Raw genomic sequence first — 144179 nt, forward strand, 5'->3', positions numbered from 1 at the left:
AACACTACGCGCAGAAGGCGAACACACTCTTCGCCAGGCATGTACTCACCACCCACTCGCAACTACCTGGTGAGTCCATCGAAGACTTCTGGCGGGCCCTAATTCCACTCGTCCGGGACTGTGACTGTCAGGCCGTTATGGCTGCCGAACACGCAATTCTCCTCATGCACGATTCCTTCGTGACGGGGATTATGTCGGGCCGCATCCGAGAACGATTACTGGAAGGGGCCACGCTCGAACTGGCGGAGACGAAAACCTTGGCGCTCTCCATGACGGTCGCATCCCATAACGTACAATTGTACCCCTCCCGCCGCGCTGCCCACCCTTCTGCTCCGTCCTATCCCTCCTGGACACCGCCGATGACCTCCGCAGTCGGGGCCCTGCCTTCCCAATACGCCTACGCCACACGCCGATCCGCGCACTCCGGGGGTCCCCGCTGCTACTTCTGCGGTCAGCAGAAGCACCCCCGCCAACAATGCCCGGCCCGCACTTCAGTTTGTAAAGCCGGCAGTAAAAAGGGCCACTTCGCGGCTGCAGTCGCTGCGATCACGCCCGCTATCGCCCCCTCCCCACGCCAGACGCACAATGGGAGCCGCCATCTTCTTCTCCCGGGTCCATGTGCGACCAATGGGTGCCGTCATCTTGTCCCGACCCCGCAATGTGCGCACCATGGGCGCCGCCATCTTGTCCCGACCCCGCAATGCGCGCACCATGGGCGCCGCCATCCTGTCCCCCACAGGGTCTCCGTACATCCCGACATCGGAACCGCACACGCTTGCCACCCGAAGCATCTGATGGCTACCCGCAGCTCGCTTCGATGATGCTGGACCAATCTCGCCTGCACTACCTGGCCACCGTGTTGACGACAGTTAAAATCAACGGCCACGCGACCTCGTGCCTGCTGGACTCCGGGAGCACCGAAAGCTTCGTTCACCCAGATACGGTAAGGCGCCCCCTCATGGAACTTCCCCAAGGCCCTCAAACGCTGCCTGGGGTTCTTTTCCTACTTCACTCAGTGGGTCCCAAACTATGCGGACAAGGCCCGCCCACTCATTCAGTCCACCCAATTCCATCTCGCGGCCGAGGCACAACATGCGTTCGGCCGCATCAGAGCAGACATCGCCACGGCCGGGATGCGTGCAGTGGACGAGTCACTACCTTTCCAAGTAGAAAGCGACGCTTCAGACATCGCCCTTGCCGCCACTCTAAACCAGGCAGGCAGACCCGTGGCATTCTTTTCCCGCAGCCTTCATGCCTCTGAAATGCGACATTCATCCGTCAAAAAAGAGGCCCAAGCTATTGTTGAAGCTGTGCGGCATTGGAGGCATTACCTGGCCGGTAAGAGATTCACTCTCCTTATGGACCAACGGTCGGTAGCCTTCATGTTCAATAACACATCAAAAATGATAAAATCTTGCGGTGGAGAATCGAGCTCTCCACCTATAATTACGAGATCTTGTATCGCCCGGGTAAACTCAACGAGCCCCCAGACGCCCCCTCCCGAGGTACATGTGTCGGCGCACAAGTGGACCAACTCCGGGCCCTACACGACAGCCTTTGTCACCCAGGGGTCACTCGATTGTACCATCTGGTCAAAGCTCGCAATCTGCCCTACTCCGTCGAGGAAGTAAGGACAGTCACCAGGGACTGCCAGGTCTGTGCGGAGTGCAAGCCGCACTTCTACCGGCCAGACCGTGCGCGCCTGGTGAAGGCTTCCCGCCCCGTTGAACGCCTCAGTGTGGATTTGAAAGGGCCCCTTTCCTCCACCGACCGTAACACCTACATTCTCGGTGTGGTCGATGAGTACTCCAGATTCCCCTTCGCCATCCCATGCCCCGATATGGCGTCTGCCACCATCATCAAGGCCCTCAGCACCATCTTCGCTCTGTTCGGTTTCCCCGCCTACATCCAGAGTGACAGGTGATCCTCATTCATGAGCGATGAGCTGCGTCAGTTGCTGCTCAGCAGTGGTATAGCCTCCAGCAGGACAACCGGCTACAACCCCTGGGGAAACGGGCAAGTAGAACGGGAGAATGGGACGGTTTGGAGGGCCATCCAGCTGGACCTACGGTCCAGGAAGTTCCCAGCCTCTCGCTGGCAGGAGGTCCTCCCTGACGCTCTGCACTCCCTCCGGTCACTATTGTGCACCGCCACTAATAACACACCCCATGAACGTGTTTTTGCCTTCCCCAGGAAGTTCACATCCAGGGTGTCGCTCCCGACTTGGCTCGCTGCTCCAGGACCGGTCCTTCTCCATAGGCACGTCCGACTCCACAAGGTGGACCCCTTGGTGGACAGGGTTCACCTGCTCCATGCCAACCCTCAATATGCCTACGTTGAGTTCTCCGACGGCCGCCAAGATACTGTCTCACTTAGGGACCTGGCACCATCAAGTTCCACCCCAGCCAACCCCACACCAATGTGCCCCCCCCCCCACCTCCCACCGCGCCGCCAATATTGACCCCACCAGAGTACCCCGCCCCTCCCCTTTTCCACACAAGAGGACGAAGAGGACTTCTGCACGCTTCCGGAGTTCCCCGATGACTGGCCAGCATCAGAACCACCACCACCGCCATCGGTGCCACCTCCACCACCGCCATTACTGACTTCGCCGCCACCGTTACGCCAATCCCAACGAAGCACCAAAGCACCGGACCGGCTGAACCTTTGACGGACTCCTGACCGGCAACATGGACTTTTCTTTCCCTACCACTGTACATAATTGCACTAATTGTATATAGTTTCACGCCACCCCGACGGACTCATTTTTAACAGGGGGTGAATGTGGTGAACCACTGTAATAGGGGATGTGAGGTAGGACCTGCACTACAGGTTCGCCGGTAGCTCCTGCCGGCTGGCTCCGTACAGGGAGAACTGTATAAATATGCATGGCCTACAGTGCCCTGCCATTTCGCCAGCTGCAGCAGGAGGCCACGCAGTTGTACCCAACTTTAGTCATTGTGTAATTGATCGTGCATCAAGAAGAAAGGTTAAACAGGGCCAGAACCGGGCAAATACTGGGAGGAGGGCCACCGTACTAGCGAGGTGAGCCAGCACGGGAGGGCAGGAAGGAAGGAGGGCCGCGGCGCCCCTCTCAGGGGAGGGGGAGCACTTGGCACAAGGAGGGGAGGGCAGAAGTGGGGGGGAGAACGCGGGGGGGGGCAGATAAAGGTACAGGAGCTAGGGGGGGAGAGGAGTCTGGGGAGAACGCAGAACAAAAGAGAAGCAAAGAAAAAGGTGAGATAGTGAAGCAGTACAGACATATGCCTCGGCGGGCATGGAGCATGGCGAGGAACCAAGAGGGCGCCGCAAACAGCCACTCGAGAGGGCATCAGTGTGGAGGGAGCCCCCGGAGCACAGGGGCGCACCCGTATGGCATACACACAGCTGGTGGCTGCATTGGGTGCCTCCTGGGCAAAGGGAAACCCCTGAACGCTGGGGCCTGACCCCATGGTGAGGGCGGTGACCCTGGCCATTTTGGCCGGCTCCCTAGCAAAGTGAAACCCCGGAGTGCAGGGGCACGTCCACCAGGTAAGTATGGGTGATCCCACAGGACCGGAGGGTCAGAAACCCCTCACCGGGATTGTTAGCTGGAACGTAAGGGGACTCAACGGCCCAGTGAAAAGATCCAGAGCGTTTGCCCAGCTAAGAAGCCTAAAAGCAGACAAAATGTACCTACAAGAGACGCACCTGAGGGAGAAGGACCGACTGCTGGTAAGGAAGGGCTGGGTGGGACAGACAAACCACTCATGCTACGGGACGAGGCCTCGGGGGGGTAGCAATATTAATTAGCAAAAGGACAAGGTTTACGGGAACCAAGACAGTTACGGACCCAGGGGGAAGGTACGTCATGGTCAGCGGTGTCCTGGAAGGAGCACCTGTCATACTGGTAAATGTGTACGCTCCCAACTGGGACGACTCTGAATTCATAAAGACGACCATGGCGGAAATTCCCGACCTTGACACACACTGACTGATTATGGGGGGGCGACTTTAACCGCTTGCTGGACCCACTAAATTGACCAATCAAACCCCAGAATGGGGAAAACATCTGGCATGGCTAGGGAGCTATGGGCCCTCATGGAACAGATGGAGGCGGTGGACCCATGGAGGTTCCTGCACCCGGGAGAAAAGGAGTTCTCGTTCTTTTCACAAGTGCACAAGGTATACATCCGTATCGACTTCTTTGCAGTGGGGAAATTGGTGCTTCCAGGGATCACGGGAATGGACTACTCCAATCGTTATCTCCGACCACGCTCCACATTATATGGATGTGAGATTGGAAACAGGCTGGGCCCAGCACCCTACATGGAGGCTGGACATGGACGTCCTGGCTGACAAGGCTTTCTGCCAAAAAATATCACAGGCCATAGGCGATTACGTTAGTAACACCCAAAACGGGAAGGTCTCACCCTCCACGTTTTGGGAGGCACTGTAGGCCGTGATTAGAGGAGAGATCATAGCCTACAAGGCAAGCAGAGATAGGGAAGAGAGGGTGGCCAGGCAACAGCTTGTGGACTCCATTCTGGAAGTCGATAGAAAGTACTCCAAGGCCCCCACCATAGAGCTGCTGGCAGAGAGGAAAAAGCTGCAAATGGACTTTAACCTGCTATCCACCAGGAAAGCAGTGTACCAACTCCGTCAGACACGGGGGACCTTCTACGAACACGGAGACTAGGCTGGCCGCCTATTGGCTCACCAGCTGAGAAAGCAGGTAGCCACAAGGGAAATAGCGCAGGTAAAGGATAGCACAGGCAGACTGGTAACAGAACCAAAGGAGGTCAATCACGCATTCGAGACCTTCTATCGGATACTGTACACCTCTGAGCCCCCTGCTGGGGATGTGGGAATGAAACAGTTCCTATACGGACTGGAATTACCAGTTGTGGGGGAAGACAGATGGGCGGAGCTGGAAGCACCAATAGACCTGGGAGAAATCATGGAGAGCATCAGCTCCATGCAGGCAGGGAAGGCACCGGGACCCGATGGGTTCCCGGCAGACTTCTACAAAAATTTTGCACCAGTCCTGGCCCCACACCTAAGGGACATGTTCGCGGACTCACTGGCAAGGGGCACCCTGCCCCCAATGCTAGCGCAGGCCACAATTTCACTGATACCCCAAAAAGATAAAGACCTGACGGAATGCGGATCATACAGACCCATTTCACTGCTGAACATGGATGCAAAAATACTCGCAAATGTCCCGGCCAAAAGGTGGCGGGCTGCGTACCAGAGGTGGTCACAGAGGACCAAACCGGCTTTGTCAAGGGTAGGCAGCTCACAGCGAACATCAGGCGGCTGCTGAACGTAATAATGACCCCCTCTGGGGAGAGAACACCAGAGGTGTAAGAGGGACTGGGAAAAAACAGTCAGTGCAGGGATCCCCTGCGGTTGTACCCCTGAGAAACAAGTATACCGCTTTGGATACTTGTGGGGGGGGGGGACTTACCAGGGGTAAGCCATGGGGTACGGGCCTCTGGCACGGAGTCTGTCCCTGTTGCTCAGAAGGGAAGGGGGGAGAGGAGCAGAGCATTAGTAATTGGGGACTCTATAGTCAGGGGCACAGATAGGAGATTTTGTGGGAGCGTGAGAGACTCACGTTTGGTATGTTGCCTCCCAGGTGCAAGGGTACGTGATGTCTCGGATCGTGTTTTCCGGGTCCTTAGGGGGGAGGGGGAGCAGCCCCAAGTCGTGGTCCACATTGGCACCAACGACATAGGTAGGAAAGGGGACAAGGATGTCAGGCAGGCTTTCAGGGAGCTAGGATGGAAGCTCAGAACTAGAACAAACAGAGTTGTTATCTCTGGGTTGTTGCCCGTGCCACGTGATAGTGAGATGAGGAATAAGGAGAGAGAGCATTTAAACACGTGGCTACAGGGGTGGTGCAGGCGGGAGGGATTCAGATTTTTGGATAACTGGGGCTCTTTCTGGGGAAGGTGGGACCTCTACAGACAGGATGGTCTACATCTGAACCTGAGGGGCACAAATATCCTGGGGGGGAGATTTGTTAGTGCTCTTTGGGGGGGTTTAAACTAATGCAGCAGGGGCATGGGAACCTGGATTGTAGTTTTAGGGTAAGGGAGAATGAGAGTACAGAGGTCAGGAGCACAGATTTGACGTCGCAGGAGGGGGCCAGTGTTCAGGTAGGTGGTTTGAAGTGTGTCTACTTCAATGCCAGGAGTATACGAAACAAGGTAGGGGAACTGGCAGCGTGGGTTGGTACCTGGGACTTCGATGTTGTGGCCATTTCGGAGACATGGATAGAGCAGGGACAGGAATGGATGTTGCAGGTTCCGGGGTTTAGGTGTTTTAGTAAGCTCAGAGAAGGAGGCAAAAGAGGGGGAGGTGTGGCGCTGCTAGTCAAGAGCAGTATTACGGTGGCGGAGAGGATGCTAGATGGGGACTCTTCTGCCGAGGTAGTATGGGCTGAAGTTAGAAACAGGAAAGGAGAGGTCACCCTGTTGGGAGTTTTTTATAGGCCTCCTAATAGTTCTAGGGATGTAGAGGAAAGGATGGCGAAGATGATTCTGGATATGAGCGAAAGTAACAGGGTAGTTATTATGGGAGATTTTAACTTTCCAAATATTGACTGGAAAAGATATAGTTCGAGTACAATAGATGGGTCGTTTTTTGTACAGTGTGTGCAGGAGGGTTTCCTGAAACAATATGTTGACAGGCCAACAAGAGGCGAGGCCACGTTGGATTTGGTTTTGGGTAATGAACCAGGCCAGGTGTTGGATTTGGAGGTAGGAGAGCACTTTGGGGACAGTGACCACAATTCGGTGACGTTTACGTTAATGATGGAAAGGGATAAGTATACACCGCAGGGCAAGAGTTATAGCTGGGGGAAGGGCAATTATGATGCCATTAGACGTGACTTGGGGGGATAAGGTGGAGAAGTAGGCTGCAAGTGTTGGGCACACTGGATAAGTGGGGCTTGTTCAAGGATCAGCTACTGCGTGTTCTTGATAAGTATGTACCGGTCAGACAGGGAGGAAGGCGTCGAGCGAGGGAACCGTGGTTTACCAAGGAAGTGGAATCTCTTGTTAAGAGGAAGAAGGAGGCCTATGTGAAGATGAAGTGTGAAGTTTCGGTTGGGGCGATGGATAGTTACAAGGTAGCGAGGAAGGATCTAAAGAGAGAGCTAAGACGAGCAAGGAGGGGACATGAGAAGTATTTGGCAGGAAGGATCAAGGAAAACCCAAAAGCTTTCTATAGGTATGTCAGGAATAAGCGAATGACTAGGGAAAGAGTAGGACCAGTCAAGGACAGGGATGGGAAATTGTGTGTGGAGTCTGAAGAGATAGGCGAGATACTAAATGAATATTTTTCGTCAGTATTCACTCAGGAAAAAGATAATGTTGTGGAGGAGAATGCTGAGCCCCAGGCTAATAGAATAGATGGCATTGAGGTACGTAGGGAAGAGGTGTTGGCAATTCTGGACAGGCTGAAAATAGATAAGTCCCCGGGACCTGATGGGATTTATCCTAGGATTCTATGGGAGGCCAGGGAAGAGATTGCTGGACCTTTGGCTTTGATTTTTATGTCATCATTGGCTACAGGAATAGTGCCAGAGGACTGGAGGACAGCAAATGTGGTCCCTTTGTTCAAAAAGGGGAGCAGAGACAACCCCGGCAACTATAGGCCGGTGAGCCTCACGTCTGTAGTGGGTAAAGTCTTGGAGGGGATTATAAGAGACAAGATTTATAATCATCTAGATAGGAATAATATGATCAGGGATAGTCAGCATGGCTTTGTGAAGGGTAGGTCATGCCTCACAAACCTTATTGAGTTCTTTGAGAAGGTGACTGAACAGGTAGACGAGGGTAGAGCAGTTGATGTGGTGTATATGGATTTCAGCAAAGCGTTTGATAAGGTTCCCCACGGTAGGCTATTGCAAAAAATACGGAGGCTGGGGATTGAGGGTGATTTAGAGATGTGGATCAGAAATTGGCTAGCTGAAAGAAGACAGAGGGTGGTGGTTGATGGGAAATGTTCAGAATGGAGTACAGTCACAAGTGGAGTACCACAAGGATCTGTTCTGGGGCCGTTGCTGTTTGTCATTTTTATCAATGACCTATAGGAGGGCGTAGAAGGGTGGGTGAGTAAATTTGCAGACGATACTAAAGTCGGTGGTGTTGTCGATAGTGTGGAAGGATGTAGCAGATTACAGAGGGATATAGATAAGCTGCAGAGCTGGGCCGAGAGGTGGCAAATGGAGTTTAATGTAGAGAAGTGTGAGGTGATTCACTTTGGAAGGAATAACAGGAATGCGGAATATTTGGCTAATGGTAAAGTTCTTGAAAGTGTGGATGAGCAGAGGGATCTAGGTGTCCATGTACATAGATCCCTGAAAGTTGCCACCCAGGTTGATAGGGTTGTGAAGAAGGCCTATGGAGTGTTGGCCTTTATTGGTAGAGGGATTGAGTTCCGGAGTCGGGAGGTCATGTTGCAGCTGTACAGAACTCTGGTACGGCCGCATTTGGAGTATTGCGTACAGTTCTGGTCACCGCATTATAGGAAGGACGTGGAGGCTTTGGAGCGGGTGCAGAGGAGATTTACCAGGATGTTGCCTGGTATGGAGGGAAAATCTTATGAGGAAAGGCTGATGGACTTGAGGTTGTTTTCGTTGGAGAGAAGAAGGTTAAGAGGAGACTTAATAGAGGCATACAAAATGATCAGGGGGTTGGATAGGGTGGACAGTGAGAGCCTTCTCCCGCGGATGGATATGGCTGGCACGAGGGGACATAACTTTAAACTGAGGGGTAATAGATATAGGACAGAGGTCAGAGGTAGGTTCTTTACGCAAAGAGTAGTGAGGCCGTGGAATGCCCTACCTGCTACAGTGGTGAACTCGCCAACATTGAGGGCATTTAAAAGTTTATTGGATAAACATATGGATGATAATGGCATAGTGTAGGTTGGATGGCTTTTGTTTCGGTGCAACATCGTGGGCCGAAGGGCCTGTACTGCGCTGTATTGTTCTATGTTCTATGTTCTATGTTCTAGGTGATCATCTCCCTGGACGCAGAAAAGGCCTTCGACAGAGTCGAATGGAAATACCTCCTCGAGGTACTGGAACGGTTTGGGTAGGAGCGGGGTTCACCGCCTGGGTGAGGCTCTTGTACAACGCTCCCAAAGCGAGCATCCGAACTAACACCGCCAGCTCTAAATACTTCCAGCTGCAGAGAGGAACAAGACAGGGCTGCCCCTTGTCACCACTCTTGTTCGCGCTAGCGATCGAACCCCTGGCGATAGCCCTGTGGGACGCAAAAAGCTGGAAGGGAATCCGGAGAGGAGACAGAGAGCACAGAGTCTCACTCTATGCAGATGACCTGCTCCTCTATGTCTCAAAGCCACAGGACGGACTGAAGGCAATATTGCAAAGACTGAATGAGTTTGGAACCTTCTCGGGCTACAAACTTAACCTGGGCAAAAGTGAGGCATTCCCAGTGAACCCAAAAGGGGGAGGGACAGAGCTGAAGGGGCTCCCGTTCAAAACGGCCCAGAACAGATTCCGTTACCTGGGGATCCAAATAGCCAGAGACTGGACACAGATCCACAAGTGGAACCTGACCAGCCTGGTGCAGGAAGTAAGAAAAGACCTTCAAAGGTGGGGCTCACTCCCACTCTCCCTGGCGGGGAGAGTGCAGACGATCAAGATGAACGTACTGCCAAGGTTCCTCTTCCTGTTTAGATCCATCCTGACCTTCATCCCCAAGGCCTTTTTCCAAAACACAGACAGGCTAATCATGGCGTTTGTGTGGGGGGGGGGGGGGTAAGAACCCGAGAATTCCCAAGCCGACACTGCAAAGAGGGAAAGTCAGAGGGGGCCTGGCTCTGCCGAACCTACAATACTACCACTGGGCAGCAACGGCAGAAAGAGTGAGGGGATGGGTACAAGAACCCGACACAGATTGGGTACAAATGGAGGAGGCATCTTGTAAAGGAATGACCCTCCGGGCTCTGGCCACAGCAGCACTCCCATCCCCCTCAACAAGGTACACAACGAGCCCAGTGGTAGCGGCCACGCTGGGAACGTGGACCCAGTTGAGACAACACTTCGGGATAACCAAAATGTCCCTTATGGCCCCCATCTGCGGCAATCACAGATTCCCCCCAGCCATGCTAGATACCACCTTCAAAAGATGGAGGCGGGACGGAGGCACACTGACTTCTACGTAGGGCACAGACTGGCGACACTGGGCAAACTGACGGGGAAGTGGAAACTAGCAAGAGGACAGGAATTGAGACACCTCCAAATAAAGCACTTCCTCCGCAAAGAGACAGTGGGGTACCCCGGGGCCGCAGAAAGCACACTACTAGAGGACCTAATAGGCACAAGCAGCGAGAAGGGGGGGGCTATGTGGGAGAATATACGGACAGCTACTGGACAGAGCTCGAACACTGGACAGGACCAGACAAAAATGGGAGGATGAACTGGGGACAGAGGTAGGATGGGGACTCTTGAGCGAAGCACTGAGCAGGGTGAGCTCCACCTCCTCCTGCGCAAGGCTAAGCCTAATGCAGCTGAAAGTGGTGCACAGAGCGCACCTGACCAGAACCCGAATAAGCAGCTTCTTCCTGGAGGTGGAGGACAAATGTGAGCGGTGCCAGAGGGGCCCGGCCAACCACACCCACATGTTTTGGGCTTGCCCCAAACTTGCTGGGTTCTGGACAGCCTTCTCTGAGGCAATATCCAAGGTTGTGGGAGTGAGGGTGAAGCCATGCCCAATAGTGGCAATCTTCGGGGTATCGGAGCAGCCAGAGCTACACATGGGGAAGGGGGCCAACGCCCTCACTTTCACTTCCCTAATCGCACGTCGGAGAATCCTGCTCGGCTGGCAATCGGCAGCACCACCCACAGCTGCAGACGGTCTCGCTGACCTCTCGGAATTTCTCCACCTGGAGAAGATTAAGTACGCCACCCGAGGGTCAGAGGAAGGCTTCCTGGATACTTGGGGGCAGTTCATCGGTCTGTTCAAAATCCTGTTCGAGGCCAGCAACGAGGAGTAAGCCAGGAAGAAAAAAAGATGAAGAACCAAAGGACTGCGCAACCTGGGGGGATGGGGAAATCACAAGAGATGAGGAAGGGTGCTGAAACCAATGGGGGGGGGGGGGGGGGGAGGGGGGAGGGGGGATATCATAGACCAATCCAGAGGGCAGCAAAATGTACGTACAGTTAGTCAAATGAAGGACAAAACAAACCTCTCTGTAAAATAAAGCAAATTAGTGCGGGGAAGAAAAATGTAATGCATATAAGTAACAACTGTTTATAAATATGAGAAAAGCCAATAAAAAGATTTTTTTAAAAAAATTCATGACCTCCCAACATCCCACAGTGTTTTACAATCAATGAAGTACTTCTGAAGTATATTTACTGTTCGAATATAGGAACTGCAGTTGCCAATTGATGCACAGCAAGGTCCCACATTCAACAATATGATAATGACCAGACCATCTGTTTTTAGGCATTGGTTTAGGGATAAGTAGTGGCCAAGACACTGAAGAGAACTCTCCTGTCCTTGTTCAAAATAGTACCACGGGATCTTTTATGTCCACCAGATACGGTTGAACATTTCATCCAAGAGACTGGGCCCCTACCCCCAACAGTGCAGCACTGCTTAACGCTGCACTAGAGTGACAGCCTGGATTTTGTCTTCAAGCCCTGGAAGGGACTCAAACCCAACCTGCTGACTCAGAAACAAGGATGTTAGTATTGAACCAAGGCTGAAGCTAAGAACGTTTGTTCCTTCAAAATCTTGTTTGCATTACCTATTGGACAACAGGGGCGAAATTCTCCTACCCGCCCCGCCACATTTCTGCCCCGACTGGCCGGCGGGAGTCTCCGTAACACCGGCCGGTCAATGGGGTTTCCCATTGTGGGGCAGCCCCACACCGTCGGGAAACCCCCGGGCGCCGGCAAAACGGAGACTCCCGCCGGCGGAGAATGACGCCCCAGGTGAGGACATAATTGAATGTGAAGTCACTTAATGTCGAACAGTCTGCCTACACTCAATGTCTAGGCTTACATGCAATGAATGGCTACTTGGCCAAGCTACAGAAGCATGTCTTTGGTCTATTGAACCGTGCCCCGACAAGGAATCAATGCTGTCAGAAGAGGAGGCAGAGAAAAAGAAAGAAAAAAATAGGAGAAATATCCAAGCTATCAGATTCCTGTTACTGGAAACTAAATTCTCTGATACTTTGGCCTGCATTCAAGTTTTTCTGAAAGAAAGGTGTGTTTCAAAAATATGTTCCCTTGGGAACGTCTCAAACACAAGAAGACATTTCTAGTAGAGCATTAAAAAAAATAACCCTACCTGGAAAAATCGAGTGACTCCTGCTTACAGACTGTTGTATCAGCCAAAAGCTAAGCTTTTCCCATTTGGCATTTTCAGACTCTGTTAAGGTTCTGAATTTGGAGAGGTTTCGGCCCAGGTTTTTTGTTGAGTGTTTGTTTAATTCCCTGATATTGGGTGGGAATCGCCGGGGGCTGGCGTGAATCCCCCCCCCCGCCCCACCCCACCGGTTGCCGAATTCTCTGGCACCGGATATTCGGCGGGGGCGGGAATCGCGCCGCGCCGGTCGGCCCCCCCCCCCCCCCCGGCGATTCTCTGGCCCGCGTTGGGCTGAAGTCCCACTGCTGTCATGCCAGACCCGCAGGCGAGAATCAAACCACCTCTCTTACCGGAGGGATTAGGTGGCGCGGGCGGGCTCTGGGGTCCTGGGGGGGGGATGCGGGGCAATCTGGCCTCGGGGGGTGTCCCTACGGTGGCCTAGCCCGCGATTGGGGCCCACCGATCCGCGGGCGGGCCGGTGCGGTGGGGGCACTCTTTTCACTCCACCTTGGCCACAGCCTTCATCATGGCCGACACGTAAGAGACACCCCACCCCATGCACATGCGCGGGGATGACGCCAGCAGCCGCTGATGCTCCCGCGCATGTGCGGACTTCCGCCGGCCGGCGAAGTCCTTTTGGCCCCGGCTGGCGTGGGGCCAAATGTCTTTCCCGCTGGCTGGCGGCGCGCCAACCACTCCAGCGTGGGGCTGGTCCCTAAAGCTGAGGGCTTGGCCCCTAAAGGTGCAGAGAAATCCACGCCTTTGGGGCGGCCTGACGCCGGAGTGGTTCCCGCCACTCCATCCCGCCGGGACCCCGCACTCCGCTGGGTAGGGGAGAATCCCGGCCATTATATGCCACTGGGGTAAATCCACACAAAATTCCATCCCTCTATGTTAAATGCATGGATGAAGGTTTTGTATCTTATTAGTCTTGCATTTGGGTAGCATTTAACACAAAATCAAAATTCTGTTTGCATCCACCTGTGGCAGCTAGTGAAAAATCTGTAGCAGTCCAACTCCAACATCATTGCAATCATGCAGGACAGACTTCGTCAAATGCAGCAAGTATCTTCCATTGTGAATACTGCCTGGATCCTCTTAAATAGAGATCTTTCATTGTTTGTTTAAGAGTGTTATTCCGACCACCCTCTGTAGCGCACAAAGGCTCACGAGAGACGAATAGAGATGAAGTCGATGAGGCTTTATTAAGCGTGACTTGTTCCCCGCAGTTCAGTAACAGACTGGCCTGCGGGGGAGAACTCCTGGTTCTTATACTCCGCCTTCAGGGCGGAGCTAGAGGTCAACAGCCAACCAGGACCCAGGATCTGTCAGCCAATGACATCACGGCTTCACAGTCCCACATGACCCCTAATGCATACTACCACATTCACCCCTTGTTAAAAATGAACCCGGCGGGGTGGTGCTTCGCATGGTGGTAGGGGTTTACAAGGCTGGTCCTGGGAGGAAAACTTTTGCATGTCATCACAGTATGTACAGGGTTTTTTTTTTTGTTTTGCACTATTTACAGTAGTCGTAAGGGGGAAAAGAAAAAAAGTTCTCGTTAAAGTCCACAACATAGTAGTGTTACATCGATGCTACGAGTCGGTCGGGTGATCTGGTCGTCCTTGTCGATCGCCTCGGCCCCGGTGGTGGTGCTTGTTCCCGTGTTGTCGTCTCCGGGAGCCTTACGGTTTCTGCTTCAGCTTCACTTCTGGTCGGACCTGGGAGGAGGACCGATCCTCCCGGGAAGGGGGCAGTAGCGGGGTGCGCCCGTGGCAGGGAGGGGGTGATTGGTGTCGGGGGGGTGTGCATGTTGCCGGCGGGGGCCAGATCTCGCAGGGAGACCGTGTCCTGTCGGCCGTCGGCCACGTAAGCGTACTGCGGGTTCGCGTGGAGGAGGTGAACCCTCTCGACCAACGGGTCCAACTTGTGCGCCCGCACATGTTTTCGGAGCAAGATGGGTACTGGGACCGCCAGCCAGGTCGGCAGCGACGTTCCAGAGGAGGACTTCCTGGGGAAGACAAGGAGGCGCTCATGAGGCGTTTGGTTAGTGCTAGTACACAGTAGCGACCGGATGGAGTGGAGAGCGTCCGGGAGGACCTCCTGCCACCGTGAAACTGGGAGGTCCCTGGACCGTAGGGCCAGTAGGACGGTCTTCCAGATCATGCCGTTCTCCCTCTCTACTTGCCCGTTCCCCCGGGGGTTGTAGCTGGTCGTCCTGCTCGAGGCTATACCGTTGCTGAGCAGGAACTGGTGCAGCTCGTCACTCATGAAGGAGGACCCCCTGTCGCTGTGGACGTATGCGGGGCAACCGAACAGTGTGAATATGGTGTTAAGGGCTTTAATGACTGGGGCCGCTGTCATGTCAGGGCAGGGGATGGCGAAGGGGAAACGGGAGTACTCGTCCACCACATTCAGGAAGTATGTGTTGCGGTCGGTGGAGGGGAGGGGCCCTTTGAAATCCAGACTAAGGCGTTCAAAGGGACGGGAAGCCTTGATCAGGTGCGCACCATCCGGCCTGAAAAAGTGCGGTTTGCACTCTGCGCAGATGTGGCAGTTCCTTGTGACTGTACGGACCTCCTCCACAGAGTAGGGGAGGTTGCGGGACTTTATAAAGTGGAAGAACCGAGTGACCCCCGGGTGGCAGAGGTCCTCGTGGAGGGTTTGGAGGCGGTTAATTTGTGCGTTGGCACATGTGCTGCGGGATAGGGCATCGGACGGCTCGTTCAGCTTTCCGGGACGGTACAGGATCTCATAGTTGAAGGTGGAGAGCTCGATCCTCCACCTTAAGATCTTGTCGCTTTTAATTTTGCCCCGCTGTGCATTATCGAACATGAAGGCTACCGACTGTTGGTCCGTGAGGAGAGTGAATCTCCTGCCGGCCAGGTAATGCCTCCAATGTCGCACAGCTTCCACTATGGCTTGGGCTTCCTTTTCCACTGAGGAGTGGCGGATTTCTGAGGCGTGGAGGGTCCGGGAGAAAAAGGCCACGGGTCTGCCCGCTTGGTTAAGGGTGGCCGCTAGAGCTACATCGGAGGCGTCGCTCTCGACCTGGAAGGGGAGGGACTCGTCGATGGCGCGCATCGTGGCCTCTGCGATATCCGCTTTGATGCGGCTGAAGGCCTGGCAAGCCTCTGTCGACAGAGGGAAGGTCGTGGTCTGTATTAGGGGGCGGGCCTTGTCTGCGTACTGGGGGACCCACTGGGCGTAATATGAAAAGAACCCCAGGCAGCGTTTTAGGGCTTTTGAGCAGTGAGGGAGGGGAAATTCCATGAGGGGGCGCATGCGTTCGGGGTTGGGGCCTATTATCCCATTGCGCACTACATATCCCAAGATGGCTAGCCGGTGCTAAAAACGCACTTGTCCTCGTTGTATGTGAGGTTCAAGGCTTTAGCGGTCTGGAGGAATTTTTGGAGGTTGGCGTCGTGGTCCTGCTGATCGTGGCCGCAGATGGTTACGTTGTCGAGATACGGGAACGTGGCCTGCAACCCGTGTTGATCAACCATTCGGTCCATCTCTCGTTGGAAGACCGAGACCCCGTTTGTGACGCCAAATGGGACCCTTAGGAAGTGGTATAATCGCCCGTCTGCCTCGAAGGCTGTGTACTTGCGGTCACTTGGGCGGATGGGGAGCTGATGGTAGGCGGACTTGAGGTCCACGGTGGAGAAGACCTTATATTGGGCAATCCGATTGACCATGTCGGATATGCGGGGGAGAGGGTACGCATCTAGTTGTGTGTACCTGTTGATGGTCTGGCTATAGTCTATGACCATCCTTTGCTTCTCCCCTGTCTTTACTACTACCACCTGTGCTCTCCAGGGACTATTGCTGGCCTGGATTATGCCTTCCTTCAGTAGCCGCTGGACTTCGGACTGAATGAATGTCCGGGCGCTGTACCGTCTGCTCCTAGTGGCGACGGGTTTGCAATCCGGGGTGAGGTTTGCAAACAAGGATGGGGGCTCAACCTTGAGGGTTGCGAGGCCGCAGATAGTGAGTGGGGGTATTGGGCCGCCGAATTGGAAGGTTAGGCTCTGCAGATTGCACTGGAAGTCTAATCCCAGTAATGTGGGCGCGCAGAGTTGGGGAAGGACGTAGAGCCTGTAGTTTTTAAACTCCCTCCCTTGCACCGTTAGGGTCACTATGCAGAAGCCTTTAATCTGTACGGAGTGGGATCCTGCAGCTAGGGAAATCTTTTGCGCACTGGGACGGATGGTCAAAAAACAGTGTCTTACCGTGTCGGGGTGGATGAAGCTTTCTGTGCTCCCGGAGTCGACCAGGCATGGTGTCTCGTGGCCGTTTATCAGCACCGTTGTTGTCGTCGTCTGGAGCGTCCGGGGCCGTGCTTGGTCCAGTGTCATTGAGGCCAGACGTGATCGTAGTGCTTGAGCATCTTCCTCGAACCCCGTGGAGCCGTCGACACTGGGGTCCGTTGTTGCCGCCCAAGGTGGCGGCGGGGGTGAACAAAATGGCCACCCCCATGCATCGCACATGGCTGGGGGGTCACAAGATGACGGCGGGGGTGGACAAAATGGCCGCCCCCATGCGTCGCACAGGGCTGGGGGGTCCCAAGATGGCGGCGCCCCTCCTCCCCTCGTGGTGGCCGGGACCCAAAATGGCGGCGCCTGCGGGTCGCACATGGGGCGCTGGGGGGGTTGGGGAGCGTTTGAAACGCGCAGGACTCCTTGTTCTCCGGGGACAGCGGTGGCCGGGACCCAAAATTGCTGCGCCTGCGGGTCGTACATAGGGCGCTGGGGGGGTTGGGGAGCGTTAGAAACGCGCAGGACTGCTTCTTGTCCTGGGACAGCGGCGACCTCCCGGGACCGGCACACAGCCGCGAAATGGCCCTTTTTCCCGCAGCTCTTGCAAATCGCTGCGCGGGCCGGGCAGCGCTGCCGGGGGTGTTTCGCCTGGCCGCAGAAATAGCAGCGGGCCCCCCCGGGACGACTTGGAGTCTGAACCGCGCAAGCCTGTGGGGTGGGGGGTGGGTTTGTCGCGACGGGGTCCACGGAGCCCAAGGGGCTGCCGCGCGGTCAGGGCCGTACGCGCGCGTGTTTCGCGCGGCTACATCCAGGGAGGCTGCAAGGGCCCATGCCTCTGAGAGTCCCAGCGACTCTTTTTCCAAAAGTCTTTGGCGGATTTGGGGGGAGTTCATACCTGCGACAAAAGCATCGCGCATCAACATGTCCATGTGTTCAATCGCGTTTACCGGCGGGCAGCTGCAGGCCCGTCCCAAAATTAGCAGCGCGGCGTAGAATTCGTCCAGCGATTCTCCGGGACTTTGCCGTCTCATTGCGAGTTGGTAGCGTGCGTAGATCTGGTTCACTGGGCGAATATAGATGCTCTTTAGTGCTGCGAACGCCGTCTGGAAATCCTCTGCGTCTTCGATGAGAGGGAAAATTTCCGGGCTTACCCTCGAGTGCAGGACCTGTAGTTTCTGGTCTTCTGTGACCCGGCCAGGGGCCGTTCTGAGGTAGGCCTCGAAACAAGTCTGCCAGTGTTTGAAAACTGCTGCTGAGTTCACTGCGTGGGGGCTGATCCTCAGGCATTCCGGGATGATCCTGAGCTCCATAGTCCTTTAAGCACGCTTAATAAATTGTAGCGCACAAAGACTCACGAGAGACGAATAGAGATGAAGTCGATGAGGCTTTATTAAGCGTGGCTTGTTCCCCGCAGTTCTGTAACAGACTGGCCTGCGGGGAAGAACTCCTGGTTCTTATACTCCGCCTTCAGGGCGGAGCTAGAGGTCAACAGCCAACCAGGACCCGGGATCTGTCAGCCAATGACATCACGGCTTCACAGTCCCACATGACCCCTAATGCATACTGCCACACCCTCCTAGATCATTCAGAATTTGCAAAGGTAGAATAATAATACTGCTGCTTTGGGAAAGAGCCATGCACGTCAATTTGTAAATCAGATTCACGACAAGAAAATGGTCCTGCATTTCTGGCAGGGGCTAATTCTAAAGAATTCCACAATAAACTGATCCTGAACAATGTAAACTACGTAGGTCTGAGGGCCAAGTTGGCTAAGGCAGATTGAAAAAACAGATTAAAAGATATGAAGCAATGACATACATTTAAAGAATCACTTCAGAATTTGCAACAAAAGACATTGCCTTAAGGAATAAAACCTTATTGAAAAGGTTCAATGTGGCCCACAAGAGAATTTAAAGATCGTATTAGACTAAAGGAAGATACTTATAACTTTGCCAAACTGGATAGTAATCCTGAAGATTGTCGGAATCACCAAAGGATGACCAAGATATTTATAAAGAAGGAAAAAAGAGAATATGACAGTAAATTAGCAAGAGATAAAGAAACAGGTTGTAAACATTTCTCTGGGTATATAAAATCGAGGTGGTTCATGAAAGTAGACATGATTCCTATACAGGAAAGATTGTAATAGGTAAACCTCAGAAACATTAAACAAATATTGTGGGCTGGATTCTCCGATTTTGAGGCTATGTCCGGAGGAAGTGTCTAGTTTTACAATGAAAAGGTCGGCGGCGCCCTCCCACCGATGTTCCTCCCGGTGGGGGGTAGCAGCTGCACCACATAAAACCCCCTGTGTTCCCGACAGAAACGGCTGGAGAATTGCCGGGTCCATGGCCGCGCATGCGCATAAAACATGGCAGCCGCCGCGCACGGAGCTGGCCTGCCAGATAGTGCTGCCCTGTAACCCCCCTCGCCAACCCCGGACCACCACCCACCAGTCCCCCCAGCCCCCGCCAAAGCCCCCCCTGCCAGAGGAATTGCACCGCCCTCCCCCGACTGTGGCAGCGCTGGATACAATCCGCAGCCGTCAAGCGAGGTTGACGAAAACCCAGAGCACAAGTGACCCAGGCCTTCGGGAAGTCAGCCCATCGGGGGCGGAGCATCGGGAGAGAGCCTTCAAGAAAGGAGGGAGGGAGAAAACATGAAGCACGGTGGCACAGTGGTTAGCACTGCTGCCTCACGGCGCCGAGGTCCCAGGTTTGATCCCGACTCTGGGTCACTGTCCGTGTGGAGTTTGCACATTCTCTCCGTGTTTGTGTGAGTTTCGCGCCCACAACCCAATGATGTGCAGAGTAGGTGGATTGGCCTCACTAAATTGCCCCTTAATTGAAAAAAATGAATTGGGTACTCTAAATTTATTTTAAAAAAGAATAGGAGGTTGATCATTTATAACTGAGAGGAGGAACAATCCCAGGAGACTGTGGGTGCTCAGTCATTGAGTATTTTCAAGACAGAGATCAATAGATGTTGGATGCTAAGAGAATTGCGAGAAGCAGGGATAGTGACGAAAGGTGGAGTTGAGGTATAAGGTCAGCCATGGTCTTATTGAATGGCAGCACAAATTTGAAGGGCCACATGGCCTACGTCAGCAGCTATTTTGTATGCTCCACATTCCCGTACAGTTTGTAGCACGATGTTCAGGGATTCTCAGAGATGAATGGGGAAGTCATCCCTCAATGAGATTCCAAAACATGAGTTGCTATCTCTCACTTGTCAGCTGTAGATTGGCAGGCTTTGAAAAGGGCTCTGAATGAATGCTCCTAACAGAAGAAAAATTGCTTTGTAAATGCAAGTATTTCCCTTGTCTTCCTGTGTAAGTGGCATTTGAGCTGCAGGTTTATTTAAAGTGCTGTTTAATGGGAACTAGTGTGTTAACGTTAAGAAACTGTATGTAATTTGTTATTGTTAGGGTCGCAGTCTAAAGGTTTAAATATTGTTTGATGTTTTGTTTTGATAAAGTTTGTTTGTAATATAAACGCTCACTATTTCTTACATTATCACTCCTGGAATGAATCGATCTTTCCGCACCATCTTAAAACTTTAACAAGTTGACTTCCATTGGCGGTGATGTGCTGAGCAGATGGGCATCAGGTGGCTCTCCTTCCAGTCAGACCCAAAATAGCACATTAGGATTTGTGGCTCAAAAAGCCACCCAAAACCCCTCTAAACCCAGAAGGTATTAACAGTACAGAAGTAGAAGGGAAGATGCCTGCAACTGGCAGTTCAAAGAGCCAGCGAGAAGGCAGAAATGGCAGAAAGGGGCAGGAGCAATGAGCGGACAGACCAGCAGAGGCGGAGGCCCCGGCGAACCAAGAGAGGGGATGACCGGCGGCCCGAACAGCGGAACGACGCTCCCCACCACACCGGGGGATAGATGGAAGAAATTCCTAAAAAAGGAACTGACCGCCATGAGGTAAGCGATTAAAATGGAGTTCAAGGTGTTGGTGAAAGAGGTGGTGACGGAAGCGATGGCCGTCCTCCAGCGCACTCTAGACGGCCTGGGAAGGAAGGTGGAAGCACAGGACGATCCTGGACCTGGAAAAGGCATCAATCGATCAGAGCGACAGGATCATGGCTCTGGAGGCCGAGGTGAAGGGGTTGGCCCAGGGGAACTGGAAGGGGAATGTCGAGGACCAGGAAAGCAGGTCCCGATGGCAAAATGTCCGTATCGTGGGCCTGCCAAAGGGTTTGGAGGGAGGGGACCCAATGGACTACATTGCTCTATGCTGGGTAACCTAGTCGGCAGGGACAGCTTCCCAAATCCCCCAGAACTCGACAGGGCACACAGTTCACTCCGACCAAAACCCCAAACCGGGGTGCAGCCAAGAGCAATCAGCACGAAGCTGCACCAGTAGCAGGACCAGGAAAAGATCCTGAGGTGGGCTCTACAGACAAAGTTGTGCACATGGGAATGACGCAGAATTAGGATGTACCAGGACATTGGGGCGGACCTTGCAAAAAAGAGGGCCGAATTTAATAGTGCAAAATCGGCAATCTATAAGAACGGGGTGAGGTTGGGCATGTTGTTCGCAGCCAGACTCTGGGTAACGAATGAGGGAAAATAACACTACTGCGGCACCCTGGTGGAGGCTGAAGAGCTTGTGAAAACAAACAATCTAGAGAAAGAACAAACTCGGCAATTGTGAGGACAGCGGGGAGAAAGGACTGAAAGCAGAGGATGAAATGGGACCAAGGTCTGTTGTATGGACTCTGTGTTTGTGCGGGACTGTGCTGCCTCGTTTTCAGTTTAAAGCTGGAAGACAGAGAGAGGGGACCGAGGGCAGGGGATGCAGGTGAGGGAGCAAGGAAGGGAAGGGAGACAGGCAGACAAAATAGGGCACGGGGCGAAAACAGCTCAGGGAGGGAGCCACCGTACTAGCAGGGAGGGCTAGCACGGGAAGACAGGCAGTAAGGGGGGCCGCGGCGCAACTCTCAGGAGAGACGGAGTGTCTGGCCAAGGGTGGGGGGGGGTAGGATAGAAAGGGGGGAGAATACAGGGGGGGGGAACTGTGGGGGGGGGGGGGGGGGCACAGAATAGAAAAGGATCACAAACACAGGAAAGGCTTGGCAGCGAGACAGACACAGGCCTCGGTGGGCATGGAACAGGCCGAGGAACCAAGATGGCCCGCAATAAGCCACTTTGAAGGATCCCTAAACAAAGGGAGACCCCGGAGTGCAGGGGCGAACCCACGTGGTGTACACACAGTTGGTGGCCATGTTAAGTGCTCCCTGGACAAAGGGGAACCCCGGAGCGCAGGGGCCCGACCTCATGGTAAGTATAGTTGATCATGCAGGAACGGGAGGTCAGAAACCCCCCCACCAGGATAGTTACCTGGAATGTAAGGCGTCTTAACAGTCCAGTGAAAAGATCCAGAGTCTTCGCCCACCTGAGAAGCCTGAGGACTGACATAATCTACCGACAGGCGACCCACCTGAGGGAGAAGGACAGATTACTGGTAAGAAAGGGCTGGGTGGGACAGACCAACCATTCATGCTGTGGGACAAGAGCTAGGAGAGTAGCCATACTGATTAGCAAGAGGATGAGATTTACTGAGACTAGGGCGGTTAGGGACCCAGGGGGGCGGTACGTCATGGTCAGCGGTGTCCTGGAAGGGGAACCGGTAGTCCTGGTAAATGTGTAGGCGCCCAACTGGGATGATACAGACTTTATAAAAAAGATTATGGTGAAAATCTCCAATATTGACACCAACTGATTATGAGGGGTGACTTTAACTGTGTACAGGATCCGCTGAGCGACCGATTGAGCCTCAGAACAGGGAAAAAGACAGGCACGGCAGAGGAACTGGCAGCATTTATGGAACAGATGGGGGTGGTGGACCCTTGGAGATTCCTACACCCGGGAGAAAAGGAATTCTCATACTTCTCACAGGTGCACAAGGTATACACCCGCTTCGACTCTTTGCGGTGGGGAAATCGGTACTTCCAGGTATTATAAGAGCGGAGCACTCCGCGATAGTCATCTCTGAACACGCTCCGCACTATGTAGATGTGAGGTTGGAGACAGCCCCACATGGAGGCTGGACACGGACCACCTAGCCGATGTGGTGAACCACTGTAATAGGAGGTGTAAGGTAGGACCTGCACTACAGGTTCGCCGATAGCTCCTGCCGGCTGGCTCCGCCCAGGGAGAACTATATAAATATGCATGACCTCCAGTGCCCTGCCATTTTGCCAGCTGCAGCAGGAGGCCACGCATCTGACTGTAATAAAGCCACAGTTGTACCCAACTTTAGTCTTTGTGCAATTGATCGTGCATCAATTTATTACAGTCAGATTTTCCACAGAATGGATATCCGAATTAAGCCCGATCGCCTGCAGCTGGATCCGCACTCGCCCGACGCCAGGAAAGACTTTACTCACTGGCTAGCATGTTTCGAGGCCTACATCAACGCGGTGGACCCCGCGCCAACGGAGGCTCAGAAGATAAACGTCCTGTACTCCAGACTGAGCTCCAGCGAGTTCCCGTTGATCCAAGACGCCACGAATTACACAAAAGCAATGGAACTCCTTAAAGAACACTACGCGCAGAAGGCGAACACGCTCTTCGCCAGGCATGTACTCGCCACCCGCTCGCAACTACCTGGTAAGTCCATCGAAGATTTCTGGAGGGCTCTAATTCCACTCGTCCGGGACTGTGACTGTCAGGCTGTTACGGCCGCCGAACACGCAAACCTCCTCATGCGCGATGCTTTCGTGACGGGGATTGCGTCGGACCGCATCCGAGAACGATTACTGGAAATGGCTACGCTCGAACTGGCGGAGACAAAAACCTTGGCGCTCTCCATGACGGTTGCATCCCGTAATGTGCAATCGTACCCCTCCCGCCGTGCTGCCCAGCCTTCTACCCCTTCCTACCCCTACTGGACCCCGCCGAGGACCTCCTCAGCCGGGTCCCCGCTGCTACATCTGCGGTCAGCAGAAGCTCCCACGCCAAAACTGCCCGTCCCGCACTGGCGTTTGTAAAGTCTGCGGGAAAAAGGGCCACTTCGCGGCTGTGTGCCAGGCACGCGCAGTCGCTGCGATCGCGCACGCTATTGCCCCCTCCCCCACGCCAGATGCATAATGGGAGCCACCCTTTTTGCCAATCTAACTGCGGGTTGCAAGCCCGTTGCCACTAGGAGCAGACGGTACAGCACCCAGGACAAGACCTTCATCAGGTCCGAAGTCCAGCGGCTGCTTAAGGAGGGTATTATCGAGGCCAGCAACAGCCCCTGGAGAGCCCAAGTGGTAGTGGTTAAAACTGGGGAGAAACACAGGATGGTCGTGGACTACAGCCAGACCATCAATCGGTACACGCAGCTCGACGCGTACCCCCTCCCACGCATATCTGATATGGTTAATCAGATTGCGCAGTACCGGGTCTTCTCAACAATTGACCTGAAATCCGCCTACCACCAGCTCCCCATCCGGAAGTCAGACCGGCCATACACTGCCTTCGAGGCGGACGGTCGCCTCTACCACTTCCTTAGGGTCCCTTTCGGCGTCACAAATGGGGTCTCAGTCTTCCAAAGAGAGATGGACCGAATGGTCGACCAGTACGGTTTGTGGGCCAACTTTCCGTACTTAGATAATGTCACCATCTGCGGCCATGACCAGCAGGACCACGATGCCAACCTCGAGAAATTCCTCCGCACTTCCACTCTTCTCAACCTGACCTATAACAAAGAGAAGTGTGTGTCCAGCACGACCCGGTTAGCCATTCTCGGCTAAATAGTCCAAAACGGACTTCTCGGGCCCGACCCCAACCGCGTGCGCCCCCTCATGGAACTTCCCCCTCCCCCACTGCCCCAAGGCCCTCAAACGCTGCATGGGGTTCTTTTCCTACTACGCCCAGTGGGTCCCAAACTATACGGACAAGGCTCGCCCATTTATTCAGTCCACCCAATTCCCCTTCGCGGCCGAGTCACAACACGCTTTCAAGTGGCAGTTGAAAGGAATTCAAGACCGGCATGTTCCTGTGAGGAAGAAGGATAAATACGGCAATTTTCGGGAACCTTGGATGACGAGAGATATTGTAGGCCTCATCAAAAAGAAAAAGGAGGCATTTGTCAGGGCTAAAAGGCTGGGAACAGACGAAGCCTGCGTGGAATATAAGGAAAGTAGGAAGGAACTTAAGCAAGGAGTCAGGAGGGCTAGAAGGGGGTCACGAAAAGTCATTGGCAAATAGGGTTAAGGAAAATCCCAAAGCTTTTTACACGTACATAAAAAGCAAGAGGGTAGCCAGGGAAAGGGTTGGCCCACTGAAGGATAGGCAAGGGAATCTATGTGTGGAGCCAGGGGAAATGGGCGAGGTACTAAATGAATACTTTGCATCAGTATTCACCAAAGAGAAGAAATTGGTAGATGTTGAGTCTGGAGAAGGGTGTGTAGATAGCCTGGGTCACATTGAGATCCAAAAAGACGAGAGTGTTGGGTGTCTTAAAAAATATTAAGGTAGATAAGTCCCCAGGGCCTGATGGGATCTACCCCAGAATACTGAAGGAGGCTGGAGAGGAAATTGCTGAGGCCTTGACAGAAATCTTTGGATCCTCGCTGTCTTCAGGGGATGTCCCGGAGGACTGGAGAATAGCCAATGTTGTTCCTCTGTTTAAGAAGGGTAGCAAGGATAATCCCGGGAACTACAGGCCGGTGAGCCTTACTTCAGTGGTAGGGAAATTACTGGAGAGAATTCTTCGAGACAGGATCTACTCCCATTTGGAAGCAAATGGACGTATTAGTGAGAGGCAGCATGGTTTTGTGAAGGGGAGGTCGTGTCTCACTAACTTGATAGAGTTTTCGAGGAGGTCACTAAGATGATTGATGCAGGTAGGGCAGTGGATGTTGTCTATATGGACTTCAGTAAGGCCTTTGACAAGGTCCCTCATGGTAGACTAGTACAAAAGGTGAAGTCACACGGGATCAGGGGTGAGCTGGCAAGGTGGATACAGAACTGGCTAGGCCATAGAAGGCAGAGAGTAGCAATGGAAGGATGCTTTTCTAATTGGAGGGCTGTGACCAGTGGTGTTCCACAGGGATCAGTGCTGGGACCTTTGCTCTTTGTAGTATATATAAATGATTTGGAGGAAAATGTAACTGGTCTGATTAGTAAGTTTGCAGACGACACAAAGGTTGGTGGAATTGCGGATAGCGATGAGGACTGTCGGAGGATACAGCAGGATTTAGATTGTTTGGAGACTTGGGCGGAGAGATGGCAGATGGAGTTTAATCCGGACAAATGTGAGGTAATGCATTTTGGAAGGTCTAATGCAGGTAGGGAATATACAGTGAATGGTAGAACCCTCAAGAGTATTGAAAGTCAAAGAGATCTAGGAGTACAGGTCCACAGGTCATTGAAAGGGGCAACACAGGTGGAGAAGGTAGTCAAGAAGGCATACGGCATGCTTGCCTTCATTGGCCGGGGCATTGAGTATAAGAATTGGCAAGTCATGTTGCAGCTGTATAGAACCTTAGTTAGGCCACACTTGGAGTATAGTATGCAATTCTGGTCGCCACACTACCAGAAGGATGTGGAGGCTTTAGAGAGGGTGCAGAAGAGATTTACCAGAATGTTGCCTGGTATGGAGGGCATTAGCTATGAGGAGCGATTGAATAAACTCGGTTTGTTCTCACTGGAACGAAGGAGGTTGAGGGGAGACCTGATAGAGGTATACAAAATTATGAGGGGCATAGACAGAGTGGATAGTCAGAGGCTTTTCCCCAGGGTAGAGGGGTCAATTACTAGGGGGCATAGGTTTAAGCTGAGAGGGGCAAGGTTTAGAGTAGATGTACGAGGCAAGTTTTTTACGCAGAGGGTAGTGGGTGCCTGGAACTCGCTACCGGAGGAGGTGGTGGAAGCAGGGACGATAGGGACATTTAAGGGGCATCTTGACAAATACATGAATAGGATGGGAATAGAGGGATTTGGTCCCAGGAAGTGTAGAAGATTGTAGTTTAGTCGGGCAGCATGGTCGGCACGGGCTTGGAGGGCCGAAGGGCCTGTTCCTGTGCTGTACATTTCTTTGTTCTTTGTTCTTGTTCTTTGCTTTCGCCCGCATCAGAGCAGACATGGCCAAGGCCGGGATGTGCGCAGTGGACGAGTCACTGCCTTTCCAAGTCGAAAGCGACGCTTCAGACGTCGCCCTTGCCGCCACTCTAAACCAGGCAGGCAGACCCGTGGCATTCTTTTCCCGCACCCTTCACGCCTCTGAAATTTGACACTCATCCGTCGAAAAAGAGGCCAAAGCTATCGTTGAAGCTGTGCAGCATTGGAGACATTACCTGGCCGGTAAGAGATTCACTCTCCTTACAGACCAACGGTCGGTAGCCTTCATGTTCAATAACACACAGCGGGGCAAGTTCAAAAATGATAAAATCTTGCGGTGGAGAATCGAGCTCTCCACCTATAATTACGAGATTTTGTATCGCCCCGGTAAACGAGCCCCCAGACGTCCTCTCCCGAGGTACATGTGCCAGCGCACAAGTGGACAAACTCTGGGCCCTACACGACAGCCTTTGTCACCCGGGGATCACTCGATTGTACCATCTGGTCAAAGCTTGCAACCTGCCCTACTCCATCGAGGAAGTAAGGACAGTCACCAGGGACTGCCAGGTCTGTGCGGAGTGCAAGCCGCACTTCTACCGGCCAGACCTGGTGAAGGCTTCCCACCCCTTTGAACGCCTCAGCGTGGATTTGAAAGGGCCCCTCCCCTCCACCGACCGTAACACGTACATTCTCAGTGTTGTCGACGAGTACTCCAGATTCCCCTTCGCCATCCCATGCCCCGATATGACATCTGCCACCGTCACTAAGACCCTCAGCACCATCTTCGCTCTGTTCGGTTTCCTCGCCTACAGCCACAGTGACAGGGGATCCTCATTCATGAGCGATGAGCTGCGTCAGTTCCTGCTCAGCAGGGGTATAGCCTCCAGCAGGATGACCAGCTACAACCCCCGGGGGAACGGGAAAGTAGAACGGGAGAATGGGACGGTTTGGAGGGCCGTCCAGCTGGCCCTACGGTCCAGGAACCTCCCGGCATCTCGCTGGCAGGAGGTCCTCCCTGACCCTCTGCACTCCATCCGGTCACTATTGTCCACTGTCACTAATAACTCACCCCATGAACGTGTTTTTACCTTCCCCAGGAAGTCCACAGTCGGGGTGTCGCTCCCGACTTTGCTCCCAGCTCCAGGACTGGTCCTTCTCCGTAGGCACATCCAACTCCACAAGGCGAACCCCTCGGTGGACAGGGTTCACCTGCTCCACGCCAACTCTCAATCTGCCTACGTTGAGTTCCCCAACGGCCGCCAAGATACTGTCTCACTCAGGGTCCTGGCACCGTCTGGTTCCACCCCAACACACCCCCTCACCCATGTGCCTCCCCCCCTCCCACCGCGCCGCCAATATTGACCCCACCAGACCACCCCCCCCTCCCCTTTTCCACACAAGAGGACGAAGAAGACTTCGGCACGCTCCCGGAGTTCCCCGATGACTGGCCAGCATCAGCACCACCACCACCGTCATCGGTGCCACCTCCACCACCGCCAGCACCGACTTCGCCGCTACCATCACGCCACTCCCAACGAAGCTCCAAAGCACCGGATCGGCTGAACCTTTGACGGCATCCTGACCGTCACCATGGACTTTTGATTTTTCCTACTACTGTACATAATTGCACAAATATTTATAGTTTCATGTCACCCCCGCCAGACTCATTTTTAACAGGGGGTGAATGTGGTGAACCACTGTAATAGGAGCTGTAAGGTAGGAACTGCACTACAGGTTCGCCGGTAGCTCCTGCTGGCTGGCTCCGCCCACGGAGAACTATATAAATAGGCATGACCTCTAGTACCCTGCCATTTCGCCAGCTGCAGCAGGAGGCCATGCATCTGACTGCAATAAAGCCACAGTTGTACCCAACTTTAGTCTTTGTGCAATTGATCGTGCATCAAACACCACTGGCTCGCAGACCTATCAGAATTTCCCCACCTGGAGAAGGTCAAATATGCCATCTGATACGCCATCCGAGGGTCAGAGGAAGGCTTCCTTACTGCATAGGGGCAATTTGTTGGCCTGTTCCAAAATTGTTTGAGGCCAATAACAGCCAGTAGAGAGGGAAACTGGAAGGATTAGAAAGGGAAAAGAAAGAAAGACAAGGAGGAACATCAGGGATGCACAACCCAGGGGGGAGGGTGGGCGGGGGGGGGGGGGGGGGGCGGGGGGGGGGGGGGTGGAAGAAGATAGATAGTCTGAAAGGGATAAAAATAAATAACGCAGAGGGAGGGGGTAATCCCCCCCCCCCCCCATCCCCAAAAGGACAGGGCTGAAGCCGTCGGAGGGAGAAAAGAAAGGGGGGGAGGGGAGGAATGGGGAGAAGGGGGATCACCACCCAGACCGATCAGGGAGGGCATCAGGGGTGTATGGGTGGGGGAGGGGAGGTTAGGAAAAGGAGGATTAGGTAGGAGGAGGGGGGATGAAACACCGAATTAGATGGCAACAGTGTGTAATTAGAGAAACAAAAGAAAAAGCCTTTTTGTATTGTATAATAAATGAAAACCAACGGCAAAGTACATGATTTTGAAAATGCCAAGAAAAAGATCTTTAAATAACTTAAAAAAGTTATGGCTCTGGTTCAGCCGCTTAGCCATTGTTGAGAGCTGACCAGGTGTCTATAACAGAGACACGCAACCAAAATTAGAAAAGGCAGCAAGTGAGTAAGGAAGGCACAGAAGTTATAGACCAGTTATAGACCAGATTCCCAAGATGGCGCCGGAGCGAGGCAACTCTCTGCGAGCTCTCCCCAACAGATCCACTTTTTACTTAACTTATACTCGTTCTAAGTTTTAAAAATTTAATTCTAAGACTAACATTATTACTAACCTCTCTCTTTTATCTTTTCTTGCAGGCTTGAACATCCTCCGAGGCCCGTGGAGATCTTTTGACCCGACCAGACCTGACCTCCACAACCTGGAAGTGGATCGGGCCCAAACCGGAAGTGACCCCTAACCTTGATTTGGAGCCGACCCGGACCTCGGAGCTCCCAACCCAGCCTAATAACTGACGCCAGCCCCCGGATCGCCCGGCCCAGTCCCCGGAGCTCCCGGCCCGACCCCCGACGATGAGACCCGGCCCAACTTGACCCCGAGAGACCCGCCCAGTGACCCGGCCCGGAGAGGCTCGCCCAGCAACCCGACCTACCTGGAGATGGAAGAAAGAAAAATCCCGACTGGGTCTATTTCAAGACCCGACCCCAGGAGCGCCCAGGGGGGGGAACAGACCACAGGACTCAGCCCAACCTGCCTCAGGAAGCCCCTGCCCACGACCCCTGAAATGGCGGAGACCCCGCGCGAGGACCCGGACACGCTGCAAGGTATTCCCATGCACGCAGAATGCCGGGGCCCATCCGGATCGCAAACATGCCCCCCTAGCAACGCCTCTACCTCAACCAGCACCTGTGGCCCTGCCAGACAGGACTCCGAAAATGTAACCAGCGCCCTGGTCCCTGCCAGCGCCCTGGACCCCGCCAAATGCAACCACCTACCTTCCACAAGGGCTGACGCAAGGGCTCCCATGAGATCCCGGCACCATCCAGCTGCAGCCGCCGACCGAGGTAGCGAGGGAAATGTGGTGGTCTGCAGGTTAGACTGAAGCAACGCGGTTTCAAGACCCCTCTCCCCAGCATACTCCTGGCAAACATCCAAGCGATCGAAAACAAGCTGGATGACCTTAACGCTAGACTTACCTCTCAGAGGGAAATAAGAGACAGCTGTGTGCTCTGTTTCACAGAGACATGACTCACCCCCTCCTCACCGGACTGTGCCATACAACCTGAAGGCTTCTCAATTCGCCGGGCGGACTGCACCGCGTCATCAGGCAAAGCAAAGGGTGGAGGGGTTTGCCTCCTCATCAACTCCTCCTGGTGCTTGGATGTGGCGACCCTGGCGACCTACTGCTCCCCGGACCTGGAATACCTGACCGTGAAGTGCTGCCCATACGGTCTTCCATGTGAGTTCACTTCAGCCATTATCACAGCGGTCTACATCCCACCCCAGGCAGAAGTGAGGAAGGCGCTGGATGAACTGTACACAGTTATAAACAACTACGAAACAGAACATCCTGAGGCCTTGTTCATTGTGGCCGGAGACTTCAACAAGGCCAACCTCAAGAGTGTACTGCCAAAATTCCACCAGCATATCTCCTGTCCCACCAGGAGCAGCAACACTCTTGACCACTGATACTCAAAAATCAAGGGCGCCGACCGTTCCATCCCCCGACCGCACTTTGGGAAATCAGACCATAAGACGTTGCTCCTTCTCCCGGCATACAAGCAGAAACTCAAGCGGGAGAATCCAGCTAAAAAGGTCATGCAGTGCTTGTCCGAGGAAACAGAAGAGCTCTTACGTGACTGCTTAGAGACAGTGGACTTGTCCATATTTAAGAACTCAGCGACCAACCACCACCATCACAGACTTTATCAGCAAATGTGTGGACGACTGCGTGCCAAAGAACGCAGTACGTACATTCCCCAACCGGAAACCATGGCTCAATCGCGAGATTGCCTCCCTACTGATGGACAGGTCTGAGGCATTCAAGTCTGGCGACCCTGACTTTTACAAGAAATCCAGGTATGACCTCCACAAAGCCATCCGAGATGCCAAGAGAGACTATCAGACCATGTTAGAGTCACAGACTAACGTTACAGACTCTCGGCGGTTGTGGCAAGTCCTAAACAAGATAATGGGCTACAAAGCGAAGCCGAGCAAAATCTCCGACAGCAGCACACCTCTTCCCGATGAACTCAATGCATTCTGTGCTCGGTTCGAGCAAGTAACCAACAATCCGCTGTCAAATGCCCCAGCAGCCCATAACTCACCCATACCCACCATCACAGCTTCCGAAGTCTGATCGGCGTTCCTGAAAGTGAACCCTCAGAAGGCGACGGGCCCGGACGGGATCCCTGGTCGTGCAGTCAGAGCCTGCATGGACCAGCTGGCAGAGGTATTCGCGGATCTCTTTAACCTGTCCCTACTCCACTCCGAGGTCCCCACCTGCTTCAAGAAGACCACCATCATACCGGTGCCAAAGAGAACCAGGCAATGTGCCTCAATGACTGTCGCAACCGGTCCACATCAGACACCATTTCCCTGGCCCTACACTCATCCTGAGAGTATCTCGACAACAAGGACTCCTACATCAGACTCCTATTTATTGACTACAGCTCCGCCTTCAACACCATAATCCCAGCCAAGCTCATATCAAAGCTCCAAAACCTAGGACTTGGCTCCCCACTCTGCAACTGGGTCCTCGATTTTCTGACTAACAGAACACAATCAGTAAGAATGAACAACAACACTTCCTCCGCAATAGTCCTCAACACCGGGGCCCCGCAAGGCTGCATACTTAGCCCCCTACTCGACTCCCTGTACACACACGACTGCGTGACAAAATTTGGTTCTAACTCCATCTACACGTTTGCTGACGATACGACCATGGTGGGACGGATCTCGAATAACGACGAGTCAGAATACAGGAGGGAGATAAAGAACCTCGTGGAGTGATGCAGCGACAACAATCTCTCCCTCAATGCCAGCAAAACTAAAGAGCTGGTCATTGACGTCAAGAAGCAAAGTACTGTACACACCCCTGTCAGCATCAACGGGGCCGAGGTGGAGATGGTTAGCAGTTTCAAATTCCCAGGGGTGCACATCTCCAAAAATCTGTCCTGGTTCACCCACGCCGACGCTACCACCAAGAAAGCACAACAGCGCCTATACTTCCTCAGGAAACTAAGGAAATTCGGCATGTCCACATTAACCCTTACCAACTTTTACAGATGCACCATAGAAAGCATCCTATCTGGCTGCATCACAGCCTGGTATGGCAACTGCTCGGCCCAGGACCGCAAGAAACTTCAGAGAGTCGTGAACACCGCCCAGTCCATCACATGAACCTGCCTCCCATCCATTGACTCCATCTACACCTCCTGGTGCCTGGGGAAAGCGAGCAGCATAATCAAAGGCAAGACCCCTCCCACCCGGCCTACTCACTCTTCCAACTTCTTCCATCGGGCAGGAGATACAGAAGTCTGAGAACACGCACAAACAGACTCAAAAACAGCTTCTTCCCCGCTGTTACCAGACTCCTAAATGACCCTCTTATGGACTGACCTCATTAACACTACACCCTGTATGCTTCATCCGATGCCGGTGCTTATGTAGTTACATTGTATATGTTGTGTTGCCCTATTATGTATTTTCTTTTCTTCCCTTTTCTTCCCATGTACTTAATGATCTGTTGAGCTGCTCGCAGAAAAATACTTTTCACTGTACCTCGGTACACGTGACAATAAACAAATCCAGTCTAATAAGTGACAAGGGAGTTTGGCACAATTGGATGGTATTTATTTCAATGCAAGGAGTCTGATGAACAAGGCAGATGAGTTCAAGGCACAAATTAAAACATGGGAGTTTGATGTCATTGCTGTCACTGAGACATGGTTGAGAGAGGCGCAGGATTGGCAGTTCGCTATCCCAGGATTTAGGATCTTCAGGCAAAACAGGGAAGGAGGTAAAAGAGGAGGGACTGTCGAATTTTTGATCAACGAATCAATTACAGCAGTGAAGAGGGACGACATCTTAGAAGGATCTTCAAATGAAGCCGTATGGTAGAACTTACAAAACAAAAAGGAGTAATCACATTTGTTGGAGTATTCTATGAGCCCCCTAAGAGTCCGAGAGATATAGAAAAGCAGCTATGTAGGTAAGTGTAAATGTATTAGGGTAGTGAAGGTGGAGGATTTCAACTTCCTCAACATTAACTGTGGTAGCCACAGTGTGAAATGTTTAGAATTCTTAAAATGCATCCAGGAGAACTTTTTAACCCAGTACATAGAAGGTCCTACAAGAGGGGGCGGTCCTGGACTTAATTTTAGGTAACAAAGCTGGGTAAGTGGTTGAAGTATCAAAGAACAAAGAACAAAGAAATGTACAGCACAGGAACAGGCCCTTCGGCCCTCCAAGCCCGTGCCGACCATGCTGCCCGACTAAACTACAATCTTCTACACTTCATGGGTCCGTATCCCTCTATTCCCATCCTATTCATGTATTTGTCAAGATGCCCCTTAAATGTCCCTATCGTCCCTGCTTCCACCACCTCCTCCGGTAGCGAGTTCCAGGCAACCACTACCCTCTGCGTAAAAAACTTGCCTCGTACATCTACTCTAAACCTTAAACCTATGCCCCCTAGTAATTGACCCCTCTACCCTGGGGAAAAGCCTCTGACTATCCACTCTATCTATGCCCCTCATAATTTTGTATACCTCTATCAGGTCTCCCCTCAACCCCCTTCGTTCCAGTGAGTTTATTCAACCGCTCCTCATAGCTAATGCCCTCCATACCAGGCAACATTCTGGTAAATCTCTTCTGCACCCTCTCTAAAGCCTCCACATCCTTCTGGTAGTGTGGCGACCAGAATTGAACACTATACTCCAAGTGTGGCCTAACTAAGGTTCTATACAGCTGCAACATGACTTGCCAATTCTTATACTCAAATATCTTATATCAGTCGGGGAGCATTTTGCATACACTGAACATAACTCCGGTAGATCCAAGACTGTTATGGAAAAGGAGAAGGATGGGCCTGAGATCAATGTTCTAAACTGGGGAAAGACTGATTTTAATAAGATCAGATGTGACTTGACCAGAGTGGACTGGGAGCAGACACTTTTAGGTAAATGTGTGACATCACAGTGGGACGTATTCAAGAAGGAAATAGGGCGAGTACAGGGCCAACATGTTCCAATAAAGAAAAAGGGTGGGACCAACAAATCTAGTGAAGCTTGGATATCGAGGGATGTACAGCATTAGATAAGGAGAAAAAGGGAGGCTTATGGCAGATATTCAGGGCTCAAAACAGCATATGCCTCGAGGTATATAGAATATGCAAGAGGGATCTTAAAAATGAAATTAAGAGAACAAAATGGGAACATGAAAGGTAAAATAAAATAAATGGCAGGGAAAATAAAGGAAAATCCTATGTTGTTTTACAAGTGCACGGTGGGTAAAAGGATAACTAGGGAAAGAGTAGAGCCCATTAAGGACCACATTGGTAATTTGTGTGTGGAGCTGGAGGATGGAGGTAGGATTCTAAATTAATATTTTGTGTCAATGTTCACTAGTGAGAGGGATGGTATGGGTATAGAAATCAGGGAGGACAGTCATAAAATTAAAGAAATTAACAAAGACAGAGAGCAGGTTCTGTGTTGCCTGGCAGGTTTAAAAGTAGATAAATCTCCAGGGCCGGATTAAATATATCCCAGGCTGGCAATAATTTTCAATTCCTTGCTGGCCACAGTCGAGGTGGCGGAGGACTGGAGGATAGCCAGTGCGGTAGCATTATTCAAGAAAGGAGGCCGGGATAAAGCAGGAAACTACAGGCCAGTCAGTCTAGCATCAGTGGTGAGGACGCTATTGGAAGTAATTCTGAGAGACAAAATTAATCTGCATTTGGAGAGGCAGGGATTAATCAAGAACAGTCAGCATGGTTTTGATAAGGGGAGGTCTTGTGTAACCAACTTGATTTAACTTTTCAAAGATGTGACCAGGTATGTAGATGAGGGCAATACCTTTGACGTAGTCCACTTGGACTTCAGCAAGGCTTTAGATAAGGTCCCACATGGGAGACTGATAGCAAAGGTAAGAGCCCTTGTGATCCAAAGAAATTGGCAAATTGGATCCAGAATTTGCTGCGAGGCAGGAAGCAGATGGTGATGGTTGAGGGGTGTTTTTCTGACTGGAAGCCAGTGTCCAGTGGGATCCCGCAGCGATCAGTGTTGGGGCCCTTGCTGTTCACGGTATATACAAATAATTGAGACTAGAATGTAGGAGGGTTGATCAGTAAGTTCGCGGGTGATACGAAAATTGGTAGGGGTGGTAAATAATGAGGAGGATAGCCTTGGATTACAGGAGGATATAGACGGGCTGGTCAGATGGGCTAACCAGTAGCAAATGGAATTCAATCCGGATAAGTGTGAGATGGTGCACTTGGGAAGGACAAACAAAGCAAGGGAATAAATGGCAGGACCCTGGGAAGCACCGAGGATCAAAGGGACTTGGTGTACAGGTACACTGGTCCCTTAATGTAGCAGGGCAAGTGGATAAAGTGTAAAACAAATGAAAAACTGTCACTCCTTCCAAAAATCCAGATCATAAATGCTGTAAAAAAGAAGATTAAGAAGGCATATAGTATACTTGCCTTTATTAGTCGAGGCATAGAGTTTAAGAGCAGGGTGGTTATGCTGGAATTGTACAAAAATTGGTTAGGTCACAGCTAGAGTATTGTATGGATTTCTGGAATCCACATTATAGGAGGGATGTGATAGCACTGGAAAGGGTGCAGAGGAGGCTGAGGGGGACATGATTGACATGAATAAAATTATGAGGGACAAAGATAGAGTATGCAGGAAAAAATGTTTCCCCTTGGTGGAGGGCTCAATGACCAGGGACATAAATTTCAGGTAAGGAGTATGAGGTTTCGTGAGGGTGTGAGGAAAAACCTTTTCACCTAGAGGGTAATGGGAGTCTGGAACTCACTGTTTGAAAGGGTTGTGGAGGCAGAGACCCTCATAACGCTTGAGAAATATTTAGATAAGCAATTGTGATGCCAAAGCATACATGGCTGTGGGCAAAGTGCTGGAAAATGGGATTAGAATAGTTAGGTGGTTGTTCTTGACCAGCGCAGACATGATGGGCCGAAAGGCCTTTTCTGTGCTGTAGGCCTCTATCACTCTATGGGCGCGATGCACGGCCATACTGCGCTGGAAAAGCAGCTTGCTGAGGTGCAGTGTAGCCTTTGAAAGCTGGGAGACCCCACTCCTGGGATTTACCTGGCTCGCCACTCCTCGCAAGATACAACAGTATCTCGTGAGATGTTGCGATGTGAATCCCGCCCACAATGGGCGGGATCATTTTGTGGCAAATCTGCATATTAGCGCAAGGCAGTAAGCCTCACTCTAATGCGCAGATTCCCGAGGTACCTGAGGCTTTGGGATTCTACCCCTTTGCCTCAGAGACCTCGGGCGAGCGCTGTTCAGCACGGGAATGACACTTGTGGGGCTCTCCAGAGGATTGGAGGCCTGCAGCTGCATGCCCTTTGGGCAGGGTGGTGCTGTGGCACTGCTGGTGCCAGCTTGGCTCCCCAGCAGTGCCAGTGTGGCATCCTGACAGTGCCACCTTGGCAGTACTACCTGGGTGCTAGCCTGGAACTGCCAAGGTTCAAAGCTGGCACTGGCAGCTGGCAAGGGCACTTCCAGGTTGGCACTGCCAAGGTGCCAAGCTGGCATTTTGTTGCATGTGTGAAGAGGCTGGGGCTACCCAGTGTAGGCGTTGGAGGGGTGTGGGGACCCTCCCATAGTGCATTTGGGCTGCGGGGGAGGCCGGGGATTATTTTGGGGGCCTCTCGCTACAATGGTAGTGGAGCCCCCCACTGTACAAAACGGGGCTATGTGCAGCCTCGGATGCGCGTTCCCCATTCAGCCCTCTTATTCAGCGCGGGTCGCGTTGAATAGTCATGTGTTTCTTGGCACTGCGAGTGCCGGGAAACACGTTGCGAAACACGCTTGCTTGGGGACTTTGTTAGTCTGAGCTGCTGTAACAGAAATAAACCGACATTTCTTACAAAATCTGGAGCAGAGTTGCAACAATCAGCATGTCTGAATATTACACTAGTAAAATTACTACATTTGCTCTCACAGGTGGTCGTGCACACCTGTGTATTAATATTTTTCAAAAGAGTTTCTGTTCGTGTTGAGACAGGAGAGTTTCCATCTCAAGGATTTTCTGCTCAACTGCTGGTGTTATTTAGACTTGTCACAGACTTGCAGATTTTAAGGGGAAGAGGATCCCACTGGTATATTTTACAATTAAATTTATGCTCCTTTAACATTGGCAGCTTTATGTTTAAACGCCAAAGAATTTAGAATTCCAACATGAAATTTCTGTCGACAGATTTTTGTTGATGATCTGGAAAGCACTGCCTGAAAGGATAATGGACGTGAATTCAACAGTAACTTTCAAAAGGAAAATGGATTAGTGTTTAAAAACAAAAATAATTCTAGAGCTCGAAACAAACAGCAGGAGAGTGGGACTAATTGGATAAATCATTCAAAGGGCCGACACAGGTGTGATGGGCCGACACGGCTTCTTTCGGTACATTATGATTTTATAATGTCCTTCAGATATATGCCTAATCTTTTAAATAACTAGTGTGTTTCTCACAAAATTGCATCTTGAGCTCAATTTTTTGAACGCTTTCTCTAATTGCCTTGTGCATGTTCTTCACTGGATAAAAGCAAATTATTGCAGATGCTGGAATCTGAAACCAAAGAGAAAATGCTGGAAAATCTCAGCAGGTCTGGCAGCATCTGAAGGGAGAGAAAAGAGCTAATGCTTCGAGTCCGATGACTCTTTGTCAAAGCTAACAGACAGAGAAAGTGGGAAATATTTATACTGTGGAGTGAGAATAAAAGATAAGTCATAGCCACAGAAACCCAGGGAAACCGGCTGCTAATGGCCACAGAAACCACGGGGAGAGAGTGCTAATGGCAGTCCCCAGAGAGAACAAAAGGTGTGAAAGGGCAAACAGCAGAGAAACTAACATCAGAGGGTAAACTGACAGATGTAGATGTGGGGGGAGGGGAATGGGGAAGCACAGGGGAGAAAGGGGAAGGATAAGATGGGGGGGGGGGGTTAAATATATATAAAGAAAGACAAGAAAGAAAGAAATGGTAAAAGACAGTTGAAATGAAATGGGATGAAAACAAATGGGTCTTGTGTTAAATGGCAAGCAATAGGAAGGTCAGGGTCCTGAATGCGCACAGACCGAAGGTGCTCAGCAAAGCGATCACCCAGTCTGCGTTTGGTCTCTCCGATATAGAGGAGACCACATTGGGAGCAGCAAATGCAATAGACCAAATTGAAAGAGATGCAAGTGAAACGCTGCTTAACCTGGTTGAGTGTTTTCGGCCTGGGATGTTAAGCATGGAAGAGGTAAAGGGGCAGGTGTTACACCTTCTGCGATTGTTTTCCACTCCTTGTTTCAGTCTCCATCCTTTTCAGCATAGATCTTGCATTCTTTGAGGAAGATTTTTATAATATTCTCCATCATGTTGTACAGAGTCTGTCAGGTAAAGAAAACATTAACTTCATTCAAACATATTCATTGGCAAACTCTGCTCCATTGTTCAAGATTATAAGGTCTGGAGTTCCATGTGTTGCAAATATCTCCTTCAGAGGCGTGACCCTGATTTCTATCCATCTTAAGCAGTCATGCATGATGAGCAACAATATTTTACCTCTGTGTTTATATAGGTCCATCCCAAGACGTTCTGAATGGAAAGAAGATGACATCAATGGCTCTCACAAGTAACACAGTTTGAGATATCATGGGCTGGATTTTCCGATTTGGAGGCTATGTTCGGAGGATCCATGGTGTTTTAGGTGGGAAGGAAGAGAGGAGGTACGACATGGACAGGTGCGACCGCGGGCTGCCGGGCAGGACACTGGCCGGACTGGCTGGGAGGGGGAGGTGATGGGAACGGGTGTGGGGCCGAGGTGACCCCAAACGGGGCTGGGGCGGCCCCCAAAAGGGCTGGGGCATGGATCGCCATTGCCACGTCTGCAAGGCAACCACCTTGTTGCGCAGCCCAATGACCACCCATCTTGGCCTTGGTTCTGCAGAGTGACACTGACAGTATGGGTACTCTCACCCCACCACCCCTGCACCACAGCCCCACCCTCGATCCCACCCTCCGCCATACCACCCACCCCCCGCCATACCACCCATCCCCCTAACCGGCCGGCATCCACCAGCGGGGCATTGCGCGAACCACCCAAGGGGGACGCCCACAGTAGCCCCGACAGTATCCCAGGCAGCAGAGATGGACGCTAGGGCCAGTCCCCATGGCGTCAAGCACCAAAGGGGCCAGTGGTGCAGGGATGGAAGAGGGGGACCATGTGGGGGCAGGATCCACAGTGCCAACTGGGGCCACTGCAGCCTGGTGGACCTGGTTGGACACGGGGATATGAACCATGCTAACAGGTCAGTCTTTTACCCGCTGCAGACAATGGATATTGGAATACAACCAGCAATGGTGGCCTTCCTCCTAGTCGCCGCAGCCTGGGGAATGCACTGAGGCTGTACAAGCTGGAGCTGGTCAAGGAGGAGGAAGCTGCAGCATGGAGCCTGCTCCAGAGGAACAAAGAGGCAGCCACTGGGGCTGGAGAGCCAGCCACCCAACAGACCAAGGAGGAGGTGCAAAGGAGGCCTCGCGTGTACAAGCAGCGCCTGTCATCGAGGACCTCCCGGACCGGGCATGCTGTCAAGGACACCAGCTGAGCAGGGGGACAGCGCAACATATCTGCCCGAACATGGCGCACCTGGCACCGCGGCGGTATGGGGGGGTCACCCGCTCCCAAAGGCCACCAAGGTGACGGTCGCCCTGAACCTTTACGCCATGAGGTCCTTCCAGGTGCCAAGTGAGACCTGTGCGTGATCTCACAGAGCTCGGTGCACAGGTGCATCCATGCCACCAGGGAGGCCCTATATGCCCAGGCGGATCAATAAATCAATTTAAATGTGGACTGTGCCCACCAGGATGCTTGGGCAGTAGGATTCGCCTCCTTCATCGGGATGCCCCGTATCCAGGGGATGATCGAGGGGATGCATGTCACCCTCCAAGCTCCTGCAGATGACAGACCAATCTACACAAACCAAAAAGGATTCCACAAGATGTGCTTGCAGCTGGTGTGTGACCATCAGATGTGCATCATGCACATCTACGCCCGATACCCAGGCAGTGTGCACAACGCCTTCATCCTGGCACACTCGAGGATTCCCGGGCTCTTTGAGGTGTACCCCGGCTGGGGGATTGGCTCCTGGGCGACAAGGCTTATCCACTGTGGTCATGGCTGATGACGCCTATCCCGAGGCCACAGACTGACAAGACACACTACAACGATGCCCATGCAGAGGCCAGGAGCATGATCGAGGGGGGGGGGGGGGGGGGGACTGGCCAGGGACACAGACACCACATCCCACCCCATCCTCCTCCCCCTCCACGGCTGACCAACCCGCCCCCCCCACCCCCGCCAGCAACCCTCTCTGTGATATATACCTGCTGCACTACGAGGTGGGGGCCCCGGGTTTGCAGTAACAGCAGGTCTGGTCCATGGGATGGAGGATGATGAAAACCTGCTCTGCGATAAACTCTGATGTTCCGCATCATTTAACAATGTCTGACTCCTGCACATGGTAACACATTCTGCCGTCCACCTGGGTGATCCCTTCATGTGAGTTGGCCTTTTCATCACACAGTCCTATTGATTCCCTGGGGTGACAGAGGTGGGGATGGTGGGATGGGGGTGGGACACTGGAGCGGAGAGCGCTGGCTGAACCGCAGTCCCCGAGCCAAGCCCACCCCTAGCGTCTGCCCATTACCCCCCACCCATGCCCCCTCCGCAGCCAGTCCAGACAAGCCCACCCCTCACATCCATTTGACAGAGCAGCGAGGCTAATGATGACCATGAAACCTTTGTCGATTGCCTTAAAAATTCAACTGGTTCACGAATGTCCTTTAGGGAAGGAAATCTGCCACCTGTTCTGGCCTCCATGTTACTTCAGAGCCACAGTTAAGAGGTTGGCTCTTAACTGCCCCCTCAAGGGCAATTAGTGATGAGCAATAAATGATGGCTGAGCCAGCGACATCCACATCCCATGAATGAATTTTTTTCAAATGAATTAGAAACTCAACCTCCTGTTCTTCTGCACAAGCTAACAAGTGCAACCAAAGTGACAGCGTTCATAACTTACCAGAATACCAGACAGGGGAGTCAGTATGAAAGCCAGAATTTGGAAATAATATTACATCTGTGATTTTATGGAGACTGAAAATGAAATAGTGAGAAGAAGCAGAAACGGACTCGTATCTACAAGAAGATCTTCAGCAAATGAACCAGTTACTCAGAAGATCAGGAAGATGACCAGAACAGCGAGCTGGTCGTTTCTGATGATTCATATACTACTGTACGGAAAACATGAAGAAATTTAACGGTACATCCTTGGAGTGATTGGTAAGGCCACCACAATGGTTATCTTTGTGAACCATGGCAAGACTGGCAGCTCAATGTTCCAGGGTACAGATGCTAAAGGAAAGATAGAATAGGAGGTAAGAGAGGAGGGGGAGTTGCGTTTTTGATTAGGGACAGTGTCATGGCAGTATGGAGAGGGGATATATCTGAGGGTCCGCCCATAAGTAGAACTGAAAAATAAGAAAGGAGAGATCACTTTGATAGGATTGTACTAGAGGCCCCAAATAGTCAGCAGGAAATTGAATAATAATATGTAAGGAGATTACAGATAGCTGCAAGAAAAATAGGGTGGTAATAGTTGGGGACTTTAACTTTCCCAACATTAACTGTGACAGCCATAGCACTAGGGGTTTGGATGGAGAGAAATTTGTTGCGTGTATTCAGGAGGAATTTCTCATTCAGTATGTGGATGGCTCGACTAGAGAGGGGGCAAAACTTGACCTCCTCTTGGGCAATAAGGAAGGGCAGGTGACCGAAGTGTTAGTGACGGATCACTTTGAGACCAGTGACCATAATTCCATTAGTTTTAAGGTAGCTATGGAGAATGATAGGTCTGGCCCTAAAGTAAAAATTCTTTCAGGAACTTTCAAAAGTTGATTGGGGGAGTCTGTTGGCCGGCAAAGGAACGGCTGGTAAGTGGGAGGCTTTCAAAAGTGTATTAATCATAGTTCAGGGTAAGCACATTCATGTTAGAGTGAAGGGCAAGGCTTGTAGAAGTAGGGAACCATGGATGACTCAGGATATTGAGGCCCTGGTGAAAAAGAAGAAGGAGGCATATGACATGCATAGGCAGCTGAGATCCCTTGAAGAGTATAGAGGTTGTTGGAGTAGAGTTAAGAGAGAAATCAGGAGGGCAAAAAGGGGACATGAGATTGCTTTGGCAGATAAGCCAAAGGAGAATCCAAAAAGCTTCGACAAACACATAAAGGGCAAAAGAGTAACGAGGGAGAGAGTAGGGCCTCTTCAGGGTCTACAGGGTCATCTATGTGCGGATCCACAAGAGATGGGTGAGATCCTAAATGAATATTTCTCATCGGTATTTACTGTTAAGAAAGGCATGGATGTTAGGGAACTTGGGGAAATAAATAGTAATGTCCTGAGAAGGGTACATATTGCAGAGAAGGAGGTGCTGGAAGTCTTAAAGCGTATCAAGATAAATAAATCCCCGGGACCCGATTAAATGTATCCCAGGACGTTGTGGGAGTCTAGGGAGGAAATTGCGGGTCCCCTAGCAGAGATATTTGAATCATTGACAGCCACAGGTGAGGTGCCTGAAGCTTGGAGGGTAGGAAATGTTGTGTCTTTGTTTAAGAAGGGCCGCAGGTAAAAGTCTGAGAACTATAGACCGGTGAACCTAATGTTGTTAGTAGGTAACAACTACCTTCTAAGTTGTTAGAAGGTATTCCGAGAGACAGGATCTACAGGCATTTAGAGAGCCAAGGACTGATTAGGGACAGTCAGCATGGCTTTTTGAGTGGAAAATCATGTCTCACAAATTTGATTGAGTTTTTTGAAGGGGTAACCAAGAAGGTAGATGAGGGCAGTGCAGTCAAAGTTGTCTACATTGACTTTAGCAAGGCCTTTGACAAGGTACGCATGGTAGGTTGGTGCATAAGGTTAAATCTCACGGGATCCAGAGTGAGGTAGCCAATTGGATACAAAATTGGCTTGACGACAAAAGAAAAAGGGTGGTTGTCGAAGTTGTTTTTCAAACTGAAGGCCTGTGACCAGCGGTGTGCCTCAGGGATCAGTGCTGGGTCCATTGTTATTTGTTATTTATATTAATGATTTGGATGGGAATTTAGGAGGCATGGTTAGTAAGTTTGCAGATGACACTGAAGTAGGCCATTTTCCAAGACATTGGTCGTCATTCTCTGACCCCCCGCTGGGTTGGAGAATCGCCGGGGGGCTGCCGTGAATCCCGCCGCTGCTGGTTGCCGAAGTCTCCGGCACCGGATATTCTGCGGGGGCGGGAATCGGGCCGCGCCGGTTAGCGGGCCCCCCGATCGATTCTCCGGCCCGGATGGGCCGAAGTCCCGCCAATAGATTGCCTGTCCCGCCGGCGTGGATTAAACCACCTTTTGAACGGCGGGACAAGGCGGCGTGGGCGGGCTCCGGGGTCCTGGGGGGTGGGGGGTGGGGCGATCTGGCCCCGGGGGTTGCCCCCACGGTGGCCTGGCCCGCGATCGGGGCCCACCGATCCACGGGTGGGCCTGTGCCGTGGGGGCACTCTTTCCCTTCCGCCTCCGCCACGGTCTCCACCATGGCGGAGGCGGAAGAGACTCCCTCCACTGCGCATGCGCGGGAAACTGTCAGCGGCCACTGACGCTCCCGCGCATGCGCCGCCCCGAGATGTCATTTCCGCGCCAGCTGACGGGGCAACAAAGGCCGTTTCCGCCAGCTGGCAGGGCGGAAATTCCTCCGGCGTCGGCCTAGCCCCTCAATGTTGGGGCTCGGCCCCCAAAGATGCGGAGCATTCCGCACCTTTGGGGCGGCGCGATGCCCGTCTGATTGGCGCCGTTTTGGGCGCCAGTCGGCGGACATCGGCCGTTTCGGGAGAATTTCGCCCCAGGGGGCGTCATTCTCTGACCCCCCGCCGGGTCGGAGAATCGCCGGGGGCTGGCGTGAATCCTGCCCCCGCCGGTTGCCAAAGTCTCCGGCACCGGATATTCGGCGGGGGCAGGAATCGCGTTGCGCCAGTTGGCGGGCCCCCCCGCTCGATTCTCCGGCCCGGATGGGCCGAAGTCCCGCCGATAAATTGCCTGTCCCGCCGGCGTGGATTAAACCACCTTTTGAACGGCGGGACAAGGCGGCGTGGGCGGGCTCCGGGGTCCTGGGGGGGCGTGGGGCGATCTGGCCCCGGGGGGTGCCCGCACGGTGGCCTGGCCCGCGATCGGGGCCCACCGATCCGCGGGCGGGCCTGTGCCGTGGGGGCACTCTTTCCCTTCCGCCTCCGCCACGGTCTCCACCATGGCAGAGGCGGAAGAGACGATGGCAGAGGCTGACGCTCCCGTGCATGCGCCGCCCCGAGATGTCATTTCCGCGCCAGCTGGCGGGGCAACAAAGGCCGTTTCCGCCAGCTGGCGGGGCGGAAATTCCTCCGGCGTCGGCCTAGCCCCTCAATGTTGGGGCTCGGCCCCTAAAGATGCGGAGCATTCCGCACCTTTGGGGCGGCGCGATGCCCGTCTGATTGGCACCGTTTTGGGCGCCAGTCGGCGGACATCGCGCCGTTTCGGGAGAATTTCGCCCCATATTTTTATCTCATCTCATCAAACATTCTTAATTTATGAAACTGTATTATTGGACTGATTGGCACCGTTTATAATGTGCCCACAATGCAGAAGGGGACACCCGGATGGACATTCGTTTAAATCCCCTTCTGCACAGATGGAAGACCCTTGTTCTGCCCAGCAACAGCACGAAGCTTCATCTTAATGATGGAAGACACTTGTTCTGCCCAGCAACAGCACGAAGCTGCATCTTAAAACGGCCCCATGGCCAGGAGATCGGGATATCTGCGAGTCAAGACCCTGGCAGTGGGATATATGGCATAATTGTATTGCAAAGACTTATGAAAGAATGAAATAATATATTAATAAAATGGCCAAGGCAGGCTAAGAAACCAGAATAGAAGGAATAAAAGAAATGTATAGATTAGATTAGCGTCCCCTACACACACAGCAGGACAAAGATGACATTAACACCTCATCTAGCAAACACAGAAACAAAAGCATAGCACAGATAATCTCATCAACACGGACACACACCATACAGATGCAAATTGACAAAGATGCATATTCTCAGTTTAAACCTGTCTGAGAGATCTAAATCAAAACTACCCTTTAACTATTATGTATGAGCAAATGTTCCCGCTCGAATTTGGATTCCTATAAAAATCCAGAGCGAATGTGTAATTGTTGAGATCAACGTGGGCCAAGCCACTGATTCTGAGCTAGCTGCGTGGGTCTCCCTGAAGGCTTCAGTAATTGTACAATAAAGAACAACGCTTTGAACCTTGCCTTGAGACTCGGCCTCTTGACTGCACTGGTACAAGGGATTTTTCCCTACAACAACACCAAGATTGGTGGCATTGCAGACAGTGAAAAAGGTTATCTAGGATTGCAATGGGATCTTGATCAATTGGTTCAGTGGGCCGATGAATGGCAGCTGGAGTTTAATTTAGATAAATGTGAGGTGATTCATTTTGGTAAATCAAATCGGGGCAGGACCTACTCAGTTAATGCAGGGAGTTGGGGAGAGCTATAGAACAAAGAGATCTAGGAATACAGGTTCATAGCTCTTTGAAAGTGAAGAAGGCATTCGGCATGCTTGGTTTCATTGGTCAGTACATTGTGGGAGCTTGTGTGGTATTTCCCAAGCAATACCCCACGAGTGTATCCGTGAAGTCATGGATGCCCTGTATGTCTGGTCAGCTGACTACATAAACTTTGATCTGGACCATGCCCATCAAGATGCTCCGGCAGCAGGATTCTCCACCATTGACGGGATGCCCCGGATCCAGGAGCTAATAGATGGCACGCATGTCACCTTTCGCATACCAGGAGGACCGGGAACGCCTTTCATTACTCGGAAGCGATTCCACACCCTGAACGTCCAACTTGTGTGCAACCACCACCTCAAGATCATGCAAGATCAGCTACATCCTGGGGCAGTCAGAGATCCTCAGCGTGTCTGAGGGATACTCCAGGTTGAGCGGTTGGCTGTTGGGGGATAAGGGATACCAGCTTAGGATCTGGCTAATGATGCCAGCGCGGAGGCCAGTGACCGATGCGGAGACCCGCTATAAAAAGACCCATGTGGCCTCCTGGTCTGTCATTAAGTGGTGCATCAGACTGCTTAAAATGCAGGTCCAATGCCTTGACCGCTCAGGTGGTACCTTGCAGTACATCCCCTAGAGGGTCACCCGCTTTGTGGTGGTGTGCTATGCCCTCCACAACCTGGCACAGCAGTTGTGCGACGTGCTGGAGGTGGAGGAGGACGAACATGCAGCCTCGTCAGATGAGGAGGACAAGGTTGAGCTGGGTCTGGAGGGGCTGGAGGAAAAGCCCGGGGAGGACCCATGGGAGCAGCCGGAGGATGGAGGACAGGCGACAGTGCGGGTCTGGAATTCCCGGAGGGCCAGGGAGTCTCTCATCCTCGCCCACTTCTCATAGGATATGGCTTCACCTGTCATCTCAACCCCTCCACCTTTCCCAACCACCATTCCCTGCCCCCACGCATCCCCTCCTCCTGGTCCGCCCCTCCTTCACCCTTATCCCCCTCTCCAAACATTCTGCCCACCCCTAGATCATCCTGCTCCATCCTCCCAGTGTCTGTGTAACATCACTCCAGTGTGATGGGCCAGTGTGACGGGTCAATATACAAGGCAATGATCACTCACTGTGAGATGAGCTCTGGTACTCCTCAGTCTATGCCAGTCTGACTCCTGTCTGTCTGCAGGCAGTGCGCTCACACTCATCATCTGTAAGGTATGCCTTGGGTGGGGGGGAGGTGCCCAGCTCTAGGACCATGGTGCCCGGGGGAGCTAAGCCTGGGAGGGCAGAAGGACAGCGGTGGGGTAGGTGCAGGCCGTCAACAGTACGGAATAATGTGACAGAGGCTTCATATGTTTCGGTGTAACATGTTTTAATGATTTGCAATAGTGACCCTAACTGTCCCTAGCTACAGATGGTGCCCGTCCCCTCTCCTCCACCCCTCAGTGCCCCCTCAGTGATCCTTAACCTTCTTAGGCTTCCATGCCGTGCCACTATGTCTAGGTGTGTCCCAGGATGCACATCAAGGGTGGAGGCAGCCTGCCCCTGATGGGCGCCTTTCGGTGGGCCTGGGGTCGGAAGGCACTGGCCGATTTGCCGGTGGCACATGCCTCACTGTGCCGCCCTGTCCTGCCCGCTGAACCCAGAAAGCACCATTGTCAGGAGTGGCAGATTCAGGAGAGCTGGTGACTGTCGTCGCCTCCCAGCAGGGCGGCTCTGGGTTGGCCTCCAGCGCTCCCTCCTCCTGGGCGGTGCCCGTAGGGCCCTGGGGGTCACCTTGGGATGGAAGCACACCTGGAGTGAGCCCCAAAGTCCTTTGCGTCATCTGACTCTGCCAGCCCTGGCGGCTCCCATTTTCTGTATCAGGGTGTCGATGACTTTAGCGATGCCCCTTTGTGACCGGATAGAGCATAGCGCTCTGCAGTCCCCGCCAATGTCCTCCTGCATCTGGACACGTTCATCAGTGACTGGGACATGCTCCATAGCTCCCCAGCAAGGTCCACCTCTGACTGGGACATGGTCCTCAGCAACTGGGACATTCTCTGGTGCGCCTTGGCAAGGCCTACTTGCATCAGGGACATGCCCACAAGCGATCAGTACATGCTGCCTAGGCCCACAGCCATGGCAGTCACTTACTGAGCCATGTCTTGGACACCGTCATTCATGCTGATGACGTCATGCTCCAGACTCTCCACTGCAGTCGGCACCCTAGCAGTGTTGGCCTCGATGCTGCGCATTGCTGGTGACATCTCCTGCACCCGTAGCCTTTGGGACTTGGTACTCCTCCAATTGGCTATGGACCTGCGGGAGTGTCGCTGACATCCCCCTCTGAATATCACGGCCGTACCCTAGAGTCTGCATCAGTTCCGGGGACAACCTGGTTCAGAGATGCGACCCAGCTGGGTCATCGGATCCAGCTCACCTCCGACTGCTGTCCTCCCTAGACGTTACTGCCTCCACCTGATGCGTATCAGCAACTTGTGTTGTCCACCAGATTGTGCCCCAGATTGTGTCCACTACTTTCGCCCATCGAGGTGAGTGCCTCTGCGCTGGTGGAGGGTGGGGTGGTAGCTGTGGCACTTCAATGGTGGCGTCCTTGGAGCACTCCTCTGAGATGTTCCTTTGGACGGCGGAGGGCAGGGGTTGGGGCACCCCGGAAGGGTCGGCATAATCAGATCAAGATTCTACAGGAGAATGGACATGTGGTCAGTGAGAGGGAAGAATCATATGTCTGGCATGAACAATTCATGTTATCTGGGTGGGGGCTAGTGGATCCTCACCTCTGCAGCACAGGCCAGCCTCGACGTCGATGGCCAATCTGACCTCGGTAAACCCCACAGCCCCAGGGCCTGTACCTTAAAAAGGGGTGGGGATTCTGATGTCTGGCATCTGGGTCCGTTCCCATCGTTATGGGCAAACCTCTCCTGCAGAACAGAGAGAGGGCGTTGTGAGCTGCATGCTTCAGGCATTGTGGAGTGGGAGGGGTCATGGCAGGGTCAGCATGGGCTGTTCGCTGGTGGTTGGATTCTATACTCCTGCCACTTGTCAATGGGATTTCCCATTGTAACCACCCCACGCTGCCCAGAAACCAGTTGGCCGGGGCGCGCTGCCGGTGGGAAAAGTGAATCGCAGTCACCGGAGAATTTCAGCCATTGTAGGAGTGATTGTTCCCTTTTGTAAAACTTCAGTTTTGGTGTGTTTTACCCAACTCTTAGTGAATTTCTATGTTCATCCAAGTGAAAATGGCATTGTCAGATAACAGATTCATTTTTTGCCTCCTAAATTTATTTACTCATGAATGAGCTGCTCGCCAATACTCTTGCTCTGCTAGAACCATTCAGTGCCAGGCCTTATCACAGCTTTGATCTTGACATGGGCACAGAGCTAAACACCAGAAGACAGATTGGTGTAGTTACCTTCAACATTGGGGCAACATTCGACTGAGCGTGGCACCGAGGAACCGGAGCAAAACTGAAGTCAGTTAGGATGAAATAGACTAATCTAGAGGGAACTAAGGCATGGATAAAAGTTTCAATGGTGCAGCTCCATCAACTCAGGATACTTGACACTATCCAAGACAGAGTTTACTTATAATCAGTTCTTTTACCACTGGACTCAACGTCCACCCCTTCCACTCCCAGTGTACTATGCGTGTATGATTTGCAGATGCACCACAGCAGCTTACCAACGTTGCTTTGGCAGCACCTCCCTTCTTTATGATCATTAACACTAAGGAAGACAAGAGCAAAAATATTGTGGGAACACCACCGTCCCCAAATTCACCTCCAGCTCACATTTCGTCCTAGCTTTGTTATCTATGTCCCTTCACTGGTGTTGGGTCAATATCCGAGGATTCCCAACCTAACACCATTATGGGAACACCAACATGACAAAGATTTCTGTGGTTCAAGGAACAGGCCCACCTCCATCTTCTGAGGACAACAAGGGCAGGGAAATATATGCAGTCTTACCTGCATGGGCTAGTACAAAATGTAAAATAAGTTATGCCACATTAAAACTATAACTGTGATTTTGATATAATATTGATTCATTTTGTACTTACGCTGAGAAGTTGTAATGAGAATCCAGGGTTAGGCCCGAGCAAATTCTGGAGCAAAGCAGAGGAAGGGACTTTGATTCCCTTATTCTGATGCCAAGTTGGGCCTTGACTCAGAACTCTGGTAATAATTCAAAGCAAAATTTTCACGAAAGCTTGTGTCATAGTGCAAATGCAGTCTAATGCCAGCAAATCAATATATCATTCAGTTCTCATTTTCCATAAATAGTGCAAATTGCTAAACCAAATGCCAAGAAACCTGGTAGTGAAGTCTAAAACTATTCATTAAATGTCAATATCTCCTACATTTTTATCTGATGTTGGATAATTTTCTGCATATCTTTTGAAACCAATTGAAAGATAGTGTGCTTCCAGAGCACAAAAGTAAATTCATTATTCCTGAGGATCTTTAAAAGTAATTGGGCAATTATAAAGCACACACACGAACCACCTTCAGCTAAGCAATTAAAACACTACTTTTCCAGTCAAAATATTAAAAAATATATCATTTATTTGTTTAAATGGATAAAACCTGATATCATATAAAATTATTGTGGTTTTTAGTGCTTCAGGCAGAGGGACAAAAAACTTCTGTGTCCCAATATATTGCAGTATGTTCATGTTCAAGCCTAAAATTAAATGTAATCAATATCTTATCTTAATTAATAATAATCTAACAATAATCTTTATTAGTGTCACAAGTAGGCTTACATTAACACTGCAATGAAGTTACTGTGAAAATACCGCAGTCGCCACATTCCGTCGTCTGTTCGGGTACACAGAGGAAGAATTTAAAATGTTCAATTCACCTAACAAGCACGTCTTTCGGGACGTGTGGGAGGAAACCCATGCAGAAATGGAGAGAACATGCAGACTTCACACAGACAGCGACCCAAGTCGGGAATCGAACCCGGGATCCTGACGCTGTGAAGCAACTGTGCTAACCACTGTGCTACTGTGCCACCCATGTAATTGTAATTAAATTACAACTCTCTGGTTTTCTTTTCCACGTGCTTTTGTTTTTTAATATAATGGTTGGTCTGACATCTAACTTCTAAATTTGTGCTCTTAATATTAGTCTATACGTTTTATATTCTATTGAGAATAGTAAAACAGTTATATTGCATACAAAGTCTACAAATAATTCTTCTGGTGTATGGGTGACAGCAAAACCGTTTGGAGACACATAATTCCCCCAAATGATCTATTATTAAATTATTCATTCCTTTGTTGTTTTCTTTTGGACATAGAAATATATTTATATTCTTAACATGAATGATAAATTCAAATATAAATCTCAAAATTAAGAATTCAAAATACTTTCTTGATTCTAAAAATAACAGTGAGGGTTTGAAGTGTTGTCATTGGCATGTTTTCTACAAGCCAATCTGTAAAACCTAGTTTGCAAGACTGCAGACTCAAAAAAGGCCAGAGAGGGAAAATGCAACCTAAAAAACTAAGAACTAAAATGGCTCGGTATGATTTTCCTCTATCTTTCTCTCGCTTTTCACTCTGCAAAGGGGTTAACTCCCTTGAAGGAGTTCAATAAGGTGGGGTCGCTTGCCGTGATCTTGTTTGAGAAATAATTATCTATGGTGAAGGCTAATAGGCTATTTGACTATGAGGGACCTCACAAGTTGATACCATTGAGGCCAATTGAGCAGATTTTACCGTCTTCCCAGCTGAGATCAGGTAAGTTAGCACAAGCTAAGGGCTAAATTTAGAACTTTCTTAGTGTGCATAGCTCCGAGGCAGTACCCTCACCTCTTAATTCATTCAGGTACGCTAAGAACAGATTCCTATTGAAGCACTCAAGAAATTACCGTAAATACACAGCTATTTATTAATCATAGAATTTGCAGTGTAGAAGGAGGCCATTCAGCCCATCGAGTCTGCACCGGCCCTTACAAAGAGCACCCGACTCAAGCCCACATCTCTACCCTAATCCTTGTAACCCTGCAACCCCCATTAAACCTTTTTGGAGACTAAAGGCAATTTAGCATGGACAATCCACCTAACAGTTTTTGGACTGCGGGAGGAAACCAGAGCACCCGGAGGAAACCCAATGAAATAATCGGATAGTAAATGCACTGATTTATTTTTTTAAATTGGACACCAACTGGTGTGTTGGAATAAACATCATAATGAGAAATATTTGATGTATGATCAACAAAAATCATACAGCACGGTAGCATTGTGGATAGCACAATTGCTTCACAGCTCCAGGGTCCCAGGTTCGATTCCGGCTTGGGTCACTGTCTGTGCGGAGTCTGCACATCCTCCCCGTGTGTGTGTAGGTTTCCTCCTGGTGCTCCTGTTTCCTCCCACAGCCCAAAGATGTGCAGGTTAGGTGGATTGGCCATGATAAATTGCCCATAGTGTCCAAAATTGCCCTTAGTGTTGGGTGGGGTTATAGGGATAGGGTGGAGGTGTTAACCTTGGGTAGGGTGCTCTTTCCAAGAGCCGGTGCAGACTCGATGGGCCGAATGGCCTCCTTCTGTACTGTAAATTCTATGATCTAAAACAAGCAACATCCTGGGGGTTAGCCTCGATCAGAAACTGGGGCGTCATTCTCCGACTCCCCAGCGGGTAGGAGAATGGCCGTTGGCTGCCGTGAATCCCGCCCCCGCCGGTTGCCGAAGTCTCTGGCACCGGAGATTCGGCGGGAGCGGGAATCGGGCCACGCCGGTTGGCGGGCCCCCCCGCTCCATTCTCCGGCCCGGATGGGCCGAAGTCCCACCGATAAATTGCCTGTCCCGCCGGCGTAAATTAGAGTACCTATTTACCGGTGGGACAAGGCGGCGTGGGCGGGCTCCGGGGTCCTGGGCGGGGGCACGGGGCGATTTGACCCCGGGGGGTGCCCCCACGGTGGCCTGGCCCGCGATCGGGGCCCACCGATCCGCGGGCGGGGCTGTGCCGTGGGGGGCACTCTTTCCCTTCTGCCTCCGCAACGGTCTCCACCATGGCGGAGGCGGAAGAGACTCTCCCCACTGCGCATGCGCGGGAAACTGTCAGCGGCCGCTGACGCTCCCGCGCATGCGCCGCCCCGACATGTCATTTCCGCGCCAGCTGGCGGGGCAACAAAGGCCGTTTCCGCCAGCTGGCGGGGCGGAAATCCCTCCGGCGCCGGCCTAGCCCCTCAATGTTGGGGCTCGGCCCCCAAAGATGCGGAGCATTCCGCACCTTTGGGGCGGTGTGATGCCCGTCTGATTGGTGCCGTTTCGGGCGCGAGTCGGCGGACATCGCGCCGTTTGGGGAGAATTTCGCCCCTGAACTGGACTAGCCATATTAATACTGTGGCTACCAGAGCAGGTCAAAGGCTAGGAATCCTACGGCAAGTAACTCAACTCCTGATCGCCCAAATCCTGTCCACCATCTACAAGGCACAAGTCAGGAGTGCAATGGAAAACTCTCCACTTGCCTGGAAGAGTGCAGCTCCAACAACACTCAAGAAGCTCGGCACCATCCAGGACAAAGCAGCCCCCTTGATTGCTCCCCCTTCCACAAACAGTCAAACCCCCCACCACCGATGAACAGTGGCAGCCATGTGTACCATCTCCAAGTTGCACTGCAGTAACTCACCATGGTTCATTAGACAGCACTTTCCAAATCCACGACGTGGGTCATTCCAGATGGACGACTACCATTTGGAATGTCAAGACCACCTGGACCCCTTCACCTGGAAGTTCCCCTCCAAGTCACTCACCATCCTGATTTAGAAATATATCGCCGTTCATTCACTGTTGCTGGGACAAAATCCTGGAACTCCTTCCCTAAAAGCACTGTAGGCGTACCTACACCTCAGGGACTGCAGCAATTCAAGAAGGCAGTTCACCTCCAACTTCTGAAGGGCAACCAGGAATGGGCAATAAATGTAGACCTAACCAGCGATGCCCACATCCTGTAAATGAATTTCATAAAAATGATCAGAAAATGCAGTAGATATGGCATTTTACATTCTACTATTAGTTGATACTTCCCAGGGTGCCAGGGGGCAGTGCTAGTTTGGCACTGCCAAGGGCGGAGCTGGGGCCTTAATGGAGCGGAGCATCTAGTAATCCCATAGTGGGGTGTCGCTCAACTGGGGCGGGGGGTGCTGACACCGAGCATTGGGGGTGGGGGGGGGGGAGGGGGGGGGCCTGGTACTGGCAAGAAGTGGAGAATCCTGATGCCAGCGAGAAGGAGGATGGGGTTCTGAAGAAAGACCCAATGGGAGGGCTCCGATGTCCCAATGCCAGCGACAGAAGGGGTTGAAGCTGCCGAGAATGGTGGGGAGGGGGATTGGGGAGGGGGGGGGAGCACTGAAGCCCCGATTCCAGCGATGTTGATGGGAGGGGCCTTTGCTGTCATTTTGAGATCTGGATGCCCTTTAAAAATGCTGCCCTGATTTCTGTGAAGCCAGGCTTTCCGGTGTGTTTGGGCCCCGCCCCTCTCAGTCCATGTGCAAAACTCACCCCCTTCCAAAACAATTTCTAAGAGTGGGTAGATTGTGACTTGGATGGCGCCCAACCACCCAACAGGAATTGCAACTCATTTCCGCCAGGGACCACACTTGAAATGTTTTTGGGAGAGTTCTGCCCCCAATTTCAGGATAATATATCGTAGAATCATAGAATCCCTGCAGTATAGAAGAAGGCCATTCAGCCCATTGAGTCTGCACAGACCCTTCGAATGAATTACCCATTTACACTCCCTCTTCCACCCCATCCTATCCGTATAACCTAACCTGCACATCCCTGGACGCTAAGAGGCAATTAAGCATGGCCAATCTACCTAACCTGCACATCTTGAGACTGTGGGAGGAAACCGGAGCACCCGGAGGAAACCCAAGCAGGCACAAGGAGAAAGTGCAAACTCGACAGACAGTCACCCGAGGCCGGAATTGAACCCTGGCACTGAGGCCTGTGTTGTTGGATACCTTATTTGAGAAAGGAAACCACTTTGTAATGTAGTTCTTCCCTATTGTCATGATGCTCTGTATATTAAAAAAACAGCATAATTTTACGCAAGTTTTAGCATCCACGGTCATTTTGCGTATGTATGAGTTGGAATTGAAGCAGAAAACTGAGGAACAAACTCTTACAGTATTTTCCTATTAGAGGGATGGCGCCGAAGGCAAGAGTTGCTTCTCTTGGCAGTTCCCCAGTAATTGTAAAATTGATTTTCTGTTGACAAGTCCCACAGCAAGTTTTAAAGCCCCAAGTCTGGGAGCACAATGCCTATTGGACCCACACAGGACAATCATATTCTTCAGCATGGGAAATGCAAGAACTGGATCTCAGTGAACTCCTTACGCAGGAGTCAAAGAGACAGTGTGCACTGTGTTGGATTACTAACTAATTTACAAAAAAGACTGAACAATTCCCTCTGAGAAAGACAGCAGCCAAAAATATTGCATGACATTAGGAATGCTAGGACAAACCTTATTGGCTCCTACTACGAGAGGCAGAAAGGCACCACGCACTATGCTGTGGTTGCCTGTTATAATTAGGCCTGGCAGTCTTGGTAATTTATATTTTAATTTGGCAGTGTTTTTAATGTTTGATTTATCTCGATATGTTTTATATTGAATGAGCATTAATCATTTGTTCTCGGTCTCCAGTCCTGCTTTCTCTTTTTGAGAAAACCAAGTTTGTTCATTAGTGGGAGGAAAAGCTGTTGGATAGCATCTGAAAGTGATTATGCTGCAAATTCAGAACTTGGTACACAAGAAAAGGAAGCATTTTGAAGATGGAGAAGAACTTGAAATTGTTGTCTACTGAAGGAAAGTTGAAACAAATGCAGATTCAAGGAGGAAGTGGGTAAGGCAAGAATTAACCAAAAGATTCAACTGCCCACAACATAAGCAGACAAAGGAACAATATAGGGCAATGGATGATTGGAAACAGCTCAGCACACTTTTAGATAATATTCATGCTCTTTCCGAACAATTCATAATTCTCATTTCAGAAAAACTGGAAAGCTACTTGAAGGCAGTTTGTTTTTGACTGCACTTGATCGCTTGACATTTACAATGAAGGGATAACAATTACATTTTTTTACAGTAGATGGGCAGGTCCAGGAAGAATTATTGCAGAACCTTATTGTGAAATTCTTGTGTATATCTGTAACATCACTTCAAATCGTGAAGCTGCTTGAATCTTAACACTTCTACTACATATATGTTAGGACAAGGCTGAGCATGCACCCAGACACAGTTACTAAATCTGTATCTTTTATCTTCTATGGACTGTATTCAATCCCCGAGAACATCTTCTGTAAAATTGCATTTATATTTTTATTGATGATTCCATGCCCTGAAACTCCTGAGGATTGCCACTCTGCTCTGACCCCACCGGAGCTCTGCATTTCTGGTTGGGCCTTCCAATCCACCTTCTCCAGCAATGCAGAGTGTACCTAAAATTGAATATCTTTTTCAAATTTATGGGGGCAGGCATGCCACACCCTCTTTTTACAGCACTACCTTACCACTATTCTGGTAAGTATTCCTGAACTCACTGAAAAGCAGGGATCTTTAAACAGTGTTTCAGCACATTAGGGTATGGGTGAAGGGATGAATCAATGAATGTGTATGTGGTTAAGGGGGTAGGCTTGGTGAGGTGAGTGGGTAACAGGGTAGGTTAGCAGGTGCCTGAGCTGGTAGGTGGGTAGGGTAATAGGTGGGCAGGGTGTGTAACAATATGCATATTGTATGGGAGATAAAGAGTTAACAATTTAATGTAAATACTTCGTACCACCGGGTGGTGATCAAGAGCAGTCACATATATATCACGTGACGACCCTTGATTCTGGGAGAAGGTGTTTAGGCATTAGAGAGATTACTTGTGTGTTTCAGAGTCCTGTAGTTAGAGTTTAGCATAGTTTATTTTAGCAATCTTATCCTTAGGAATACGTTTGAATCTTATTTAAGTAGTGTTAATAAATCAGCTTTGTTAATTTAATTAGCTTGATGTTCTGTGTTCAACACTACGCATTCAAAACATCCAGACAAAGAAAACAGAGAACATCACATAGTACCAGGAGTGGTTCCTAAAGTATAATAGTACGGTTTAGAGAGAAAGAAAAAATCTCCGTGCGGAAAAAAAACTTGCAAAGATCGAAAAACAAATTTCAACCAGACTCCGATTGCATCAACATTGTGGAAGCCAGTAGTGTTCAAAAGAAATAGCCCAGTTGAAGCTACATGTAGGGTTTACAGACTCCAAAGCAATTCAGGACATCAGGGGCGGGATTCTCCGACCCCCCGCCGGGTGGGCGAATCGTCAGGGGTCAGTGTGAATCCCACCTCGGCCGTCCTCCTAATTCTCCCGCCCCCCCAAAAACCATCGGAGAATGGCAGGGTCTGGTGCGACTCAATGGGCGCTGGGGCTGCCCGAAATCTCTGGCCGGTGATGGTCCGAAGTCCCGCCCGTCTGTTGCCGGTCCTGTCGGCGTAAATTGGAGTAGGTCCCTTACTGGCAGGACCTGGCGGCGCGGGCAGGCTCTGGGGTTCTTGGGAGGGCGCGGGGGGATCTGGCCCCGGGTGGTGCCCCCATGGTGGCCTGGCCCGCAATAAGGGCCCACCGATCTGCAGGCGGGCCTGTGCCGTGGGGCACTCTATCCATCTGCACCGGAGGCTGTGGTCCTCCACCATTCCCAGTGCGGAAGCGAATCTCTCTGCGCATGCGCGGGGATGGCGCCAGCTTGCGCTGGCGCCCCCGCGCATGCACCGACTCGCTCCGGCCACCGGACGCCCTTCGGCACCGGTTGGCGTGGCACCAAACCCCTTTCCCGCCGGCCGGAGGCGGGCCTAGTTCCTGAAGGTGCGGAGGATTCCGCACCTTTGGGGCGGCCCGACACCGGAGTGGTTCACGCCACTCCGCCCCGCCGGGACCCCCCACCCCGCCGGGTAGGGGTGAATCCCGCCCCTGGTAAAGTTTCATAGAATTTACAGCACAGAAGGAGGCCATTCGGCCCATCGAGTCTGCACCGGCTCTTGGAAAGAGCACTCTACCCAAGGTCAACACCTCCACCCTATCCCCATAACCCAATAACCCCACCCAACACTAAGGGCAATTTTGTTCACTAAGGACAATTTAGCATGGACAATCCACCTAACCCGCACATCTTTGGACTGTGGGAGGAAACCGGAGCACCCGGAGAAAACCCACGCACACACGGGGAGGATGTGCAGACTCCGCACAGACAGTGACCCAAGCCGAAATCGAACCTGGGACCCTGGAGCTGTGAAGCAATTGTGCTATCCACAGTGCTACCGTGCTGCCAAGTTGATGTATATTGGAAAAATTTCAAACAACAGTTTGAACTGTATAGCTCAGCCTTAGTCCTCGAAGCGGCCAGTGATCAGTGAAAGATAGCGCTGTTCCTAATAATGGCTGGACCGCAGGCGTTAGAAATATTCCACACATTCCATTTTGTGAATGAGGTTGACAAAAAAATACATAACAAAATTATATAAATGTTCAACAGGGATTGTGAGCTTCAAAACAATGAAACTTTCAAACGATATATATTCTGAAAAAGAGTCCAGAAAGCAGTCCAGAAACACTTAACTTTTTCATTACCGATCTCAGGCTCAAAGCGCAGACCTGTAATTTTTCAATATTATTTTACTCCCTTCTGCGTGATCTAATTGTATTCAGTATAAAAAAAGAAAAGCTGCGTGAAAGATTGCTCCAGCAACAGAAGTTAACATTAGAAGATGCAATTAATATGTGTTGTGCAAGCGAATTTGCTAAAAATCAATACTCCGAAATGTTGGTCCGTGAAAGTGGCGCGAAAACAGCCATTGGTGCTGTGGCGTACTTGAAAAAAACAGGGCTCTCTAGATGGCAGCCATTTTGCACATGACGCAACAAGTGTCATGACGTGCAAACATTGTAGCCACGCCCACCCAGTATAAAAATGCCTAACCTTCGGTAAAACCCGTGCGAATTGTCACAGAGGTAACCATTTTGCCTCGCAATGTAGAACGGGGACTACTTCATATCAATATAAAAAGAGGAGTACAGTTACTAAAAGACAGAGCTGTACAAGAAGGAAATTCAAACAAATGTGAAATTAAAGCAAATAAACCCGACACTGTCCACGATGATTATGTCTTAGAAAACACTTTCTTTGTCGGCATTGTAGAAAAAATAAATATCATTCCACAGGCAATTTCCGAAGCGGAAAACTTAAAACCAATCTCGATTGTTAATAATCAGGAAGAGTGGACAATTCTATTGAAAATTAATGGAATGGACATCAAATTCAAATTGGATACTGGTGCTCATGCTAATTTGATCAACCAATTGGACTTAGACAAATTGAACACAAAGCCTCAAATACATGACAATGAATGTCAGTTATGAGACTATAGTGGTAATGTCATTAATACAATGGGAACATGTTATCTCACTGCCCACGTTAAAGACATCAAGATGCAAATAAAATTCAAGATTGTGGGACCGAAGCGTTCGCCATTATTAGGTGTACAGGAATGCAAGCTTGTGCAGCTGGTGAAGTGAATTCACAGCACAGACAAAATTTCAACAAATGCAAAAGAGCAGGTTGATAACATCATTGACAAGCTTCCACACGTCCTTCATGGAATGGGTGTGTTCCATTCAAGTACAAAATACAGCTTAAGGAGAATGCCTTAAACTGGAACCGCATACAGCAGCCGGGAATCATCACAAAAGTTATAGAACCCACTGACTGGGTTACTTTGATAGCATGCGTCAAAAAAATGAATGGAGATCTCAGAATCTGTATTGATCCAAAAGATCAGAATCAAAATATAAAGAGGGAATATTACTCAATTCCCAAACGTGAAGAGATCCCAAGTGAAATGGCACACACCAGAATATTTACAAAACTGGATGCCTCTAGAGGGTTTTTGGCAACTGAAACTGGATGAAACCAACAGAAAGTTATGCACTTTCAACACTCTATATGGAAGGTACTGTTTTAATAGAATGCCTTTTGGTATAATATCAGCCTCAGAGATATCTCATCGAGTAAGGGAACAAATCATAGAAGGAATTGAAGGTGTCAGGGTATATGTAGACAACATCATTATATGGTCAGCAACTCAAGAAGAACAGAACGCAAGACTTCTTCAAGTAATGCAAAGGATAGACAAGTTTGGTTCAAAACTTAATCAAACCAAATGTCAATTTGGTATATCCAAATTCACGTTTTTGGGTGACCAGATTTTAGCTCAAGGTGTGCAGCCAGACACCGAGAAGGCTGCAGCAATCAACAAAATGTCTTCACCCAAAGACAAGAAAGCGGTTCTCAGATTGCTAGGCATCGGGAACTTTCTTGGGAAGTTCATTCTGAACTTATCTTCGAGAACAACAGTTCTCAGGCAGCTGCAGTCCTGTTCTGCAGTCCATGTGAATAGAAAGAATGTTCTATTCACATGGACTGCAGAACACGAAGGAGTGGTCTAACTTAAAGACAGAACTCACAACAGCACCAGTTCTGTCAGTTTTTAATCCAATGAATGAAACAAAGATATCAACAGATGCAAGCAAAGATGACATAGGAGCTGTGCTACTTCAGAAAACACCTGCCAGGCAATGACAACCCATAGCCTACGCGTTAAGAGCGATGACTCCGACTGAATAGCATTACGCGCAAATCATAAAAGAATGTTTGGGTCTCCTCACTGGAATGGAGACGTTCCACACCTATGTATACGGGTTATCTACCTTTACTGTAGAAATGGATCATTGTCCTCTTGTATCAATGATCAAGAAATATTTGAATGATACGTCACCGAGGCTACAATGCATAATAATGAAACTTCAATGTTGTGGCTTTGAGCTTGTCTACATACTGGGTAAAGACCTTGTGGTGGCTGATGCACTGTCGAGTGCAACTGAAGAAGATACTGGGATGAACGACATAGTCCTGGCAATCGAAGCTCAAGCTAACTTAATAGAAGAAAATCTACCTGTCACGGACAAAAAACTGAAATTAATAAAAGAAGAAACAACCAAGGATGATACATTGCAGCGTGTGATGCGTTATACGAGGGATGGTTGGCCTAAAGATAATTGTTCTAGCTATAGGGACATTCGAGTGATCTGAGCAGCATCAATGGATTTGTGCTTAGGCAAGACTGGATAATAATTCCGACTTTATTAAGGAACATAATCCTCAGCAAGATGCGACTCGATTTCGGCGTCAGGCTGCGGAGAATCCAGCCCATGGAATCCCATTTACTGTCATGACAGATAATGGTCCATTTTTTGACAGCTGCGATTGGACAGAATTTTCACAAAAGTACGATTTTCAGCATTGTGATGAACGGTTACTGTAACACTGTACCCTTGTCAGCATGTAAGATGATGTCCCCTTTAAGACCGGACTTGGAACCCTGGGGAACTCTGCCTCCGGCTCCGCCCATCTGGGAGCCGTATATAAGGGGCCACCTTGTGGGCGGCACCTCTGTTAGCACACGTCTCGGCACCAGGCTAGTTCTTAGCTTATTAAAAACGTCTTTACCGTTTACACTCTAAGCGTCGTTATTGAGGGTACCACAATTTACTAAGCTAAACTACCTCAGGATGGACGCAGGCCTAAAACCAGGGAAACTCAACCTGGAAACACGGACACCGGAGGCAAAGGAAATTTTAAAATACTGGCTCCGATGCTTCGAGGCCTATCTGGACTCCTCAGAGACCACCATCCTGGGTCCACACAAGCTGCGTCGCCTCCACGCCCGGGTGACTCACAGAATCTCCGCCACACTCAAAAAGGCAATGACTTATGAAGAGGCGGTCGAGCTACTCCGCAAGCGGTTCGTCAAACCCATCAACGAGGTACACGCCAGGCATCTGCTCTCTATCTGCTGGCAGCGCTCGGGGGAATCGCTAGACGAATTTGTCGAAAAACTCAGGGACTGTGACCATCAGGATGTGACAGTGGAAGTCCATATGAACCTGCACATCAGAGATGCTTTCGTGTCTGGCATCCGCTCAACCTACATCCGGCAGCGGCTACTCGAAAACGGGGTAAAAGACCTTCAGGACACGCTAACGCTCACCTCCTCGCTGGAGGTGGCCCGACATAATTTGGGTACGTACCCCGCGGACTCAGCGAGCCCCCCTCAGACTTCCTCAGACTCAGCCATGTTCCGGGCCTGCACCACGCAGCGACCTGCTCATCCTGGGGGCACACCGTGCTACTTCTGCGGGCAGGGCCAGCACCCACGCCCACGCTGCCCAGCCCGCTCCGCGATTTGCAGCGACTGCAGGAAGAAGGGGCATTTTGCGAGGGTCTGCCTGGCCAGGCCCATGGGCCAGAAGAACAAAGAACAGTCGGCCCGAAAATCAGGCTCTCAGGTCCGCAGGCCTCGCAATGCGGCTGCGCACTGACGCGTCATCAGCCTCGTGCGAATCATGGGAGCGGCCATCTTGTCAGCGGCCATCTTCTCGACCCGACACGTGCAACCGACGGCGGCGGCCATTTTACGAGTCCGACTTGGCTGAGGACTCAGACTACCCGCGAGTGGGAGCGATCACCCTCGACCAAACTCGCCCAAAACATCTGCAAAATTCGATGATGAAGGTCCAAGTCAACGGGCACGACACTGCATGTCTCTTCGACTCCGGGAGCACGGAGAGCTTTATCCATCCAGAAACGGTAAGGCGCTGCTCCCTGCGCACCCATCCCGCATCCCAAACTATAGCCCTTGCATCCAGGTCCCACTCGGTACAATTCAAGGGGTACTGTATCGCGGATCTCTCGATCCAGGGCGCCAAGTGCACCCATTTCAAATTTTATATCCTCCCCACCTCTGCGCCACCCTGCTGCTCGGACTGGATTTCCAGTGCAGCCACCGAAGCCTGACACTGAAATTCGGTGGACACTTGCCCCCCCTCACGGTATGCAGCCTTGCGACACTGAAAGTCGCACCCCCCTCGCTATTCGCGAACCTCACTCCCGACTGTAAGCCTGTCGCCACCAGGAGCCGGCGGTACAGTGCCCAAGACATGACATTTATCAAGTCAGAGGTCCAGCGTTTACTGGGAGAGGGCGCCATTTAGGCTAGCAACAGCCCTTGGAGAGCGCAAGTGGTGGTAGTCCGGTCCGGGGATAAGAAACGGATGGTCGTGGATTATAGCCAGACCATAAACCGATTCACGCAGCTTGATGCGTACCCACTTCCTCGCATAGCAGACATGGTCAATCGGATCGCAGCCACCACGCGAGCATCCCGACCAGCGATCAGTGGTTAGAACTATGTCGACGGGAACTCGGCTGATCAGGAGCGGAGGATCGCTGGGCGGGCCTCTGGCAATGAGCCCCCAGCCACACGGAGTACTCCGCGATCACGCCGATTCTCGGGTCCCGGAGAATCACCGGGCCAGTGCCAGGCCCAATTTCCGTGAACTTTGATTCGCCGCCCCCACGTCGAACGCGATTTTGGCGCAGAGCTGCGGAGACTCCAGCCCGTTGTGTATTTGAGAGTTCGGTAGTTAGAGTTTAGCAGAGTTTATTTTAACAACCTTATACTAAGGAATATGTTTGAATCTTATTTAAGTAGGGTAAATGATGCAGGATCAATGACCACTAAAGCGAGGTTGTAGTCCAACTCAAGGCTTTAATAAGCTAGATGTTCCCCCCAGCAGCTCAGGTACAGAATGAAGGCTGCTGGGGCGGCACTGGTTCTTATACCCCGCCTAGCAGGGCGGAGCTATCATACATTCTAACCAATAGAAAGCATACAGTTTCCACCAATGGTGCTTTAGCCTATCAGGTACCATAATACCTATAATACCACATTCACCCCCTGTTAAAAAAAAGTCCGGCGGGGGTGGTGGCCTGAAACTACAAAACATGGCAATGTGGTATAATTAGTTATGGAGGTACCGTAATACCTCCGTACAGTGTTTAGTAACTATTTACAATTCTGATAGCTATGTACATTTGATAATTTAAATTTACAGTTCACAATTAAAATGAAGCAATCAGTCGATCGGGGGCCCTGGTCGTCCTCTGTGATCGTCGGAGCATCGGTGGTGACTCCGGTGGATGCTTAGGCGTCTGTGACTCCGGGAGCGTGGCTTCGATCTCCATGGCAGCTTCGGCACCCCTAGACGGCGCTGGTGGGGAAAACGGTTGACCTGGGAAGGGAGCGCCTGCGGGGAGTGTCGGTGGTTGGGGGGCCTAGACGGGGCCGGCGGAAGGACCGATCCTCCTGTAAGGTGCTGTGGTGGAGGGGAGGGTGGGACTGGTGGCTGGGATGTGTGTGGGGTTCCGGCGGACGCTAGGTCCCATAGGGAGACCGTATCTTGTCGGCCGTCGGGGTACACCATGTAGGCATACTGTGGGTTAACATGGAGCAGATGGACCCTCTCGGCCAACGGGTCCGACTTGTGCACCCGCACGTGTTTTCGGAGCAGGATGAGTCTGGGTGCTGCCAGCCAGGTCGGGAGCAGAGGAGGACTTCCTAGGGAAGACAAGGAGGCGTTCGTGAGGTGTCTGATTGGTGGTCGTACAAAGCAGTGACCGGATGGAGTGGAGGACATCCGGGAGGACTTCTTACCAGCGGGAGACTGGGAGGATCCTGGACCGTAGGACTAGTAGGACGGTCTTCCAGACCGTTCCGTTCTCCCTCTCTACCTGTCCATCACCCCGGGGGTTGTAACTGGTCGTCCTGCTCATGGCGATGCCCTTGCTGAGCAGGAATTGACGCAGTTCGTCGCTCACAAAGGAGGACCCCCTATCACTGTGTATGTAAGCGACGAACTCGAACAGTGCAAAGATGCTATGGAGGGCCTTGATGACGGTGGTTGCAGTCATGTCGGGGAAGGGGATGGCGAATGGGAACCGGGAGTACTCGTCAATCACGTTCAGGAAGTACGTGCTGCGGTCGGTGGAGGGGAGAGGGCCTTTGAAGTCCATGCTGAGGCGTTCAAAGGGACGGGAAGCCTTTATCAGGTGCACTTTCTCTGGTCGGTAGAAGTGCGGTTTGCACTCCACGCAGATTTGGCAGTCCCTGGTGGCTGTCCTGACCTCCTCGATGGAGTAGGGCAGATTGCGGGTCTTGACAAAATGGAAAAAGCGAGTGACCCCCGGGTGGCAGAGGTCCTCGTGGAGGGCTCGGAGGCGGTCCACTTGTGCGGTGGCACATGTGCCGCGGGACAGGGGGTCAGGAGGCTTCCCGGAACGATATAAGATCTCGTAGTTGTAGGTGGAGAGTTCGATCCTCCACTGCAAGATCTTGTCGTTTTTTATCTTGCCCCGCTGTGCATTATCAAACATGAAAGCAACCGACCGTTGGTCCGTGAGGAGAGTGAATCTCCTGCCGGCCAGGTAATGCCTCCAATGTCGCACAACTTCTACTATGGCCTGGGCCTCCCTTTGACTGAGGAGTGGCGGATTTTGGAAGCATGGAGGATAAGTGAGAAGAAGGCCACGGGTCTGCCTGCTTGGTTGAGGGTGGCCGCCAAAGCTACGTCAGACACATCGCTCTCGACCTGGAAGAGGCCTTTGCAATGTCTGCTTTGATGCGGCTGAAGGCCTGGCGGGCCTCTATCGACAGGGGAAAAGCTGTGGATTGGATCAGGGGACGGGCCTTGTCCGCATAGTTGGGCACCCACTGGGCGTAGTAGCTAAAAAACACTAGGAAACATTTCAGGGCCTTTTAGCAGTGAGGGAGGGGGAACTCCATAAGGGGGCGCATGCATTCAGGGTCGGGGCCTATAACTCCATTTCGCACTACATAGCCGAGGATGGCTAAGTGGTCGGTGCTAAACACGCATTTATCCTTGTTGTATGTAAGGTTAAGGATTAAGGAGAAATTAAGGAGAAATTTTCGGAGGTTGGTGTCGTGGTCCTGCAGGTCATGGCCGCAGATGGTGACATTATCGAGATACAGGGATGTTGCCCGTAAACCATACCGGTCAACCATTCGGTCCATCTCGCGCTGGAAGACCGAGACCCCGTTGGTGACACCGAAGGGAACCCTTAAGAAGTGATAGAGCCGCCCATCTGCCTCGAAGGCAGTGTATTTGCGGTCACTAGTACGGATGGGGAGCTGGTGGTAGGCGGACTTGAGATCCACCGTGGAGAAGACCTTATAATGCGTGATCCTGTTTACCAGGTCGGATATGCGGGGGAGAGGGTACGCGTCCAGCTGCGTAAACCTGTTGATGGTCTGACTGTAGTCCCCGGTCTTTACCACCACTACTTGAGCTCTCCAGGGGCTGTTACTGGCTTCAATTACCCCTTCCCTCAGTAGCCTTTGGACCTCTGACCTAATAAAGATCCGGTCCTGGGCACAGTAGCGTCTGCTCCTGGTGGCGCCGGGTTTGCAATCCGGCGTTAGGTTCGCAAACAGGGAAGGCGGGTCGACCTTAAGGGTCGCGAGGCCGCAGACAGTAAGGGGAGGTATAGGGCCGCCGAATTTGAAGGTCAGCCTTTGATGGTTACACTGGAAGTCTAAACCCAGGAGTGCAGCCGCGCAGAGGTGGGGAAGGATTTAGAGACGGAAATTTTTGAACTCCCTTCCCTGGACTGTGAGGTTTGCTACACAAAACCCCTTTAACTCCACTGAGTGTGAACCGGAAGCCAAGGGAGATTTTTTGATTAATGGGGTGGATGAGGGGAGAACAGCGCCTTACCGTGTCAGGGTGTATGAAGCTCTCCCTGCTCCCAGAGTCGATTAGGCAGGACGTCTCGTGCCCGTTGATGAATACGGTCGTCGTAGCAGTTGAGAGTGTTCGAGGCCGAGACTGATCCAGAGTCACCGAGGCTAATCGCAGCAGCTGAGAGTTCTCTTCGGGCAGTGCGTGGTCAGCCGAGCTGGGGTCCTGGGGATTCATCCAAGATGGCGGCTCCCATTGGTCGCACATGGCTGGGGGTGCACAAAATGGCGGCACCCATCCCTCCAACGTGGCGTCCGCAGAATAAGATGGCGTCTCCCGGGGTTCTCACGTGGCCCTGGAAAACGAAGATGGCGGCGACCGCTGGCCATAACTCCCACAACAAGTTCCTGAGGCATCAGGCACCAGAAGCAATAGGGAAAAAGATGTTTGACAGGCTTATCATCTACTGTTAATTAATTCATGAGGACAGGCCACCTGCTAATATTCACAGTAGAAAATTGTGTGTGGCATAGGGACGGAAAACAAATGTTTGGAGGATGGATGAGGTGGGAATTAAATATGAACTATCAAAGCACATGAGTGTAGCTGTACAATATGTGGACATTTTTGGTTTTTTTAAACTTTAGACTACCCAATTCATTGGCAATTTACTATGTTCAATCCACTTACCTTGCACATCTTTGGGTTGTGGGGGCGAAAATGACACAAACACGGGGAGAATGTGCAACCTCCACACAGACAATGACCCAGAGCCGGGATCAAACCTGGGACCTCGGCGCCATGAGACTGCAGTGCTACCACTGCGCCACCGTGCTGACGACCTTTTTGTTTTTGATCTTACAATGTGTTGTGGTTAATTCTGTTCCCTTATGCAGAATTCTTAGTAACAGTCTAGATCAAATATTTATTGTTTGTATTTTGCCTGTAGGGGTCTTAAACTCCCAAATATATTACAATATAAAATAGGCTTCAGCCTTCTTCTGGGAAATGCTGTCCTGCCAATTTTTTGTAGTCTTTGATTTGTGGTAACCCTCAAACACCCATTTGCTTTTACCTTCTATTATCCTGTCAGACAACAAAAGAGCAGTTGTCAAATTACAAATCACATGGACATTTTACGCAGTAACTAACTTTACCGAGCAAGTTGGGTAAGGTGCCAGAATTATGTTACTTTTACTGGACAAGTCTTGCAGTGACAGAAGGTTAAATGTTTGACTGATAAAGCAGTTAACAAAGCAATTAAAATCATATTAAAATGTGAGTCTAATCAGAATAGCAGGCATAGTTCGATCTAAGTACATTTGGCAGCAACCAGATATGGAGGTGAATCCCTGGGAAGAAAATTGACACTTGCATGTTTTTGGCAATTGAGCAATTCATTTGGTCGAATCTTCCTGATTAAAAAAATGTCAGGATCATGGCACACTCTATTATTTGTGTGCAAATTGTCCAGAATGTTCAGGGAACAAAGACATATGGCGCAAATTGATAATCTCTGGAACTTGCTGGTTGATTTGTGTCACTCCATCGTTTGCCTTGCACTAACAGAATCCCACCATGCTGTAAGAAGTTAGGTGCGAAAATTAGCAAGATGATTACCCATTTAATGGTATGAAAATTGTTATTGAGATGCCAATCAGTCTCTGGTCCAGAAAGGGAACAATTTAAACTTCTGAGTCTCATTCCTACAGGTAGTAAATTGTTCTTAGAGATTTTAAAAATGCCCATATAAAAAAAGTTATATGTTGTTCTTACTTTTCCTTTCTGTTTCATGTTCTCTCTCTCTTGATCCGATCTTCCCACTTATACAGAAGCAAAGTACTGCAGATGTAGGAAATTTGAAATAAAATCCAAAAATGCTGGAAATGATCAGCAGGTCAAGCAGTATCTGGGGAGATTAGAGAAAGTTAACCTTTCAGGTTGATGACCTTGGATAAAAGCAAATTAATGCAGATACTGGAATCTGAAACCAAAAAGAAAATGCTGGAAAATCTCAGCAGGTCTGGCAGTATTTATAGGGAGAAAAAAAAGCTAACGCTTCGAGTCCGATGACTCTTTGTCAAAGCTAACAGAGAAAGTGGGAAATATTTATACTGTGGAGTGGGAATGAAAGAAGAATCATAGCCACAGAAACTCAGGGAAACCGGGTGCTAATGGCCACAGGTTGATGACCTTTCCCTCTAATTTTTCCTCTAATCCATCCTCCTTTTCCATTGTTCAATTTCTTTCTCAATTTGTAAGTATCATTGGTTAATGGTTCACTCTTCAAAGTCACAGATTCCCCCTACCCCTGATTTCAGCTCACAATTCTGGGAAGTGATATCGTAAATTATATTTGAGCTGAATATTGTAGGGGCTAGTAGTCTCCCTTGGCCATAACATGCATCTTCAGAACTCTTGATAGTTAAAATGTTAAGAGCCCTGTGTGAGGTAGTGGCGACCTTGTAGCATTGTTTGGTGACAATTGTAGTCGAGTGCCACATACTCAACGGAACATCACACGGACTGCTGCAGTATGTTGGAGACCAGCAGTTGATCAGGCTGTACATTTAATTAATAGAATAATGTACAGGAAAACAAAAGAAATGAAGTCATTAATATGAACTGATTTGCATTTCATTGGACCCGTGTTGGGTTGGGACTTCAGGAACCGGTACGGCTCAGTGTCGACTCCTCTTAGTTGATAAGTGCTATCAGGAAACTGGCATTAGGTACCTACTTTCTAACTTGTGCCGGCGTTTACAACTTGGAACATGCAGGCATGCTTTCTCCTACCTGGGATTTTGAGCAAAAAATTTCACCTTGCCCGTCCTGTCTCAGGACATAAGATTCGGAAGACAGGAAGTTTATATTTCCCTGCTGCACTTTCTAACATAAATGGGAGGCGGAGACTGATGGAGCTGGATCTTGCCTGAACTTATGATGCAACTCTGCCCAAATTATCTGCTTGTTTGTCCTCCCATGTCCAAGAATGTTTGAGCTACAGGACTCAATTTAGCTCAATGGCAACTGGTGAAAGGAAGAAAAGAGGCGGGGGAGAGGATAGATTTGTTTGAATAAAGTTCAATAGAAGCTATTTGAGATGAAGAAGGACCAGCAATTAACCGGTAGCCAGGGACCAGGACTATCAAACTAACTAAGGACTGCAATGCCAGGAGGCTATTGTGTTAAATTCTGTGCTCCCATTGATTCCCGTGATTGCCGAATATTCATAGCCATTCTGATACACTCACAGCGCAAGTGAGATGAGCATGTGACAAAAATCCAAATAATTAGTCATGGATCCAGATATACCATTGCCAAATTTTCTTTCTTCACAAATTCTGTCGAGAAGAGCTCCAAAAATAACTTTTAAAAATTGATGTTGATCTAATGCTAAGTCTGAAGAAACACTGAGGCTGGAATCTTGAGCACCCACTGGTGTTGAGCTTGGAGGTGGGAAAGGCATTTGTTTGGTGGGATGGTGGTGGCGGAATTCCACCGTCTTCCTGCCTCTGCCAGAATTAAGTTCTGCGCAGAAAGGCGCATGGTCGACCTTCCCGCCCCTGCCACTGCTTGCGTTAACCCAGCTGCACAGTGGGCGTGTCACCATGTGGCATTGACATCAAGTAAAACTGAGCAGCCGACTTGTCACTTCTAAGGTGGGGGGCGGTGGCAGTGCGATCTTTCAACCAAAGACACCTTAATGCCTGACCGAGGGACTGGACATTGGGCCCACTGAGAACCACCCCCCAGCTCTTGTTGCTGACCTCCCTGCACCCCTCAACCCCATGTGACATTGGTCTTTCTCTGCTGAGGCTCATGCTGGGAGCCAGGCTGACGGAATTAAAAGCTTTTCTGATGCTGGATTAAATGTGTTTGGACAATCTCAATCCAGTACTGAATGGAGCAGCTGCCTGTTATATTTTTGGACTTCAATTTACATATTTTTGTCTTCTTTGTTCTCTTCCTGAGACTGTTGTGTTCAAAACAGATTAGGCTATCTTGTCCAGTGAGCACAATTTTAAGATCCAAGTACGATACTGAAAATACAAAATAATAATAATAATCAAAATCGGGAATGTCTCACTCAAGGAAGACTTAGGGAGGTTGACTTGTCTGGCAGATAGAAATATATTAAAATTAGTGTAGCAGAGGGCGCTCCACTGAGATTGGCACAAAAATATAGGGAGCATCACTCTACATCTAACCATAGTGTCAGAGGGCCAGATTCTCTGGCCTCCCTGTGGTATGTTTCTCAGCGGCGGGAGATGGCCCGCAGTTGACCAGTGGCGGGATCACCTGGTCCCGCCGCTGTCAATGGGATTTCCCATTGAAGCCACCACACGCCGCAGGGAGAACTGCAGCCGGGGTGCGCCGTCGGCGGACTGGACGATCCCGCTGGTGTGAACAGCCAGAAAGATCTTGCCCTGTATTTGAGCAGGAATGCTACTTGGTATCCAAAATGGAAAGTGTTCATTTTTCAGCACAAACACCTCTTATTTTGATGTGCTTCAAATAAAAACAAAGCAGCCAAAGGTTTGCTAGTTGACCATCATAAAGGAGGGAGGGACCTCAGGAAACGGACAAAGTCCAAGTCTGTCAGCTTTCCATCATTTTAGGGAATCTTTCTCTTCTATAAGGGATGGAATTTCCATCCTTTGCAAGACCAGTGACAGCTGGGGAAGAACCAAGAGCCTGGATACCCTAAGCTGGTAGTTCCTACTCTTCTGATTGGGGACAATAGTTTTACCTGGTACATTGAATAAGCAGGGGTGTCTGACTTCCAGATGAATCAATGTGGGCCCCACAAGTGAAGGATACATATTTAGTTCTTTAGACTGCCTCCTTGCTCAGGTGGTTTAGAGGACCATTGCTTATCAGGTTCTACCTGAGCAAAGATTTGCTGGCAGATTATGACCCAAACTCACAGATCTTTCAAGATTAGTCATATAATTTCTTTGCATGCTCATGAAAGCCATGCTGAGCCAGTTAAAGATGTTTCTATGGGAAGGCCCGAGCAACCCTATATCCCTTGAGCTGGCATAATATCCCAGTTTGAGGTCTGAGGCAAGTTTGTCAGATTTAAATTATGTGACCTCACCTGACCCCACATATCTAGATAAATGGCTGTAGGATTGCAATGGGCAGCAACATCCCACCACTTATACTGGGATACTTGGGTGATGATTTTAATCCCCTGACACCAGGGGATTCTATTTCACCTTTATGAAATTATTGGAGATACTAATTGTAACTTCTTCAATGCTGCTTCCTGGTAATATTGTTAATCTTCTTTCTCTCAGGTGGTCAGGCAATTTGGGTTTCAAATTCCCCCATGATTCCTTCCAAGTGGCTGATGGAATGGGGATCTGTACGCGTGTTGGCTATTTGCTCTATCCACCTTTGCCATCCCAAATCCATATAAACAGCAGGTATTCTGAGATGCTTGAATTGTTAAAAATCCAGATGGCCCTTTGAAAAATGAAGTAAAATATATCATACAGCTATTGCATACTATGGACCTGACACGCATTTGCATTTTCCCAGCTGCAGTACAAACACTGGCAGTAAGTGTAACTCACATTACAATGAAGATATAAACCTACTTGAAATTGGTTTAAGCCTATTGAACACCTGTGGGCTGCCGAGACAAATCACACCTGAAGCAAACAAATGGCATGATATACTAAACCTCACATCAAAAGAAATTTTCCCATTAGACAAATCCTTCAAGTGAACATGACCAGTGATTCCTGACGTTTCTTTCAACACTGGTTGCACATAATACTCCCTAATAAGGTAATTGCTGTAAAATAAGCACTCGGGTGGTTGTGATTAAGTGAAACTATTATCCTTCAGTTCCTTTACATTGGAAAGTTTTGGAATCTGGCCATGTTGGTTTGGCAGGGTTTTGAGGTGCGAGGATTTTCATATAACTTAAACTGTCATTTTATTTTAAACAAGCAGTCACATTTCAGCTCTCACATAACTGAATACCAGATCACTGCTGAGGTTTGAAAATCAGTGCAATTGTGGCAGAACAAACCAGCTTGTAATATTGTTCTTATAATCCCTTAAAGCTGTGGTATCCTCCTGTGGTTGATTTGTTCTGCTTAGCTTCAAAACTATTAACTCATTCACAGTTAAAGAATAAACTTTATTTTGTTGTAGTCCCTGCTCACTAGGGGGAGTTGTATTGTATCGACAAGAAAACATGGACTGAGAAAAGGCCTATTACGATTCCAGCTCTGTCATAGGCAACGTCTTCGTTTCAGAGGCATTGTTTGTTCCCCTAAGCAATTAAATCTACTTAATTTTATTGCTGTTGACTTGTATTTACACATATTGCAGGATGCAGGGGCTGATTTAGCACAGTGGGCTAAACAGCTGGCTTGTAATGCAGAACAAGGCCAGCAGAGCGGGTTCAAATCCCGTACCGGCCTCCCCGAACAGGCACCTGAATGTGGCGACTAGGGGCTTTTCACATTAACTTCATTGAAACCTACTTGTGACAATAAGCTATTATTATTATAACTCAGTGATGAAGAATACCATCTCCCTGTACCCTGGACTAGGTCCTTATGTTTTTTGCATCTGTATTTTTTCAATCTCTCCAACAGTGGATTAAGTTGGCACAGGATGAAGTGAGTCTTGGTTCAAAATGTTAATCTATTCCGCATTAGGGTGAACATGTAGAGCAACACTTCCGATCAGTTTAGTTGATATACCTTTATTTTGTTATGTGTAAACATAATGAACCTGATCTGCTATCCTACTTTAGTGGGTTGACTCACTTAATGTCTTACTAAAAAATAATAACTTCTCTGTATTCTGTTCAGCTACCCTCTTTCCTTGCAGCCTCTTGTCTTTAACTCTTAACTGTGTTCATTTTTCTTCTAAGTAAGTCCGTCGAGGTCAAAGATGGCTTGATTCCACTCCAGCTCAATGGGTTCTGAAACGTCAATGTACAATCTGCAGATTGGGTGGCACGCTAGCACAGTGGTTAGCACAATTGCTTCACAGCTCCAGGGTGCCAGGTTCGATTCCTGGCTTGGGTCACTGTCTGTGCGGAGTCTGCATGTTCTCCCCGTGTGTGCGTGGGTTTCCTCCGGGTGCTCCGGTTTCCTCCCACAGTCCAAAGATGTGCAGGTTAGGTGGGTTGGCCATGCTAAATTGCCCTTAGTGTCCAAAATTGCCCTGAGCGTTGGGTGGAGTTACGGGGATAGGGTAGATAGGTGTGCTTGGGTAGGGTGCTCTTTTCAAGAGCTGGTGCAGACTCAATGGGTCGAATGGCCTCCTTCTGCACTGTAATTTCTATGATTCCACTATGATGAGGGGCAGGTGATACTTGAAGGGTAGGTTAGGTGTTAGGTGAATTGTTTGGGGGTTAATGTGCTCTCTCATGAGTCGGCAGGGATGTTTTGCATCGCATCTGTGAGGCTGAGAGCTACATAGATAGCATGTTCAGAGACGTGGTCACTCTGCAGCTTAGGGGCAAGGAGGCAGATGGGGAATGGCTGACTGACAGGCAGTCCAAGGAAACTAGGTAGATAGTGCAGGAGTGTCCTGAGGTCCCGTTGGTCAGTATTAATCATGTGCCCATAGATTTCTGGCAGTGCCAACCTGGCACCCGGCACCCTGGCTTTGTCACCCTGGCACTGCCCCTGGCACCCTGGCAGTGACACCTGGGCACCATGGACATGCCAGGGTAAAACTGACAGGGTGCCAGGCAGATAGTGCCAAGGTGCCCAGGTGCTAGGGGGAGAGTCCTGTCCCTAACTACCCGTGGGTCTATACTAAATCTTGAAGTGCCATTTTGCTTGGTCAACATTTGTGTACTAAACGGCATCTTGGCAAGGCCTCGCAGGCGCAACCGTTGAGTCCTGGGATCGGGTGTTTAAATGAGCGTAATGGCTCATTTAAATATGTTGGCTTAGCTCCAGATCGCACTGGGCGGAGTGAGTCGGGTGACTCACGATTGGCCCGGCACCCAGCAGAGCCCGATTTGGGATTCTTGCACGATTCACCCATTGTGACCAGACCTGCGCCGGGCGCAACAAGGTCAGGTACCCTGTATGGGCACAGGATTGACATCTACCCAAAAAGAATAAGTTGGTACTGCCAAATCTAGAGCCCCTTGGTTATCCAGGAACATACTGGGTAAGATAAAGCAGAAAAAGAAAGCTTATGACAGTCACAAAACGCTTAAAGCCGAGAGGAGTGTAGAAAGTACAGGGGTGAAGTAAAAAGGGAAAAAAACAGGTGGATAAGGTGGTAAAGAAAGCAAATAGAATGCTTTCCCTTATTGGATGAGGTATTGAAAAGCAGGGGTGCAATGCTGTAACTGTTTAAAACGCTGGTTTAGCCACAGCTGGAATTTTGTGTACAGTTCTGCTCACCACTTTACAGAAAGTACATAATTGCTCTGGAGAGAGTACAGAGTAAAAATGTTGCCTGGGCTTGAAAATTACATCTATAAGGATGAGCTCGGATTGTTTTCCTTAGAACAGAGGAGGCTGAGTGAGTGACCTAATTGAAGTGTACAAAATTATGAGGGGCCCAGAGAGGGTAGACATAACTGACCTGTATCCCTTAGTTGAGGAGTCAAATACTGGGCCATCGATTTAAGCCGATTGGCAGAAGGATTAGAGAGGACATGAGGAAAAACCTTTCACCCAGAGGGTGGTGGGCATCTGGAATTCACTGCCTGAATTTGTGGTTGTGGCTGACACTCTCAACTCATTTGAAAGGTACATTGATCTAAGTGCTGTAACGTGCAAGGCTTCAGACCAGGTGCTGGAAAGTGGGAATAAAATGAGCTGCTAGTTTATTTTTTCTTGTTTTGGGCCGGCGTAAACATGATGGGCTGAATGGCCTCTTTCCAGCCATTAACCTTTCTATGGTTTACATTACTAAAGTGTTTCTGCTGCCCTCCTAGGAGTCTCCAACTACAACCAAGTCCCAGCAGAGCAGCTGCTTCAGGAGTCTGACACAATGCATAGAAATGGTATGAAATGTCCAGCGGAGCTGGTTTCTACGCTTAGCTTTCAGTTAACTTTGACAAATGGCATCTGAATATGTATTACACCAAGATCCCTTTGTATTGCTATGGTCAGCGGTGGTTCAGTTGGTAGCATTTATGCTTAACAGAAGGTTATGGGTTCCGGTTCCAATCCAGGACTCGCGCAGAAAAATCAAGACTTCAGCTCCGTACTGAGGGAGATGCTGGGCGAAATGTTCCAGCTCCTGACGCTGCAAACGCAAACTACGATTGGGCAAAGAATCTGGCGTCCAGCCCGTGGTGATATGCATCACTGTAAGTACACAAGGGGTTAATGTAAATACACGTAGACTAGATAGACACTAGAGGGAGCACCGGAGACATCATGACACACAGACATTCAACCAATAGGTCAGTAAGTTAGGACACGACCAATGGGCAGTCAAGACACACCCAGAGGTGACACTACCACAGGGGGGCATTACACCAACCCATATATAAGGACACAGCACACATGATCTTCCTCTTTCCAGTGGAGACTCTCAGTGAGTACAGACAGGGTTGATTGAAGCACATCACACCCACCACGTGGATTGTAGCAGACTGGTTCGTCAGTCTGAGTAGCTACAGCAGGATTAACAGGAGAGTCGAATCCAAGTAGGAGAATCATTAACAGTTTAATAAATGTGTTAAAGCGATCTCCAAGTCTGAACCTTCTTTGTCAGAGTGCACATCAAGGAAGCAGCTTATGCTACGACAAGAGCATAACAAAACACGGTACTCAGGAGTGACTGTTAAATCCATATAGCTCAACTCAACAAAACAGTGACAATCAGCAACAGCAGCCAGGAAAGATGATGTTCAGGATTCCGGTTCCACAGCAGCTCAGATACCAGACAATCTCAGTGAAAACTGGCGTTGGTTCAGGCAGAGATTCGCTACCTGGTAGCGTCCGACTTAGATGGCGTGGAGGATGCAGAGAAAATAAAGCTTCTACTTCCCATCGCAGGTCCAGAAGCAACTGAAATCTTCCAGACCTTCAAATACTCAAAGGGGCAAAACAAGAGCGACGTCCAGGCAGTCCTGGACAAATTCCAAGAATTCTGCGAGGAACATACAAGAAGAAAAGGTAAAAGAGGCGCCAAAACGCACCATGAGGTAGGCTTGCAGCAACGAACGGCAGTTTTGATTTGCAGCCATCTTGGAAAAGGTGCTCCACATGCGCAGTTGTGCGAAGAGCGCACAGAACGGGAAGGTCCGTTTGCGCATGCGCGAGAAGCCGCCCATGCGCAATTGAGAATAAGGCCCCAAGTAAAGGAACAGCGATATGCGCATGCGCAATCGCTTCCTACGACCTACGTCACACGCTTCATGACGCCAGAGGCCCGGGCCACGCCCACTTAAAGGGGAAATGTCCCAAAACACGGAAAAAAAAAGTTAAAGCCTCAAAACCAGATTCTTTCACCTGGAACGACAGCACAATGCCTGAAATTCGAGCAGCAGCTGTAAGTAACTTCCGCAGAACCCAGCAACAAGCAGTTAGCACCACCCAAAGAGATGATACAGTCCTTGAAGACTATGACTCAGACCTTGAATTTTCCTTTGGACATCGCGAGCCCAATGACAGCTCCGACAAAAACGTGATGATATGGTCCTAGAAGACTACGACTCAGACAATGATTTCAACATTGGAGATGGCGACCCCAGTACCAAATCCGAACCGCAACGAGATGTGTTCTACAGTGAAGAATCCGACACAGACGCGGATGTGTTCTTCGGATTTGAGGACCTTCAGCCCAGCATATGTGACATCCCGACTCGTGAGTGCAGGATTATGCTGCGGCCTGAGGGTACAAGCCCACAGGGAGCGGCCTGCTGCAACACAGAGAGTGGTCGACGCACCGCGAAGGGTCCCAGCCTCCACACAGAAAGCGATGAAAGACTCCACAGCGAGACAACTGTACATCTCCACACAGGAAGTGACTCCAGTGACACAAGCCTCCACAATGAGCTCGTGGACAGACTCCACGATAGAAGCAACGCAAGACTCCGCAGCGCAGTCCTTGCATGAACAAGAAGTGACTCGAGTGACACAAGCCTCCACAGCGAGCTCGTGGACAGCCTTCACGATAGAAGCAACGCAAAACTCCAGAGCGCAGTCCTTGCATGAACAAGACCATGAAGGTCTCGCAACCTCCTCTGAGCAACCAGCAGCAGACGATGCAAGTCTACCACGCTCACGTGAACAACAAAGCGTCTATGACAGTCCGCCCAGATTGTTTGAGCCACCAGAAGAAGACTCTGACAGTCTACCCAGCTCAAGCGAACGACAAGAACACACTGGGGCTCTACCCACTGTATGTGTGACCAGTGACGACAGCATCCCACTTCCCATACCAGATGTGCAACGTGACAGACCTCAGCTAGAATGTACAGAGGCACTCGACAATCACAGTGACTACTGGTGACTCCGGTGACTCCACGTCACTTCAAATCTCATTCGCTCGAGCCTCTCCACAAGCAAATGCATTCTTGAATGTTTTAACTCCGGACGTGGAGCATCACGAAACTTTAGAAGATTCAAGTGAACCTAACATGACTCTGGACGTGGAGCATCAAGAGACCTCAGAAGATGCAAGTGAACCTGAAATGACTCCGGACGGGGAGCATCAAGAAGCCAAAACTGACTCAGGTGAAACAGCCCAGACTCCAGACGGGGAGCATCGACAAGCCAAAGCTGTTTCAAATAAGCCGGACATGACTCCAGACGGGGAACGCCGCGAACTCAGTGACAGCACGGTAGCATTGTGAATAGCACAATTGCTTCACAGCTCCAGGGTCCCAGGTTCGATTCCGGCTTGGGTCACTGTCTGTGCGGAGTCTGCACATCCTCCCCGTGTGTGCGTGGGTTTCCTCCGGGTGCTCCGGTTTCCTCCCACAGTCCAAAGGTGTGCAGGTTAGGTGGATTGGCCATGATAAGTTGCCCTTAGTGTCCAAATTTGGCCTTAGTGTTGGGTTGGGTTACTGGGTTATGGGGATAGGGTGGAGGTGTTGACTTTGGGTAGGGTGTTCTTTCCAAGAGCCGGTGCAGACTCTATGGGCCGAATGGCCTCTTTCTGCATTGTAAATTCTATGATGATAAATTCTATGATGACAGCAGGCTCAAGAAAACAGCAGATGCCACAAAGCACGCTGACACGAGTAACTGTGTGAAGGACTCGTCTTATCCACAGAGTGTGGTCCTTGAGCGCAGCAAACACGACAACAAAACCAACCAACACACCAACAACATCAAAGACAATAACCAAGAAGCGTACCAGAGGCAACAACATCGACAACAAGCACGACAAAAACAACAACAATGGAACTACGACTGGTACGACATGGTACAACTCTGCAAATGAGGGACACTGTTACTGCTCAGCTCAGTACAATGACATACCATGGCAGGACGATGCATCTTACCAATTCACGTTTGCTGCACTACCAACAGGCAACCCGGCTTTCAGGACCGATGCCATCAAGAATTGCTACCATAAGCATAAAAAAAAAGCAAAAGACTCCAAATCAGTTACTGAAGTGATTTGAACACTTGAACACCTCCTGATGACCATTCACCAGGACACTGACGGCGTTCACAAGGGAATGACAACGTCACCATTGACAGTTCTATATCAGACCATATAAATTCATGAACTTTGGACTCATAACTTTTATTTTGTATTGTCTTATCCTCAAAGTCATCGCAACTATTATTTGGTCTTGTATACTATTGTATAGTCACCAGAGTCATCATAACTTGTACAGAGCATCACTCATCTACCTAGTTTGTTCAATTTTCTTTAACACTGTACAGAAAATATGTAACACGAAAAAAAGGGGGATGTGGTGATATGCATCACTGTAAGTACACAAGGGGTTAATGTAAATACATGTAGACTAGATAGACACTAAAAGGAGCACCAGAGACATGACACACAGACATTCAACCAATAGGTCAGTAAGATAGGACACGACCAATGGGCATTCACTATACACACAGAGGTGACACTACCACAGGGGGGCATTACACCAACCCATATATAAGGACACAGCACGCATGATCTTCCTCTTTCCAGTGGAGACTCTCAGTGAGTACACACGGTTGATTTGAAACACATCACTCCCACCACGTGGATTGTAGCAGACTGGTTAGTCTGAGTAGCTAAAGCAGGATTAACAGGAGAGTCGAATCCAAGTAGGAGAATCGTTAACAGTTTAATAAACATGTTAAAGCTATCTCCAAGTCTGAACCTTCCTTTGTCAGAGTGCACATCAAGGAAGCAGCTTATGCTACGCCAAGAGCATAACAAAACACAGCCAAAATTGCGATCCGCGTCCGGCACCGATTCGGGAGATATGCTCCAATCCCTCGCTGGTGGACATAATGAGGTTTGCACCCCACACTGGTTGGGACATGCAAAACCGGTATTTGTATGCATTTAAATGTGACTAGCGGGTTGGACACAGTATGCTCCACCCTTCAGCAATGCTCTGCCCCTCTCAGGCTGAAGTCCCACGAGCATGAATTACTATAAGCATTTACAAACATGAGTGTCATGATTGCGGAAGGGGAGCGGGAGGCTTAGAAAACACTGAAAAACCATTGAAAACTGTCAGGCTTGCTGGAAGATGGCTGCCTGGGCCTCGGGCAATAACGAGGTAGTGACTTTGTGCCAAGTCCGTGGACTTGAGGGTAAACCCTTGGGACTGGGGTGGCCTGGATCAAACCGCCATTGCTGCCGTCTGTCTTTTAAACGCACCGCTTTGGGGCTACTTACAGGCTCCTGGCTGCTCACACTGCTGAGTGCACCCTGTGTCCTCAAAATGCTCAAAAGGCCACTCGTCATCTGGGAGGCCACCCAGGCTTCTCCTCTGGACACCCTCATACCCCATACCTCAAGGGACAAGCTCAATCAGGATCCCACCAGGTGTTGGCACTCATCAGAATCGCAGCTCCATTGCAGAGGAAATGGGTGATCAGCAGAGCTCACCCCAATCAGAGGATGCCTGCTCCGTGGCCTTAGGAACCCTCCCTGGTTCTCTGCCCCTCTCAGGGCAGGCGACACACCAGTGACCCCCACCCTTCCGTATCACCAGCTGTCTCCTCCTGGTGAGGCTGGCAGCACTGACTGCCTCTGCTACCACCTCCTGGGTGCTGTTCAGGAGGGCAGGCTTGAGCCTGCGGCCTACCCTGGGGAGGAGGGTGTCCCTCCGCTCCTCACTGGCATGAAGCTGTGGGCCAGCACCATGTAGTGAGGCAGGTTTGGTGCATGAAGGAGAATGCGTAAGTGTGGGGGGGTGGTGTGTGCAGGGAGGGTGGACAAAGGAGGGCGTAGAGGGTGTGTGTGGGGGGTCGGGGGGGGGGATTGGACAGTAGGACTTCTGGTGGCCAGGCCTTCTAATCAGTGAACCTGGAAGCATTTAGATTGTTTGTGCGCGTTGGCCCTGGCACATACTTTGTGTGGCCTTCCATGCCTGCCCGGGCCCCATACCCTGCCCATTTACTCCCTCCTCTACATCCTCCTCATAGGATGAGGTCTGACTATCATCCTCCTCCTCCAACACGTCGACCCCCCGGCCGCACGATGTTGTGGAGTGTGCAGCAGGCAACCTTCTTACCATTACATTGGAGGGCCCTTGCAGAGCAGTCCAGGCACCTGAACGTCATCCTCAGAATGCCAATGCACCCTGGATCACACACCCCGGTCGCGGCATGGGCGTCGTTGTAGCGGGCCTCTGCGTCGGTCTGTAGCCTCTGGATAGGCGTCATCAGCCACGACCGCAGCGGATAATATCTGTTGCCCACAGTCAATCCCTCACCTGAGGATGCACCTCGAAGGTGGCGGGAACCGTCGAATATGCCAGGATGAAGGTGTTGTGCACACTTCCCGGGTATCGTGCACAGACGTGCATGATATGCATCTCGTCACACACCAACTGCATGTTCAGCGAGTGGAACCCCCTCATGCGCTGATGCTTGTCGAGGGACATGCATCCCGTCGATCACCTCCTGGACCCGGGGCATCCCGATGATGGATTTTGAGTGGGTGGCCCGATAGTGAAGTCCCGTGGCTGGTCACCCCCCCTTCTGCACCCCAAATCAGCCCTGCTCACTCCCGGATTGCCTGGGTGCCCCCCAGTTCTCCCAAATACGTGGGTAACCAACCAATCACTAAGTGCATTCCAATCACTCAAGCGTATGATTGCAATGCACTTACCATTCTTTGATGTGGTTGATGTTTGTAAACATTGGGGTTTCAGCTCTTAGAGTCACTATCCATGAAGGGAGATGAAGTCTCATGCGGCAATAGATTTGCTGACAAAATAGCAAAGGAATTGGCTCTCAAACAGCAGCCACAACTGCAAGCTGCTGCAGTTGAACTTCCATCCACCATAACAGAACCAAAGTTAAAACAGGCACAGGAGCAAGCCTCTCTACAGGAGCATCGCTGTTGGCTAAAAGCAGGGTGCTATCAAGACAATTTTGATAGGTGGATAAGGGCTTTGAAAATAAACCAAACGTATGAAGCTCTCAGAGAATTTATACTTTTGGGGGAGTTTAAAAATTCAATTCCTGATGTAGTGAGAACTCATGTGGAAGAGCAGAGGGTTAAAACTGCGAGATTAGCAGCAGAAATGGCAGATGATTATGAATTAGTTCATAAATGAAAGTTTGGTTTCCGACATCAGTTTCAGCCTGTGAGGGATAGAAACTGGGGACATGAGAAATACTCAAGTGATAAAGGTAAAGGCGATCTGATGGGAGATAATAAGGAGAGTGTACCTCAGATTAAAAAAGAAATCCAGGAGGGTGGAAAAGAAATGAAAAGTTTCAAATGTTTTCACTGTAATAAACTTGGCCATGTAAAGTCACAGTGTTGGCGGTTGAAGAAAAGCACTGGGAAGGCTGATGTGGTAAAACAGGATAAGACAGTGGGGTTTGTGAAAGTGGTGAAGGAAAGCCCAAGTGAAGCAAAGGAGGTGCAAAAGATTGTACAGCCTGATCAAGAGTTGATTGATAAGAAGGAGCTAGATCTTTTTAAAGAATTTACTTGTGTGGGTAAAGTTTACTCACAATTTTAAGAGATATGGGAGCTAGTCAATCTTTGTTGGTAAGCGATGAGGAGTTATGTCGTCTGGGAAGAATGTTGCCAGAAAATGTGGTAATATGTGGAATTCAGGGTGAGAGGAGTAGTGTTCCATTGTATAAGGTAAGGTTGGAAAGTCCTGTGAAGAGTGGTGAAATGGTAGTAGGAGTAATAGAGAAACTATCTTGTCCAGGAATACAGTTTATCTTGGGTAATGATATAGCTGGATCGCAGGTGGGAGTGATGCCTACTCCTGTGAAGGAGGGACACCGAGGTAATCAGGGTGGGGAGCTGCTTTGCGGTGCAGGGGTGGGTGAGACTTCCCTATTATGCCGCCCGCTCAAAATGGTGGCCCAATAGCCGGATTCCCTCGGGTATCCCTCATATTCCTCGCCATGCAATATTTGCATGGCAAGGCTACGGAATTGCTTCCCGATTTGCGCTCCCTGGAGGATTGTAAAGTGGTTGCAATTGTCCTCTGGCGGGAGAAAATAGGAAGAGATTCCACTCCCTGAATGTGCAGCTGGTGTGTGGCCTCCGGCTGCAGATCATGTACATCTGCACCTGTTATCCAATCAGCGGGCACAACACCTTTGTCCTGGTACACTTGACGGTTCCTGGCACCTTCGAGGTGCTCCCCTGGCTGACGGGTTGGCTCTTGGGTGTCAGGGGTTATCCGCTGCAGCCCTGGTTGATGACGCCTATCTGGAGGCCCCAGACCAACATGAAGAATATTGATAACGATGCTCATGCAGTGATCAGGGGTGTCATCGAGCTGTGCATCGGCAAGCTAAAGGCATGGTTCAGGTGCATGGACCGCTCTGGTGGGGCCCTACAGTACAGCCCTGGGAGGGTCTCCCGTATTGTGGAGGCCTGCTGCATGCTCCACAACTTCGCGCAGCAGAGGATGGACAGGCTGGAGGAGGAGGTGGAGGAACGATATGCCTTGTCCGATGAGGAGGATCCAGAGGAGGGCCAGGATTGACAGGACATTGGGTCTTGCCAGGTACAGGAGGGCGCACGACATGTGCACCATGGTCACCACGCACAATATCATCGCCTCCAAGTTCACCAACTAGGGTGCCTGGCCACCTGCACCCCCACAAATCCCCCTTCTCCCAAACCCCCCATGGACACCTGCTCCCTGCGCCGGGCTGGGGTCCAGTGCTGGGGGTGTGTGTGGGGGTTAAAGGTCGCACACCGGTTGGCTTTCCACAAGGCGCCAGGCCACATCCGCCTATGAGGAGGTATCCACTGGGGGTATCCCAGACGAAGTGAGGGTCTGGCCCTTGCCATCCTCTAACACCTGCACAGCACATCTCCGGGCACCCACACCACCCCCACCACCCCCACCTCCCCCAACCCCACACCTTAACTCAACCGGCACACCCTCTGCACTCAGCCCAGCCCATCACTCACACCTTGCAGACAGAGATCCGAGATAGTTCGGAACGTTGGTGAAAGTGTGTTTATTGGTGGCAGTGCTTTGTACAATAACTATGCCCTAGTCCCTAATGCTATCCTATGTGCCGCACCCATCCCCACTTAGTTGGTGTCTAACTTTCTGACCTTACTTGCCCTTAGGGTCCTTCCAGGTGGTACCCCCAGGCAGTACATCAGATGTGGAGGCAGCCTGCTGTGTGTCCCGCGCTGTGACCTGGGATCCCCCTTTGATGGCTGTCCTCTGGTACGACCAGGCCTGGATGGCCGGCAATCTTCTGGGTGTCACAGGTGGTCTGGTGCCACCCTTCTCTGCCCACTGCTCATCGGATATGCCAAGGACAGGTGGGGGATTCAGAGGTGCTGTAGTATTCCGGAACCTCCCCTGCGGGTGTCACCAGCACGGACTCCATCATCTCTTCCTGCCTCGGGTGCCCGATGGCCCCGGGGCTAACTCTTGTGTGGGGGTTTTGGCCAAAGCGAGTTCCAGGAGCTCCGCCGTCACCTGGCGCTGCCAGTCTTGGAGGCCCGTTGTCGTCTCGACAAGGGTCTCCATGCCCACCGCCATGGAGCACAGGGACTGTGCCACATCCCTCTGGGACTGTGTCAGGTCCCTCTGGGACTGGCTCAGGTCGTCCAACACCAGGCCAACGCCCTTGACAACTGCAACCATGGCCTGTTGTGTTTGGGCCACTCTCTTTGGTGCTGCAGAAATGTCCCTGTACATGGCTGCCAGTGACATGGCTGCCCTGTCCTGTGCCTCAGCTACCACCCGCACACTCTGACCCAGTCCTTGGACATTCTGACCCATGGCCGAAACTTTTGCCCAAGGCCTCCACTGCGAACACCGCCCATGCCGTGTTGGCTTGGGTGGCATGCATGGTCAGCATGACCTCCTGCTTCTGCAGGTAGTTGGACTCCTCCAACTGCACAAGCAGGTGCTGTGGTTGCTGACAACCCCTCATGTAGTCCTCGGCTCTGCGTCTGCATCTCCAACATTGATGGGACCGCCCTTTCCTGAAGCACAAGGCCTGTCTGGTCGGCAGTTGGTCCCTCGGGTCAGGCCGCCCTCTGATGGCCTGCCCCCTTGGAGGTTCCTACCATCACCTGATATACCACTGCATGTATGTGGTGCACACCAGATAGTGCCCCAGGAGCCTCTTCACTAAAATGCCCAACCGAGGTGAGTGTCTCTGGGATGTTGGAGGGCGTTGGTCACAGCTGTGATGAGAGGTGGGTGTCATCCCCAGACATGTACTCTGGCATGTTGTGAGGTTTCAGTGGGTGGCGTGGGACGCCGAATGGTGCTTTGTGGGGTTGTGGCTGGGGGCGCGGGACACCAGCCAGTTTCTCATTGTCTGGTGGTTACCCTGCAAGACCGAAGACAAGATGCATGGTTTGATCACGGGTAGGGGTGGTGGGTCGATGGTGGGGAGGTGACTCACATGCCAGAAGACATGGCAATGCCCCTAGACCGACTGCAAAATCCATCACGTCAGGGTCATGTTTGGTGAGACCTGTCTGTGGTGCTGGGTGCTCTGGTGCACAGATGAGCCAACACAGTTGTATGTGGTACAACTCTATTTTATTTTAACTCTTATAATACAGTTCGTTCTGGATACTCTGCACGTGCTGTCTCCCTGAGTGTGTTTGGTAGCAGATCTGTCCTGGTCCTCCTCTGCAGCTAATACTGACGACCGGGGGTCATGTCTGTGCTTTTATATCTTTCTGTCATTGGTTGTGGTGTTGTGTGTTCTGATTTGTCTGTTGGTGTGTCTATCATGATGTGTGTGTTTGAATATCATGACATCCCCCTTTTTTACAAAGATATGTGCCTACGTGGTTATAAATATAATTGTGTCGTGAGTGCATCTAAGAGTGTGTGTGTGTGTTGTGTACAGCGTGTGTATATGACGTAACTATTTACATGGGGCGATGTCGGGTGCGTCACACGAACAAGGTTGTACCATAACAAAACATGGATGCGAGAGAGAAAAAAAAACTTGAACATTGGTCCGGTCAGACGATATCTGGAACAATAAACAACAACAGGTTATAATACAGAAGTGTTTGACTTTTTGAACGTATGAACAGCGTTATAAGTCCAGTCTAATGGGTGACCGCCTCAAGAATGGGCTGGTCCTCAAGCCGGTTCAGCTGTGGAGATTTGTGGTCACACTGGTTCACCTTGGACTGTTGGAGGTGATGCTGTTGCCGAAGTCTCTACTTTACCATTTGTTGTACTTCGTGCAGTGCTTGGTTTTTTCATTCGTGCAAATATAACATTCAACATCTTTGTTAGTGCTGCCTTGGCTGTGGTTTGGTTCTGGTGGCGATGGAAGGGGCATGATCCGTGGCATCTCCACGAAGTCATCCTTGGGAACCAGTGGAGGATCCGGCGTGTGCGTACGGTTCAGTTGCGAGCGTGGAAGGCGGCGCAAAGCTCGCTGATTGCGCCTACGCACCAATCCATCCACCCTGCATGCCAGGAACAAGGTGGAGTCTTTTTTCTTTTTATGTTTGTGGTGGACGGCATCTTGTAGCCGATGGGTCGTTGCCATCGAAGTAGCACCATCACTAATATCATGCAAGGCGATGACTGTGCCAGATGTGGAAGTTGGCCGAGACCGTGCATGCTGGTTCCGGCCACCTGCTGTGCCGGAAGGGCGACTCCGCAGAGAAACGTCGAAGCATGTCGCCTTGGAGAGAGAATTGTTGCTCGCATCAACGTCTGGCGATGGCGCGAATTGGTGTGTCCATCTTGGACCGCCGGTGCTGGTTGCCACTGCCGACCCAGTGGGACTGCCACGCGATCCATTCCCTGTCGCCGTGGCATCCGCCGTCACCCTGAGCGTGCCATCACCGAGGCCGCGACACCGCCCGTCCGGAGCAAAGTCTGGCATGCGCGAATCAGAGTCGGCGCTTGGCTGCTCCCCATCTGGAGTCCGGTCTGCCTTCCGTCGATGCCCCCCGTCCGGAGTCCCAACAAGTTCACTGGAGGCAGCCGAGATTCCCTGAAGCTGCACTTCTGGAGTCGGAACATGCAGGAATGCACCAACCAGTGGAGAGGCTCGAGCCATCGAGGGTGGAAGCGGTGCGCTGCCACCGCAGTCGTCAGTGGTCCCACCGTGATCGTCGAGTGCCTTGGTACGCACTAGGCGAGGTCTGTCACCTTGCACCTTTTGCATGGGAAGTGGGATGCTGTCGTCACTCGTCTCACATCCCGTGGATAGAGCCTCATTAGCAGCTTGCTGTTCACTAGGGTTGGGTAAATTGTCAGAGTTTTCATCTGGTGGTGCACACCATGTCGGTGGACTGTCATTGTCTTGCCGTTGTCCTTCATTTGGGCTTTTCTTCTTTGGAATTTTAAATCTTCCCCCAGACATTGCAGAACCTTGTTTATTATCCCCAAATTCTCCCATATGCATGGTCTCGAATATAGGATCCAATGTTTCTATCGACATTGTACTATTTTCCAAAGAACATTCCATTTCACTTTTCTTCTCAGGTACCTCATATGTATCTTTGTCTAATGTACATGCCTTCATGGTCTCTGGGTCTGATTTTGCTGGGACTGGCATGGTCACAGTCTCTCTTTTACTGTTCTCAATTGCCCACATTATACTCTCCATACATAACTGCTTAATCACTGGGGTTAGTGTGGTACAATGGATAATCGGGTCGACCTTATCTGCATCTTCACCATTAGTGGAAAGCACACTTGGTTCACTTGAAACTGCTGTGGGTTTTAAATTCGTTATCTGGCTACTCGATGTCGGTGTCCTCAGGATTCTTGCTCCAATGTTCTGCTCATTTATCAGTGGAGTGTGTATAGGTTCAATGCAATTAATGTTCCCCTCAAGGTTTGAAGAGTCATTACTGACTAACTGCTGGTCTTCGAAGTTGGGACTTTGTGGCGTTGTGTTGAAGGGAGACATTTGTCCCTGCTGTAGATATGATTCAGGTTGTGTTATCTCCATTAACTGAGGATCAATGTCTTGTCCATTTTTTCGATCCGTACTAAAACACTGGCAATTCTCAGTCTGCTCCTTGCAAGTTAAACATTCAATTAATTTCTTTAGCAAATCCTCAGCATCCTTCTGTGGCCGTGCAGCATTATTCATCTCTGTTCGGCTATAATGATCCTGAAGGTCAGCGCATAAACCTTTTTTCTTCGGGCTTGGACGAGGCGATTCCTTTGGCTTGTCTTCAGTTGGGCTTGAACAGTCTTCAGCGCTGTGCCCTTCATTGTAGCATGAGAGACCGTCATGGTCATGCTGCTGTGTAGTGGAGCATGGTAGGCTGTTATAGCCTTCTTGCTGTTCACGTGAGCATGGCAGACTTGCATCGTCTGCCGCTGATTGGTCAGGAGAGGTTGCTAGACCCTCATGGTCGTGTTCCTGCAAGGACTGCACTCTGGAGTCTTGCGTTGCTTCTATCGTGGAGGCTGTCCACGAGCTCCCTGTGGAGGCTTGTGACTCTGGAGTCACTTCTTGTTCATGCAAGGACTGCGCTCTGGAGTCTAGCGTTGCTTCTATCGTGGAGGCTGTCCACGAGCTCTCTGTGGAGGCTTGTGACACTGGAGTCACTTCTTGTTCGTGCAAGGACTGCGCTCTGGAGTCTTGCGTTTCTGCAATTGTGGAGTCTGTCCACGAGCTTGCTGTGGAGGCTTGTGACACTGGAGTCACTTCTGGTTCATGCGAGGACTGCGCTCTGGAGTCTTGCATGTCTTCTTTCATAGAGTCGGGAACGTTGAGCGGGACGTGGACCACGCTCTGTGTGGCAGCAGGGCGCTCTCCGTGTGCTTGCAGCACTCCCTGTCTGTTAATGTCAGGCTGCAGCATCATCCGGTACTGATAAGTTGGGACGTCATATCTGCTGGATTGAAGATCCTCAAATCCGAAAAATGAATCCGCATCTGCGTCGGATTCAATGTGGGGGCCGCCAATGTGCAACACGAAAGGTTCGTCCGAGTCATAGTCGTATAGGACCACGGAGCTATCATTGGGCTCGCGAGGTCCGGAAACATTGTAAAGATCATCATCGAAGTATTCGAGGTCGGAATCATCGGCTTGTGCGTAGGTAACTGCTTGTCGGAGGGTTCTTCGGAGGTCAAATTCATCTCCTGGGTCAATTTGCGGCAGTGTGCTGTCATTCCAGGTGAGGGAAGGTTGTTTTACAGCTTTAACAGATTTTTGTTTTTTTGATTTGGGACGTTTCCCTTTTAAATTGGATTTGGGACGTTTCCTCTTTAAATTGGTGCAGTCTGGGGCCTCTGACATCCTGACGCTCAGTATGTAGCACGTAGGAAGCGACTGCGCATGCTCAAATCGCTGCTCCTTTACCGATGGCCGTTTTCTTGACTGCGCAGGCGCAGCATCTCGCGCATGCGCAAACGATACTTCCGGTTCTGCGCACTGCTCGCGCAACTGTGCTAGCGTGATACCTTTAGCAAGATGGCCGCCGACCTCGACCCAGCCCTCTCTCAGGCCCGGGATTTCGGCCTCTGGGAATTCGGGCTCCGGGATCCCAGCCACGAGGTGAGTACTGCAGCTTTTCTTACCTTTACTTGCCGATTGGATTGCGTTTTCTTCACAGTACTTGGAGAATTTGTCCAGGACTGCCTGGTAATCGTACCTTTGCTGCCTCCTGAAGAACCTGAACCTTGTGAATATTTCTCTTGCCCTTGCACCGGCGATGGTGAGGAGAAATTCAATTTTTTCGCTATCATCCAGGTCTTGGAGTTCAGCTGCCACCAGGAACAATTCGAACCATTGCCGGAATCGCCGCCAGTTTTCGCGGAGATCGCCGTAGCACTGGAGCGGCTGCGGAACCGGGAGCTCTATCATTTTGCCTGGGCACTGCTGGTTGTCTCTGTACACTGAGGTATGCCGGCAGGTATCGATCCACTCCTGTACCATGTGGTGTTGGGTGCTCTGGTGCACAGATGAGCCAACACAGTTGTATGTGGTACAACTCTATTTTATTTTAACTCTTATAATACAGTTCGTTCTGGATACTCTGCACGTGCTGTCTCCCTGAGTGTGTTTGGTAACAGATTTGTCCTGGTTCTCCTTTGCAGCTAATACTGACCACCGGGGGTCGTGTCTGTGCTTTTATATCTTTCTGTCATTGGTTGTGGTGTTGTGTGTTCTGATTTGTCTGTTGGTGTGTCTATCATGATGTGTGTGTTTGAATATCATGACACTGTCATAATCCCCACTCACGTGATTTCCGACCCAGGGGACCGGAGAATCACGGAGGGCCGGAGAATAGAGTACTGGGCTCGCTAAATGGTTTCATTTACATCCTCGTTGGCATGCGGGTGTGAACCTAGATCCCATCTCCAGTGGGAGTCAGAGCATCGCGTTCAGATCGGGATCCTAATTTTTTGATTCTCCACTTCATCGGAGGGAGCCCGCTACCGGTGGCGAGCGGTGTAGAATCCAGGCCCAGATATATGTGGGGCGGGATTCTCCATTTCTAAGACTATAAGTGCTGACACCGGGACAGGATTCGTGAACTTTCACGGCAGCAAAACTGCCGCCGCAGCTGGACCGATTCCACTACTGTTAAGGGGTTAGCACCGGCGACAGGTGGAACACAATCGATTCCAATGAGAAACCGTGTGGGACTCACCTGTTCCGTGATTGACACTCAGGAGGCTGACAAGCTGCAGCTGCGTATACACACTGCACTCCCCACACACACCATCCCAGCCAACAAGATGGCAGCGAGGAGAGCAGCTCCGAGATTTACCAATGTTGAACTGAGAATCTTCTTGGACATGGGGGAGGAAAGGCGGATAAACCTGTAGTCCAGCCCTGGAAGGAGGCTGCCAGCTGGAGCCATTCGCTATGCCTGGGCGCAGGTGGCACATGCTGTCAGCACAGTAGGCAACACAGTCCGGACCGGCCAGCAGTGCCATAAAAACCTGCACAACCTCCTCAGGGTGGCCAGGGTGAGTAGGCAGCACCATGCCCCTGGCACCAACCCACATAACACCCCCCCCCCCCCCCCAACCCGGAAGGTGGAAGAGCGCATGGGGGAGTCTCCAAGGCGATCGGAGAAACCTGGGTGGTCAACCTCTGGTCAGGGTAGCACTCTGGCAGTGCCAATGGGGAACCTGGCATTGCCACCTAGGTTCCAGCCTGGCACTGCCACGGTGCCCAGGTAGTACTGGCAAGGGCATTGCCAGGGTGCCAGGCTGGTGGTGCTGTAGCGGCATTTTGCCTCCTCCGGAGATCAGGCCCAGGAGTGCCCTGCCCTTATGAGGTGGAGTGCAGAGGCGCTCGATGATCCCCAACAGGTAAGTTGGACATTCTTTCCTAAATTTCTGTGAAAGGGCAAAGTAACTGAGCCAGGACCCTGTGCTGTTAACTGCACTTTGGAGGGTCAAAGTAATGATGGGATGCTCTGAGGTCACGTAGGTTATGTTCCAGCCTGTATCTGTCTCTGGTTGTTGAACACTGTTTAATATTGTTCCTCATCAGTGTGGTAAACCACTGTTGCACCTGTATTAGGTGATGTAAGGTAGGACCTGTACTACAGGTTCGCCAGTAGTCCCTGCCTGCTGGCTCCGCCCAGGAGGCGGGGTATAAATATGCGTGTCCTCCAACCAGCAGCCATTTCGCCAGCTGTTGTGGGAGGCCACACATCTGATAGTAATAAAGCCTCAGTTAGATTCAACTATCGTCTTTGTTAAATTGATCGTGCCTCAATTTATTGCTATCAGTTTCTAAGGATGGACCTCCGAATCAAACCGGATCGCCTGCAGCTGGATCCGCACTCAAGCGACGCCAGAAAGGACTTCTAACTTGCTTCGAAGCGTATATCAACGCGGCACCAACCCCTGTTCCGGAGGCTCAGAATATTCAGATTTTATATTCCAGGTTGAGCTCCAAAGTCTTTCCGTTAATCCAGGACGCGCCGAACTATGCCGAAGCCATGACTCGACTCAAGGACAACTACGCACAGAGAACGAACACGCTCGTCGCCAGGCACGTACTCGCCATTTGCTCTCAACTCCCTGGTGAGTCCATAGAAGACTTCTGGCGGGTCCTAATCCCACTAGTCATGGACTGTGACTGTCAGGCCGTTACGGCCACGGAACACTCAGACCTCCTTATGTGGGACGCTTTTGTGACTGGAATTGGGTCAGATCTCAGACGCCAGCAGCTCCTAGAAGGGGCCACGCACGACCTCGCAGAGACTAAAACGCTAGCGCTCTCCATGACGGTCGCCCTGCGCAACATCCAGTCCTACACCCACAACCGAGCGGCCCACCCCTCCTACGCTTCGTGGACCCCACAGACAGCCGCCCCAGCAGGGCCCCTGCCCACCCAATACACCTGCGCTGCACGCCAACTAGCGAACCCCGGGGGCCCCCGATGCTATTTTTGCGGCCAACAGAAGCACCCCTGCCAACACTGCCTGGCCCGCGCTGCCCTTTGTAAGGCCTGCGGGAAGCAAGGCCACTTCGCTGCGGTGTGCCAGGCCCGCTCAGTAGCTGCTATTGCCCCCACCCCCCTCGGTCACGGACAATGGCCGCCGCCACCCCCCCTCTGACCACGTGCGGCCAGTGGGCGCCGCCATCTTCCCCTCCGCGCAACACGTGCGTTCCATGGGCGCCGCCATTTTGTAACCCTCAAGATCTTCGGGCACCGCCACCTTGTCTACCCCTCAGCACATGGGCACCACCAGCGTTCTGGGACCTGGGCTCATCAGCCGCCCCATTATCCGATGACCAACCAAGACTCACCTCCATGTCAATCGACCAGTCTCATCTGCATAACCTGACCACGCATCCACCAGCGTGAAAGTCGATGGACATGCAACCTCCTTCCTGCTGGACGGGAGCACCGAAAGCTTCATACACCCGGATACGGTAAGGCGCTGCTCCCTCATGATACACCCCACCAACCAAAAAATCTCCCTGGCCTCCGGATCCCATTGCGTAGCGATGCGGGGGTACTGTACGGTCACGCTCACGGTCCAGGGCGTAGAATTCAGCGGCTTCCGCCTCTACGTCCTCCCTAACCTCTGCGCTGCACTAATCCTCGGCCTGGACTTCCAGTGCAACCTCCAGAGCCTAACTCTGAAATTCGGTGGGCCCTTATCACCCCGTGCTGTGTGTGGCCTCGCGACCCTAAAGGTAGACCCACCTTCCCTCTTTGCCAATCTAACTCCAGATTGCAAACCCGTCGCCAACAGGAGCAGATGGTACAGCACCCAGGACAAGACATTCATCAGGTCCGAAGTCCAGCGGCTGCTTCAGGAAGGCATCATGGAGGCCAGCAACAGCCCCTGGAGAGCTCAAGTGGTAGTAGTTAAAACTGGGGAGAAACACCGAATGGTCGTGGACTACAGCCAGACCATCAACCGGTACACGCAGCTCGACGTGTACCCCCTCCCACGCATATCTGACATGGTTAACCAGATTGCGCAGTACCGGGTCTTCTCCATGGTAGAGCTGAAATCCACCTATCACCAGCTCCCCATCCGTAAATCAGACTGTCCATACACCACCTTTGAGGCAGACGGCCGCCTATACCACTTCCTTAGGGTCCCCTTCGGCGTCACAAACGGGGTCTCGGTCTTCCAAAGGGAGATGGACCGAATGGTCAACCGGTACGGGTTGCGGGCCACCTTTCCGTACCTAGACAATGTCACCAACTGCGGCCATGATCAGCAGGACCACGACGCCAACCTTGCTAAATTTCTCCACACCACTACTCTCCTAAAACTCCCTTACAACAAGGAGAAGTGCGTGTTCTGCACAAACCACTTAGCCATCCTCGGCTATGTGGTCCAGAACGGAGTTCTGGGGCCCGATCCCGACCGCATGCACCCCCTCATGGAGCTCCCTCCCCCACTGCCCCAAGGCCCTCAAACGCTGCCTGGGGTTCTTTTCGTACTACACTCAGTGGGTACCAAACTATGCGGACAAGGCCAGCCCACTCATACAGTCCACCTAGTTTCCCCTGACAGCTGAGGCCCAACAGACCTTCACCTGGATCAGAGCTGATATTGCCAAGGCCACAATGCACGCTGTAGATGAGATACTGCCCTTCCAAGTAGAAAGTGACGCATCAGACGTCTCCCTTGCCGCCACCCTCAATCAGGCAGGCAGGCCCGTGGCATTCTTTTCCCGCACCCTTCATGCCTCAGAAATTTGGCACTCATCCGTCGAAAAGGAGGCCCAAGCTATCGTTGAAGCTGTGCGGCATTGGAGGCATTACATGGCCGGCAGGAGATTCACTCTCTTCACTGACCAACGGTCGGTAGCCTTCATGTTCAACAACACACAGTGGGGCAAGATTAAGAACGATAAAATCTTGAGGCGGAGAATCGAACTCTCCACCTACAATTATGAAATTATGTATCGCCCCGGCAAACTCAACGGGCCCCCAGACGCCCTATCACGAGGTAAATGTGCCAGCGCACAGGTAGACCGACTCCGGGCCCTGCACGACAACCTTTGTCAGTCAGGGGTCACTCGGTTGTACCACCTCATTAAGGCACAAAATCTGCCCTACTCCGTCAAGGAAGTAAGGACAATCACCAGGGACTGCCAGGTCTGTGCGGAGTGCAAGCCGCACTACTACCGGCCCGACCGCGCGCGCCTGGTGAAGGCCTCCCGCCCCTTTGAATGCCTCAGCATGGACTTCAAAGGCCCCATCCCCTCCACCGACTGTCACACATATTTTCTCAGTGTGATCGACGAATACTCCAGATTCCCCTTTGCCATCCCATGCCCCGACATGATGTCTGCCACCGTCATTAAAGCCCTCAACACAATCTTCACTCTGTTCGGTTTCCCCGCCTACATTCACAGTGACAGGGGATCCTCATTCATGAGTGATGAGCTGCGTCAGTTCCTGCTCAGCAGGGGTATCGCCTCCAGCAGAACGACAAGCTATAACCCCCGGGGAAACGGACAGGTAGCGAGGGAGAACGGGACGGTATGGCGGGTATGGCCCTACAGTCCAGGAACCTCCCGGCCTCCCGCTGGCAGGGGGTCCTCCCTGATGCACTCCACTGCATTCGCTCATTACTCTGCACTGCCACTAACAATACACCCCATGAACGTCTTTTTGCCTTCCCCAGGAAGTCCACATCCGGGGTGTCGCTCCCGAATTGGCTCGCAGCTCCGGGAACAGTGTTTCTCTGAAAGCAAGTCCGACTCCACAAGGCGGACCCGTTGCTGGAGAGGGTGCACTTGCTCCACGCAAACCCCCAGTATGCCTACGTGGCGTTCCCTGCCAGGATACTGTCTCCCTCAGGGACCTGGCACCAGCAGGTTTAACCCCTACACCCCCTCCGCCCCCGGCACCACCCTCCCCTCCCCCGTCGCTCCCAACTGCACCCTCCCCAGGACCATCCGTCCTCCCCCTGCCCATGCCCGACGATGAAGAGGATTTTGGCACGCTCCCGGAGTCACCATCGACCAGATCAGCACCAACATCGCTGACACCATTGCGTCGCTCCCAGAGGAACATCAAGGCCCCGGACCGGCTAAACCTCTGACCGGTCCACCGGACATCAAAAACATTTGTTTGCTCAAATCTTGTAAATATTAACTCATTGTTGTATATAGTTATCCACCACCCCCGCCGGACTCAATTTTTAACAGGGGGTGAATGTGGTAAACCACTGTTGCACCTGTATTAGGTGATGTACGGTAGGACCTGTACTACAGGTTTGCCGGTAGTCCCTGCCTGCTGGCTCCGCCCAGGAGGCGGGGTATAAATATGCGTGTCCTCCAGCCAGCAGCCATTTCGCCAGCTGCTGTGGGAGGCCACACATCTGATAGCAATAAAGCCTCAGTTGGATTCAACTATCGTCTTTGTCCAATTGATCGTGCCTCAATCAGGTTGTGCATTGTCTCCTATGGAACAAATCTAAGATCAGCCTTGATGCTTGCCCCTGAAATAATAGAATAATACTCCCACTTACAAATATGCAATATGCAGCTGCATATAGACACTGCACTCCCCACACACACCATCCGAGCCAACAAGGTGGCAGCGAGGAAAGCAGCCCCGAGATTTACTAATGATGAACTGGGGATCTTCTTGGACGATTCTTCTCAGGGTTCATCACTGGAGTTTCACCAAGGCTTTATTCCAGACGTCCCATCCTAAGGGAATCAATACATTTTCTCCAAAATCTCTATTCATTTGGCCACCACAAGCTCTTAACAACATTGAGAGTGTATTTTCCTGTTTCTTTGCATCAATGAGGAGTTCCTAGGATTACAGAAATGACAAAAAAACGAACTAAACGAGACCTGCCTTCCAATGCCTATTTATATATGTCACATCTTTATGCCGAAAAATTGAATGTAAGTAAGTGTTGGGTTTGTACCCACATCCCCGTCCATTCGAGTGAAGGAATACCTTTCCAATCCCTCCCCTTTCATATCGCAGAGACGGTTGAATGGATTTTACGACAAAATCAAACAGGGAGCAGGGGAGATAGGGGGGATATAAAATATGGAAATCTGCTGGCTATGACATGAATAAATTTTCAGCTTCGTATAAGCCTACCTATAATCATGCCTTGACTCCACCCTCCCTCACTGTCCACTCGTATAATGTTCAAGGTTCCATGTGTTTTAATAAATCAGGGAAAGGAAAGTTAATGGGGCAAAGTAGGTGCAACCTTACAGTTGACTGGCAAGGACCGGTACCAGGCATATCCAGCAAGGGCATGTTTAACTGTGATTGGTCCAGGGTGTGGAATATAACCTCTAACATTTTATGGGGACAGACATCCCCATTCCCCTGGATGACATTAGCTGAAGAATTTACGGCCTATAATGGAACCTATTTCATATGCGGCACTAAAACATTTCCGTGGCTCCCCATTGATTGGACAGGGTCCTGCTTTTTGGGAAATGTCATACCTCAAATGCGTCACCTACCCACCCTTAAGCACTCCCCCTGGTGAGCAAAAAGGACTATTTCTAAAATGGAACAGTTCTTTATGATGGCCTTTCCCTTGTATGGAACGGGCAAGGCAGCCAACGAACTGATCAACATGGCCTCAGCATTGGAACAACTGGCGAACGTAACGGCAGCAGAAGCCAGGGAAACTGGACAAGAACTGGCTGAGGTCTCAGCTGAGCTAGTGGCTGTCCGGACCGTGGCATTACAAAATTGACTGGCTTTGGATTATCTGTTAGCCTCGCAGGGAGGAACGTGCACCATCATAGGTCAGGAGTGCTGTACTTATATTCCAGATGGCTCTGAAAATATCACTAACCTGGCTGACCATATTAAGAGACAGGTTGCTCAAATTCAAGAGATTGGCAGTGAATTTCATGACTATAACCCGCCGGGTTGGCTAGGGTGGTTGGGTCATGAATTATTTGACTGGATCTTTAAGGCCTTCATGCTGTTACTACTTCTGTTAGTAGGGATAGGATTGCTTGGTTGCTTGTGTAAATGCATTTTCAATCGAGTTATGGATATACCTATTTAACTAGTTGTCATGATACGACAAAAGGAGGGAATGTGATATGGTACGAATAAAGTAATGGCATGATGGGAAAACTGGTCAAGGGAAAACTGGTCAAAATATTTGATACAATGTAAGAAATGCTTCCCTAACCATTTCAGACCCCTATAAGACAAATAAAGCCGACTCTGCATAACTTGAAGTATGAATAAGATCAGAGAAGGTCAAGCCATTCCAAAATACCGGACCTCGGCAACTCCTGATAAGACTAACTCATCATAACCCAGGGCCGTAGGAATAAGACAAGATAAGGTCAGGAAGAAATAAGTCTCCTCCGATCTCTCAATGTTCCCTCCAAGGACAAGATAATGGTATGAGTGATGCGACAAAGAGCCCAATAAGGTCAGCAGGCATTGCTTCCGTTTCTACTTCCGATCGAATTCCTGACTAAGCTGTAGTCACGCAATCTTGATAATGATAATGTATAAATACTGAACTGATTTTCTGTAAAAGCGCGGATTTGAGAAGGAATCAGCAAGTTTCACTAACTGCTCTCTGACCTCAAGTTTCAGCCATTACTGCATGCAGTCATTTTGAAAATAAAGCCTCGTTATTTTGTCTCAACAAGCGTTGTTGAATCTTTCTACTACAGAAGCAGGGAAATATTGACTACAACATTATTATAGCTCAATTATTCTCTGAGCACTTTACACACCGTGAAGATGTCCTTAACATTTAAGCTAAAAGTAAACCATGGGCCAATTGAGTTGTCATCAGATATCACAGAGATGTTTATTACTAATTCACCATTTCTTCATTGATATTGCACAGTGATTTATTTTTCCCCATGTTTCCACACAAGATTCTGCTCAAGAAGTGAATAGATCAACTGGGTAGGTTCCATGACATTGGATGTTGTGCAGGGCCCTTTGAAAGGAGCAGATGTGCTCTATAATTTATTGTGTTATGTCTTTCCAAAAAAAGGAGATATACAGCCAACATAATAATATGTTTAAACATCCATTCAGCTCCAACAAATTATATCACAACAAAAGCACTTCCATCCTGTCTCTAATGTCAAATTAAGTAAGAAATGTTTGGACTTCCGGTTGCGGCTATGCCGAGGTAGGTCGCACGGTCGGCAGCTCCCGCCGAGAACGGACTTTTAGGCCCTTTTACGGAGCTCCAGCGACACTTGGACGACGATTCCCGGTGTGGGAAGGAAACAGTGAGGGTCCCCCAGCGCTGTATGGAGTGGACCAGGAGTGGGGCGATCAAAAAAGCGGCTTTGGAAAAGAGAGGAGAACGGGCGCGAAAAAACAAGATGGCGGCCGGAGGGGATCAGACAGCGTGGGCCCAGTGGTCACGGGAGCAGCAGGAGTTTCTCAGAAGCTGCTTCGCCGAGTTAAAGGCGGAGATGTTGGCCCCTATGAAGGCTTCTATTGAAAGGTTGGTGGAGACCCAGAAGATGCAGGGGACGGCGATCAAGGAGGTGCAGCAGAAGGCCTCTGATAACGAGGATGAGATTTTGGACCTGGCGGTTAGAGTGGAGGCGCACGAGGCTCTGCACAAGAGATGGCAGAAGCTGGAAGATCTTGAAAACAGGTCAAGGAGGCAGAACCTGCGGATTCTGGGTCTCCCTTAAGGCATGGAGGGGTCGGATGCTGGGGCGTATGTGACCACGATGCTGGGAATGCTGATGGGCGCGGGGGCTTTCCCGCGACCCGTGGAGCTGGATGGGGCGCACAGAATCCTGGCAAGGAAGCCTAGGGCGAACGAAATTACAACTGGCGAGGCTGTGCGTTACATATCAGGACCGGCACCACTATTTCGATACGCCGGATGAGGCGTGGACTTTTATAAAGAACGAGAAGCTGGACTCGAACTAATGGACTGCAGTATGATGTTGGGGCATGGTGGTGGGGTGTTGGGGGCTCAGGAGGGGGGGGGGGGTGTTATATTGGTTTTTTTCCCCGTGTTCTCTTTTGTTTTTGTTGCCCCCTTTGCCCTGGGCCCTCGAGGTTCTGGGCTGGGTCGCAGTTGGGGAAGAGCTGCGTCACAGGTGATGGGGTCGGGCCAGACAGTGAGAGCAGTTTGTTCGCTCAACATTGGGGGTAGCACCCGAAGTTTGTTTGTTTGAGAGAGTTGTGTTTTTTCTCTGTACACACGGGATGTAGGGGGGGGGACTCTCTTTACCTCACTCAGCTGAGGGGCGGGCGGGGGGGGAGGTTGGAGACCTGTAGAGGGAGCCAACAAGGGGATTGGAGGTAGAGGCGGGAGCGGCCGGGGTCAGCATGAGTCAGCTGACTTGCGGGAGTGCAATGGGGTGGGAACGGGGATTAAGCGAACGCTTGACTAGGGTGGGGGGGGGCTTGTGGGGGGGGGAGGGCAGGGATGCTGCTTTGCTGACTGGAGGGGAATCAATTTTCGGAGTAAAGGGGAGAGTCGGGACAGGGAGCCTCCGGCTGGGCGACTGGAGTGTGCGGGAGGCGCGGGCACGTGGCTGGCCTAAAAAAGGGGATGGTTAGTCGACAGGGAGGGGGTGGGGGGGGGGAGTTAACCCCCCCGACCAGGCTGATCACGTGTCAAGAGGGCCCGTGTGTTTTCGCACTTAAGGGGGTTAAAGGCAGATGTAGCCATGCTACAAGAGACACATCTGAAGGTCGCGGATCAAACCAGGCTGAGGAAGGGATGGGTGGGACAGGCCTTCCTCTCAGGGCTGGATGCAAACACCAGGGGGGTCGCAATCTTGGTGAGCAAGCGGGTGGCATTTGAGGCGGGGGGTATTGTGGCGGATAAAGGCGGTAGATATATTATGGTGAGTGGCAAGCTGCAGGGGGCCCAGGTGGTGTTAGTGAATGTGTGTGCTCCGAACTGGGACAATGCAGGGTTCATGAAGCGGATGTTGAGTAAGATTCCGGATTGGGAGTCAAGCAGTCTGGTAATGGGGGGTCCTGGACTCGGCACATAATCGGCCTTGGTCTAGATCGGGTAAGAGGCCGGCAGCGGCCAAGGTCCTGAGGGGGTTCATGGACCAAATGGGGGGAGTGGAACAGTGGAGATTCGCTAGGCCAAGGGCGAAGGAGTTTTCTTTCTTCTCCCATGTTCACATGGCGTACTCGCGGATTGACTTTTTGGTGGTCTGTAGGGCACTAATCCCGAGAATGGAGGGGGTAGAGTACTCAGCCATTGCGATCACGGACCATGCCCCGCACTGGGTGGAGTTGGGGCTGGGGGAGGAGAGAGGCCAACGCCCTCTGTGGAGAATGGATGTGGGTCTACTGGCGGACGAGGAGGTCTGTGGGCAGATTTGGAGGAGTATTCATCTTACAGAGCCTTCCCAACCTCATCCCCAAGTCCTTCTTCAAGCGGGTGAACAGGATTATCACGGGATTTGCGTGGGCAAACGAGACCCCGCGTGGTAGGAGACTGTTCTTCCTCCGCAGGGAGGGGGGGGGGAAACGGTTGGAGGCGGCGTCTTGCAGGGATACTCGCCTGGGGGCACTGATAACGGCACCGCTGCTGCTCCCGCCGACACGGTACACCACGAGCCCGGTGGTGATGGCGACATTGAGGATCTGGGGTCAGTGGACACAGCACAGGTGGGAGGTAGGGGCCTCAGTCTGGACCCCGATATGAAATAATCACAGGTTTGTTCCAGGTAGAATAGACGGTGGGTTCCTAAGCTGGCACAGAGCGGGTATCAAAAGGATGGGGGACTTGTTTATTAACGGGACTTTTGCTAGCCTGAGGGCGCTGGAAGAGAAATTTGGGTTGCCCCCAGGGAATATCTTTAGGTACCTGCAGGTCCGGGCTTTCGTGAGGAAGCAGGTGGGGGAATTTCCGCTGCTACCGGCCCGGAGGGTACAGGACAGGGTGGTCTCAGGCGTGTGGGAAGGGGACGGAAAGGTATCGGACATATACCAGGATCTGCAGGAGGCGGAAGAGGCCTCGGTGGAAGAGCTGAAGGGCAAGTGGGAGGAGGAGCTGGGTGAGGAGCTGGATGAGGGCCTGCGGCGGATGCCCTGGGCAGGGTCAATTCCTCCTCATCTTGTGCTAGGCTTAGCTTGATTCAGTTTAAGGTGGTGCACAGGGCGCATGTGGCAGTGGCGAGGATGAGCAAGCTCTTTGGGGTGGAGGACAGGTGTGTGAGGTGCTCAGGGAGCCCAGCAACTCATGTCCATATGTTTTGGGCATGCCCGGCACTTACAGAATTCTGGCGAGGCTTTGCAAAGGCTATGTCCAAGGTCTTGGACACTCGGGTAAAGCCGAGTCTGGGGGATAGCGATATTTGGGGTGTCAGTAGATCTGGGAGTGCAGGAGTCGAAAGAGGCCGGGGACCTGGCCTTTGCCTCCTTGGTAGCCCGGAGATGGCTCTTGTTAATGTGGAGGGATGTGAAACTCCCCAAGTGTGGGTACTTGGGTCCGTGGCATGGCTGGGTTTCTAAGTTTGGAAAGGATAAAGTTTGCCTTAAGAGGTTCCTTGCAGGCGTTCTCCAGGCAGTGGCAACCGTTCCTTGACTTTCTCGCGGAGCGTTAAGTGGCGGTCAGCAGCAGCAGCAAACCAGAGGGGGTTTGGGGGGTGGGGGGGGGGGGTGGGGGGGGGGGAGGTGGAGGGGTGGTATGGGTGGTGGATAGATTTCACTGGTAAAGGGCAGATACCCCACCCTATTTTGTTCAGTTGTTAATTCGCTTTTTGCTTTTCTTTATCATTATTAGTATGTTTTTGTTGCTTTCTTTCTGTAGTGGTTTGTAAAATTTTGTAAACATTTTGAATAAATTTTTTAAAAAAGGTGTAAGAAATGTATCATCGAAACCACATAGCCTGACTTCCGGTGGTGGCTATGAGGGAGTAGGTCGCACATTTGGTGGCTCCCGTTTCGGTCGGACTTTTCCCCCGACTTTTTTGCGCTTTTGAGCGTGGAACTGGAAAGCAATAGTACTCAGGCAAAGGACCCATACAGAATTGTATGTACCTAAGAAGCCGGAGGGACCGGAAGAAGTGGGTGAGTAAGGGCACAGTGGAGGCTGTGAGAGGGACCAGCATGGCTGGTGTTCAGAGCAAGGTGCCGACAGCCCAGCCCACAGTGGAGCAGCTGCTGCAGACTATGCAGGAGGGCTTTTTGGCCCTGTCGCATGACAACTTGGAGCCGCTACAGAAGTCGATTGACCGGATGGGGGAAAAGCTGGATGATCAGCTGAGAAGCTCCAGCAGTTGGAGAAGTCAGTGGAGGAGCAGGCAGACTTTCAAACGGTGGCGGATGTGGAGATTCGGAGGTTGAGGGACCAGAAAAACGTGCTTCTGGAAAGGCTGGAGGACCTGGACAACAGATCTCGTCGGCAGAACGTGAGAATTGTTGGCCTCCCGGAGGGGGCTGAGGGACTGGATGCTGCTGCGTATGTGGAGGGTATGTTTCAGAAGCTGCTGGGGAACAAGGTGTTACCACGCCCGCCGGTGGTGGACAGGGCACACAGAGTGCAGGTGAGGCAGCCGCGACGAGGGGGTCCCCCACGAACGACGGTGGTATGCTTTCACAGGTACCTGGACAGGGAACGGGTGCACCAATGGGCCAAAAGCACACAAAGCTGTACTTGGGACAATACCACCGTGCATGTTTACCAATATTTGAGCGCTTAGGTGGCCAGGAGGAGGGGAGGCTACAGGCAGGTGAAAGAGATACTGTATAAGGTGAAATTCGGGCTGCTTTTTCCGGCGCGACTGTGGATTAAGTATGAGGGTCAGCATCACTATTTCGAGGAACCCAAAGAGGCGATGGACTTTGTTAAGAAGCAAGGGCTGGCCCTGAGCTGAGGACGTTTGGACTCATGTCAGAACTTTTTTGTCTATGTGGTGTCTCTCCCATTTTGAAAATTGCCTGCATGTTTGAGTCCATTTTTGTTGTTCTTTTATTCAACCTTTTTTCGGGTGTTGGAAGGTGGTAGAGATGTGGTTTTTTTGCGTGCCTTTTGCGTGGTTTACCTGAATGTTTCCTTTTGGGGCTCTTTGATTAGTTGGAGTTTGGCTGGGGGAAAAATAATAAAGAAATCAGTTAAAAGGGTTGGGTTAAGATGGATACTTCAGGGGAACTTTGTGCAATCTTTTTTTTCTTGCTTAACTTGAATTGTGCTGTTGTGGGGGTTGTTTATGATTTGTATAGAGTGTTTGCTTAAGTAGGGCTGATCTGGGGAAGTGGTGTGGAGGGGTCAGGGGAGGGGTGACTGGGAACAATGGGTGGGAGACGCGCTGCCGCCGAGGCTGTGGAGCCCCAGTTAGATTAGAGCAGGGGTTAGGTGATAGGATGGTGTTGCTGGGGGGGGGGGGGGGGGGGAGTTGTTCTGCTGACGGGGATGGAAACTGGGCATGGCAACAGTGAGGAGGTCATGGGTGGAGCCAGCCAGGGGGCAGGCCAGATGAAGCGCGACACATGGCTGGGGGGCTGGCCAAGGAAAGGGGATGGCTGATTGGCAAAGGGGGGGGGGGGCGAAGTGCCCCCCAACCAGGCTGATCACCTGGAATGTTAGAAGGTTAAACGGGCCAGTGAAGAGGGCGCGTGTGTTTGCGCATCTGCGGGTTCTGAAGGCGGACATAGTCTTGTGGCAGGAGACGCACCTGAAAGTGGCAGACCAGGTTAGGTTAAGGAAGGGCTGGGTCAGTCAGGTCTTTCATTCGGGGCTGGATTCGAGGGGGGTTGCGATCCTGATTAATAAAAGGGTACAATTTGAGGCAGAGGGCACAGTCGTGGATGGGGGTGGCAGGTTCGTTATGGTTAGGGGTAAGCTTGAAGGGGTGAGAGTAGTCCTGGTTAGTGTGTATGCCCCTAATTGGGACGATGTGGATTTTATTAGGAGGATGCTGCGGAAGATCCCCGACTTGGACTCGCGTAAGCTGATCATGGGCGGGGACTTTAATACAGTCCTGGACCCGAGCCTGGACCGGTCATGTTCAAAAACGGGCAGGTTGCCAGCGATGGCAAAGGAACTGAGAGGGTTCATGGAGCAAATGGGGGGAGCACATCCGTGGAGATTTAGCCGGCCGATGGCGAGGGAGTTCTCGTACTACTCCCACGTCCACAAGGTGTATTCCCGAATCGACTACTTTGTTGTGAGTAGGGACCTGCTGGCCGGAATGATGGGGGCAGAATATTCAGCAATTGCCATATCGGACCATGCTCCGCACTGGGTAGACCTGCAGTTTTGTAAGGACAGCTTTCAGCGCCCACCGTGGTGGCCGGAAGTTGGATTACTCGCGGACGAGGCGGTGTGTGAGAGGCTGAGGAAATGCATGCAGAATTACCTGCAGGTGAACGATACTGGAGAAGTCTCGGCAGTGGTGTTCTGGGATGCACTGGATGCAGTGGTGAGAAGGGAGCTGATTTCAATCCGGGCGTACAGGGACAGGACAGACAGGGCAGAGACGGACCGACTGATTAAGGAAATTCTATGGACGGACAGGAGTAACGCAGAATGCCCGAGGCCAGAGTTACTCAGGAAACGACAGAGGCTGCAGGCCGAATTTGGGGTGCTGACTACAGGCAAGGCTGTAGAGCAGCTTAGAAAGGTAAAAGGCACGATTTATGAGCATGGGGAGAAGGCCAGTAGAAGCTTGCACAACACCTAAGGAAGAGGGAAGCGGCGAGGGAAATAGGGAGGGTAGTGGATGGGGAAGGTAATCTAGTGGGTGACCCGGCAGGGCTGAACACAGTCTTTAGGGACTTTTATAGGAAGCTATACACTTCGGAACCCCCTGGGGGACTGGGGGGGGGGGGGGGGGGGGGGGGGGGTTGAGGCGATTCCTGGACGGACTGACCTTTCCATGAGTGGGGAGGGGGTTGTTGGACGGACTGGGGGCCCTAGTCAGGATCGAAGAGGTATTGGGGGGGCCTGAAGGTCATGCAGTCAGGTAAAGCCCCGGGGCCAGATGGGTATCCGCTGGAGTTTTACAAAAATTTACCGGGATAGTGGGGCAGGTGCTGGTCAGGGTCTATAACGAGGCAAGAGACAGAGGGAGTTTACCCCGACGATGTCGCAGGCCACCATCTCGCTCATCCTGAAACGGGATAAGGACCCGGAGGCCTGTGGGTCATACAGTCCGATCTCTTTGATCAACGTAGACGCCAAGTTCCTGGCCAAGATCTTGGCGACTAGAATTGAGGACTGTGTACCGGACGTAATTGCGGAGGACCAAACCGGGTTCGTAAAGGGGAGGCAACTGGTGGCCAACCTAAGAACTCTGCTTAACGTGATTATGATGCCCCTGGAGAGTAGGGAGGTGGAGATAGTGGTAGTCATAGATGCTGAAAAGGCTTTTGACCGGGTCGAGTGGGATTATCTGTGGGAGGTACTAGGACGGTTCAGGTTCGGGGCGGGGTTCATCGACTGGGTTAGGCTATTGTATCAGGCCCCGGAGGCGAGTGTAAGGACGAACAGGACGACATCGGACTACTTTAGACTGCACCGTGGGACAAGACAGGGCTGCCCTCTCTCCCCACTGCTGTTTGTGCTGGCCATAGAGCCGCTGGCAATTGCACTGAGAGCTTCTAGGGGCTGGAAAGGGCTGGTCTGGGGGGGAGTGAACATAGAGTCTCGTTGTATGCAGCCAATCTGCTGTTTTATGTATCGGACCCAATGGTGGGGATGGACGGTATTATGGCAACCCTGAGGGAACTTGGCCGGTTCTCCGGATACAAACTGAAGATGGCTAAGAGCGAGTTGTTTGTAATTCAGGCGAGGGGGCAGGAGAGTAGGCTGAAGGGGTTGCCGTTCAGGCTGGTGGGGGAGAGTTTCCGATATTTGGGGATTCAGGTGGCACGGGACTGGGGCAAGTTGCATAAGCTCAATCTGTCCCGACTTGTGGAAAGAGTGAGGGAGGAGGTCCGGACGTGGGATGCGCTCCCGCTGTCATTGACGGGGAGCGTGCAGACTGTTAGGATGACGATTCTCCCGCGGTTCTTGTTTGTTTTTCAGTGTCTCCCCATCTTTATCCCGCGGTCCTTCTTTAAGAGGCTGAATAAAATTATTCTGGGATTTGTATGGGCGGGGAAGTCCCCGCGGGTGAAGAGGGTGATGCTTGAAAGGAACAGAGGAGAAGGGGGGCTGGCGTTGCCGAACTTCAGCAACTATTACTGGGCGGCCAACATAGCGATGATAAAGAAATGGATGGTGGGTGCGGGGTCGGTTTGGGAGCGGATGGAGGCTGCTTCGTGCAGGGGCACCAGCTTAGCAGCCCTGGTCACGGCGCCTCTGCCTCTTCCGCCGGCCCGGTACTCCACCAGCCCGATAGTGGTGGCAGATCTTCAGATCTGGGGCCAGTGGAAGGGGCATGTAGGGGAGGTAAGAGCATCGGTGTGGACCCCAATCTGCGGCAACCACCGGTATTTGCCCCGGGGAACATGGGGCGTATCGACTGCGGAGGAGGGCGGGGATTGTGAGGATGGGGGATCTGTTCCTGGAAGGGAGTTTTCCGAGCATGAGGGTGCTGGAGGAGAGGTTTAGGCTGGTGAGGGGGAACGAATTTAGATACTTGCAGGTGCGGGATTTTGTTTGCAGACTGGTGTCGTCCTTCCCACGTCTCCCGCCGAAGGGGAGGCAGGACAGGGTAGTTTCTAGGGGAGAGGTGGGAGAGGGTAGAGTCTCAGACGTCTACAAGGAACTAATGGGAGCTGAGGATACGCAGACCGAGGACCTGAAGCTTAAGTGGGAAGGATCTCAGGGGGGGGGGAGCTGGAGGACGGTAAATGGGCAGAAGCCCTGAGCAGAGTAAACACGACCGCAGCATGCGCCAGGCTCAGCCTGATCCAGTTTAAGGTCGTGCCACATGATGGTGGCCCGGATGAGTAAATTCTTTGGGATGAAGGACAAGTGTGCTAGATGCGCCGGAGGGCCGGCTAACCATGTGCACATATTCTGGTCGTGCCTTAAACTCGGGGGGTACTGGCAGGGATTCGCAGATGTCATGTCCCGGGTATTGAATACTGGGGTGGTAATGAGCCCTGAGGTGGCAATCTTTGGGGTTTCGGAGGACCCGGGAGTCCAGGAAGAGAGAGAGGCCGACGTTCTGGTCTTTGCTTCCCTGGTAGCCCGGCGGCGAATACTGTTAGCATGGAGGGACTCAAAGCCCCCGAGGGCTGAGGTATCGGACATTGCGAGCTTTCTTGGCCTAGTGAAAGTCAAGTTTGCCTTGAGAGGTTCGATATTAGGGTTCGCCCGAAGGTGGCAGCCATTTACTGACTTCTTCGCAGAGGAGTAAGCGCCAGCTTGGGGGGGGGGGGGGGGGGTGGGGGGGGGGGGGGGGGGGGGCTAGGGTAGAGTTGAGGAGAGTAGGGGGATCTTGAAGCAGGTCCTTGCGTGAACAGAGCCGTGGTTTGCACTATGTTTAATTTGTGTCTTGACTTCTTTTTTTTGTCCTGTACAATGTCACTTTTTCTATATGCCTAAAATACCTCAATAAAATTGTTTGTTAAAAAAAAGAAACCACATAGCTTGAGACTTCAGATGATGTTGAAGGTAAACAGAAAACAGTCTGAGCAATCTCGGCCAGCGTGAAATAAATGATGTTGACTTTATTTTTTGATTTGCGAGATGTGGGCGTCACTGGTTAGGCCAGCATTTATTGCCCATCCCTAGTTGCCCTTCAGAAGGTGGTGATGAGTTGCCTTCTTGAACCGCTGCAGTCCCCGAGGTGTAGGTCAACCCACAGTGCTGTTAGGGAGGGAGTTACATATATATAGAAGATAGGAGCAGGAGGAGGCCTTTTGGCCCTTTGAGCCTGCTCCGCCATTCATCATGACCATGGCTGATCATCCAACTCAATCGCCTAAACCTGCTTTCTCCCCATAGCCTTTGATCCCATTCTTCCCAAGTGCTATATCCAGCCGCCTCTTGAATATATTCAAAGTTTTAGCATCAACTACTTCCTGTGGTAATGAAGTCCACAGGTTCACCACTCTTTGTGTGAAGAAATGTCTCCTTATCTCTGTCCGGAAGGGTTTACACTGAATCCTCAGACTGTGACCCCTGGTTCTGGACACACCCATCATTGGTAACATCTTCCCTGCATCTACCCTGTCTAGTCCTGTTAGAATTTTATAAGTCTCTGTGAGATGCCCCCTCATTCTTCTGAACTCCAGCGAGAACAATCCCAACCTAGTCAATCTCTCCTCATATGACAGTCCCGCCATCCCTGGAATCAGTCTGGAAACCTTCGCTGCGCTCCCTCGAGAGCAAGAACATCCTTCCTCAGAGAAGGAGACTAAAACTGCACACAATACTCCAGGTGTGGCCTCACCAAGGCCCTGTACAATTGCAGCAACACATCCCTGCTTCTATACTCGAAACCTCTCACAATGAAGGCCAACCTACCATTTGCCTTCTGTACCGCCTGCTGCACCTGCATGCTTACCTTCAGCGACTGGTGCACAAGGACACCCAGGTCCCACTGCACACTCCCCTCTCCCAATTTACAAACATTCAGGTAGTAATCTGCCTTCCTGTTTTTGCTTCCAAAGTGAATAACCTCACACTTATCCAAATTATACTGCATCTGCCATTGATTTGCCCATTCACCCAACCTGTCCAGATCTTGCTGTAGGATCCCTGCATCCTCGTCACAATTCACCCTCCCACCTAACTTGGTATCATCTGCAAACTTTGAGATGTTACATTTTGTTCCCTCATCCAAATCATTAATATATATTGTGAATAGCTGGGGTCCCAGCACTGATCCCTGTGATACCCCACTAGTTCCTGCCTGCCAATTTGAAAAGGACCCATTAATCCCTACTCTTTGTTTTCTCTCTGCCAACCAGTTTTCTATCCACCTCAATACATTTACCCCATTTCAATGCACTTTAATTTTGCACAATAATCTCTTCTGCGGGACTTTGTCAAACGCCTTCTGAAAGTCCAAATATACCACATCGACTGGCTTCCCCTTGTCAGCTGTACTGGTTACATCTTCAAAGAATTCCAACAGATTTGTCAAGCATGAATTTCCCTTCATAAATCCATGCTGACTCTGACTGATCCTGCCACTGCTTTTTAAATGTTCCGCTATAAAGTCCTTGATAATGGATTCAAGCATTTTCCCCACTACCGATGTTAGGCTTACTGGTGTATAATTCCCTGCTTTCTCTCTACCTCCCTTTTTGAATACCGGAGTGACGTGAGCTACCCTCCAATCTGCAGGAACAGTTCCAGAGTCTATAGAATCCCGGAAGATGACCACCAATGCATCCACTATTTCCAGAGCCACCTCATTAAGTACTCTGGGATGTAGATTCTCAGGCCCTGGGGATTTATCCGCCTTCAATCCCATCAATTTTCCCAGCACTATTTCTCTACTAATGTTAATCACTTTCAGTTCGTCCCTCTCACTAAACCTTTCATTCTCCAGCATTTCTGGTATCTGGTTTGTGTCCTCTTTTGTGAAGACAGAACCAAAGTATGTATTCAATTGCTCAGCCATTCATTTGTCCCTTATTATGCATTTCTATGTTTCTGTCTGTAGGGGGCCTACATTTCGTTTTACCAATCTCTTCACATATCTATAGAAACTCTTCGTGTCAGTCTTTATGATCCTACAAGCTTCCTTTCGTACTGTACTTTCCCCTTCTTAATCAATCCCTTCATCCTTTGATGAATTCTAAACTGCTCCGAATCCTCAGACCTAGGGCGGGATTCTCCGCAGGCGTGATTCTCCGATATACCGGCGCCTGGGGGGTTTCCCGACGGCTTGGGGCTGCCCACAATGGGTAATCCCATTGACCGGCTAGCATAACGGAGAATCCCGCCGGCCGGTCGGGGCAGAAATGTGGCGCGGCGGGGCGGAGAATCCCGCCACAATTATTTTTCTTGGCCAATCTGTATGCTTCTTGTATGATCCGCAGAGATCAGTGCTGGGACCTTTGCTGTTCGTGGTATATATAAATGATTTGGAGGAAAATGTAACTGGTCTGATTAGTAAGTTTGCAGACGACACAAAGGTTAGTGGAATTGCGGATAGCGATGAGGACTGTCAGAGGATACAGCAGGATTTAGATCGTTTGGAGACTTGGGCGGAGAGATGGCAGATGGAGTTTAATCCTGACAAATGTGAGGTCATGCATTTTGGAAGGTCTAATGCAGGTAGGGAATATACAGTGAATGGTAGAACCCTCGAGTATTGACAGTCAGAGAGATCTAGGTGTACAGGTCCACAGGTCACTGAAAGGGGCAACACAGGTGGAGAAGGTAGTCAAGAAGGCATACGGCATGCTTGCCTTCATTGGCTGGGGTATTGAGTATAAAAATTGGCAAGTCATGTTGCAGCTGTATAGAACCTTAGTTAGGCCACACTTGGCGTATAGTGTTCAATTCTGGTCGCCACACTACCAGAAGGATGTGGAGGCTTTAGAGAGGGTGCAGAAGAGATTTACCAGGATGTTGCCTGGTATGGAGGGCATTAGCTATGAGGAGCGGTTGAATAAACTCGGTTTGTTCTCACTGGAACGACGGAGGTTGAGGGGCGACCTGATAGAGGTCTATAAAATTATGAGGGACATAGACAGAGTGGATAGTCAGAGGCTTTTCCCAGGGTAGAGGATTCAATTACTAAGGGGCATAGGTTTAAGGTGCGAGGGGCAAGGTTTAGAGGAGATGTACGAGGCAAGTTTTTTACACAGAGGGTAGTGGGTGCCTGGAACTCGCTACTGGAGGAGGTGGTGGAAGCAGGGACGAAATTGACGTTCAAGGGGCATCTTGACAAATAAATGAATAGGATGGGAATAGAGGGATATGGACCCCGGAAGTGCAGAAGATTGTAGTTTAATCGGGCAGCATGGTCGGCACAGGCTTGGAGGGCCGAAGGGCCTGTTCCTGTGCTGTACTTTTCTTTGTTCTTTGTTCTTCCTTGGATCGGATACTATTTCTAATTTCCTTTGTAAGCCATGGATTGGCCCTCTTACCCCTTTGCTTTTGTGCCAGACAGGAATGAACAGTTACTGTAGTTCCCCCAAGCGTTCCTTGAATGTTTGCCATTGTCTATCCACTGTCATCCCTTTAAGTAACTCTCCCCAATCTATCAAGGCCAACCCACGCTTCATATCCTCATGGTTCCCTTTATTAAGATTCAGCACCCTAGTCTCCAAATCAACCACTTCACTCTCCATCTTGATAAAAAATTCAACATGTTATGGTCGCTCATCCCCAAGGGGTCTCGTACAGCCAGATTGGCAATGAATCCCTTCTCATTACCCAGTCTAAGAGGGCCTGCTCTCTTGTTAGACCCTCCACATATTGGTCAAGACAACCATCCCATATACACTCCAGTAATTCCTCCTCTACGGCATTGTGGCTAATTTGATTTGCCCAATCTATGTGAAGGTTAAATTCACCCATGATCACCGATATTCCCTTATTACATGCATCTCTAATTTTGTATTTAATGCCTTTCCCAACCACACCATTGCAGTTTGGGGGTCTATATATGACACCCACAAATTTTTTTGCCCCTGAGTATTTCTCAATTCTACCCATACAGATTCCACATTGTCAGAGCTAATATCCTTTCTCACTACTGTGTTAATTTCCTCTTTAACCAGCAGTGCCACGCCACCACCTTTCCTTTGTGCCTGTCCTTCCTAAATACTGAATACCCTGGGGCATTCAGTTCCCATCCCTGCTCACCCTGCAGCCATGTCTCCGTAATCCCAATTCTATCGCACCCATTTATATCTAACTGCGCGATTAGTTCATCCACTTTATTGCCAGGATTTTGGCCCAGCGACAGTGAAGGAACGGCGATGTATTTCCAAGTCGGGGTAATGAGTAACTTGGAGGGAAACCTCCAGGTGGTGGGGTTCCCAGGTATCTGCTGCTCCTGTCCTTCTAGTTGGTAGTGTCTATGTTGGAAAGTTAATACACAGATGTAATTAACTTTTGAAGCACAAGTGTATTTGAATTTCTATTACTGGGCATCTAAGTGTAGAAATAGATAATCCAGGCCTGCAGAAGAAACTCTCCTGCACAAGTCAGGAGTGTAATGGAATACTCTCCACTTACCTAGATGAGGCTCGATACCATCCAGGACAAAACAACCCATTTGATTGCACTCATCCACCACCTTAAATATCACTCTCTCCACCACTGATGCACAGAGGCAGCAGTGTGTACCATCTAGAAGCTACAGTGCAGCAACTCACCAAGGTTCCTTAGTCAGCACCTTCCAAACACGCGTCCTTTCTCACCTCAAAGGTCAAGGGCAGTAGATTCATAGAACAGAACCCGCTGAAAGTTCCCCTCCAAGCCACTCACCACCCGTCTTGGAACTATATCATGGTTCCTTCACTGTCACTGGGTCAAAATCCTGGAATTCCCTCCCTAACAGCACAGTGGGTGTACCTACACCACATGGACTTCAGCGATTCAAGAAGCAGCTCACCACAATCGCTCACCACAATCTTCTCAAGCACAATTAGGGATGGCCAATAAATATTGGCCTTGTCAGCAATACACATATCCTGTAAACAAATGAATATAACAAAAAAGAAAGGGTGAAAACTGGCGCTAAAGGGTGCTGGTTAGTAAGGCACGTCTGTTTTAAAGTTTTAATCTGCAATTTCGAGGCTAATTGGTGAATACCATAATTTTGAAGTGTCTGGAGCCATTAAAACAGATATCCACAGGTTTAATACCCAAACACAATTCTTATGGAGCCTCCACATACCTACTTCGACTGAAAATTTGTAATATGGTGGCTGACACACAATCAAATGTTTCAGCATGGCTCAGGGACTTCAGAAGAGAGTGCACAAGTTCTTTGGCATTGCACTAGAGATTCTGGTGGAAAAGGTCTCGAGGAGGTTGAATGTTTTGTACACGTGGAAGGAAATCTACCTCATCCTCCTGTCCATCATGTCCCTCTCCCGTGCTGACCTGCCTGGCATCTCTTCATTCCATTCTTTGCTTAGATCAAGAGATCTGCTGGCAAAATGCCATGACCAAGTACTTCCTTTCTCCCAGTGACTCATATAAGATCTCTAATAAAAAGGTAAAATCACCATAGTCCCGGATGACCGTAGGCTGTGTGATATTATCATAAATGTAAGAACTGCAAGGGCTAATGAAATGTCTAGATCAACCACTAGAGGGAGCTAGAATTACCATAGAATTACCCCCCCTTGAGGGGGTTGGGGAAAGTGAAGGATAGCTAGGGTACAGACTGAAGGAAAGATAGTGTGAGTGAGAGCAGATCATAATTAAAATAATATTGTAGAGATTAGTAGTGGATGAGTGTAGATTATATGTTAATTATCAACAGTATTATATAGGAATAAGTGTCGAATCCAATTAAGTAGTGTTAATAATTAACAGCTTTATTCAAGTTAAAGCTATTTTGTGGTCTTTGTGAACACTACGCCAACCATCCTGAATTTAGCAGCACAAAGAACATGATAGGCTGCTTTTCCCCTTGAGGGGGAGAGCTGGCTGGTGGCTTAACCTGAGGATCACCACGCCTCAGGCAAGGGGCAAGGTTGAGAAGGCACTGTGTCTCAAAAGTCTGTTTCAAGAGCAATCTATCTCCAGTAACTAATGGACGGTGAAGGCTGAGCATGGCTTTAAGTAGTGTTCAGTATCCACAAAACGTCTTACTCGTAGTTCAACTGGTTGCAGTTCGGCGATCGTGTTAAGTGAAGTGTTGCACATCAAAATGGCATGCAGGCTCTTTAATGAGTACTTGCGGAAATTTAATTTGGAGCAACCTTTCTGAATGCACACCTCAGCCCATTTACCAAAATGGCGTCTTGCACTAAAGGTGGGCGAGCCAGGTGTGACAGCTTAAGACCCCCTCTCAACCACTTTGGAGTGCTTTAGTTTATGATTGTTCTACTGCTAGCAATAACTAGGGATGATAGAAATGTGAGGAATATTTAATGGCAGAAAACCATCACTGAATTTGTATAAGGGTGAATTTGTGTGTACATGCATTGTCTAATGTCTAATCCTGGATGTTTAATTTGAAAAATCTCCAAAGACAGGCTAATGGGAATAAGACTAAGAAAAACCATATAAGAAAAATAAAACAATGTATGAAAGTGTATCTGGCATTTTCTCTCACCCATTCTTTTCTTTCACTTTAATTTTGATGATTTACCATAACCGTACCAAAGTTGATATCCTGGACCACCCCGAAGGAGACCTCCAGAAGTTGGCAGGTTTTTGTAAGCTATATTGCATTATTGCCTTTCTAACATTTGCCAGATTTCAGGCTGCTCAGTAACCATTATGATATTTAGTAATGAGAATCAGAACTTTTTGCATGTAGCAGCTCCTGTGTGAGGCTGGTAAGCGTCACATCTGAAAGAAGTTTGGCAATCTATCCTCCTTAAGTACCCAAACAAAAAAACAAAAGCAGCCCTCACAGATTTTTATGATTACACAACCATGATTTTTTTATTGCCTTCTTTCAATATGAACAGCAATATAGTGGACCAACCTGAAATGCTTGGAATACAGGCCTGTGTCACACCACTTCGCTGTGCCCCCGGCCTTGCCATAAATTATGAAGGTCAATCAACTACAAATATCCCGTGAGACCCGGTAGAGTGCGACCAAGAACCACAAATCTCACTTGTGGAAGTGGTCAGGCCAAGAGAACTGATTCTAGATAAAAAATAAATAAAATATCAAAATTAACTAAATTACAGCTAAATCAAATACAGTGCACACTGGCAGATGTTGGAATGCAATGTGAAAACGGTGAATAGTAACTATTCATCTAACTATATTGCACCACAAGGGATGGGCAATAAATATCTAACCAGTGGCACCCACATCTCGTAAATTAATTTAAAAAGGACTGTGTCCATGTCAACCCATTTGGAGCCTTACTGATTTATGGTAATAACCAGTTGGTCACATGCAACCAGGCTGTTTTTAAGCCTATGTCCTGACAGCCTTGCCCCATTTCTCAGCTTAGTCCCTTACCCTCTCTTTCAAAGTCCAGAGATCCCTCCAGCACTTTCCAACCACTGGGTTCCCTCAATCTTAACCTTTAATAATAATAATAATTTAATAATAATCTTTATTATTGTCACAAGTAGGCTTACATGAACACTGCAATGAAGTTCCTGCAAAAAGCCCCTAGTCGCCACATTCCAGCGCCTGTTCGGGTACACAGAGGGAGAATTCAGAATGTCCAAATTACCTAACAGCTGGCCTTTTGGGACTTGTGGGAGGAAACCGGAGCATCCGGAAGAAACCCACGCAGACACGGGGAGAATGTGCAGACTCCGCACAGACAGTGACCCAAGCCGGGACTCGAACCTGGGACCCTGGAGCTGTGAAGCAACAGTGCTAACCACTGTGCTATCGTGCTGCCCGTCTGTTTCTTGAAGCGCTGCTGCACAGTTGTCAAAATAACCGAAAGCATCTTTAATCTGGAAGATCCGAGGTGAAGCTGCCATCTCCATAAACCTCCTGGTGGATAGGAATTGTCTTTGCAGGACTGGCAGAAGGACCACTGAGGTTTGAGGTCTTCTAGCACTTGACTTTGAATAACAGCCAAAGGTCCGAAGTAGACAGTCTACCTCTCCCAGGTCTTTGAGATTTATAGTACTTTGCTGACCCAGTTTTAGGTACCAGCTCATTCTGGGGATGTTCCAAAGCTAGGAGAATGTCAATAAATGTGATAATGATCTAATCTAGAAATACAGGTAGGTTAAGGCCCATCAGGCCCCTCGCCTGAGGTGCGGTGATCATCATGTTAAATTACCACCGGTCAGCTCTCCCCCTCAAAGTGCAAAGTAGCCTATGTCACCTGGGACTATGGCTCAAATCATTGGAAGCAATCAGAGATCCTGCTTTTCGGGCGCGATCCAATGGCCTCGCTGCACCCGAAAAGCAGCATGGCGCAGTTTGGTCGATGAAAGGAGGGAAACCCACTCCCAGTATCTACCTGGCTCGTAATGCCTCGTGAGATCTCGTTGTGATGTAAATCCTGCCCATTGTGAGCGTGTTCACCTTTTAGCAAATCTGCATATTAGAGCGAGACAGTGTCCCTTTAAAAAAAAAATTTAGAGTACCCAATTATTATTATTATTATTTTTTCCAAGTAAGGGGCAATTTAGCGTGGCCAATCCACCTACCCTGCACATCTCTGGGTTGTGGGGGTGAAACCCACGCAGACTTGGGGAGAATGTGCAAACTCCACACGGACAGTGACCCAGGGCCGGGATTAGAACCTGGGTCCTTAGTGCCGTAGTCCCAGTGCTATCTACTGCGCCACATGCCGACCCTCCAGTGTCACTTTGGTGTGCAGATTCCTGAGATACCCAAGGCTTTGGTCTCTATCCCCTTCGCCTCAGAGACCTCGGGCAAGTGCTGTTCAGCACTGGTCCCCACCAACAAGGAACAGACGGAACTCGTGGGGGTCTCCCAGGGGATTGGAGGCCATCAGGTGCATACCCTTTGGGAAGGATGGCACCCTGGCAATGCTGGTGCCACATGGGCACCCTGGCAGTGCCAGGGTTCCAGCTTTGCACTGCCAAGGTTCCAGCTGGCATTTTTGAGTGCTCGTGATTGGGCCGGGGTGCCCTACACGGGTGTTTGGAGGGTTGTGGGAGGGGTAACTGGGGGCCTGGGGACCCTCTGATTGTGCATTGTGGCTTGCATTGGCCAGGGTTGTACTGAGGGCCTCGGAGATCGGCATGACATTTAAAAATGGTGCCCCGACCTCTTGCTGTACTGAGGAATTCCGGCGAGTGGGGCTCCTGTGTGTAGAAAAAAGGACTATGTGCAGCCTCACCGCATGTTTCCCAATGAGGCTCCTTATTTAACGTGAGTGGTGTTGTGTAGCGATGTTTCTTGGTGCAGCGAGCGCCGGGAAACATGCAGCACGGTAGCATAGTGGTTAACACAATTGCTTCATAGCTCCAGGGTCCCAGGTTCAATTCCCTGCTTGGGTCACTGTCTGTGCGGAGTCTGCACGTTCTCCCCGTGTGTGTGTGTGTTTCCTCCGGGTGCTCCGGTTTCCTCCCACAGTCCAAAGTTTTGCGGGTTAGGTGGATTGGCCATGCTAAATTGTCCTTAGTGTCCAAAAAGGTTAAGTGGGCTTACTGGATTACGGGGATAGGGTGGAGGTGTGGGCTTGGATAGGGTGATCTTTCCAAGGGCCGAATGGGTCGAATGGCATCCTTCAGCATTGTACGCTACGGGACTTTGTTCCCTTTTAGTTGAATCGCACCCACCATGATCAATAGTTTCATGCAGCTGGCCATCAGATTAGCACTAAAATCAATGTCATTCACTTTAGGGTTATTTCATTTTTCACTTTTAAAATATTTTATTCTGTGATAAACCTGAATTATAAATGCAAAACCACAAAGATTTAGGAGGTATTTTATTTTGTGGTCTGGTTTAACTCATTTAGAAAGTGATGTGAAAATGTTTTCTATCAGATGTAAAGAGGTGCAGACAGCAGTTTAAACTAGTTTGATTATTTACGGAGGGAAATTCTCAAATTTCATGACTCACATGTTTTGTAACCACAATGCTTTATGATTTATGCCATTTTGATTAAAGATCGTGGTTTAGAAATTCTACCGTGCAATACCTATTTTACGAGTACCTAATGGCTTACTAAACTCCCAATATAGCAAGCAGGAAGCATGTGTACATTTTTGTCTGGAATTGCACAGCCCACCATGTTGGATAAAGTGGATGCACTGCCGGCAGAAAAGTGCACAATTTAAATTGCAGAATAATTTATTTCAGTTTGTGCCCTGCATGTTTTGCAGGATCCATTTGTGATTTATCAGGTGTCCCAGTGTTTCACTCACCGTGTGTTGAACTCACACAGCACAACGTGGTGCTAATCAGCTGGGAATTTTCCTGAATGCAGAGCTAGTTGGAGCAACAATGCTTCTCCTGACATCACATTATTTTTTTATTAACAAACAATTTTAATGAGATATTTTTGGCCTCCGACTTCGGGGGCTTTGAGTCCCTCCAAGCTAATAATATCCACCTCCGGGCTACCAAGGAGGCAAAGGCCAGAACATCTGCCTCTTTCTCCTCCTGGACTCCCGGATCTTCCGACACCCCAAATATCGCCATCTCTGGACTCATTACCACCCTTGTTTTCAATACTCTGGACATGACATCCGCAAATCCCTGCCAATATCCCCCACGTTTTGGACACGGCCAGAACATGTGGACATTGTTCGCTGGTCCTCCCGCACATTTTACACACCTGTCTTCCACCCCAAAGAATCTACTCATCCGGGCCACTGTCATGTGGGCCCGGTGAACCACTTTGAATTGGATCAAGCTGAGCCTGGCGCATGTTGCAGTCGCGTTGACTCTGCTCAACACGTCTGCCCATATGCCGTCCTCCATCTCTCCCCCTAGCTCCTCCTCCCACTTACGCTTCAGCTCCTCGGTCTGCGTCTCCTCCCCCCCCCACTAGTTCTTTGTAGATGTCCGAGACGCTCCCCTCCTCCACCCATCCCCTAGACACTACCCTATCCTGGATCCCCCTTAGTGGCAGGAGTGGGAAGGATGATACCTGCCTGCGCAGAAAGTCCCGCACCTGTAAATATCTGAAGTCGTTCCCTCTTGACAACCCAAACTTCTCCTCCAGTGCCCTCAATCTAGGGAAGCTCCCTTCCAGGAATAGGTCCCCCATCCCCATTCCCGTATTCCCGTACCCCCGTATCCCGTATCTCCATTCCCGTACCAGCCTCCCCGAACAGGCGCCGGAATGTGGCGACTAGGGGCTTTTCACAGTAACTTCATTTGAAGCCTACTTGTGACAATAAGCGATTTTCATTTCATTTCATTTCCTCTCAATTCCTGCCCTTTGCCATACTCAAAACCCCCCATCCAGGCTCCCTGGGGCAAACTGGTGATTGTCACATATTGGGGACCAAACCGATGCTCCCACTGCTCCAAAGTACCTCCTCCACTGACCCCAGATTTTCAAGGCCGCCATCACCACGGGACTGGTGGAATATCTCACCGGCGGGAACGGAAGAGGAGCCGTTATCAACGCCCCCAAGCTGGTGCCCCTACATGAAGCTGCCTCCATCCGCTCCCAAACCGACCCCGCCCCCACCACCCACTTCCTTATCATAGCAATATTGGCCGCCCAGTAGTAATTACTGACGTTTGGCAGGGCAAGCCACCCCCTCCCCCCGATTCCTCTCGAGCATCACCTTCCTCACCCGCGGGGACTTTTCCACCCAGACAAAGCCCAAAATGATTTTGTTAATCCTCTTAAAAAAGGACCGCCGGATGAAAATTGGGAGGCATTGGAATACAAACAAAATTCTCGGTAGGACCTTCAACTTAACCGTCTGCACCCTCCCAGCCAGCGACAGCGGTAGCGCATCCCATCTCCGGAACTTGCCCCTCATCTGCCCGACCAACCGGGACAAGTTCAACTTATATAACCGGCCCCAGCCGACCCTCCTGACCTCTTGCCTGGACTACAAACATCTCCTTCTTTGTCATATTCAGTTTATATCCTGAAAACCGGCCAAATTCCCCCAAAAGTCACCATGATCTCACCCATCCCTGCCCCTGGATCTGCTACATATAACAGCAGGTCGTCCGCGTACAGCGAGACCCTATGTTCCCCCAACCCCTAACCAGCCCCTTCCAACCCCTTGAAGCTCTCAGAGCAATTGCCAGTGGCTCTATAGCTAACGCAAACAGCAGTGGGGAGGGGGGGCACCCCTGTCTTGTCCCCCAATGCAGTCTAAAATAGTCCAAGGTCGTCCTATTTATCCTTACACAGCCTAACCCAGTAGATAAAGCCCCTACCGAACCCAAACCATCCCAACACATCCCATAGATAGTCCCACTCCACCCATCTTCTCCACATCCATGGCCACCATTACCTCAACCTCCCAACTCTCCCGGGGCATCATAATCACGTTGAGCAGCCTTCTTATATTGGCCACCAACTACCTGCCCTTTACAAACCCGGTTTGATCCTCCATAATCACATCCGGCACACAATCTTCAATCCTGGAGGCCAAAACTTTGGCCAGCAGCTTGGCGTCCACATTAAGCAGTGAGATTGGCCTATAAGACCCGCATATCTCCGGGTTCTTGTCCCGCTTCAATATTAAGGAAATAGTGGCCTGTGACATCGTCGGGGGCAGCACCCCTCTGTCCCTCGCCTCATTGAAAACCTTGACCAGCAACAGCCCTAATAGCCCTGAGAATTTCTCGTAGAATTCCACCGGGTAGCCACCCGGCCCCGGGGCTTTACCTGACTGCATTGCCTTCATGCCCTCAGATATTTCTTCAGCCCTGATCGGAGCTCCCAGCCCGTCTACCAGCTCCCTGCCCAGCCTTGGGAATGTCAGTCCATCCAAAAAGCGTCTCATCCCCTCTGACCCCGTGGGAGGTTCCGAGCGATAGAGTCTGCTGTAAAAGTCCCTGAATGCCTTGTTTAGCCCAGCCGAGTCCCCTACTAGATTCCCATCCCCATCAACCACCCTCTCTATTTCCCTGGCCGCCTCCCTCTTCCTAAGCTGCTGTGCCAGCATTCTGCTGGCCTTCTCCCCATGTTCATAAAACGCCCCCCTCGCCTTTCTAAGCTGCTCCACTGCCTTGCCTGGGGACAACACCCCAATTTCAGCCTGCAGCCTCTGACGTTCCCTTAACAGTTCCACCCCCAGAGTCGCCGCATACCTCCTATCTGTCTGTAGGATCTCCTTAACCAGTCGGTCCGTCTCTGCCCTATCCGTCCTGTCCGTATGAGCCCGGATCGAAATCAGCACCCCTCTCACCACTGCCTTCAGCGCCTCCAAGACCACCGTTGCTGAGACTTCCCCCATGTCGTTGACCTGCAAGTAGTTCTGCATGCACATCCTCACCCTCTCGCACACCGCCTCATCCGCCAACAAGCCCACGTCCAATCTCCATTGCGGGTGCTGGGAGCTCTCCTCACTAACCTGTTCCACCCAATGTGGGGCATGATCCGAAATAGTGATGGCCGAGTACCCCGTGTCCACCACCCCCGCCAGCAAATCCCTGCTCAGAATGAAAAAGTCAATCCAGGAGTAAACCTTATGCACATGTGAATAAAAAGAAAACTCCCTCCCCGTCGGCTGCCTAAACCTCCATGGGTCGACCCCCCCCCGCCACCATCTGCTCCATGAACCTTATCAGTTCTTTTGCCATTGCTGGCACCCTCCCCGTTTTCGAACACGACCAGTCCAGGCCGGGGTCGATGACCGTATTAAAATCCCCTCCCATCACCAGCTTGTGCGAGTCCAGGTCAGGTATCTTCCCCAGTATCCTCATTATGAATTCTACATCGTCCCAGTTTGGCGCGTTCACGTTAACCAAGACTATCTTCCTCCGCTCCAGCTTACCGCTCACCATGACATAATGCACCCCCCCCACCCCGTCCGAGACTATACTGCCCACCTGTAATTGCACCCGCTTATTGATTAAAATCGCCACACCTCTAGTCTTGGTGTCCAGCCCCGAATGAAAGACCTGACTGACCCAACCCTTCCGTAGCCTGACTTGATCCGCTACTTTCAGGTGTGTCTCCTGCAACATCACCACGTCCGCCTTCAGAGCCCTCAAATGCGCGAACACACGTGCCCTCTTGACCGGCCCGTTCAGCCCTCTAACATTCCAGGTAATCAGCCTGGTTGGGGGGCACTGCGCGCCCCCCCCTCCGCCGATCAGCCATCCCCTTTATTAGGCCTGCCCCCAACCCATGCGCCGCGTCTCCATCGGCCCGCCTCCTGGCAGACCCCTCCCCCCACCTCCTCTCTGTCCCAAAACCTAAGTCCCTCCCTCGTCAGCTGAGTAACTCCCCCCTCCCCTCCTAGCAACACCATCTTGTAACCTAAGTCCTGCCCTATATTGAACATATACACACCCCTCCACTGTGCTTCCATAGCCTAGCTCACCCAGCTAGCCTGGTGGCCCTCGCCTGCGGCGCCAAGAAGTCTCCCACCTATTGTTCCCTACTCCCCTGCCCCCGCCCATCAAAACCATTTCCCTCATCAAACCGACCCCAAACAATCTTCCAATTACCATAGAAGACAACCCAAAACGAAAAACCCACAAAGAACCCCCCCAATAGTGCGAATCAAAGTAATAAAAAGTAAAAAGCCCCCACCAGCCACCCCCAACAAAACACCGAAAACCCACAGAAACCGAATAACTTTTACTTCCCCATCTTCACCCAAACTTAAAAGCAGAAGAAAAATGACAGTCAAAACATATACACATCACTCAGAAAAGTTACAACTTAAAACAAAAAGTTCTCAGTTCTGCGCCAGCCCTTTCTTCTTGACAAAGTCCATTGCGTCTTCGGCCGACTCGAAGGAATGGTGCTGGTCCTCGTGCGTAACCCAAAGATGCGCCGGGTATATCAGCCCAAATTTCATCTTCTTGTTAAACAGGATCTCCTTCAGTTGCCTGAAGCCTGCCCTCCTTCTGGCCACCTCCACACTCAGGTCCTGATAGACACACAATATGCTATTGTCCCATTTTCAGCTAGTACGCTTGGCCCACTGGAGAACACACTCCTTATCCAGAAATCTGTGGAACCGAACCACCATCACCCTTGGGGGGCTCCCCTGGCCGTGGCTTCCTCACCATCGCCCTGTCCGCCCTGTCCACCTCCAACAGTCGGGGAAAAGCCCCCTCCCCCAGAAGCTTCTAGAACATACTCGCCACAAACGCGCCAGCATCAGCCCCCTCAGCCCCTTCAGGGAGACCAACAATTCTTAAGTTCTGCCGACGAGCTCTGTTCTCCAGATCTTCCACCTTCTCCAGCAGCCTCTTTTGCTGATCCTTCAACATCCCCACCTCTAGTTCGACCACCGTTTGGTGCTCCTCCTGGTCCGCCAGCGCTTTCTCCAACTTCTGAATCGTCCGATCCTGGGCATCCAGCCTGCGCTCCAGCCGCTCGATCGACTCCTTTATCGGGTCAAGACAGTCCCGTTTCTGTCTAGCAAAGCCCTCCTGGATGACCTGCATCAGCTCCTCCGTCGCTGGCTGGGCCGTCGCAGCAGGGGTTCGAACATCAGCCATATTGTCTTCAGCTGCCACCTCCACCCAGCCCTTGCTTATCCTTTTATTTCTTCCTTTTCGGTCCCTTGGGGTTCTCTATTCCATGCACCACTGTGTGGGTCCAGAGCCTAATCGTCTGCGCCTTCAAAGCCAAAACTCAAAACCACGAAAAAGTCGGGGAAAAAAGTCCAAAAGTCCGGCCAGAGCGGGAGCCACCAAATGTGCGACTTACTCCCTCATAGCCGCCACCGGAAGTCCTGACATCACATTATTAAACAACGTGATGCTCCTTCTCTGGCCACTGATCATCTCTGCCACCGTTACTGGTCTGATCACCCGGTGATACACTTCTCACTACACCCCATCACCAATTGCATCCCTCAGCCAGCTCAAGGTACAATCACCTATCCGCCCTCCCTTAGTTCAGGGCCGCTGTGATGCCAGCAGCTTCACACAGCTCATTGCCTGCTTTAAAATGTGGCCTGTGGTCCAACATCCGAGGTAGTTGATTGGCTCTGTGTCCTCACATGCCCATTCATGGGCATGCCTGAGTATTGAGGAAATGATCTCCTGGCAGTTACACTGGTCAGATAGGCCATTATGGTCTTTCCCAGTTCTGTGCATTGCTGTGTTTCCATAAGTTGCTTTACATATATTTTGACAGGAGAAAACACAAAATGCATTCAGAAATAATGCGGAACCAAGGGCCCAGCACAGAGCTTGCCAAACTATTTTGCAATGTGACCCCATTTTAACACAAGAAAATTAATGTGACCACAGTCACCAAAACAAAAATCCAATAAAGCAGCATAGTAACACTCAGTATATAATTCTTAAACTTCCCATTTCATAGATCAACATCACATAAATATGAAAACCTAAGCTTTTAACGTACTTTGTAAAAGCTGCATGACCTTCTCAGGGCGGCCAGGGAGAATAGGCAGCACTGTGCCCCTGGCATTAAGTCCCCCATCCCACACACCTGTAGCATTGAGACCCCGGTTGAGACGGGAATGGCCTCCAGGACTGGCAGCGCCAGGTGGCAGGGGAGTCTCGGGTTAGCGCTGCTTGCAAACCCATTCCAAGAAGTAGCCCAGGGGCCATCGGGCACCCCGAGGAAGAAGGAAGTTAGGCGGTCTGTGCCGGTGACTCCCACAGGGAGGTGCAGGAATACCACAGCACCTCAGACTCCCAACCCCCCTCCTGTCCCTGGTGCATCTGATGGGCAGCGGGCCGAACAGGGTAGCACCACACCAACTGGGCAACCGGGCCCATCCAGGCCCAGTCGCTTCAGAGGATGGCCGCCAAAGGGGATCCAGGTCACAGGGCAGAAACCGCAGTGGGCCGCCTCCACTCCTGATGTACTGCCTGGGAATCCACCTAGAAATAGCATAATAATAATAATCTTTATTGTCACAAGTAGGCTTACATTAACACTGCAATGAAGTTACTGTGAAAATCGCCGAGTCGCTACACTCCTAGTGGCCCCTGTCTGCACTGCAGGCCCTGCCCCCGCATGTCCCAATCCTACCCTCCCCTCCCCCATACTCCCCACCCACACCCAGCCGTTCCCCCTGGCACTCTGCCCTCCGCCCCCCTGGCCTCTTGGGGCCCAGCACTGTGGGGTCCTGTGGCCCTGGCGCTCTTCCTACTGGAAGGGGTACCATTGGCTGGTCCTGTTCATGCCAGCGGTATGCTCCGCGGCCCTCATCCAGCACCCTCCTGTAGGAGCTACCATGGGCGATGCCCTTGGGTAGGCCCAATGATGCCCCGCGGGGATGGGGTGCGGGGGGGGCAGGGGTGGCACCCATATGGCCGATGGCACTCTGCTCAACCACAGGCCACAGGCTCCGGCAATTGTGGTCCGTATCTGGACACCCAGGTTCCACTGGGGAGGGGTCACCACGACCACATGGCCCGTCCCCTGGTCACCCCCTATCACCCCCTGCTGCCACCCCCCCAATACCCCTTAACACCCCCGCAGCCTGGCAGACTTTCGCCACCCATGCCCCCCTACCCAGCCCAGTTTCCCAATTTTTAAAACCAGAAGTGAAATACGCCATCTGTAATTCCTCCTGGTAGAGGCGGAGCATCGCGGAGGCACCAGAGAAAACAGGGTCAGGCCCGCTAATGAAATGCCAATACCGTTTACTGTACGTGCGGAGTATTGATGACACTGTCGAGGCAATGGATGGCATTCTGTTGAGCGCCCATCGACGGCCATAATTTTCGTCTCATGCACGATTCTCCGCCCAATCACTTTTCCCGATTCCGGTGTTGTCCGACGGAAAATCCCGCCCACTACCTTTAAAAGAATTCTGGTTGCCTTATGTACATAATGATAGGAAACAGGCAGGAATTTCCACCAGGTTGCAATCATTTTATCAGGAAGATTTACCCAAAATTGTCTGAACCAAGTCAAAAGATTGAGGGATTTAGTGCAGACTACGTTGTTTGCAATTTTGAGTTTTGGCAATCTTTTGCATTTGTTTTAAAAAGATCCCACTTTAAGCTGGCCACTCTCACAAAACTGGCAATGCCCCCAAATTGAATTAATCACCATGGCAAGTTTCCAATAAATGCATGTGTTTGTTGCCCTTCAGGGAAAGTCTTAAAATTGAGCTTTCCTTAAGCATAAGTACACTAATATGCACGGTTTAAAATATTCTTTTAATGTACTAAAAACGGACTACTGTACACTGATGTAAATTGTAAATGGTTCTGTGCAAATTTTTAACGTCGTTTTCAGTTAAATAAAACTAGATTACCCCCAAGTTATCTGGTAAAAGTATTTTTTTGCGATAAATACATTTTCAACTACATTCACAAAACTGCACCAGTTACCACTCTTAAATGCATGAAGAAATATTTTCAGTTAAAGTTAGAAGCAAAGCATTCTAAAATTCTGGGCACAATTTTCCGAAATTCGCTGGAAGTGCTGCCTCCAGCGGGAAAACTGGAGTGCGCTGGCAGCGATGTTGACATGCTATTCAATGGCACTTAGAAACTTATTTGGAGAGGGTTGGGTTTTACATAGAAACATAGGGCGCGATTCTCCGGCCTCGTTACACTCTCGCTCAAGTGAAACGATGCCAGTGAATAGCGGGAGAGGCCAAAAATGAGAACAGCGCCAGAAGCCAAACAGTTTGAGATGCACTGGCCCACTCCCGGGATCTCGCCGTAGCGAGGCGGGAAACCAATTATCACCACTTAAGCTCTATTTCCATACTATTATCGGGAGCCATCCCATATCCAACTGCCTCCTGTCATTCATCGGCCCCCCCAGCAAGTCCTCACGTTGGCGCCAATTAGTACTCTTTTTTAAAAAACGTGAACCTGGCGGAAGGGCTTCTGTGGGGAGCTGAGGAGATGAGTAGCCATCTTTGGTTGCAGGCAAAGAGCCCGGGGGCCAGCTGGGTTTGCTGATCAGGTGCATGGCGGGGGGTGGTGGACCCTCGGCTGGGCGTGAGCCGACATGGCAGGGTGGGGGTGGGGAGATGCTGGGGGGCAACCGTGAGTCAACTGCTCGTTGCACCACCATGCAAACACCTGGATCCTGTGTACCCATTCCGGGGGCAACCTTTGTCTCTGCCTGTCTACCCCACCAACCACCCATAACCCCACTGACTGCCGAGGCCTCTGGCCGTAAAGCTGAAGGCTATTGCTAATAAGGAATTGGCAATCGTGGTTAAGTGAGCTCTTCACACAACCCAAGTGGATTTCCGTAGGTAGGCGGGCCATGTAGTATGTGGGAGTCATTGTCTAGCATCCTAATCGGATCGGGATGCCTGGACACTGTGCCTGAACACTGCGGGAGGCAACAATACACACGGAGCAGCCAACATCTGAACACCCAGGGGATGGGAGACAGCTCCAGGGACATGTCCGCGGCTGGAGAATGGGTGAGTGCCACGGGGAGGGGACCAGGGCCCGGTCCAGGTGATGTTATGTGCGGGTGTCCAAGGTACAGGGTCTGGGGTCCGGTGATGGGGGCCCGCTGCGGTTGGGTGTGCGTGGGCAGGGCATTTCCTGTGGAGGGGGGTGGGGATCAGTGGGGGGATGGAGGGTCCCAGGGTGGGAGCCACCGCTGTTTGTCAGTCTAACACCCTCTCCCAATTCCTTACAGATATTGAACGCTATGGCAGGGATGTTGGATGCAGAAGTTGCCCCAGTGATGCTGCTGCTACGCGATGTGAACAGATGCCGGAGAAGGCGGCAGCAGCAACAATGCCAGCAGCTGCTCTAGGCAGCAGCCCATGTGCCGGACTCCACCCCACACCCTGAGGACCCGGCCACCCATCAGGCCATGGCGGGACCCAGAGGGCGAGTCTCGCGATGGTCCAGGGTGCTGGTCATTCACACAGATGACGGACATCGCATGCTGTAGGAGGCTCCGCCTCAAGAAGGAGGTGATGCAACATCTGTGTCATGTCCTCGCGTGCTTGGCACCACATGGAGGAGGAGTGCACCAACTCCCGGTGGCCATCAAGGTCACTGCAGCCCTGAACGTTTACACCTCAGGATCATTCCAGGGCTTGAGTGTGGGCCTGTGTGGTATCTCACAGGCCAGAGCCCACAGGTGCATCCGGCAGGTCACGAATGCCCTGTTTTCCCGGGTGGAAAACGACTTCATTTTTGACATGGACCAGGCCCAACAGGATGCCCGGGCAGCAGGTTTCTCTGCCATCGCCGGGATGCCCCAGGTCCGTGGGGTAATCGATGCTACGCATGTTGCCCTGCGCTTACCGCGCCACCTTGGGCTGCCCTATGTTAACCGATAGGGGTTCCACTCCCTGAACATCCAGCTCATGTGCGGCCACCAGGTAAAGCATGTGTGTGCATGCTTCCCGGGCAGTGTGCACATCAGCTACATCCTGGGGCCGTTGGTCATCTTCGACCTCTTCAAGGAGCACCCCAGGATGGATGGCTGGTTCTTGGAGAATAAGGGGTATCCGCTGAGGACCTGGCTAATGACGCAAGTATGGAGGCCGGAGGCCAAAGTGGAGACCCATTACAACGAGGCCCATGTGGCCACTGGGCTGTGATTAAGCAGTGCATTGGAGTCCTGAAGATGAGGTTCCGATGCCTCGACCGCTATGGTGTGCGATATGCCTGTAGATAATATTACATGTATTCAGCATTGTAACCTCCCACCAGCAGGTGGCATCAGACATAAGTCAGATGACATCCGGCGACCAGCAGAAGGTTGTAAGGTGTACGCGAAGCACACAAAAGGGTAGTTCCAGAAGAGTCTAAAGTAACTCTGATAAATTGGTCTGTATAAGTTTCTGATCATTACCTTACCACGTGTACATTAAATCATGGTTCTGGCTACCTCACCAGCAGCTCTGTAGAATCATTGCAAGACAAGATCACACAAGACGGTGGTGCACTCCAGTACACCGCCTGGATGGCCGTCCGCTTTGTGGTGGTCATCTGTGCCCGCCACAACCTGGCACTGTAGACGGGCGGCGTGCTGGAGGTTGGTGATGAGGAACATATGGCCACCTCCGAGGAGAAGGAGGAGGGGGATGAGGAGGACGAGGATGATGAGGAGGCGCCAGACCAGAGGCTTCAGGACTGGCGGCTGCGGTGAGGGTCCGGCAAGCCTGGAGGGCCAGGAAGGCCCTCATACTCACCCGATTCACTTAGGACGTGGCCTGGTCCATTGTCTCTAACTTCCCCCCCGCCCCATTTCTCACCCTCCCAGGGTATGTGTCACATTGCTTCAGGAACTGTGTTGGCTGTGGGTCACTGTCGAGGGTAGGGAGGGTTGATGATAACCCGCAGACAGCTGACCACCAGTGCTCTTCAATCTATGACATAGTCTGACTCCTGCCTCTCTGCCGAGTGCTCGCTCAGACCCATCACCTGCACGCGGTGATGCATTGAGGAATAAAGTGACAGGGGCATCGTACTGGTTGCGCACAAGTGTGTCTATTGTTCAATACAGGTCCCCCCCTCCCAATGGTGCCCCCCCCCCCCCCAACCCAACCCACCATCCCATTCCCCACTCTCCACACTCCCCCTCACCCCCTACCTACACTGCCCTACCCCGGTACCCTCAGTGATCCTCAATGTGCTTTGCCCTCCTAACTCTACAATTACGTCTAGATGTCTCTGCAGGATGCACATCAGTGGTGGAGGCTGCCAGTTTTCTAACTCATCCTGTGGCCTTCGATGCTCCCGGTGGGTATCCTCTGGGGGCTCTGGAGCCAGAAGGTCCCGGCTCACTTGTCGATGGCACAGCCATGCCGCCCTGTCCCGTATGCTGACTCAGAGATGCAGCCTCATCAGAGGGGTGGAGCTTGGGAAGCTGGTGGCCAATGTCGCCGCCCCATGGGACGGGTCCGGGTTGGCACCTAGCACCCCCTGCTCTCGCTCGGTGCCCATAGGGCCCTGGGGTTCACCTTGGGATGGCTGGGCAGCTGGTTTGAGCCCCGGCTGCCCCTGCAGCATCTGGCTATGCCAGTCCTAGCGGTTCCCCATGGTCCGCACCATCGTGTCGCGTTCTTGGCAATGCTGGGCCATGCTCTGCAGCACCTTGACAATGCCCACCTGAGACTGGACCATGCTCTGCAGAACCTCGACAATGCCCACCGGAGACTGGGCCATGCTCTGCAGAACCTCGACAATGCCCACCGGAGACTGGACCATGCTCTGCAGCACCTCGACAATGCCCACCTGAGACTGGACCATGCTCTGCAGTGCCTTGACAATGCCCACCTGAGACTGGGCCATGCTCCGCAGAACCTCGACAATGCCCACCGGAGACTGGACCATGCTCTGCAGCACCTCGACAATGCCCACCTGAGACTGGACCATGCTCTGCAGCACCTCGACAATGCCCACCTGAGACTGGGCCATGCTCTGCAGCACCTTGACAATGCCCACCTGAGACTGGGCCATGCTCTGCAGTGCCTTGACAATGCCCACCTGAGACTGGGCCATGCTCTGCAGCACCTCGACAATGCCCACCTGAGACTGGGCCATGCTCTGCAGCACCTTGACAATGCCCACCTGAGACTGGGCCATGCTCTGCAGCACCTTGACAATGCCCACCTGAGACTGGGCCATGCTCTGCAGAACCTCGACAATGCCCACCTGAGACTGGGCCATGCTCTGCAGTGCCTTGACAATGCCCACCTGAGACTGGGCCATGCTCTGCAGCACCTCGACAATGCCCACCTGAGACTGGGCCATGCTCTGCAGCACCTTGACAATGCCCACCTGAGACTGGGCCATGCTCTGCAGCACCTTGACAATGCCCACCTGAGACTGGGCCATGCTCTGCAGAACCTCGACAATGCCCACCTGAGACTGGGCCATGCTCTGCAGTGCCTTGACAATGCCCACCTGAGACTGGGCCATGCTCTGCAGCACCTCGACAATGCCCACCTGAGACTGGGCCATGCTCTGCAGCACCTTGACAATGCCCACCTGAGACTGGGCCATGCTCTGCAGCACCTTGACAATGCCCACCTGAGACTGGACCATGCTCTGCAGAACCTCGACAATGCCCACCTGAGACTAGACCATGCTCTGCAGCACCTTGACAATGCCCACCTGAGACTGGGCCATGCTCTGCAGCACCTTGACAATGCCCACCTGAGACTGGACCATGCTCTGCAGAACCTCGACAATGTCCACCTGAGACTGGACCATGCTCTGCAGCACCTTGACAATGCCCACCTGAGACTGGGCCATGCTCTGCAGCACCTTGACAATGCCCACCTGAGACTGGGCCATGCTCTGCAGAACCTCGACAATGCCCATCTGAGACTGGACCATGCTCTGCAGAACCTCGACAATGCCCACCTGAGACTGGGCCATGCTCTGCAGAACCTCGACAATGCCCATCTGAGACTGGACCATGCTCTGCAGAACCTCGACAATGCCCACCTGAGACTGGGCCATGCTCTGCAGAACCTCGACAATGCCCATCTGAGACTGGACCATGCTCTGCAGAACCTCGACAATGCCCACCTGAGACTGGACCATGCTCTGCAGAACCTCGACAATGTCCACCTGAGACTGGACCATGCTCTGCAGAACCTCGACAATGCCCACCTGAGACTAGACCATGCTCTGCAGCACCTTGACAATGCCCACCTGAGACTGGACCATGCTCTGCAGCACCTTGACAATGCCCACCTGAGACTGGACCATGCTCTGCAGCACCTTGACAATGCCCACCTGAGACTGGACCATGCTCTGCAGTGCCTCGACAATGCCCACCTGAGACTGGGCCATGCTCTGCAGCACCTCGACAATGCCCACCTGAGACTGGGCCATGCTCTGCAGCACCTCGACAATGCCCACCTGAGACTGGACCATGCTCTGCAGCACCTTGACAATGCCCACCTGAGACTGGGCCATGCTCTGCAGAACCTCGACAATGCCCACCTGAGACTGGACCATGCTCTGCAGAACCTCGACAATGCCCACCTGAGACTGGACCATGCTCTGCAGCACCTTGACAATGCCCACCTGAGACTGGGCCATGCTCTGCAGCACCTTGACAATGCCCACCTGAGACTGGGCCATGCTCTGCAGCACCTTGACAATGCCCACCTGAGACTGGGCCATGCTCTGCAGAACCTCGACAATGCCCACCTGAGACTGGGCCATGCTCTGCAGAACCATGACAATGCCCACCTGAGACTGGACCATGCTCTGCAGAACCTCGACAATGCCCACCTGAGACTGGACCATGCTCTGCAGCACCTCGACAATGCCCACCTGAGACTGGACCATGCTCTGCAGAACCTCGACAATGCCCACCTGAGACTGGACCATGCTCTGCAGCACCTTGACAATGCCCACCTGAGACTGGACCATGCTCTGCAGTGCCTCGACAATGCCCACCTGAGACTGGACCACGCTCTGCAGCACCTCGACAATGCCCACCGGAGACTGGACCATGCTCTGCAGCACCTCGACAATGCCCACCTGAGACTGGACCATGCTCTGCAGCACCTTGACAATGCCCACCTGAGACTGGACCATGCTCTGCAGAACCTCGACAATGCCCACCTGAGACTGGACCACGCTCTGCAGCACCTCGACAATGCCCACCTGAGACTGGACCATGCTCTGCAGAACCTCGACAATGCCCACCTGAGACTGGACCATGCTCTGCAGCGCCTCGACAATGCCCACCTGAGACTGGGCCATGCTCTGCAGCACCTCGACAATGCCCACCTGAGACTGGGACAAGTTATGCAGTGCCTCGGCCATGTCCATTTGAGAGCGGGACATGTCCCGCAGAACCTCATCAAGGTCAGCCTGGTACTGGGTCACATCCCACAGCAAGGCGGACATTTTGCCGAGACCCTCAACCATTGCTGTCACCAACTGCGTGATGTCTTGGACATCTTCAGTAATGATGCCGACGTCGTGCACCAGGCTCTCCACTGCAGTCACCACCCTAGCAGTGTTGGCCTCGTTGCCATGCATTGCTGGCGACAGCTCCATTGCCCGTAGCCTCTGGGACCCCTCCAATTCGCTATGCATCTGCTGGAGGGATGCTGGCATCTCCTTCTGAATATCCCGGCCGGTCCCTATCATTTCCATCAGCTCTGGGTTGTGACAATATGTATATTATAAGGATAGTGAAGGGTTAACAATTTACTGTAACTGCATCAAACCACTAGATGGCGATCAAGCGCATACACGTGGGTCACTTGATACTCTTGATTCGGGGAGAAGGTTATTAAGTGAGGTCGAGAATAGTCGTGTTATCAGGAGCTCTGTAATTAGAATCATAATTTTAATGAATCTGTAATCTTTTATATTTTAGCAAGCAAGTCGAATCTATTGAGTTGAGGTGTAAATAAATTAGTTTTGTTCAGATCTTAGCTTGCTGTTCTTTGTGAGACACTACACTTCAAAGCCATCCTCATTCAGAAAGCAAAGAACATCACACAGGCTCAGCATCAGGTTGGGATCTGGCTGGGTCCTGGGATCCAGCAGCCCTCCAACTGCTGTCTCGCCTGGGGGTTCCTGCTTCCACCTGATGTGCATCATCAGTAGTGTGGTGCTCACCAGATTGTGCCCCCGGCCCCTGTCCACTAATATTTCCCACTGAGGTGTATGTATCTGCGCTGGTGGACGGTGGGGATGACAGCTATGCCACGACTATAACGGTTGTGCCCTCGGAGCTCTCCTCCAAGGTGGTCTCCTGGGTGGCAGGAGATGGTGCTGCCTGGAATGGGCAGCGCCCAACGACTGGAGGACCTGCGGTAGAATGGGTCAGTCAGTAAGGCAATAACAACTCACGTTTAACAGATCCTCCCGGTAGAGCATGTTGGTTCCTCACCTCTGCGGCATCCACCAGCCACCCCAGTAACCTCCAGGGCCCGCTCCTCGAAGGAAGTGGGGATTCTTAGCTCCGCCAGTCTGGGCCTTCTGGCGAGACACAGAGAGGGCATTGTTAGCTATAGGCGTGGTTCACAGTGGTGGAATGGAGGGGGGTGTAAAGGAAGGGTTGGGGTGGGGGAGTTGAAGTGGGGGGTGCAGGGTGGGTTAAAGAGGGCGGAGGTGGAGGGAGGATTGAGTGTCGCCTGGGGAATTGGGGGGTTGAGGGGCTGGATGCTCTTTTAGGGGGGTGGGGGTGGTCATTGGGGTCCATTAACCTGTGCTGCCTGGTGTAGGTCTAAGTGGGCCAATTAACATTGAATTGTGTTGCCAGCCTCGCTGGGCTGAGAAGAAAGCATTTCAAAGGTTTCCAACACATCAAAGGGAAGACTGTCACCTTATTTTGACAGATCTTTGAACGTGCCATGCTGGGAGAGACATCAATGGGTTTCAAGACTACAGAGGGAAGACCTGCCACACGACCCCCATCCTGGGAAAGACCCCCAGCCCTGAAGGGCCACATTGGCACCATGGCAGTAATTGTAGAGACGCGACCCACCCCCTTGACCTGCATTTGGAGTCCAACGGTGCCAGGTTGGCACTTGTCAGGTCCTGCATTGATTGACGCCGGCTGACACCCGGCTGTGGGGGGGAGGGGGGGGGCGAAGGGGGGGGGGGGGGCTGGGATGGGGCAGGTGGGGGGAAAGAGCATCCCAGGACGCTGATGAATCAGTCTTGCTGCCTGGTAAATACATTCAAATTAATGTAAATGATGGGTTACCATGTTCTTGCCCAGCCTCGGTGAGAAGCTGATCGGGGCTGGCAGGAACCTGATCGGGGCCGAGAGACTCACAATGGGTTTGATGCCTGGCGAGAATTCCATTTCATCCCTCATGTCCCATTTACCTGGGCCATCGCGATTCCCACCTGGGGCTCTCGGCCCTGGAAAATCGACCCCTCAGTTTCATGGAAGGTTTCGCAAATGTGTTTTTGTGGAAACATGGAAGTCTTTTTAAAACTTATGCAATTTTGAGCATCAATTGTGCCTAGATTGCCAATTGCAGCCAACATTCCAACTGTTAGTCTGGATGTTCACTGTTGATGTTCACATCCTTAAGGACAGTTCTTTGTGGGCGATAGGGTAAGTCAGACCGAGGATGATGATGTCAATCAAGTGATATCTGCTTCTGGAAAGCATTGGCATTACCCTCGAACCAATGTTTAGTCCACTGGGCTTCATATTGGCAGTCAGAAATTGACCTGAGAGGCAGTAGTGGTCACAACACATTTACAATAGCAATAATTAGTATAAATGATTTGACAAACACCAACATCCTGTGACAAGGGCTAAGATTTTCTACACTTAACACAGTTAAGCAAAATGACTTCATGTCAGAATAAATGTGCATGAAAGCAAAAATGTCTGAAGGGCAACAAATCACAAGAGAAGATTCAAAGATTAAACTAAAGATTGGGGGGGAAGGGAAAGTCAGGGAACCAAGAGGTGAAGTAATCAGCGGGGAGCGTAGCTGCTTAGGAATACAAAAAAACACGAACAGACAAAACTCAAGAGTGGTTACGATTGTCCCCATCCCACAAAATATGACGCAGTGTATGGAAAGGCTCAGTAAACCAAGGTCTACCACACTAAGAAAACAAAAAGGGACGGTCAATAGAGAATTAAGGGTGCTATATTTAAATGCGCGCAGTGTACGGAACAAGGTAGATGAGTTTGTGGCCCAGATTGTGACTGGCAGGTATGATGTGGTAGGCATCACAGAGACATGGTTGCAGGGGGTTCAGGACTGGCATTTAAACATCCAGGGATTCACAACCTATCAAAAAGATAGGGGAGAGGGGGCAGACGTGGGCAGAGGGGGCGGGGTTGCCTTGTTAATTAGGAATGAAATTAAATCAATAGCACTAAACGACATAGGGTCAGATGATGTGGAGTCTGTGTGGGTAGAGTTGAGGAACCACAAAGGCAAAAAAACCATAATGGGAGTTATGTACAGGCCTCCTAACAGTGGTCAGGACCGGGGGCACAAAATGCACCACGAAATAGAAAGTGCATGTCAGAAAGGCAAGGTCACAGTGATCATGGGGGACTTCAATATGCAGGTGGACTGGGTAAATGATGCTGCCAGTGGACCCAAGGAAAGGGAATTCATTGAATGTTTACAGGAGGGCTTTTTGGAACAGCTTGTGATGGAGCCCACAAGGGAACAGGCCATTCTGAACTTAGTGTTATGTAATGAGCCAGACTTGATTAAAGATCTTAAAGTAAGGGAGCACTTAGGAGGCAGTGATCATAATATGGTCAAATTTAATCTCCAATTTGAAAGAAAGAAGGTAGAATCAGATGTAAAGGTGTTACAGTTAAATAAAGGTAACTACAGGGGCATGAGGGAGGAACTGACGAAAATCGACAGGGAGCAGAGCCTAGTGGGAAAGACAGTAGAACAGCAATGGCAGGAGTTTCTGGGAGTAATTGAGGACACAGTACAGAGGTTCATCCCAAAGAAAAGAAAGGTTATCAGAGGGGGGATTAGGCAGCCATGGCTGACAAAGGAAGTTAGGGAATGCATCAAAGCAAAAGAGAAATCCTATAATGTGGCAAAGAGTAGCGGGAAGTCAGAAGATTGGGAAGGCTACAAAAACAAACAGAGGATAACAAAGAGAGAAATAAGGAAAGAGAGGATCAAATATGAAGGTAGGCTAGCCAGTGACATTAGGAATGATAGTAAAAGTTTCTTTAAATACATTAAAAACAAACGGGAGGCAAAAGTTGACATTGGGCCGCTCCAAAATGACGCTGGTAATTTTGTGATGGGAGACAAGGAAATAGCTGAGGAACTAAATAAGTACTTTGCGTCAGTCTTCACAGTAGAAGACATGAGTAATATCCCAACAATTCCGGAGAGTCAGGGGCAGAGTTGAATATGGTACCCATCACAAAGGAAAAAGTGCTAGAGAAACTAAGAGGTCTAAAAATTGATAAATCTCCAGGCCCAGATGGGCTACATCCTAGAGTTCTAAAGGAGATAGCTGAAGAAATAGTGGAGGCGTTAGTTATGATCTTTCAAAAGTCACTGGAGTCAGGGAAAGTCCCAGAGGATTGGAAAATCGCTGTTGTAACTCCCCTGTTCAAGAAGGGAACAAGAAAAAAGATGGAAAATTATAGGCCAATTAGCCTAACCTCGGTTGTTGGCAAGATTCTAGAATCCATTGTTAAGGATGAGATTTCTAAATCCTTGGAAGTGCAGGGTCGGATTAGGACAAGTCAGCATGGATTTAGTAAGGGGAGGTCGTGCCTGACAAACCTGTTAGAGTTCTTTGAAGAGATAACAAATAGGTTAGACCAAGGAGAGCCAATGGATGTTATCTATCTTGACTTCCAAAAGGCCTTTGATAAGGTGCCTCACGGGAGACTGCTGAGTAAAATAAGGGCCCATGGTATTCGAGGCAAGGTGCTAACATGGATTGACGATTGGCTGTCAGGCAGAAGGCAGAGAGTTGGGATAAAAGGTTCTTTTTCGGAATGGCAACCGGTGACGAGCGGTGTCCCGCAGGGTTCAGTGTTGGGGCCACAGCTGTTCTCTTTATATATTAACGATCTAGATGACGGGACTGGGGGCATTCTCGCTAAATTTGCCGATGATACAAAGATAGGTGGAGGGGCAGGTAGTATGGAGGAGGTGGGGAGGCTGCAGAAAGATTTAGACAGTTTAGGAGAGTGGTCCAAGAAATGGCTGATGAAATTCAACGTGGGCAAGTGCGAGGTCTTGCACTTTGGAAAAAAGAAAAGAGGCATGGACTATTTTCTAAACGGTGACAAAATTCATAATGCTGAAGTGCAAAGGGACTTGGGAGTCAGAGTCCAGGATTCTCTAAAGGTAAACTTGCAGGTTGAGTCCGTAATTAAGAAAGCAAATGCAATGTTGTCATTTATCTCAAGAGGCTTGGAATATAAAAGCAGGGATGTACTTCTGAAGCTTTATAAAACATTAGTTAGGCCCCATTTAGAATACTGTGAGCAATTTTGGGCCCCACACCTCAGGAAGGACATACTGGCACTGGAGCGGGTCCAGCGGAGATTCACACGGATGATCCCAGGAATGGTAGGCCTAACATACGATGAACGTCTGAGGATCTTGGGATTATATTCATTGAAGTTTAGGAGGTTGAGGGGAGATCTAATCGAAACTTACAAGATAATGAATGGCTTAGATAGGGTGGATGTAGGGAAATTGTTTCCATTAGCAGGGGAGACTAGGACCCGGGGGCACAGCCTTAGAATAAAAGGGAGTCACTTTAGAACAGAGATGAGGAGAAATTTCTTCAGCCAGAGAGTGGTGGGTCTGTGGAATTCATTGCCACAGAGGGCGGTGGAGGCCGGGACGTTGAGTGTCTTTAAGACAGAAGTTGATAAATTCTTGATTTCTCGAGGAATTAAGGGCTATGGAGAGAGAGCGGGTAAATGGAGTTGAAATCAGCCATGATTGAATGGTGGAGTGGACTCGATGGGCCGAATGGCCTTACTTCCACTCCTATGTCTTATGGTATATTTGTTGAGGCCCTAATGGTATTGAGAGCTTTGCAGTGAGAGAGGGTAGGATACCCCAGAGCACTCTGGCAATTCCTGTCTCAGAAGCAGTTAGTGGCGGCAGCATGACAAGGAGAACTGGCATCCAATGTGGGAAGGAGGTGAATGACCTCCCATAAATTGCAATGATAAGTTATCACCTCTCTCCTCCTGGCATCAGTCCTGCCTGCCACCCTTGGAATCCCCCCCCTCCCGCCCCCTTGCATCCTCCCAGCTCCACAGCCCCCCAAATTACCTTAATCCTCTGGCTGGCACCTCGCAACCTCCCAACATCCGACCTCCCAGATTGTTCCTCAGAAACCTCCTGGCCCTCATCATCACAACTGCTTTCTGTCAATGCGCAGTGCCCACGCATGCCACCTGCTTTAGAGCCCCTGACCTGCCAGGCGTTTGCTCACAATGTCCTCTTTTTGACCAGCAGGAGATAGCCATGATAAGGAGAGGGAGAAGGGAGAATTAGATATATCTCTTGGGGCGAAAAGGATCAAGAGATATGGGAGAAGATGGCATCAGGGTATTGAATTTGATGATCAGCCATGATCATAATGAATGGCGGAGCAGGCTCGAAGGGCCGAATGGCCTCCTCCTGCTTCTAGTTTCGATGTATGTTTCTATGTAAGACGAGGCGTGGGGGGGGGTCCCGAGTTGCGAGTCCTCACCGGCATAAGGAAAGGGCCGCGGAGATCGCGGGGGTGGCCGAGGACAAGCAGTGACCGACACTGAGGTTGGCCTCCACCAGAGAAGTGAAAATCCACTGCACCTTCATCCAGGTGACCTGTCTCAAGTGAGTTGTTGATGTCCCAAACCCTTGTCCTCCCCTTTCATTGAATCGTGTGCTGTGTCTTGCAGGACCACCATCTGATGAGGCCCTGCTCTCCCCCTTCCCCTTATTGAAAAGAACACCTCAAAGGAGAGCTCTGAGGAACTCTGGACGATGTGGAGGAGAGGCGGGGCACCCTGTACACCACCCCCCCCCTCTCTCCCGAGGTGGTAGGAGACCCATCAACACGGTGGAAAATGCTGCCTGGGAGGCACAGGCAGCATTAGTGAGTGCAGGAAACATGACCTGGAGGACCGCTGTCCAAAGTAGAAAGAAGATAAACAACATCCTACATGCTGCAAGGGTAAGTTACCAGCTCGCTACTTCAGTCCAGCTTGCCACTCTTCAAGTCCCAAACTCCTCCCCACCAACCCGCCCCCACCACCCCCTATTCACTGGTTGACACCACTTACATCTGACTTTCAATCTTGTTCCTCACAACCCCGTTGGTACTCACAACAACGACCCCTTAATGGCTAGACGCGGTGCCCACGCATGCCACCTGCTATAGACCCTCTGCCCCATCAAGCATGCAGCTCATAAAGCCCTCCCTTTGCCCCCACAGGAGAAGATAGCCCATAATAAGAAGGAAAGGGAGAAGAGGAGGGGTGGAATTTCAGATTTATGAATCCTCACCCCTTATGAGGAAAGGGCCCTGGAGATCGCAGGGTCACTTGAGAAGCGAGCAGTGACTGACAACAACATCGGCCTGCATCAGAGGATCCCCTATACCTTTTTCTACATGACCTGTCTCAAGTGATTTGTTGATGTCTCAGACAATTATCCTTCCTTTTCACTGAACTACATGTCCACATTTTGCAGGATCACCATCTGATTGCGGCGGGCCATCAGAGTCGCTGTTTCCCATCCCCCCCACCCCCCTGCCCCCCACCACCCAAGAGCCCATCTTGGAGGAGAACACTGGCAATGCATCACAGCTATCATCCCCACCTTCTACCGTCACAGAGACACACACCTCGGTGGGTGAGATTAGTAGAAAATCTTCTGGGTCGCTATCTGGTTAGCACCACAGCTACTGATGCACATCAAGTGAAGGCAGGAACATTCAAGGGAGACAGTAGTCAGTCAGTGGTCTGCTGGATCCCAGGCCTCAGCTGGCTCTCCCAGCAAGATGCCAAGCCTCTGGACAAGGTTCTCCCATAACTGCTGGAGACAATAAGCCAGAACTGTGAGATTCAGGAAGGGGTGTCAGTGACATTCCTGCAACTGCAAGGCCGATTGGAAGACTCTCAAAGGCTTCAGGTGCAGGGGATGATGCCAGCATTGCAAGGGTGCCAATTTTAGTGGAAAGCCTGGCGCATGACGTCCGTGCCCTGAGTGGTGGAGACAAAAGCATGGCTCAATTTCTGGCTACCATGGGTGAGGGTTTCGGCATCATGTCCCATTTGCTGAGGAACCAATCCCAATCATAGGTGGATATTGCCAAGGCACTCCAGAGCTTCAAGACAGAGAAGACCATCGCTGAGGATATCAACACCATGGTGCAGACAATGTTGGGCATCCAGGGCTGGCAAAACAGATGACAGAGGCTTTTGGGGCTCATTCCAGCTGTCCCTCCATCCCACAGAGTAACCCAGGGGCTGACGAGCACCTTGAGGGAGGAGAAGGCTGGAGCTCATCCGGGAGCCTTCCACCAATGAAACTCAGGTGGTCTCCAGTTCTGTCTCCCCCTCCTCCCCCAACACTGGCGCATCTCAAGGGCGGCAGCCAGAACAGAGTGGCATGGCAACATCTGTGATGCCGTAAGTCGGCCGGGGCCCTCTAGCTCCAGGCCTTTCAGAAGACGACCGCCATGGGCATCAAAGGCCATTGGGCGTGGAAGACAGCAGGTCACTCCACCTCTGATGTGCAACCTGGGGAGACACCTAGACACAGCAGTCGACCACGGAAGATTATGAAGTTACAGGAGCACTGAGCAGGCATTGGGGAGGTCAGTAATCGTAGTTAGTGAATGGATAATTGTCACATGAAAAGTTCACCATTAAAATATGTCACACCTGATACATGCAACACCTCTGCTATTTAAAGATTTACAACAGAGTGGGTCTCTCTCCCTTTTCGGAGTCGCTTCCTGCTACAGGCCCCGTAAGAGACCAGTGAGAGCCCATGAGACCAAAGTGACGGACATCCAGGAATGGAATCCCATCACTCACTGGACACAGATGTGCCCCTGTCTCCTACCCCCCCAACTGTAAAATAAAATGCCCCTGATGCACACTCAGGCATGAGGATTGGGGTCAGCAATTTATCTACAGAAAGACAGGAGTCAGCCTTTATCAGAACCTGAGGGACACCAGAGCTTTCCTCACAGCGAGTGTTCATCACTCTCCTGCCTTGAATAATGACCCAGTGACAGTGCCAACACAGGCCCATCACCCTGGTGTGATGTCACAATAACCCTTGTAGGGAGGGAGGGGCAACAGAGTTGGGAAAGGAGGATCAGAGTGATCGGGGATCGGGCAGCAGAGTGATCGGGGAAGGGGGAACAGGGTGGTCAGGGAAGGGGCGTTGTGATGTGGAGCATGTTGAGCTGATGGACCAAGAACCTCCTGACATGCAAATCTGGAGGCTATGAGGGCCTCTTTGGACCAGCTGGCATGTAGGACCCTTGCTGCCGCTTGTCCTCCATCCTCCAACTCTTCATCAGGCTCTTCCTCCTCCCACTCCTGGTCCTCAAGGGCAGCATAGAATCATAGAACTTACAGTGCAGAAGGAGGCCATTTGGCCCATCGAATCTGCACTGGCCCTTGGAAAGAGCACCCTACCTAAGCCCACACCTCCACCTTATCCCCGTAACCCAGTAACCCCACCTAATCTTTTTGGACACTAAGTGCAATTTGAGCTTGGCCAATCCACCTAACCTGCACATCTTTGGACTGGGAGGAAACCGGAGCACCCGGAGGAAACCCACGCAGACACAGGGAGAACATGCAGACTCCGCACAGACAGTGTCCCAAGCCGGGAATCGACCTGGGACCCTGGAGCTATGGAGCAACTGTGCTAACCACTATGTTACCATGCCGCATGATGGCACAGTGGTTTGCATTGCTGCCTTACAGCGCAAGGGACGTTGATGGCTGACTGCCCATGTTGAGTTTGGATGTCCTCCCCATGTATCAGTGGGTTTCCTCCAGGTGCTCCCACAGCCGAAAGATGTGCTGTTTTGCAGGATTGGTCAGGCTAAATTGGCCCTTAGTGTCCAAAAAGATGTAGGTTAGGTGGTGTTACAGGGATAGGGTGGGGACTGGGCCTAGGTAGAGTGTTCTTTTGGAAGGTCGATGCAGAATCAATGGACTAAATGGCCTCCTTCTGCACTGTAGGGATTATATAGATTCTATGCATTCTTCTTCCTCCTCAGATGAGGCAGCATGTTCCTCCTCCTTGTCCAGCATGTCACCCCGCTGCTGTGCCATGTAGAGGGCATGGCAGACCACAACAAAGTGGGAGATCCTCTGGGAGCTGTACTGCGAAGCACCGCCAGATCGGCCTAGGCAGTGAATTAAGCAGCCTAATGCACTGCGCGGGTGGTAGCGTGGGCCTCATTGTAACAGGATTCTGCTTTGATCATCAGCTATCATCGGGTATCCCTTCTCCCCCATGATCAAACCCATTAGCCTGGGGTGGTCTTCGAAGGCCCCGGAGTTTTCCAAGTGCACAGGATGTAACTGTCATGCATGCGTCCAGGAATGTACACACGTGCATGATCCTTTTTAAAAAATAAATTTAGAGTATCCAATTAATTTTTTCCAATTAAGGGGCAATTTAGCGTGGCCAATCCACCTACCCTGCACATCTTTTGGGTTGTGGGGCAAAACCCACACAAACACGGGGAGAATGTGCAAGCTCCACACGGACAGTGACCCAGAGCCGGGATCGAACCTGGGACCTCGGCACCGTGAGGCAACCGTGCTAACCACTTGCGCCACCGTGCTGCTCTACACGTGCATGATCCTTAGGTGGTGGTCACACACAATTTGGAAATACATGGAATGGAACCCTTCCCTGTTGATAAAGGGCACTTCCTGATAAGACGTTGTTTGCAGGGCAACATGCCATGATGGTGTTCAATCCTGAAGCCTGGGCCTCTTTCGGGCCTGGCCCATTTTGAAGTTGATGTAGTTCGATGCCCGGGATAACAGAGAATCTGTGAGCTCCCAAATGCAACTGTGGGCAGACGGCTGCGATATGCCACACAGGTCCCCACTTGAGCACTGGAATGGCCCCGTGGCGAAGAAATTGAGGGCCGCTGTAACCATCATGGCCACTAGGAGCAGATGTCCTCCTCCACACAGTTCCAGTTCCACTAGAATATGGCACAGTTGCCGCACTGTCTGCCTGGTGAGACGCCGTCTTCTACGGCACATGGTATCCGTCAGCTTGTTGAAGGAACCATCGAGTCCTGCACACCATAGCTCATCGTCAATGTACCCTTCTGGCTTCCTCCTCAGCCTGATGGGCAGCCGGCTCTTGGGCCTATGTGGTGGAGCTCTGTTACTGTGATGAAGGCTCCAGTCTGCGTTGGTCTTGATGCAGTCGGTGACATCTGCCCGCCTTGGCTGCAACTATCAGGATGACAGCCATCTAAACTTGATCGACCCCAAAATTCATCATTTATCTGGTAGGAGAGAGACT

This window comes from Scyliorhinus torazame, chromosome 4 (assembly GCF_047496885.1).
Source record: "Scyliorhinus torazame isolate Kashiwa2021f chromosome 4, sScyTor2.1, whole genome shotgun sequence".
Classification (NCBI taxonomy): domain Eukaryota; kingdom Metazoa; phylum Chordata; class Chondrichthyes; order Carcharhiniformes; family Scyliorhinidae; genus Scyliorhinus; species Scyliorhinus torazame.